The 100,952-nt window shown below is 32.4% G+C and overlaps 7 protein-coding genes, 3 long non-coding RNA genes and 2 pseudogenes across 31 annotated transcripts; 3 read left to right on the plus strand and 9 right to left on the minus strand.

Moving 5' to 3' along the window:
• Positions 1-1,250: 1,250 nt before the first annotated feature.
• Positions 1,251-5,037, plus strand: LOC140839694 (uncharacterized). Of its 2 annotated transcripts, none has more exons than XR_012119776.1 (2): positions 1,251-4,446; positions 4,562-5,037. It is a non-coding gene; the product is annotated as an uncharacterized lncRNA (long non-coding RNA). The 2 variants fall into 2 exon arrangements; XR_012119775.1 differs by having other exon boundaries at positions 4,566-5,037.
• LOC140839693 (xyloglucan endotransglucosylase/hydrolase protein 24-like) lies at positions 4,877-6,390 on the minus strand. Its single transcript, XM_073206588.1, has 3 exons — positions 6,072-6,390; positions 5,686-5,879; positions 4,877-5,509 (listed from the first exon to the last, which is right to left on the minus strand). The coding sequence occupies exons 1-3, from the start codon at positions 6,339-6,341 to the stop codon at positions 5,143-5,145; spliced, it is 831 nt and encodes a 276-aa protein (XP_073062689.1). The 5' UTR covers positions 6,342-6,390; the 3' UTR covers positions 4,877-5,142.
• A 7,469-nt stretch (positions 6,391-13,859) lies between these two features.
• Positions 13,860-17,272, plus strand: LOC140839695 (2-methoxy-6-polyprenyl-1,4-benzoquinol methylase, mitochondrial-like; annotated as a pseudogene).
• On the minus strand, positions 13,861-16,263 carry LOC140839696 (uncharacterized). The gene is made up of 3 exons (XR_012119777.1): positions 16,135-16,263; positions 14,652-15,570; positions 13,861-14,002 (listed from the first exon to the last, which is right to left on the minus strand). It is a non-coding gene; the product is annotated as an uncharacterized lncRNA (long non-coding RNA).
• Positions 17,273-28,639: 11,367 nt separating the features above from the next.
• On the plus strand, positions 28,640-37,335 carry LOC140839697 (glycosyltransferase BC10-like). 5 transcript variants are annotated; one of them, XM_073206592.1, is made up of 12 exons: positions 28,640-28,904; positions 28,995-29,084; positions 29,948-30,501; positions 32,821-32,919; positions 33,791-33,891; positions 33,981-34,052; positions 34,480-34,570; positions 34,864-34,944; positions 35,911-35,973; positions 36,078-36,200; positions 36,523-36,561; positions 36,811-37,335. In XM_073206592.1, exons 3-12 carry the CDS (start codon positions 30,118-30,120, stop codon positions 36,937-36,939), a joined length of 1,182 nt encoding a protein of 393 aa, XP_073062693.1. In that variant the 5' UTR covers positions 28,640-28,904; positions 28,995-29,084; positions 29,948-30,117; the 3' UTR covers positions 36,940-37,335. The 5 variants fall into 5 exon arrangements, with proteins under 5 accessions (XP_073062693.1, XP_073062694.1, XP_073062691.1 ...); XM_073206593.1 differs by having other exon boundaries at positions 29,981-30,501; XM_073206590.1 differs by having other exon boundaries at positions 28,640-29,084; positions 29,870-30,501.
• A 9,372-nt stretch (positions 37,336-46,707) lies between these two features.
• Positions 46,708-52,647, minus strand: LOC140839699 (pentatricopeptide repeat-containing protein At5g57250, mitochondrial). 5 transcript variants are annotated; one of them, XM_073206599.1, is made up of 5 exons: positions 49,183-52,646; positions 48,532-48,807; positions 48,033-48,074; positions 47,584-47,807; positions 46,708-46,895 (listed from the first exon to the last, which is right to left on the minus strand). In XM_073206599.1, exon 1 carries the CDS (start codon positions 52,357-52,359, stop codon positions 49,252-49,254), a length of 3,108 nt encoding a protein of 1,035 aa, XP_073062700.1. In that variant the 5' UTR covers positions 52,360-52,646; the 3' UTR covers positions 46,708-46,895; positions 47,584-47,807; positions 48,033-48,074; positions 48,532-48,807; positions 49,183-49,251. The 5 variants fall into 5 exon arrangements, with proteins under 5 accessions (XP_073062700.1, XP_073062697.1, XP_073062698.1 ...); XM_073206596.1 differs by lacking the exons at positions 46,708-46,895; positions 47,584-47,807; positions 48,033-48,074 and adding an exon at positions 49,045-49,097 and having other exon boundaries at positions 48,120-48,807; positions 49,183-52,647; XM_073206597.1 differs by lacking the exons at positions 46,708-46,895; positions 47,584-47,807; positions 48,033-48,074 and adding an exon at positions 48,120-48,153 and having other exon boundaries at positions 48,313-48,807.
• A 1,421-nt stretch (positions 52,648-54,068) lies between these two features.
• LOC140839700 (subtilisin-like protease SBT2.5) lies at positions 54,069-61,267 on the minus strand. Of its 4 annotated transcripts, none has more exons than XM_073206601.1 (12): positions 60,796-61,267; positions 60,528-60,632; positions 60,068-60,300; positions 58,968-59,112; positions 58,469-58,863; positions 58,100-58,195; positions 57,917-57,989; positions 57,334-57,619; positions 56,577-56,902; positions 55,947-56,214; positions 55,066-55,347; positions 54,069-54,710 (listed from the first exon to the last, which is right to left on the minus strand). In XM_073206601.1, the coding sequence occupies exons 3-12, from the start codon at positions 60,262-60,264 to the stop codon at positions 54,304-54,306; spliced, it is 2,475 nt and encodes an 824-aa protein (XP_073062702.1). In that variant the 5' UTR covers positions 60,265-60,300; positions 60,528-60,632; positions 60,796-61,267; the 3' UTR covers positions 54,069-54,303. The 4 variants fall into 4 exon arrangements, 3 of the variants coding, with proteins under 3 accessions (XP_073062702.1, XP_073062701.1, XP_073062703.1); XM_073206600.1 differs by having other exon boundaries at positions 60,528-60,643; XR_012119778.1 differs by having other exon boundaries at positions 54,667-54,808; positions 54,871-55,347; positions 60,528-60,643.
• A 9,581-nt stretch (positions 61,268-70,848) lies between these two features.
• On the minus strand, positions 70,849-73,283 carry LOC140839702 (uncharacterized). 2 transcript variants are annotated; one of them, XM_073206604.1, is made up of 3 exons: positions 72,786-73,283; positions 71,325-71,474; positions 70,849-71,088 (listed from the first exon to the last, which is right to left on the minus strand). In XM_073206604.1, exons 1-2 carry the CDS (start codon positions 73,255-73,257, stop codon positions 71,368-71,370), a joined length of 579 nt encoding a protein of 192 aa, XP_073062705.1. In that variant the 5' UTR covers positions 73,258-73,283; the 3' UTR covers positions 70,849-71,088; positions 71,325-71,367. The 2 variants fall into 2 exon arrangements, with proteins under 2 accessions (XP_073062705.1, XP_073062704.1); XM_073206603.1 differs by having other exon boundaries at positions 71,334-71,474; positions 72,786-73,282.
• A 1,089-nt stretch (positions 73,284-74,372) lies between these two features.
• On the minus strand, positions 74,373-78,346 carry LOC140837971 (putative clathrin assembly protein At5g57200). The gene is made up of 15 exons (XM_073204050.1): positions 77,935-78,346; positions 77,783-77,852; positions 77,595-77,692; positions 77,170-77,308; positions 76,993-77,090; positions 76,780-76,860; positions 76,389-76,439; positions 76,248-76,313; positions 76,119-76,184; positions 75,931-76,011; positions 75,759-75,842; positions 75,501-75,683; positions 75,238-75,313; positions 74,999-75,123; positions 74,373-74,924 (listed from the first exon to the last, which is right to left on the minus strand). Exons 1-15 carry the CDS (start codon positions 78,013-78,015, stop codon positions 74,553-74,555), a joined length of 1,671 nt encoding a protein of 556 aa, XP_073060151.1. The 5' UTR covers positions 78,016-78,346; the 3' UTR covers positions 74,373-74,552.
• A 640-nt stretch (positions 78,347-78,986) lies between these two features.
• Positions 78,987-81,289, minus strand: LOC140839706 (uncharacterized). The gene is made up of 4 exons (XR_012119779.1): positions 81,004-81,289; positions 80,611-80,658; positions 79,965-80,059; positions 78,987-79,137 (listed from the first exon to the last, which is right to left on the minus strand). It is a non-coding gene; the product is annotated as an uncharacterized lncRNA (long non-coding RNA).
• Positions 81,290-81,959: 670 nt separating this feature from the next.
• Positions 81,960-88,758, minus strand: LOC140839705 (tRNA-specific adenosine deaminase TAD2). Of its 9 annotated transcripts, none has more exons than XM_073206612.1 (10): positions 88,576-88,758; positions 87,200-87,282; positions 85,961-86,032; positions 85,598-85,629; positions 85,234-85,300; positions 84,956-85,115; positions 84,775-84,871; positions 84,190-84,293; positions 82,808-82,894; positions 81,960-82,471 (listed from the first exon to the last, which is right to left on the minus strand). In XM_073206612.1, exons 3-9 carry the CDS (start codon positions 86,030-86,032, stop codon positions 82,854-82,856), a joined length of 573 nt encoding a protein of 190 aa, XP_073062713.1. In that variant the 5' UTR covers positions 87,200-87,282; positions 88,576-88,758; the 3' UTR covers positions 81,960-82,471; positions 82,808-82,853. The 9 variants fall into 9 exon arrangements, with proteins under 9 accessions (XP_073062713.1, XP_073062715.1, XP_073062714.1 ...); XM_073206614.1 differs by lacking the exon at positions 87,200-87,282 and adding an exon at positions 87,781-87,895; XM_073206613.1 differs by lacking the exon at positions 87,200-87,282 and adding an exon at positions 87,777-87,895.
• LOC140839704 (protein CHLOROPLAST IMPORT APPARATUS 2-like) lies at positions 88,725-90,779 on the minus strand (annotated as a pseudogene).
• Between the last annotated feature and the right edge of the window lie 10,173 nt (positions 90,780-100,952).

A 100,952-nucleotide genomic window follows, 5' to 3' on the forward strand; every position in this document is an offset into this window, starting at 1 on the left:
GACGGCCTCACGGATTGTATTTGTGAGACTCATGAAAAAGTATTACTTTTTAAGCTCGAGTATTACTTTTTATTGTGAATATAAGTAAGGTTGATCCGTCTCATAGATTAAGATCCGTGAGACGGTCTCACATGAGACACGCTCAAATCTCAAAATTATAAAATCAATTTTGAGATTAGGTTGAAAAAGAAAATCTAAGTTTGATTAAATTAGAAATTAGGTTGCTAGTAAGTTTGATTAAATTAGAAATTAGGTTGCTAGTTTGTGATAATTTATTAGTCGGTGGGATGTGATCAACTTGACATAGACTTGTAAGACTTTGATAAGCCTACGCATCACTTCATTTGAAAATCACATGTGAATTTTCAACTTTATATTTTATGAATAAGTTCTTTTTTAAAAAAAGAAATATTTTAAAAATAAATTTGTCTTTATTGAATTCGGTCAAAACACAATATCTAAGCAAGCAAGAAGAAATTTGTCAAGCGCGTGTAAGAATGATCGGATGGAAACTTAACAAAATTTTCTGTATTTTATATTCTTAGGTCAACATCGTAGGATGGAGAACGTTTTATTTTACCAAAAATTATAGATGGTATATTAATATAATTCAAATGTTTTAAATCATATAATAACTCAAATATCACGATTAATATCTCAACAATGACAATTATTGTAGTCTTATAATCTTTCTTCCAACAATTTTTGTATAATCATATATTGAGTGAGTCTCTTGTGAGACGGTCTCACGAAACTTTATCAGTGAGACGGGTAATCCTATCGATATTCACGATAAAAAGTAATACTCTTAGCATAAAAAGTAATACATTTTCATTTATGACCCAAATAAGAGATATGTCTCACAAAACACGACTCATGCGATCGTCTCACACAAATTTTTACCTCATATATTATGTGATGATATAATTTAAGAATGTTTTCATGGAATCTTCAATAAACTCTACAAGTATTGGAACTGCTATAATTGATGCTTCGAAAAGTAAGTATAATTTTTAAAATCATTTATTTAAAAAATAAAAAATTAAGGGTAAACAAACAAAGATTATAATTTGGTATTACACTATTACGGACTAAAATAATGGTGGTGTTGGAGAAGAGCAAATGATGGGTCCTACGCTCTGAACCAATCGGAGATGGGTCGCAGTCCTAGGTAAGTTCGAATGCGTGTCAATGCAATGGCCTCAGTTAACCACGGTTTTATAGTCCATTTTTTTGGTGACAGAACTCTCTGAGGAATGTTGGTGAAAAAAGATGCGTCTTTTACGACAAACCCATGTGGCAAATGCGCTAGGATCAATCTTTCTTCGTTTAATTTCAGTCGTCTTGTGAGAAGCTCGAATTTTCTAAATAATGATGAAAAGAACATTGCGTTGCTTCCTTTCCAAATGGGATGCCATTTTTGTGGTTTAGGGTGGTTTTATGCTTGCGATCCTGGCACTCTCTGGTGGTGAAATTGCCGGAGGTTAGTTGAGCTTCTGAATAGTTTAATGCAGGGAATGGGTTTGTGAGGTGAGGATCTTTTGCTGCATTTCTTTCGATAGGAGCTTGGATGATATACACGTGGATTACGGCGTGAGCTTCGTAGATTGCGTGATGGTGGAAATGCGATTAGCTAGTGGAAGGAGGCGGAGGCAAATTGTTTCTTTGTTGTTCGAAAGTGATGCTACGAAGTCATATGGGTCTCGTGGCCGGTCGTGACTAGTAAGTTTGAAAGTTTTCTTATGTACTAGACTGGTACGTTTTCTTATGTAATAGTCTGGTATTCTGTGTGTTGAGCTCCCTTATTTGATCCATGGCATGACAAGATGCTTTCACCGAGGATCTTGCCCGTGGGACGGGCCATGTCTGAAATGGTCATCATCGATACGTGTGGATAATGTGGCAAACTGAATGTTAACAAGTGAGTAAATTCCGTCCAAAGAGATCCATCTGATTTGGGAAAAAAGAACTATAATCAAGTTAATGTCCACAACGCGGTCCATGTTGCGTAATGAGCTTGATTAAGATGCATACACCTAATTGACGGGTGAGTGAAAGTCATTTAGAGTATGTAACCAACAGGGGAAAGAGCTCTGCCCATGTTTACGTTATAAGCTTGATCGAGGCATTTATACTGTTTATCCATAGGTTATTGGAAATTTGAATCAAATTTAGAGTTTGAATAAAAATTATGTCTTCATTGATATGAGATTGTCTTTTGACTTTCCACATTCTTGAGTTAGTTGTGGCTCATTATTTAGGAAGCGTCTTTTGACTTTTCACATTATTGAGTTAATTGAAGAGTTTTTGCTCTTTTAGTGTATTTTTGGGCTTATAAATAGTGTATTCATTTCTTCATTTAAAACATATGAAAATCTTCTCACTTTCAAGAATTCTTTGGCATTTCATATTGTTAGCTTTTCATTTGACCTCTGTATCTTGGTGATAAAGTAAAAGTACGTTTTAAGTTCGTCGTAGTAGTGTCTCGTACTAAGTCACTGTTAGTTGTTCCGTTATATCCTGGGAAACAGACGTCCAAGACGATCTCGAGTGTTTTTGTTTTTGGACCTTGCTCTAGGCTCATGGTATAGCCGTTGGGGGAATGCCAATGCAAAATGTGTTATATTTGATGATTTGGGATGGGTAAAATCAGTTAGGAGAGGAGGCTACTGTTTCCTTTATTGTTGGGAAGGAAAAATTGTCTCCGCAATATGGTCTTTTTCGGCCCTCAGGGTGCTTGGTGCCTGGTGGAATCGGGAGGGGGATCGTGCTTGGTGCACGATGTGGCATTCCCCTATTAACCATAGATTCTTGGGTGATGAAGCATTTAAAGAATGAGAAATGGATTAAGGAATGTAGTATTGTTATGAAAGGGATCAGCAATGACTTCTCAAATACTGTTCCATGTTGAAATAATTTGTAATTCAAGAGTCATGTTAAACCAAGTGTCAAGAGTCATGCTCTAGATGGTCAAAACAATTTGTTAAATCTTAGTATTTTGAGTCTAGAGTTAATATGCATTGGGAATTGATATTCTCTTTGTATTAATAGGTCATTGTAATCTGAAATTTAATCTATCAAAATTATCAAACAATCAATGAAATAAAAATATTAGCAGGTGTTTTTCTTCACTTGTGAAAAGTATTCTGCAATTTATTAAAAGTCTTCAGCTGTGCCAACATTCCATGGATTATCATAACTGGGAAATAGGATGGATGCTAAGCGAGTCTATCTTGATTGCCATGACATATGCGAAAGCACTTCAAAATCATGGAACATCTGATGGCAGGGAAATGGACAAGGCTTTGTCTTTACACCAAGAGTTTGTCTTCACAGAGAGCCAGATAAATTTGTTATGCTGGTGTCAGTTTTCTTGAAATCTCTTGCTTTGCCTACGACTGTCACTGTTTATAGTTTTTCTGTTGTATTGTCTGGTTTCTTTATAAGATTTAATTTGTCATGGAAATTGTCTAAAAAATTTCACTACGTCGACCAGAGAACCTGCTAGTTTTCAAGTGCTTTTTTTCATTAGCTTTCCTTAGACAATGTCTTGTGGTGAGTAGATAACCTTGATCTTTTGATTGTAGTGTGATATCTAGATCTGACATGATCTTGGAAACATTTTAAATGGAAATTAAATTGGTGGAATTTCTAATAAATTTTTCAGTTCACATTGTATTCAACTCTTATGGCCACATGCAAATGAGCTTCTCCTTGTGGGTGAAATAAATTATTTTTCCTCTCTGTTGGCATAATTTGCAGTCACAAATATTTCTTTCTGCCTTGTGGGGGTTCATTGTTGTATACATTAGATATATTAGTAGTTTGCCTTGCCTTTTAATCTCTGAGCGCAATTTTGTCCCACGACATTTTACAAATGCAGACATTATTTGCATATTGACACTCTTAGCATGCTTGTAATTGACAGATATGATGTCATTCCTCAACTTTGTACCTACAGATTGTAAAGGTTATTTTATTGGTGATGCCTGTGGTTTTCATCTTCGTGTTTTCTTGTCATATGGATTCAGAGCAATCTTGAGTTATTTATCTTGTTGTTTATCTTTGAGATATTGAGTTGACTGCAAGATTCCCTTCAAATGCTGAGAAGGAACATGTAACAGTCTCTATAAGAAAATCATATAACATTTATTAATCTTTAATAAATTTGATATCTAACAACTATATTAATATGTGGTGGAGTTTATTGCATCAGACATGTTAATGTATTGACCTTTTAGTTTCCCATTGTTGAGGATGTTGCAGAAAAAAAGTATCTAGCTACTATACATGCCTAATGCTTCCTTTAGGCAATTTGGCTTATTAAATTTTAGTTCATATCATATGCATGACAGACCAAAGATTAGAAATTGCTGCACCAGTTTCTGGTTTTGAGTTTCGAGAGGCTTCTTATAGGGCATAATCCGCATTTTCACTCATTTTCATGTTAGTTGTCTGACTCTATACTGAGATTCTGGATCGAACTTTTCTTTACTTCGTTTTAAAAAAAATTAGCCTCCACAGAAGTTATTGACCGACTCATTGAGAGACTTGAAATTAGGCAGTTGCAGCAAATCTTGGATTTGAGAGTAAATGGAATGGATGAATATCTTGTGGATACATTGGCCCATTTCCCTCCATGTTTTGGACATGAGTGAAAGGTGAGTGTTCACTGTTTATCTTCCATTGTCGGTGCTTTTCATTATTGGATTCTTCAAGTTGTGGACTGGTTGATTTTCAAGGACATGATTTTGGTTCGAGAAGTCATACTAATTAATATTGGTAAAATGATTTATTTACAAGGACTTAGATTTGTACGTGCATGTAAAGTAAATGGATAGATTTCTTCATTTGGACAGAGCCCAAGACAAAAACATTTATGCAAACAGTTCTCAGGCACGCCTTTCTTATTTATTATTTAAACACTTCCAAAGAATAAAATATACAAACTTTTTACACACACCTATACATGGATGATACTTAGGGGTTGGTAGAAGGACTAAAACAATATAAAAAAAGAAAGAAAAGAAAAGAAAAGAACAGAACACCCCAACAACCTAAACCCATAACCAAAAAGGAAAAGAAATACTTAGACAACATAAAAAAAAATAAAGATCTTGGACTTCATTAAAATCTATAACATCATGCTATGGAGCATTCTGGGGGGAACCCTTGAGGAAACCTCCTGTAGTCAGTGCAATAGTTGTAAACCATATAATTCTTCTGTATCCACTTCATTTTTGCAGTGGCAGCATAATCCAGTGACTGTGAGAACCAAGAGTTCGTAGAACATGATGCATAGTTGGGGCAAGAGAGGGCATTGAATCCAGTGAAAGTAGCATAGAAAGGAGCCTTCGACCAATCCGTTTTCACTAGTCCCCCTCTTGTTGCCCAGTCATCCGCATTCCACAGGCTCGCGTATATCCACATCGGTTGGCTTTTCGGGAACGGTATCCCTCGAGATTCAAGATTCTTGAATTGCCTCACCGGAGTTCCGTCGACTGAAAATCTGTTAAAATTTATTAAACGTCCTAATTAGACAAAAGAATCATCAAGCTTTAGAACTTCCAGACGGTTTGAAATTCATTTTATGGACATTCGTCGCCCGCAGGATCTTCCCCTGCTTTCGAACACATGCACGTACACGTAGATATATGTGTGTGTGGCTGCTATAACTACTCTTACATGATGCTTTGAGGATTCCATTGGATGGAGTAAGTGTGGAAGTCCTTGGTGGGATCAAACCAGAGATAAAATTGTTGCTCTTTGCTGCCTTTGCCTTGTGCATACACATTTGTATGCATTACATAGGGTTGCCCGCTTAGATTACCAAGAAATTCGAAGTCGATTTCATCGTGGAATTGTCCAAGTGAAGATAACTAAAATACATACGATGAATACTGTTAGTGAAAGAACTGATGCATCATCCACTGTTTCTTGTTGTTTAAGGATGATTAATTTGCTGTCTTTCGCATGTCGAAAGTTACATTTCTAACACCAAATTACTGTCCCTTCTCACCTCTCTAGGGGATTATCTAAATGTATACACATATGCATGGATATTGACTTACATAGTATGTGGTAACCGTGCCAGCAGAATTTCCAGGCACAAGCTTGATCTTCATGTCGATTTTCCCAAACAGGAACTGTCTCTTGGACCTGAATCCGGAGCCAGAACCCCTGTCTAAAGTCAGTGTAAGCGAATTTCCGTTATCGAAAGATTTTGCCCGTCCACCACCCCATGTTACGGCAAAATCTTGGTAGAAATTCCCAGCAAAAGTAGCCGAGACGAAGAAAAACAACGCCAAAAAGATAGTAAGCATCTTCATTTTGTGTTGCATGAAAAGAAGAATATTGTGTTTTTTACAGTTGTGCTTTGCATGAAAATTGTGTCGGTTTATATAATGTGCATAGGGCAGAGTCCGGTGGGGCTTGAGATTTTGGGTGGATATGCTCGAAAATAGTACATTTGATTGGGATGATCAAATCATGTAACTCAATCAACTTCATTTATCATACTATTCTAAAATTTTATTTGTTTTTTTCCTTTTCAAAATAGAGTTCACATATACATATGATTTTTTTTTTAAATTTTTTCTATATTGAAAAAGACCAGTATTAATATTCAATTTTAATTTCCCGTTACATAATATATGATATAATTATTGAAACAATTAATAAAAAAGGAACAGGCGTAGCTATTGAGGGGATGTTAATGTTGACTTGGATTTGTAAAAGAAGAGGGACCACGAGACAGCTAATGCAATGACATGAGAACTATTAATATCCTCTATTCGAGTAAGAGACTCACACGAGAAAGTAAATCGAAGAATATACACAAATCGACAAATTTGAAGTATAAAACAACAAACATCGACCGTAAGAGTATATACTCACGTCATCTCAAATTTTATCAACTCGTCGATTGCTCTTGAGAAGTATTAATATTTACATGCATGATAGATATCTCAATAATTCGATTATATTATTTTATTTTTATAATTTTTTTTGGAAATTATTATTGAAATAAATAAAGAAGAAAGGGTGGCAGCCATCCTTTGGTGAGACAGCTGGCTGGGATGTAACCGTACTGTTTGTTAATGGTTGATTTGATTTTTGAGGCCTCGGCATTCATTGGCTTAGAACAAGTTGCACTACTGGAGATTTTTTATTGGGTACCTACCCTATGTGGAATTACTATTTTAGAGTCGTAAATTTTTGTTTAAATAGAAAATATTTTCAAGATAAGATTAATTTTCTCAATTGTAAATATTATCAAACTAATTCATTGAATTGCAATTTTTTTGGTTTAATAAACGTTGTATATGTTATTATTATTTTTATTTTGATTAAATAATACTAAACAATTAACACGAAATCATTTTCAATTTATAGGAGTTGTTCGATTTAAAATAAAATTTTGTTTAGATTTTTTCTATGTAAAATATGAAGTGATTTGAGAAGGTTTGTAAGAAGGATAATTGTGAAATTAAATATTTTGGTGTCTTCAAAGATAGTTACTCTAAAAGTTTTACACTTACTAAAGGTATAAAAAATGAGTAGATCTTTTGTGAGACGGTCTCATGAATCTTTATCTGTGAGACGAGTCAACCTTACCGATATTTACAATATAAAATAATACTCTTAGGGTGTGTTTGGTTGAGTGGATTAAATAAGGATAGATTAATAGTCAAATATTTATCGTTAAAATTTTAAAATGTTTTAATAATCATTTTGACCCGGTTTAAGATCCAATTTTATTAATCAAATAGTTATCCATAAAATTGGATCTTAAACCGGGTCAAAATGAATATTAAAACAACTTAAAATTTTAACGATAAATATTTGACTATTAATCTATCCTTATTTAAATAAATCAACCAAACACACCTTTAGCATACAAAGTAATATTTTTCATGGATGACCCAAATAAGAGATCTATCTCACAAAAGGCAAAAACTTGTGTGAGACGGTCTCACAGGTTGTATTTATGAGACAGACCTCTTATTTGGGACATCCATGAAAAAATATTACTTTTTATGCTAAAAGAGTAAAAGTATTACTTTTTATTGTGAATATCCATAGGGTTGACCCGTCTCACAGATCAAGATCCGTGAGACGGTCTCACATGAGACCTACTACTCACAAAATACGACTCATGAGAGTATCTCACACAAATTTTGCTTAAAAAAATTGGTACCTACTCTTTTTGAGGCTAATGTTTTTGGCCGTAACTTTTGTAATTATACATAAATTTGTTAGGTATATATCTCATTCCTAAAAAAATAAAATATGTAAAAAAATTATACGGAGAGAAGTTAATGGGCTACGGTATGAGATAAAGTTAGAAAATTTATAACGAAAACTTAAAATTGTTTCTTTTTTTTAAAAAAAAGGTAAATAACAATTTTACCATGCCAATATAATTCAAATAATAAAAAAAATTACATTTTTCTCCTAAACAAGATTCACAATTTTTTAAAATTATGATCTGTATTTGGATGGAATTAATTTTTTTTGGGTTTGAAAATAGAACTTTTTAAAAAAGGTTATCTAATTATACCAATATAATTTCTTAATTAGAATGTAAATTTTTAATTAAGAAATCCGAAACGTTGTATGAAAGTCTAAATCAATTTAGTTTTCTTACGATAAAAACTGAATTTATTTACTGTATTTATTGATTAGTTGTTTTATAGTGTAATTTTGGGTATTTTTATTAGATAAAAATGTTGGTAATATTGGTCTATGTATGCTTCATCACTACGCAATTTTGTTATCTATATCGTCAAAACTAAGTTCTCGTTACGTATCTTTCGATTTTTATCAATTTTAGTCGTTTTTCATCTGAAAAGTTAGTGTAACATTGTACATATATGCGTCTAATTGACATTAGATCAACGCCAGATCTGCATCAATTTGGAAAAATGAACGAAAGCAAATTTAATATAATAATACTGAGATTTAAAGACATGTAGAATAGAAAAATCATAAATAAACAAATATAAAAAATGAAAATTATGATTTTCCCAAAAACTTTAGAAAACAATAATGTATTTCCCACACCAACCAAGGGCATTATTGGAAGATAAATGTAATGTTTTTCTGCATTTTCAATAATTTCGTGAGCATTCATGTATTTATTTATATGTGATGAGATGCATTATTTTTGTGGGAACCAGAAACAGCTATTCGTTTCCAGGTCACAGATGGACTGGTAGCATCATTCATCACTCCAAATCAAAACACATAATTCAAAGTAAGAATTCAAATAGTTATGTGTTACATATATTTGTTTTGTTACGATGTCCACTAACCACTGTTCACTTTTATGTCTACATGAGTAAGGCCGAACCTTTTATGAAGCCACCGCTTCAGGGTCCGGTTCTTGAAGGAGTACGACATATATATTTTTAGTTGATGACATGTTGAAATTAATTTTTTTGTCCAATATTAAATTAAAGAAGAGTAATTTGAATATTTTTTGTTTATAATTGATCAAACTCGATATTTTCTACAAGTTCGTTTTGAACAATGTAAATAATATCCAAAGACTTTGGGGTATTTATTGAGTTTGGAGAAGTTAACGAGTCATTTTTTTATTAGTTTGATGAAGTATTGTATAGAGCTTTAACAATTTTTTTTAAGATGATGCACTGTTTGACAAAACTGGATGATTTATTCTCAAATATTTATATTGCCTATAAGATTTTGTTAACTATCATAATAACAGTTGCATAAGCAGAAAAAAAAAATTATCGAAATTGAAGTTAACAAACACTTATCTTTGATTAACAATGTCACAAAATAGACTAAATAAGCTAGCTATATTGTTGATAGCAAAAACTTGTGTGAGACGGTCTCACGGATCGTATTTGTGAAACGGGTCTCCTATTTGGATCATCCATGAAAAATATTACTTTTTATTGTGAATATCGTAATGTTAACTCGTCTCACATATTAAGATCCATGAAGCGGTCTCACATGACACTCACTCATTATTGATTGACAAAAAATGATCCGAAAATTGGATTATACAAATTTGATATATATATTTTTCTCTAAAATAGTTACACGATTATTATTTATGTAATTATTTCAAATATTTATTGACTTGTTTTTTTATGTAATATATTGTTTATTGTGTATTTAAGTATTATTTATTGTATTTACTATTTGTTAACTGAAATTTAGCATTGTTTATAGCGATAAGAGAGCGCATTTTTAAATTTTCGTTTCAGACCTCATCTAACACATGTACGAACGATTCTCAGACTCTGCATAAGTGGTTAGCTTTGATACACCATCAATACCACTTAGCCCGAGCACATCGTCTCATACATCGACAGAAATTGTGGGCATGCTTTTGGTTTCTATAGTGAAGGGGCGCGAAATTTATTTGGGGTTTTGCTCAAAAAAGACTACAATTTTGATTTTTACGTTAGCGATAGAACTAAAAATCAAAAGTTGGTCCACTAATTTTTTTTTCTATGAGAGGAAGAGAATCCTAATTAAAACGATTATTAATCTGAGTTGCGCGGTTAAATGAAAGTCATTAAAATAATACCACAAACGTAATTCTTTGATCAAATACATTGACTTAATTTGAATTAATTTTCTCAACATTATTGCGAAATTATAAACTTCATTGCTCGATCCAATTGGGGCCTTAAACAACTGGCGATTCCATGTATTATCATGTCTATTCAATCCCATATATAACATGCATTGTTAGAGATGATTTAATGTATATACATATCACATATACGTGTCGTTGGATAATCCGACAATTTTAATCACCCAATACCTTGTAATAAATTATTTGTCGTATAATCAGGATTAGGGTTGTATATTAATTGTTTCATAATATTAATTAATTATCATAATATAATATCGTTAAGAGATTAATTTCTTTGATTTATTAACTTTTTTCTACATATTAATTATCACTAATTAAGCACCAAGTTGGCGGGCACACCATTGCTGTCATATAATTGAAGATCACAGCTTCTCAACAACCAATTTTGCTAGAAAACACCGTCAAATTTATGCCAAATCTAATGAAATACATTTTCTCCGATACTCCGGAAAATCTTATATCGGACGGAGTTCATCTTAGGACCCGGGAGGAAGGAGCCCGAGTAGTAGAGCCCCGGGTGGTACGGTGGCCCTAGTAATAGAAGCCTGGGTAATACAAGTCCGAACAGTGCTTTGCCTCCAGGTTATTTACCTGAGCATTCCAGTATATGTGTCATGTCTGAGCTCACAGTATGAGACATCATTACTTAATCATCATTAAGAGAATCTTCCGCGTATGTAGGGTGGACGTGCTTGATCGGAGTAAGTATGTGTTGTCAGATTTAATAGTATCAGTAAATAGAGGCATGTGCAATAATCTCACCATGAGTAACCGTGGGCATTGAAAACAAAATCATAATTGACTTCTATCCTATAAATATCAAGTTTGCTTGATATAAATTCATTCTGAATAGACTTTTCGTTAAGAATATTCATTCTCTCCATATGAAACACTGACCGACTTGAGCGTCGGAGTGGCTACGACGTAAAACCTTCCGACGCCCACTAACGATCTATGTTACTTCAAGTATGCAGATATTTCAAAAGTTAAGGAGAACCCTCTCATGAAAAATCATAGTCCGACCTGGTAAAATTACCCACCCATTTCAAGCCCAGTTCGTCGGTTGCATCATTATCTATTATTTTATTTGAGTGTAATACTTATCTTTGTTAGAATAATGGTTAGCATTTTATGTTTGAGCTGATTTATGATTTAAAAGATTATATTTGCATAGCCAAGAAATTTTTTCATCAAGGACTCTGATTCAACGGAACCTAGGCTGAAGTTTGAAGAAACAATAAACATTTGACTTACTAATGAGTTTTACAAAAAATTAATCTAATCTATAATTAAAATACATAATAATCATATTATTTTACCTTGAGCTGGAGCCCACCCCAACCTTTGGAATGGCTCCGTCCCTGGTGACAATAACTACAAATGTTTAAATCATACAATTTGATTATAAATCTCCTATGGTGTATCTCCTATATGATAAATATTTGATCAAAATCCACAGTTTTAATAAGTTTAATAACTCGAAAATTACATCGATTTGAAATATATTTTAATTTGTATTATAAAATTGTAAGCATGCGAAGTTACCAATCAATCATAATGTGGTTTTCGCACATCGCTATTGATCAAAATGTGTGTCCAATAACAATTGGCAACACTTGTTAAAATAAACTCGCAACAGTTGGCATCAATTGATAAGTACCACATTAATACTTGTGGATTAAATTGTGAACAACAAACGTATGATTATCATACATATAATTTTGATTGATACATAGTTCATCAATCGTGTCCACGACTGAAGTAACATCAAATAATTTGAAAAGGGTAAATATTTGCCGACGCTTTCGCTTGACTTCATTTTATAAAATAGCGGAAAATTTTAAATTGAAGAAAATGTATATTTTACTACCGAAATTTCGAAATTTAAAATACATTAGCTATTTAAATGATCAAATATCGCCGAATTCTGGAGCCATACACAGTAATAGCACTAATCTTTTTTTTTATTGACATGATTTTACAGCAGTGCAAAAATAAAATAAAAGTAATCATAAACAATATCAAACTTAATAATCGATGGAAGTGCAATAATTACGGCTTCCCAACTCCCAAAGTGGATGGCATCATTTCGGTATATAATTAAAAGGTGAACAAATTATGATCAAGCTCACGTCATCAAGGAACATTGAAGTTAAAGTGTGTTTTTTGTGAGACAGTCTCACGAATTTTTATCTGTGAGATGAATTACTCCGACCGATATAGTTGAATTATAAAAACAAGAAACAAAATAAAATAATTGGTCAATTTGTAATATTTTTGAAAATGAAAATTGTTGTAAATTCAAGATATATTTAATTTGAAAGTGATTACGTACCGAATTAGGGTCCTCGTCATTGTCCCCTACGAAAAGTCCACGGCTAGTGATGTATAAGAATAAGTTGGAAGAGGGAGTGTCCAACATTAGTCAAGTGTAACTTTCAAGTACACGACTAAGCTAAAATGCATGCCACTTATACAATCTAATGTCATTCTATAAATAATTTTTTTTTCCTCGACATATCAAAATTATATATATATATATATATATATATATATATATTTATATATATATATATATATATAATAATAATGCATACCCAACTTTTTATCCTCCTTTTGAGCGCACATTTACTACAAAAAAAAAAATACAATAGATAAAAGGTCGGGCATGTATTTGAGTCAACGAGCTCCCTGATGAGAAAACATCTGAAATGTAGGGGCTAACATTAAATGATTTTTGGTACATAATGATACGATTTTACGTATTTTTTTGGTGTGACGAGTAAACTCTACTTATATTTATAATAAAAAGTAATATTTTTTTATTAATGACCCAAATAGAATATTTGTGTCATAAAATTGATTCGTGAGATCGCAAGTGAGTTTTTGTGTCGGTGCACTAAAGGCAGTTAATTAGGATGGTTGTGAATTTCGTTTTTTTATTTATTTGTTATTTTTTATTTTTTTAATGAAATAATGAAAATTTATATTAATTCATATTCAAAGTATTTTAAGAATAAAATAGATGGAAGTAGGCAAGACAAACACCATGATTGGTTTGCTAAGAATTTTGAAAATAAATTGGCTAAAATCTTCAAATGGATAGCCCAAATGAATACTTCAAAGGGCCCAAATAAATTATTTAACTAACTAAAAAGAGTAAAAATGATTTAAATTGAAAATTAAAAGGGATGAAAGTGAGAATAAGTTTCCTTCCATGAGATTGATTTCTCGCGGGTTGTTGAGGAAGCGTGCATTCATCCCGATGTACAGTTCGTGCTCCTTCTTGCACACGCATTCAACCAATCTCGAGCTCTTTATTTGCCGTTGTTCGTGTGTGTAGATTCCATAGAAGATGGCAAGCTCAAGCCTTTCTTTTTTGTGCTTGTTTGTTGATCAACTACTGGTTCTTCTGTTTTACTTTGAAAATGAATGGATTTTTTGGATTGGTGAATTCTTATGCGAGCTGTGATCCATCTTCTTTGCTTGTTGGGCTGTATTTTTCTGCTTCTTTTTGGTGGGTTTTTTAATTTTGCCATTTTGTGAGAAATACTACATGTGAAGGAAGATTGATGCTATGGGCCGGGGGAAGGGTGATTGAGTTCGTGTGTTTTGGTTGGGGAACAGGGGAAGCCTTTATCTTTTGGTTAATTATGCTCCCGCCTATGTTGGACCTGTTGAAACAAATGGCTAATGGGTTACTCCGGCTTATTTGAAGTTACTAATCCAACATTTTATTGGCGGACCAGAAAATTTATCCCACGAGGGTGAGAGGAGGCCAGAGGTCTACTTCTTACATTCTGAGGGAGATATGAAGTTTTGGAAAAAATTAGATGAGTTTTTTTAAAAAATGACTTGACGGAGTCACGGGGTGGCTGCCCCAGGTCTTCCCCCGATTCACTTGGTTTCTGTTTGTGTGTTATGCAATTAAACGAAGTGCACATCGAATGTGGAACCACTCAGTAACTCTTGATTTTGAATGTTGGTATTGTTGATGTTCTTTTCAGGATACAAGGAAGTTGAGGAGGAGGAAAAGGGTCGGCTGGTTGGCAACGTTTCCACCAGCGTGGCAACAAATTATGATCTCATGAATGAAGTGATGAGTGATGGAATGCATAGATTATGGGAAGAAAAGTTTGTTTTCTCTTTTGATTGTTGGATGTGCTACAACATTCGCTCTTTCTTTAAATACTTTATGGTATTTATTCTAACTATATCGGGTTTTTATTGTTCAAATGTGATTGCAGATTGGTTTCCAAATTGAATCCATTTCCAGGGACGAAACACCTTGATGTGGCAGGGGGAACTGCTGAGCTTTAAATATGGTAATAGTGTTTGATGAGTGCTGTTAGATAGATTTTTATGTGCATGAAGTAGATGAACATGGGGTTCCAGTGAAGAGCAATGGAGGGTGGAACATCAGTGGTCTCAATTGACTACATGCTTTGCTTGTAAATCTTGTATTATGGTGTAAGTATTATTTGTTTGTTACATCTATGCAAGTAAGATTCACCCACTAATTTTTAGGTTTTGACTGTATCAAGTTTTTTCTTTTTCTTTTTAGTTGTTACTGTTAACTGAACCTCATAAAAAGGAGATGGTATTTTGTCGCAATATCACGTGACATTTAAAAGATTTGTGGGCTTTCCTGAAGGTTAAGCTCGTTGCATAATCATTTAGAGACGAGAAATTGTATCTTCTTGGAATTTAAAAATTATTTGACACCTGGAGGTACTTTTTATTATATCAAAGGCATGAGTAAAGTCTCTCTTGTTTTACAGGGGATGTTGCTTGTGGGATCCTGGAATCTATCAACAATGTTGGACACCGAGCCTTGCGAGATCATGATGATAATGTGCCTGAAGAAACTCAAATTTTTGTTTGTGATATATTGGGGGAAAAAGCGAGCTCAAGAGAGAGGTGAGTGGATGCTGTATTCTTATATTATTGTTTACTTGTCACGGTGCACTATGTGGAAAGCTTTGGTTGATGGGGTTTTCAAAATCGATATTTTAAGCAAAAAATGGTATGCTGTTATGTTTGAGGAGAGGTCACTCTAAAATTGAAACTGATTAACGATTCACTGAGGAAACTAATTATTTGTAAACTGGAGGATATGGAAGTGTTAGGGATGGGTCTAGAAATTTGGGACAGGGGTGAGATGGAATGAGGGATGTCAAGGTAATGCAATTAAATAAATTTTAGGAGAGCAAAACCTTGTAGTTATATAAAAATTATATATTAAATTTCAGAGTTTTTTTTCCCAAGCTTCCTACTCGATCTATCCTTGGATGTTGTAGAGTAGACCATATAAAATCCTTTTGAAATTCCAGTGGAATTGAAGGATAAGGATCGGCACTCCCAAGGACTTGGATTTTAATATTGAATACTAACATGTTTGTACAATACAATATTTACATACCAAATAAGTATACGACTTTCTTTGATTATATATCAAAATTTAAGATTACCTATGTTGGCCAAGTTTTTCCAACTGTGTATTATTCTAAATGAGCATTACCCCATATGGAATCAGGTTTTGGAGAGGATAAGTCTCTTATTTGGGTTGAAGGAGATGCAGAAGCATTACAATTTGAAGACAACTCAATGGATGGTTATACAATCGCATTTGGCATTAGGAATGTTACACACAGAGAGAAAGCTCTTGCAGAAGCTTTCAGGTTATCTTCCTCTTCATCGTCTTGTGCTCTAGTATTACTTCATATTTTTAAAAAAAGAATCCTAGAGCTTCCTGGTAAATTGGGCGCCGTCGAATAATTTGTATGCATATTCTGATAATGTACAGCAATCTCTTGCCTTTACAGCAACAAGTGTCTACCTTTGAGGTTGGTTGAATGGGTATATCTGTATTTATCATTTTGAGCAACATTGAAATTTTTATCAAATTTTTTGTTGACTAAAAATTATACCCTATCAGGTCTAGTTATTCTTGTTCATAAGATAGGTGTTGGCCCGTAGCGAGGTCAAGAATCTTATTCGGATTTTGGTTGGGGGACCAAAAATCTTAAAGTTCCACGAAAGTTATTGTGTATGAAAACCTTTCTGGTATATAAGCAATTATTTTTTGGTGGGAGATTGGGGTCAACCTCTTCTGCTGGTTGTGCTCTCGTCTGCTTCCTGGAAAATACTCGATGTCTAGGAATTGAGGGCTTTCCATAGCAAGTTTTATAAGAACAAATCATTCATTCATTTTGTACATGGCTTTTCTGGATGATTTGCTATCTTTTTCTCCGTTTTCAGTGAAAATTGAAACCATTCTGGTTTTTTACGCATTGGTGTGTTTTTCAGGGTCTTGAAACGGGGAGGAAAATTTCTTTGCCTTGAACTGAGCCATGTAGATCTTCCAATTTTTAAAGAGTTGTAAGTATTTCGATCATGGAGCTTACAGAAGGATTCGCTTTTCGCTCACCATTTATAAAATGTATCTTGTATCTGTTTCAAGGGGCAATAACTTTTTCCAGTTCACTCCTAGTATTTTCTTTCGTTTTGACATATAAAAAGTCAAGTAGAGATGGATTCCTTTGCGTAATTAAGGGAAAATTGTAATGTTATGTTTTGGTCCTTTAACTTGTAAACGTTTGGTTTCATCCGATAACTTGGATTTTTTTTGGCCTTTTTTTGTCTGAAACGACTAAATTAATCAATATTATTTTTTTTAGCATTGATGTTATCTTAAATGACATGTGCGTCAATGTATTAATATTATATTATGAACAAAAGCTCACAGAACTTAATCATTGATATAACACTATTTTATTGAATATATGGTATTAAAACATAAGAGTAATATTGCTCTAGATATACTACCTTAACTATTTAGAGCACCCACATTGGTGTTTTAATGAGTAATTATTAATACCAATTAATATTCATGCATCAATGTGGATATATAGATTATTAATTTTGGATGTCATGTCGGCATGAAAACTCATCAGTATTAATCTCATTAATTAACGTACTTTTTTTTTAAAAAAAAGATATATATATATATATATATATATATATATATATATTGATTTATTTATTTATTCTTTTAGTTTTGTTCTGAAAAAATAAATCTTTCCAAAAAAGCCAACTGTTTTTTCATTTTTAATAATATTTTAATAAATATTGAAATTAAGTTATTTTTAAAATAATAATACTATTTATTTTCCATAATATTTATGGTAAATTTTTAAACAAAATTAGAAAGATATTTAATTAATATAAAATTAAAAAAATGAATAAGTGTAAGACCTATAAATAATGAAGTTGATATTAAATGTATATGCATATTAATAATGAGAAAATGTTAATATAATAATTATATGGTTCGCGGAAATCATGGTTTTTGAAGAGATGGAAGGTTAATAACAAAGATAGATTAATGACTATAGATGCGGATGCCGTTATACGGTATTACATAAGCAATTTAAAATATATGCATATATATTTTAAATAATAATTATTAAGATTTCAAATATCGAGATTTTATTGATGCTATGCGGAAGTAATACAGGTGTTCAGTTACGATTTGATTCGATTTTAGATAAAATTCGAATCAAGTCATATTATATTGCCTTGCAAAATTTCAAACCAAACTATGAAAACATGAAAACGACCAAGCTCTAATTTGTTCATATCTCTAATATTTATATTTATCTTCGTAAACAAAAAAAGATTATCATCTTAGGTCATCTCCAACCTAAAACTATATTTTAAATTAACTCTATTTTAGAATAGTGCACTTTATGACTTTTACTCCAAATATAATATTTATCTTCAACTCATCTACTTCAAATTTTATTCCAAAAAAAATATTCACAGAATATTCTTTTTTATTTGATTTATTTAATTTTTTTCTTATTATCTATTTTTAAAATTTAGTGATATAATTATATTTATATTTTATATTTGATATAATTAATATTATATTATTAATAATTACGATAATATTATTAAAACAAGTAATATATTATTGAAATCTATATTATATGAATTGAAAAAGAAATAATTGAGACCCGATGCAATAAAATTAATATATGACATTAAAGTAAATAATATATTACAAATACAATTTCAAATATTTGAACGACCTTATTCATCGATAATTTACCAATTAGAGCATTTTGCAATGTATAATGGGCGTCTTTGTCTTTTTTTTTGTTTTTTTTATATCGAGCGAGAAATTCACGAAATCTGATATGCTCATTGACATCTATTTTCTACTATTGGAGTCGGTGCTTCTCTAGCATCTTGAATTGGTGCACTAAGATCACGTTCATCTTCGATTATCATATTGTACATTGTAATACATGCTTTCATTATATTATTCATATGATTTTTCTTCCAACTACGTGCTGGAGAGGCCACAATCGCAAATCGTTATTGAAGAATGCCAAATAAACGCTCAACATCTTTCCCGCATGACTCTTGTTTCATCAGAAAAATACTGCTTCTTTGGATCACACGGATCATGGATAGTTTGCACAATAGTTGACTATTTCGGATAAATACTATCAGCTAAATAATATCATGTGTCATATTCTTTTGTTCAAATAGTATAATGAGTTGGATGAGCAATTCATTGTGCAAGATTGGATAATAGACTGATAGATGAGTTTGGAACGGTACAGATCGATAAAACGGCACGGAACAGAACTTTAAATATATATATATATATATATATATAATCTATTTAAAATTTAATTAAATAAAAGAGATTTTGACTTTTTTAAATAGAGGAAATGATAAATCCATGGTTTCAGACTATGCTACAATCTTAAAAAATTGGGTCGAGTACTCGAGATGGGTCGAGCTCTTTGTTCGGGTCGATCTCGATCCACTCTTCAGACCCAGAGCTCGACCCTCTCCTCGACCCATTATTCTTCTTTTTTTTTCCTATTTTTTATATATATCTAATTATTAAATTAATATAATAAGATCATATATTTTTATATAAATAATATTTATAATTTTTGATATAAATATTTATAATTATAAAAAAACAAAAAAAATATTTAAAAAAAATTCCTCAGCACCAAATGTGGCGCAGATGTCCAAATAGGTCTAATTTGGAGCTCTGCACCAATTTGGCGGACAATTCTATCCTACTCCGGGAGATTTACTCCCTGCCACTAAATAATATATATATGTATATCATTTAAAAATAACTACAATAATTTTATTAGCGTTTATAAATGGGTAGAACATATAATTTCTTATAATAATTAAATTTTAAAATATTGATTTTTTACATTTCATATGATTCTACCACAAAAATAAGAATAATAGAAATGAAAATCTCAAACCTCAAAGTTTTACTATCAAACAAAAATTTCACGTAATTTTTAAATATAAAATATTAAGTTTTAAATTTTGAGAATAATAATAATAATATAATGATATAACACATGTTATATACATTAAACGAAATTAGTTTAATGATTAGTTTGGTTGATTTTGGTTAAAGTAGTGTGAAATGTAATAATAATAATAAAAAAAAAACACGCATAAGAAAAAAAAAGTAAAGGGGAGTACATCACCTGGTGTATGATAGAATTGGCCTAATTTGGCGTAGAGATAATAGTGTAGCTCTATTGGAGGAAACCCCAACATCAAAATAGTCTTTAGTTTTTTACTTAGGGGGCGTTTGGTTTGAGGGATAAGGGGGGATAATTTTTTTTATCCTACTTAGTCAGCTGTTTGGTACGCGTGATTATTTAACCTACTCAATCCCTCCTATGAATGATTAAGTTATATTAGGTAGGTTAAAATAATACCTCCTCACCCCCTAAGATTATTTATCCCACTCTTAATACCTCCTATTTTTCCAATTTTACCCTTCTCTTATATTCAAACTCACCACCACTTCCCGCCACCGACCGCCGCCGCCGCCGGCCGACCACCGCCTGAACGCCGTCCACCGGCCGGCCGCCGCTGACTCTGCCGACCGTTTCCGGCCGCCGCCGAACCGCCGACCACTGGCAGGCCGCCGCTGAAGCCGCCGGCCGTTTTCTCCGGCCGGTCGTTTGTCGCCGTCACCGTCGCCGCCGCCGCGAAGGAGAAGGGCAATTTTGTCTTTTCATCAAAAAATTCAAAATTATCCTACACTTAAAAATCTTACCAAACACAATATTATTTTACACCATATATTACAATCAAACCACAATCATTTTCTTTATCATTTACATACTAATCATTAGTTTATCCTATCCTTCAAACCAAACGCAGCCTTACTAACTAAAAACTGACTTCACTTCTCTTGATAAGTTTATTAGTTTTAATCAACTTTTTCACGTCTCCAAAATTGTCATATTATTTATATGGCAAAAATTTATGTGAGACGGTCTCACGAGTCGTATTTGTGAAATGAGTCTCTTATTTGGGTCACCCATTAAAAAATATTACTTTTTATGCTAACAATATTACTTTTTATTGTGAATATGAGTAGGGTTGACCCGTCTCACAGATTATAACCAATGGTCTCACATGTGACCCACTCTGTTTATATTTATATTATAGTAACAACTGGGGTAAACTTACTTTCAACATTGGGCTTCCATCGTTCAACGATAAAGTACGTAACAGTATTGGAAAGTATTATTAACATTTAGAGTAGTTTTTTTTTTTTAAGACATTCTCATGAATTTATTTATTTTTTGATCTGATTTATGTTTTAAATAAAAATTAATATTTTTAATATAAAATGTAATACTCTTTAATCGAATCAGATTAAATATTCACAAAATAGATCTCACGATAGTTTTTGTTTAATAATTAATTATGAAGTTGTCTATAAATTTATGTACCACCCAGCTCGTATTAGACGTACCAGTCGCGTACTGCTCTATTGTTATCTATAAAGTCAAATCTTGAATTTAATATTTTAGAATTCCGTGTACCAGTTGCGTGTTTTGAATTACACTAATTTATAACAAATTTTAATTACTTTGGAAAAACATAAATTTAATTTTATATTAATACTTTTATTTTTTTTTCATATGTTAATATGAAAATTAAATATCATGATATTATTTAAATGATCTTATCGTTAGTTATTAAAAGCTCCTCTTCAAATTCCAATTTTTAAATATTCAAAGTTAGCAATTAAAATTAGCAATAAGTACTCTATTGTTCAGTACTACTATAAACATATGATATTTTTTAAATCAATTTTTTTGCTATTTTGATATCCATGTTATTGAATTTCATTTTTGGTTGTGTATCTTCTATTTTTTCGTAATTTAATTTTTTTCAATCTAAAATGTTAGTTTGTTACTATACACATTAGCACCATATCATTATGTCACATCAGCGTCACATCAGAATAAAATAAATAATGTAAGGTATATGCAAAATCATATTTTTTATCCATATTATATTTGATTGAATACAATAGAATAGTTATATTTCATATCAAACTTAATTTTCTTGCATTATAGGTTATATTTTTTATCGTTTTATTTTGTTTACTAATTGTTTTAGGTTAAATACAAAAGATTAATACAAAATTATAACAAATTTAAAAAATAATTACTCTAATTATGTGGTTTCTCATTAAAATTGCCACCACACCATATTATCTGATGTAATTTAATGTTTTTTAAACCGTTGGTTTTTTGCAAAAAAAAATTGAACATGACTGTGTTGTACAATTCGATTCGGTCGGTTTGGACATTTTTTTTTATAAATTTTGATCATCCCTAAATAAATATATTGGTTGAGATAATAAAAATATGTATACATATTTACGTTTAGCATTAAACTTTATAAATTCAAAATTAATACACACTATGGTACACATAGTGTCATATAATTTTGGGAAAAACAAATTTGATTTGGTTAGAGCTCGTGAATAAATATAGTATTTACGAAAAAATATTTTGTTTGAAAACGAAATAATTTATTGATGTGACCAGGTAAAAATAGGTGTAAGATGTGTGAGTAATTTCACGGGATCGGATTATGAAAATGATGAGGGATGAGAGCACAGCGAGATGTGTCCAAACCAGGGATTTTTCTCTCGAGAACATCCAGTGTTGACGTGCAAACACGAAGATAACCACATGAATGAGCGTCGGAGGGATATCCGATGTGGCCAATCCGATCAACAGGTAAACGAAAATAACTAATGTAGCTAAAAGAATGGTATATAAGTGATGTATATTTTAGAGGATAAATGATATGTGCAAGATATATATATCAAGAATGCCTTAATGTTTAAACATACATGATATTTGTAGAAGAAAGTCGATGATAACTTTGTTTTCAGTGCCCACTTATTAATTATGGCAAGACGGTTGCTCATACCCTGCTTTTCTGACACGCCAAACTATCTCTTTCGGCTTTCGACTTGTCAAATCCATGCGATTTTCTATTTTTGTGCATTCGAGTGAGATGTTATTATCAAGTAACTCGAGTAGAAAACCATTACCCGAGATCTCGTCTGGAAGCCCGAGTTTTTGGTGTCTCGGACATTCATTTGCCCGACTATTTGTCGGATTGATCGAAAACTTCTCATAACCTGATCCATCACTCGGGATCATCTAATATCCATGACCTCGGCCTGCTGGGTATCATTTATAAGAACTACTCAAATACTCGATTATCTAAAGTGATTTCATAAATGATACTCGATTATTTTTATTAGTTCAAGACTGAAATTGAAACGTAGCTGATTTTATAAGAAGATATTTTGACTGCTTCCTTGCATGTGAAAATTAATACACTAGTTGACTTGATAACAATTGTTAATATTTATTTAATCGCTCGATAATTATCAACTCATCTAGGTAATTCTTATTTTTTTTCCCCTAATATTCTATATATAGTATTTCTCCAAACCGTAAATAGCATGTGTTTTAAAATCGGACCGGACTTTCGTAATTTTTTTTCTAATATTCTATATATAGCACATCTCCAATTTTCTCTCAACCATAAATAGCAAGTGTTTCAAAAGCAGATCGAACCGATCTATTTTAGATAAATCAAGAACCGGCCACGGGTCTAGTCCTAGTCAAAAAATCGTTTTAACCATCAAATTGGTCAATGATCGGTTACACCAGTTGTGAATCGATTAAAGCTAGTCCAATCAGTTCGTTACTTTTTTATTTTTTAAGATAAAATCTTGTGTGAGACAGTCTCACGAATCGTATTTTGTGAGAGATATTTTATTTGGGTCATCCATGAAAAAATATTACTTTTTATGCTAAGGCATGGTTTGGTACATGGGATAAGGGAGTGATTGATAAATAATCCTCTTTATCCCATGTTTGGTACATTTTTAAAAAGTTCATGATAATATCATGGGCCCTTGATAAATAATTTTTTAGAAGGATAACATATCCCTTCTATTAGGTGTGATAATTTTAGTCTAATGATAAAATACACTACAAATAACTTAATTCTTCTCAATTTATAAATGATTTTTATAAATCTATGCTAGTAGGTATAAATTAAAATCAAATAAATATTTTATTTATTTTTATATATTATATAGTATGATAATTATATAAATGAATTTGAGATAATTATATAAATAATTTTTATAAATCTCTATAAAATTATTAGTATCACTCGATTAACCTTAAAAATTGATATTTGACTTGACTCACAAAATCAAGAGCTCAATTATCATATTATATAATATATAAAATTAGGTAAAAATAAATAAATCGTGCAAGCACTATCGACGCATGAACATATAAAAAATATGAACTCAAGCAACAACTTTGAAATTATAAAATTTATTATGATAAGGTTAATTTTGTCATTACAATCTAATATATAAATTTAATCACTCTTATTAAAATCATACCAAACATTAAATATAATATCATACCTCTTATTTATCCTTAACTTATCCTTATATTATATATCACATGTTTATCCTATCATGTGTACCAAACTATGCCTAAGAGTATTACTTTTTATTGTGAATATCGGTAGGGTTGACTCGTCTCACAAATAAAGATTCGTGAGACCGTCTCACAAGAGATCTACTTTTTTTTTGAAATTTGATTATTTTTTAATATTTTTTTAATTTGATTATATTTTTAATTATATATTTTATTATATGGATATCGAACTTTATTAAAAATATTATTTTTTGTAGTATTAAAACTTATTTTGATTTATTTTTATCTAAATAATATAGAAATAAATTTTTTTGATTATATATTTTGTTTAAATTTTAAACATTGATATATATATATATATATATATAATTATTTTTATACATATTTATGATATTTAAATTTAAAATATATTATTTGCTATATTATATTATTATTTTATATAATATAACGAATTTTCAGTCCGGTCGATTGAACCGTATATAAAGTAGACCGCTTCGATCACCGATCCAATTGTAAAAACATTGGTGTTGAGCATACATAAATCATGAAGATCTACACATAGATTCCAGGTTTAAAATATTAGTTCAGCTAAAGTTATTAAAATGGATGTTTAATGGTTTTTAAAAGGTTAAATACGGTATTTACATATAACAACTTCAGTTAAATTAGAATGAATTTGAAAGAATTGTTATACGTGACACTCGATTGGACGCATAGCGTCATTATTTTCAAATATTATAAACTTGTCAACCACTTGCTTTATTTAGTTAGCGAAATTTTATGGTAATGCTAATTAAATATGTAAAGGCATGTAACTTTTAATTTATAAAAAATGTAAGATTAAAGATTTGCCGTCTTATTAAAAATTATAGTTGGTAGTATCAGTGTAACTCAAATATTTTAAATCGTACAGCAGTTCAAATACAACGGTTTGATCGTTATTACAGCAGAGACAATTATTGCACATAATAATGATCTCAATCTCAATAATTGCACTCATTGTAGTCAATGTGAATCGAACCAGTGAACTTGAGTCTATTACCGATTATTGTATTGAGCGCTTGTCGTTTTACCAAATATATATATATTCTCTTTATTAAAATTGAGGACATGATAGTAGTCACATAGGAATAACACAAACTTTTCTTCTAACTTTACTTTTACATGATACTAATATTATAATTTTGTTTTTTTTTTTTAATTTCAACATACACTTTAGTTTTATTTTTTTTATTTCAAAAATTCAAATATCAATTTAGTCCTTCCATAATTTTTCAAGTTTCATTTTAGTCTATCGATAATAATAAAAAAGACTGTACATACATGCATCGCGTATACAGAGTAACTAGTATATATAGCAGCCCCGTCATTGGCCATCTAATGCTGGAAATATTGCGAAGTTTGACTCTCGTTTCTAGAGAAAGAATATGAGCATAATGTAACTTATATAATTTTTTGTATTTTTTTAATTGGAGCATGTCGACCTTTTTTTCCACGAATATTCTAAAAAATTCACGACATATATGAAAATTTTCTTCCAAAAATCCATGTCAACAGCCGCTTCTGCCAAAAAAAAAAAAAAAGTTCTAAAATAAAAAATATTACAAGTTACATGATTAAAAATACAAATCCACTGTCAACATTACCAAAAATAGGAAAAAAATAAAAATTATATAATTAAGAACACAAATTATTATTAACACCATCAAAAATAATTTTTTTTAAATATATTACACGAACAAAAATATCATTATCCTTCTTCAACCAAATATTATTATTTTTTAAAGCTAAGTTACGGTTGATTCCATCCTACATGTAGGGACACTACTCCGTGATAGAATCAAAGACCCAAATTTAGTCACACATACATGAGGTTCACAATTTTTTTTAAAATCATATATGTTTGTGAATTTTGTCAATCTAAACCATGTGAAGACAGCCTTAAGTTGACCTTGTCCACAAGTTGTGATAGACAAATACAAATGGCTGACTTAACGCGTGCATGTTTCACGGCAAATAATGAATCTATTTGTTAGGTCGCAATGCTATTTTTTTATGATACAAATTAATTGAATCACGAATACACACACATATTTTTAGTGAATCTAAGATCGAACAAGAATCATTGATTTGTTATTTATTTTAATTTAACCGAAACAATAATAAAAAATACGTCGAATTGTAACCGTGTTAAGAGTATACATGATAAGATAAACACGTGATATATAATATAAGGATAAGTTAAGGATAAATAAGATGTAGGACATTATATTTAATATTTGGTATGATTTTAATAAGAGTGATTAAATTTATATATTAGATTGTAATGACAAAATTAACCTTATCATAATAAATTTTATAATTTCAAAGTTGTTGCTTGAGTTCATATTTTTTATCTGTTCATGTGCCGATAGTACTTACATCATATATTTATTTTTACCTAATTTTATATATTATATAATATGATAATTGAGCCCTTGATTTTGTGAGTCAAGTCAAATATAAATTTTTAAGGTTAATCGAGTGATACTAATAATTTTATTGAGATTTATAAAAATTATTTATATAATTAGCTCGAATTCATTTATATAATTATCATATTATATAATATATAAAATAAATAAAATATTTATTTGATTTTAATTTCTACCTACTAACATAGATTTATAAAAAAACATTTATAAATTTAGGGTAATTAAGTCATTTATAGTGTATTTTATCATTAAATTTAAATTATCACACCTTCTATTAGGGATATTTTATCCTTCTAAAAAATTATTTATCAAGGGCCATGATATTATCATGAGCTTTTTAAAAAGGTACCAAACATGGGATAAAGATGATTATTTATCAATCTCTCTTATCCCATGTACCGAACTATGCCTAAATATATAATATTTAGTTTAGACTATTCAAATTACTTGACTTCTATAAATTAAATATAAGCATTGTTTTTATCTTTTAATTAAAATGTTCAAAATTTACAATATTATAGTATATAATTATTAAATCTTTAAAGTTAATGAGTATGTATCTTGTGAGACGGTCTCGTGAGATGAGTCAACTATATCCATATTTATAATAAAAAAACAATACATTTGACATAAATAATAATATTTTTTTACGAATGACCCGTGAGATCGTCTCACAAGAGTTTTTGTGAAGTTTAATTATTTTGAATATTTATTCGAAAATCTCGTTAAGATTATTTTAATTTTTCTACGACTAAGAATTTAAGGAAAAATATTTTTTTTTGTAAACTAACTATTATTTTTGTTTTGATCAACTTTATAGTTATTCAAATTCTGATTTTGATAAACCAAAATTTAATTTCCAACTATTTTGGTCATATTGCCGGAGTCACATTAGAATTGTCAGCAATTTTCGATATCATGTCATGATTTTTCTGTATGGCATTAACAATTCTGGTGTCAAGTCAATATTCATGCGAATTATGACCACTCGCCAAAGAAAATCAAAGTCATTGCATTAAAACCAAAATTGAAGTACTCAATATGCTAAAACCAAAACGAGACAATCAGTGAACCAAAAAAATTATTTTCCCACAATCCAAACTGTTTCAAACAACAAATGTATCAAAACCAAAACTACTAGAAATTAATCAAACCATGTGAAAATAGTTTAATTTTAATATTTAATTTTTTTATTAATTCCAACTGTCTAGTCCAAAATTAAAAATCATGCCAGGCCTACTCCCTCATTTAATTGCTCTATATATATATTTTTACCATATTTGGTCGATATAACAGTTTTTATAAATCCAACAGTAATATACAATATGGTGCACATAATTTTTTTATGGAACGTGAATATATTAATGAGTAGGTTTTTTGTGAGACGATCTCATGAATTTTTATCTAGACGAGTCAACCCTATCGATATTCACAATAAAAAGTAATACTGTTAGCATAACAAATAATATTTTTTCATAGATGACCCAAATAAGAGATGTATCTCACAAAATACGACCCGTAGAGACCGTCTCACATAAATTTTTGTCAAATAATATATACGAAAAAGATTTAATTCTAAATTTGAATAATTTATTCAAAATAAAATAAATTGATTTAATTAATTAATGAGTGGAATTGAAATTGTAAAAATCGCCGGCTGAGTCCAATCTTCATTTTGGACAAACGTTTACCGTTCAACGCTCCATACATACAAATAGTCTCACACACAAAAACACGCACAAGAACTTGGAATTCTCCATCTCCAAATCCCATTCCCCAATCCCTCCATCGATAATAATCAATCTACATTTGTTTCCGAATCATACAAAAACCTCGTACACATCTGTATTCCATCCCATTTTCGTGGATTTGTATACAGATTGTTATTTTTGTGTAGATTGATATCTACATGTGTTGGTGTCCGTTTACCATGTACGCAGTCTCTCTCTGATCGGTTCTATCGTTTGCTCGATATGCCCTAGATCCCATTTATACATACTTTAATTATATATATACATACAGACGTATACATATAGACAGATCGTTTGGTCTTCGAGGTTGTGCTGCCTGCCAGATCTCTGTCTCAGCTCTGTTAGTGGTCAATCAATCCAGGTATTGCTCATTGAATTCGGCATGAAAAACCGTGTTTAGAGATGGGTACGTGTTTATGTCTATGCGCGAGCGTATTTTACGGTGTGGGTTACTGGTTGTCTTGTTGTTGTTATTGATTTTTGGTGGGAAGGGGGGGGGGGGTGTTCATTTAATGCTTCTGCGGATGATACATTTATGCGCGTCTACGTGTTTATGTCGTGTTTTTCGTGTTTGTATGCGTATGCCGTTTGGGCGTTTAGGGAGCTTGAATGTATAAGTGTAAAGTTTGTTTTGTTGGATAAATCTATTGCAGTGTTTGTCGTGCGTATGCATGGACTTGGGTTGTTATTTCAAGAGGTCTGCGATTTTTGGATTTGATTCAGTTCCTTTTTTTTTTTTTACTTTTTGGTTAACCTTTTTTCCTCGAACTTTCTTTTTTTATTAGTAATTTTCAGGGTTTTCATAATTGGGGCGGCTTAGGAAATTAAATCTTCCATTTTTTAGTATTATTCTGCACTTTGATTAAATTTGCAGTGATCCCGACCGGTTTCTAAGGTTGGGGTCTTTTTCTCATGCTGATGATTTGGGACATATTCTGATCTGTCGCTCATAATGATTGGAAAGTCTGGGGAACATTTTTGTTTTGCTAAAATATGATATCCAAAGACTTCAACTTAATGATCGGGTGTCTTTCTTTTTCTTTTCCTTTTGTTATTTCGTTGCATATTCAAACTGCAATTTTTTGTTTTTAAGTAAAATTAGAAACTTTTTGGATAATTGACTTCTATTTTCTTTTCATCACCAAGATGGATCAACGCCAGACTTTGAGAGACTGATCACGTCTGCATTAAAGCTAATGAAATTATTTGATCTTCACACAACAGGATATTGTTTGAGTACATCTGTCTTCTCTGCAGCTTCAGATTCTTTCTGAACCCAGAGTTTCGGAGTTTGTTTTAGGAAGAGAAGAAAAGATTACACTGGTGCATTTTGGACTTTAGAGTGGAACAATATAAAATATTGTTGGGATTGACCTGTGATGCAACATTCCTAGATGAAGTCAGCTAAGGCATGGCGTCTAGGCATCAAAGGCATGCATCTATTGCCAGGGCCTCGCCAGCGCAGTCATTTGAAGAAACCAACATGGATTATTGTCCTGGTTTCTTTTGTCAGTTTTTTCTTAGTTTGTGCCTATATTTATCCACCTCGAAGTGCTGCAGCATGTTATATATTCTCATCCGATGGTTGCAAGGCATTAGAAAAATGGCTCCCACCTGCTCCTGCAAGAGAACTCACTGATGATGAAATAGCTTCACGTGTTGTAATTAGAGACATTCTTAACGTTCCGCTTACCGTATCACAGAATCCAAAAATAGCATTCATGTTCCTTACACCAGGGGCATTACCTTTTGAGAAGCTATGGGATAAATTTTTCCAGGTACTATATTTTTCATGCTAAAATACTGGTTTTTATTTATCATTTGCCGCATTTAAACTTTCGCTACTTAAGTTTTGTACAAATTGTGTCCTTTTGTAGTTATGCTAAGTTTAGATGTAACCATTTGCACGGTCCTGCTGGTGGGATGTGTCCATATTGAGCTGCATTGAGACTTTTCATTTTAAGTACACAAAACTCTGAAACCTGTTTAGATACATGGCATTTTTTATCATCTGCATTTGAATTTCTGAAAACAGCATAATGATTGAGTAGCTTATGTGTAGATGCATCCATTTGCTTAATTCATGCTAGTGTTTGCAATTATCCCTTTTTCTCTGGCAGTGATTCAAAACTGTAGCTAGATATGAACTGAATAAAGATATTTTGCACGGTTAGCTTCATCTATATAATGTTTGGTGAAAGCATGCCAAATGCATGCTTAAAAGTGGGATAATATGGTAGAGTGAAATCAACTCGATTATCTAGCTTTATCAGTGTTGTGCTGTTTCAAATCATGCCAATGATGTAGTCAAAAAGCTGAAAAATACTCATATAATATCTGTTAATTTTTCAGGAGAGGATAGCTCTCCTCACCTTAGGAGCACCACCATTGTTCCTTTAGCTTCAATTTTTAGCACATATCATGTCTTCCAAAATTTTATACAAGTAAAGGAAATAGAAATACCATAGTATTCTCCATTCACGAGGATATGAATAAGAATTTTTATTATCAACATGAACAATAGCAATAGGTTGTGACTTAGTCCTTTTTCTTACGTTCTCATCACTTTGATATGTTTTTTTTTTTCGAATTTGAGTGTTAAAAATTAGTAAAACCAATCTCATGAAGTTGGTACAATCGTATTGAAGAATATTATGCATTAATAATAATGGAATACTTCTATGAAATGTTTGAAGAATGCACAGAAATGTCACATTGAGTGTAAGCCTTTGCAACCTGTCAAAGAAACTCATCATTTTATTTTTCATTTACTGTACCTGTTTTTATAATGAGGAAATTTATGAATTATTTAAAAAATTCAGTTAGAGATTTCATTCTACTCACTGAAATGTTTGAGCGATATCAATCCATATTTATATCCACTGAACAGATTTTGTTTTCAAAATAATGTTTCTTTGTCTATAGTAATGCCTTCCCCAAAATGGAATAAGTTTCTGTGAAGATATAAGAAGAATTGTTTTGGCGACTTTGGAAGCTAAATGCAACAGTGTCTAAAATTTGGAAGGTGATAGAACTAGAATTTGACACCATGACGTTTGGCAAAATGTTTTTAGCAGAGCATTAGTTGGCATGGATTCTTATTGCCTTCTAGACTTCTGAAATAGAAGGGCTCCACATGACTCAGGCTTCTTTGTCTTTATCTTTATCTTTCTTCTTTTTAACTGTTGAATCTTATTATGATTTTTGCTTATATAGAATACAAATTTTGGAAAGCGTGTTCTCTCGGTAAATAATGCCTTTAACTAATAAATTTTGGAAAGAGTTTTCTCTCGGTAAATAATTCCTTTAACTAATTTTTTGAGTCCCCGCTTACTCCTTCCCTTTTCTCCAGTATTGTAATTGATGATCTTGTGTTTTTCCCACAATCTTGTACGCGAATTCAGATGGAACCGCTCTTGTGCAGTACTTTTCGTGTATAGAACTTGAGCATTATAATGTGTCAATGAACAATTGATACAAAAAGGCGCGCAGAAGAATTTTTAAGCTTTTATACTGTTGTGTGAAAAAATAGTTTAAAACCATGAGTGCCAGTAACTCCCTGCATTCAGCTTTATTTCCAGATTTTTCATTGACAGGTTACCAACTCTAAACCATAGGGTTGAAATAGAGCTGTAAGGTCATTGCATTTTGATAGGTAGAGTATATTTTTATGTTACATATATAGTATATACCTTGACATTTAGTGGGATCAAAACAAATTGGGACCATACAAATATTGACTTTATTATTAAAAGTAAGGAGGTAAGGAGAGAGATTTCTCAAGTGCATCAAATTCGAAAAGGAATAACATAATTATGATATTTTGATAGGCAAGAAATCGTTTCTTGATTATTCTGTAGGTTAACTAAAAGTTTACGTGGCAAACCCTTCGTCCACAATATTGAAACCACTAAAATCTTGTGCAAACTGAAGAATCTGGTAAAATCTTTTAGTTGAATGATGAGCTTGTGAACATTCTTTTTATTTTATCCCTGTGTTTTGCTGGTTTTATTCACACCATTTGATGATATGACAATTGTTATTATTCAATTTGGACAATTTTATTTAAATTTTTCCCCATTTCCGTTTATTGTCAGGGCCATGAAGGTAGATTCTCTGTATACGTGCACGCTTCCAAGGATAAACCTTTGCATTTTAGTCGTAATTTTATTAATCGGGAAATACGCAGTGGCGAGGTTTGTTTTCATTTCTTTACTCAGACATGTTCAATGAAATTGAAAAACTATACATGTTTTTGGATTGTGCTTGCATCAAGTTTCAAGCTTTACAAGTTAGAGTTATTTTAGTACAAGATTAAACATGAAAACATGTTTTTAGTTTCGATTATAATTTTAATTATATCTAGTTAATCAATAAAACACAAAGTCATAAACATACAAAATCTGTGGAAGTGGTAGAAACAAATGTTTGTTCATGCATGGTTTCACACATTCTAGGCTCCAAGTCTGTATTCAATGCTTATTTAACAATTTAAAGAATTTAAAGGTCGCTAAAAAGTTCAAAATCTCTTCTTAACATGTACAACACAATTCAATTCTTACTGAAATTTATGCTTTTGAAATATGGGTTTTAGATATGCTCCGAACATGTTATATTTTACAGATTTGAAAATATTATCAATGTCACTTATTAGTGTTAGATTATTTGTGGTGGTCCTAGTGATTTTCAGTAACTTCTTTGTTACAGTTCTTACATTTGTAACTACAATAGCCCTTCTTCCCAAATCACTAGTTTAAATTATATGTCATTATTGAATTTATTGTTTAATTTGCTCTCTTTTGCCAATTGGACAATATTTTTCCTTTTTTGGAAACTGAGATTATATTACGGTTCATAAAATGACAATTATTTTCTCAAAAGTGCCCTTACATAAAAGCAATGAACTGATTAACTATCACTACATTTGAGGGCATGGTCTAAGGATCCACCCAAAGAACAAATCATTGACTTTTCTATCCTTATCTTAAACCTTTGTGCCCATTCAAAATTGCACTTTTGATGGAGATTCGTAAACCAGTCCTTTCGATTAATGGTTCATAATTGCAGGTAGAATGGGGAACAATTTCGATGGTTGATGCGGAAAGGCGGCTTATAGCAAATGCACTAAAAGATCAAGACAACCAGCACTTTGTATTACTTTCTGACAGGTTGTAAAATAATGTCTGTAAAAGTTTTCGTTGCAAACTTGTGACTAAAGTACAAAATTTTGTACTGATTGAGAATTTCTTGACTGCAGTTGCATACCCCTTCATGATTTTGATTATGTGTACAAGTATCTCATGCGAGCAAACATTAGCTTCATAGACAGGTAAATCAACTATTTCTGTTTTTGCTTTTTTAGCTTATCATATCAACATTTTACTCCAGCGAGGCATGTAGGATATGCTCGATAAATTTGTAGCTCAAGTAGCAACTACGTAACTGATAAGAACTGAAGCTTAACATTAGATTGAGCAGATAATGCTTTTCGCTTTTCAAGATTTTAACGTTACAGTGAAAACAGAGAAAGAATTTAGGTTGTTTTGGTTGAAGTGATTGTTGAAATGAGCTTACCAAGCCAATACAAAGTTAATCAATGTAAAATTTTCTAAAAACATAATTAATGTGTAACTACAGTTTATTTCATGTATGTGAGTATGCTTCCAAAAGCTTTACATATAAAGCCTCAACTTCAGTATGTTGTTAAGCTAGCATCCCGTGAAATGATCTATAAGCTCATGCCTTGTTTTCTGCAGTTTTGAGGATCCTGGACCTCATGGAAATGGCAGGTACATTGAACATATGTTACCCGAAGTCGAGAAGAAAGATTTTCGAAAGGGTGCACAGGTGTGGCTCACATTTGATACAGTTCATTTTATTTAAATAAAATGATATAGTGGCATCTCATCTGATTCCTAAATTTTTAGTATAAAATATTGGGGAATAAGTGGAGGGATCCCTGTTGTAGACAACTACAATTATTATACTGCTTGAGGTTTCTTTTACATCGAGAATTTTTCCAGTTTATCCCTTTTTATGAAATCTGAATGTTGATGTCTAGTTACATTAATGTTAACACTCTGCTCTCAATTTCTTTAGTTTGTTTTGTAATATTGCTTTTCTTTTGTTGTTCTATTCAGTGGTTCACGATGAAACGGCAGCATGCTATTATAGTTATGGCTGACAGACTCTACTACACAAAATTCAGGGATTACTGCAGGGTTGGTTCAAATTTTTTCTTGCAATTTAAAACTTCAATTTTATTCCATCACAATTTTGATTAATAGCGTATGTACACATTTTTGAGGTCACTTTCCCAATTGCAAGGGCACGGATTAGTTGTTGGGCATACTGATTACTCTACTTTGATTTACATTTTCTGAGCAAACTATAATTTACCATGTGGTGGCTTAAGGATTACCAAGTATTGTCACTAAAGCTGTAATTACACTTAAATACCTCAATGACTTGTTCTTCACTGTAGGAGACAATGGAAAAAGTAATTATCTTATGAAAGCATTCACATGAAATGTCGATGTTTCAGGATTAAATTTTACTTGAATGAACTGACATTTCTCTAGAACAAAATTATATATCATAAACGTATATATCATAAATGGTTGTGAATATGGAATTCTGCTTAATGTTAAGGCTAGGAGGATGTGAAGATGGCTTCTTATTGTTAAAAGCTTGGAAACTAACTTGCCTATATATGTTTTTTTTTTCACAATATAAATTTGAAGATGATGTATGCAGCTGAACCCAGACCAGATTTGGATAAGACATGACCTCAGTGTTTGCTCATGATTTACTTGTGGTTTTGCCCATTTTTGGATATTTTCATGGGCTTGGTGTAATTTAAGAAGCTCCGCTAATGATACGACACTCTGCATTAAAAAAATGGTTTAATATACCAAACAGCAAGCCTTTTATTACTTACATCCCTGAAACCTCATACGTATCCCTATTTTACGAAGCATTATTTCATTCAGTAAAGGAGATATGTGGATCGCTTGGCTCATGGATCTTTTATGTGTTTTGCCTCTTTCTCACTGCTACCAAGAACTTTTACCTTTAGATTGTTTATCCAAATTTGAATTGTAATAATTTCTTTCTATTGCTTTTGTCTATTGTCGTATAGTGAAATAGAAATTTACTATTCGGAGTCATTTCTTTTTATTGAACAGCCTGGAATGGAGGGTTCCCGCAACTGCTACTCTGATGAGCACTATTTACCAACATTTTTCTCTGTGAGACTCATATTTTTTATTTTTAAGTTTCTAAAATGTCTTTCTATCTTGTCCCTCCAATTCTCGCATTTGTTTAACTAATTATATTTTCCTCCTCTTTTTAGATGCTTGATCCTGCAGGGATCTCGAACTGGTCCGTAACACATGTTGATTGGTCAGAAGGGAAGTGGCATCCGAAATCATACGAAGCACAAGATATTACCATTGAGCTAATGAGAAACATCACGGTATGACTCTTTTCGGAGCTTTTGCGTCAATTGTAGCCCTACCTTCCATATATCTCTCCCAGTCATTTTTGCACTTCTTGTTTACATGTGTGTTATGATACACATACTTTGAAGGATCCTGATAGAATTATGTTCCAAGTTGTAGATTGATTATACTCTCATCTTGATCATCTTAAATTTTTTATGGGCTGCAACTTTTCTACTGAATTTAATTTGGATCAGATAATTTAGCCTTGAGTACAAAATATTTCTTCTTATGTCGAGTTCTTATCTCTGAGTTGACTAATATTATGACCTGCAACTTCCAATTTTGTTTTTGCAGTCTATCGCAGACAGTGTCCATGTCACTAGCGACGAAAAGGTTAGTATGGTTCAGCTGAACTTTGCCAAAGTTTTTCTTATGTGATGGATCCAGAAGGAGGGTAAGAGGGGCAGTTATTCCTGATCCCTCTTAGATTCTCTCATATGAATCATGTATTATTTATGCATAAACTATAATTCAACTCTTATACTTTTCAAGTTTTAGTTTCGCTCCCTACTGCATCTTCTGGCTCCTTTATCGGTTGTGCAGTGTCAACATTCTTATGGAAACTGTTCTTATGTACTGCAGAAAGAAGTTCAAATCAGACCTTGTGTTCTTCATGGAGATCAACAGCCGTGTTATTTATTTGCGAGGAAATTTTTGCCTGAAACTCTAAATAATTTGATGCAACTGTTCCCTAATTACACATCTATTTGACCGCTCGAATACCAATTCTTTGGTCTGATTCAATTGTTGTATTCGATCCCCTTCGCCTCCATTTATCGTGCAGCTTCCGATGTTTGTAAAGATCCTTGCCTCGCGTGCTCCACAACAAGGCTTATATTTCTCAAGGGAAAGGCAACTGGCAGAGACTGGAAGCGAAGAAAAGGCCGACTTTGCCTGGGAACATTGTTTAATTTAATTGATGACTTATTTTTTCCCCTCCATCTGTGATATTTATGTCTACATTCTGATTTTGGGATTCTGAGAGTTATGGGGACTTACAGCTGTGCTGTTAGGATGATCATTGTAGAATTTGATTATAAAGTTGCTAAAGCAGCCAGCATTTTTTAAACAATTTTGTTTTGCGTAATTTAATTTAATTTTCTTGCATCAGTTTCTCTTGATTATAGTGATATTTACAGACACTTGAACTTATTTAGTTACTTTGGATTTTATCGTTTAGTTCTTCAAATGTATACCGAATTTGGTTTCCTATTTGATCCTTGGGTTGCTTTCGAAATGGTTATTATTACTAAGCACACATGATATGTGTATAAACCATAACTATTTCACATATGAATCATGATGATTAATATATCGAGTTGAATCATGTTTTTAATTATTACTTTGATAAGGATAATATAAGTATATTAAATATGTGATTCATAGAGATAATATATAATTTTTTTGAATTTTTAGTAAAGATTAGATATTGTATTTACGAGTAAATTATATGAAAAAACGACTTATAAAATGAATAAAATATTTTCATAAAAAAATTTGTTTTCAAACTATGTTCACAAAAACAATAACTATAAATGAACAGGAACAACTAGGTAATATTTAAATGCGTGACCCTAATAGATACAAGTCTTTTTAAATTCACGTTTAAACCATTATTAATAATCTTAAACTGAACTTGACAATTTCAATGTTACTGAATTGATTCTTGAAGTAATTAGAATTTGAAATAAAATTAGTTAACTAATGATAATAGTATTGTAAATTTTGATACTTCGTGTTAATTATCATATGTAACTAATTGAAAAAAAAAACATATTTTTTTAATTTTAAAATAAGATTTGGACTACTAAAATTTTTCTCATATCTTTCTTATCATATTGTTTTCTTTTGTTATTTGTATATCTCTCAGTAATGCATATATTTTATTATAATATTCAATTATTACAATCTTTTTTGACAATAAATGATATGCAATTTTTTATTTACAATGTTGTTTGATTATTATTCTCTTTCATGTAAATTGACAACAATTTCTACTGGATGCTTTTACTTTTTTAGTAACCTTTAATTTATTAGACACTTATACTTGATAACATATGTAATGCCCGAGATTTTACGTCGTGTTAAATTACGATTATAGATTTTAATCGAGACGATTATGAAGGGCTAACCGAAACACGAAATGAGATCAAGTGTGAAAATTGATGTGCGAGAACAGAAGGATTGGCGCACATGCGCGACTATATGCGCGCACATGCGCGGGGGGTTCCAGTAGGGTTGGCGCACATGCGCGACCTAAACTCACGCACATGCGCGAGACAACCCGAGAGGGGGCTATTTTGGAGCAGAAGCCTCGCGCATATGCGCCGAATAGGGCGCGCATATGCGCGAGTCACGCACATGCGCGGAAAGTGGCCGCGCATATGCGCGAGACGTGTGCTACAAAGAGTAAGCCACTCGTCCTTTGCATTTACGTGGTGTATATATATATATATATATATATATATATATATATATATATATATATATATATATATATATATATATATATATATAACTTTCTTCAGAAAAGAAGGAAAAAGAGAAACCGAAGGGAAATGCTTTTGAATTTCAAATTTTGATTTTACGATCAATCCGTCCGTTAGATTTTAAATCCGACTTCGATACTGTGCTCCTATCGACGCAGGCTACTACGAGACGTAAGTTTTACTACGTTTTGACATGTTTTGGAATTATGATGTTGTTGGAATTGAATACACGTCATATATGTTATTCCGGACATGTTAGATAGCGTAGAATCGAAGTCAGATTAAGAAACGGGCTGAATATGGAATTGTTATGAATTTCAGAATGAAATTGACTAGAATTGATATCAGATTTGTACAGTGGTTGATTGTAAATTATTGGAATTGGTATAGACTGATATAGTATTATCAGTATCGCAAGATTGTACTGTTGTACTGTCAGAATTTGATAAAACAGAGATGTTGTGATTTGATTAGAATATTGATACAGAATATTGGTATTGTCATTGCCAGATTGAACAGTGACAGATTCTGAATCAAAACTTTGATTGTATCAGATCGACAGGAAGAAAGGTATAAATAAATGTTGATTCGGGATTGCACAACTCAAGTTAGGTTTGACTTGAGTATCCCTAAATCACATACTTTATTTTATTGTATTGATATTTGCAGATTATCAGATTGATATGTTAATCTATTGACTTAGAACAGAGTCGGAGTCCGAGTCTAGGGCAGATCAGCCTAGTTAGGGCAGAACCGCCGAGTCTTTCTCAGAACCGATAAGACTCTAGATTTACGGTGTATCGATGAACTTTAGATGTAGATCGATGTCTATCGTAGACACGCGATACAACATACCAAAGTCTAAATTAGATTGGGATCCCTAGATTTGAGATAAGATAAGAGTAGATCACGAGTCATTGAATCATGTAGTCAGACTAGATACATGTTTTGATGTTTGTTTATGCTTTTATATATGTTTTATATGATTGCATTTAATACATTGTTTATACTGGGATATTCATATCTCACCGGAGTTATCCGGTTGTTGTCTTGTTTGTATGTGTACATGACAACAGGTGGGACATGTATAGGGTCACAGAGGTGAAGACAGATAGAGATTAGAGTGGTGATGCCGGACTTGGACTAGAGATAGGTGTTTAAACACTTGATAGTTAGGTGTTGAACCTGATATGTAAAATATTGTATAATGTTTGAGATTTATAATTTCATACTGATATGTATAGGAGTTTGATTCCATTACCTTCCGCATTAAAAAAAAAAAATTAGACCCTGATTACTATAATTGATTAATTAGTCCCAATGATGATTAAGAACTTGATTAGCGTCTGGGTCACCACAACATATAAACTACATATTATTATTAGGGGTGAGCAGAAACCGAATTCACCGACCGAACAGAGTCAATTCGGTTTTCAAATTAAAAAAAATCCGGTTATATCGGTTAATTAGGTTCGGTTACAGTTTTCAAAAATTTGAAATTGACTAACCGAATTAACCGATATAATAAATGCTATTATTTAATAAATTTTATTATCTATCAATTTTAATAAGTTTTTTTAAATTTTTAATTTTAAAATCAGCCCTAATTCTAAAGAAAAGTTTGTGATATATGTGATTTTATATTTTTATGCATTTGTGTGTGTTCAGAAAAATTACATATATAATTAAAGTTAAATCACAATTTTTTTAAACTAATCGGTTCGATTTTCATCGGTTATGAAAATTAATTCGGTCGGTTCGGTTATTGTTAAATAATTCGTTTCAGTCCGGCTATGACTAATTCGGTTCGGTCGGTAACCAAACCGACCGAATGTTCACCCCAAATTATTATAACAATCTATCATTACATAAAAAGTACTGATGAATTGATTTAAAAAAATATTGATTAAATGTTGTCATTTATTTGCAATTTATAATAATAATATTTTTGACAATAATTCATCTTTTTACTGACTTTTATGACATTTATTTTAATATTTCATATTAACTCATAAGTATAATTAGCACAATCAAATTACTAATGTCATATTGGTATTACTACCAAAAAAAAATAATATATTTAATTTTTCTAATTGTTTAAATATCTTAACGGGATCGTTTGTGTACCCTTATCTTGAGAAAAATTCATTGCATTTATAAAGTTTAAACAGTAAATATAACTTTATAGTATACATTTAATTTGGAAACTGAATTCATTGTATGACAAACACTTCTTTCATTTCTATTTTTTTTTGTAATCGAAAAGAGTTAATATTTTTTCTCTTTTATCTTCTCCAACTCACTGTAAAGTACAAAAAAATATATATTTATATCTAGAAAAATATTTTATTTATTGTTTTTCTTATCTATATATTTTTATATGTGAACATATATTCTACTTCATTGTCTTAATTGTCATATATCTTACTATATAATTTGTGTACACTGTAGATGAATAATTTCATTTTTGTAGTTTTTTTATTACCTGGGCTTGTGTTAATATATTAATATGTGATATACATAGATATAAGAATTTTCAAATTCATTTTATTCACAATAATTTTTCATAACAAAGGCCAACTAAAAATAATAAAAATTAGGATTAATAATTATTTTAAAAATGATATAAAAATAATACGTGGAAACTTTTTTTGACATTTTAGTTGCAAAATACAGAGATAAATGCATGTAGGTGCACTATTTCATTGTGACAATTATAAATTTATTTAAATATCTTATTTCTCACTCAATGATCAAAATTTGTTTATTTCTTGTTTTGATTATCGACAAATCCAATATTTCATTTAAATGTTTTTGTTAATAATATTTACATGAGTTTTATTGTATATTTATCTAATTTGAAAGTGATAAATTATAATTCAATATATAATAATATTTGAAAACTCTAGAATGCTTCTAAATTTAAAAATCGAGTAACATGTAAGAGATCAATTCAAAACTAAAAGTTGATGCAACCTGTTTTTTCTAGCTTTACAATCGAATAATGTAGGATCGAGCGTTTGTCGTTTTACCAAAAGCTATAACTGATGGTAACTATGCAACTAAAATATTTAAATCATACAACAGCTCAAACGCCTACCCATCGTAGACAATTATTGTATCAAACAATCTATCTCATAATAATTGCACAAATTGCAACCAATGAAAATCAAAGTCGCGATCTTGGCTCTGATACCAATTGTAGGCGTAAGTGTTTACTGTTTTATCAAAACCTATAAATTATGGTAACCGCAAATAAAATATTTTAAGTAGTACAACAGCTCAAGCGCAACATTTCAATTACTCTACCCAACATGATCAATTATTGTACCCAACAAATAAGTTTATGCAAATAACCTTTTACTATATCAGATGAATTTATAAGATATTTGAGTAGAATATATACGTTATATTCTACATAAGTAGTAGAGAGAAAAAAATCATTTTTCATCTATTTGAAAATTTATATTTTAAAATAAAAGAAAAATAGAGTATTAATTCTAACATTCTTTTTTTATTCTTCTCAATACATAACTTTTTGTCTCTTCAAATATATTAATCTATTTATTATTGTATACAAATAATAATAATAATTTGGTTAATTGATCACATTTAAGATTAGATGTTTAGAAAAAATTCTAATATATATTTAAAGACCAATAGATGATTAAATTAAATTTGAAATCAAGAGAAAATTAAGAAAATGTAGAACACTACAGTGTATGAACTTTCGCTTTGTACAGTGACAAAACATAATATAAGACCAAGTGAGATACTGTTGAGGATCGAAGTTGAGTTTAGGGGGGGGGGGGGGGGGGTGAATAAACTCTACTCGTTTTTCTTTCTTTTCTGATGAGGTACTAAAATCCTATTAGGGATAGTAGTTTATCTTGTGCGTATACTTTCACCTGATTACAATAAAACATGCGGAAACAATCTGATGAAGCAGTTGAAAGACAATAAAACAGTAGGCAGCAGTTGTTTATGGAAGTTCGAAGGTAAACTCTTCTACGTCTCCCCTTCTCCTGTTTCCAGAAGGTGTAACTAAAAGACTTTGGATATTACAGTATAAATCTTGTACACACCCACTTCAGAAGGACTTATACCTCGGCCTACTGAAACTCTTAGTTTCTCAACTCACAAAAATGCGAAACACAAAGTTCTGAAAAGACTCTTTTCAGATTACAAACTCTTCTTGATAAAGTATAAGTGATGTAAAGATTGTGAAGAGTGTAAGAATCAGTAGCACAAGATGATCTTCGAAAGATCAGATATTAGCTATGAAGCGTGTGCTACTTTTCTTTGTGTTGAACTTTTAGGTACTCAAGGAATTTCGAGATTTGTCTAATAAGAGATAATAGCTTTGTTCCTTGAAAGATGATATTATGCGAAGTGTCGTGTCGTATAAGGATTTGATCCATGTGTATATAATCGACTGAGTTCAATGTTCACAATCAGAGGATGTCTCCAGATAACTGATACAATCAGCTTTATTACCAAAAGAAGTTCCTGCAGAAAAGCTATAAAACAATCAGTCTTGTTTCATATTTAATTGGGTAAAATGCATTAAATGACTTCGTATAGTATTTAATGCTGCAATTAATACTAGTACTAGGAATTCTTTAACGGTAACAATAAAGATAGCAACGTTAGGAAACGTCCTCTACTGGTTTTGTATTACTATCCTTTCTACTGGTTTAGTTTTATTAGACCAGTGGCTTCTGATAAGTTAGTCTACTGTTCTGGTCTGCTGGTTTTAGTTAATCATCGCCACAATAAAATTCATGTCTAACAGATACTTATATATATGAGTTTCATTCAACTTAGCTCATTATAATATTTTTATTAACCCACTATGTCATTCGTTTTTACTTCACTAACTTTGTAGTGTGACTCATTCAAGCATTAACGTTTTTTAGTACATAGTGGCCTCCACTCTCACCGACTTCAATCTTTATAAATCGGTATTAGTAGTTTATAGATAATAGACAATTATTCAGTTTTTGTTTTCTGTCTTTTGATTAATTGTGCAATTTTTTATGTTCTACCTAATTTATTTTTAGAATTTTTATAATCATGATTAGAAGTGTTGCACGCATATAATATAAAATTAATATATTTTAAAATGTTAATATTGAAGTGTCAAATAAATGTATTAAATCATTATTTAAGAATTTTTAGAAAAACAATATACATCATAATTCAGATTTAGAGATTAACATACAAATAAAGAATTGCGATGACTGTCTTATAAAATAAATGATGTTAGCCCAAAAATATTAAATATGATTATTGTAAATGAATTTTTCTTAATTAATTAGAAATTTTCAGCAAATGCGCTGAATTAATTAGAATATTTTCAATATAGTATGTCGATAAATGTTTTCCCTATGAGTTAGTGATTGAGTCCTTATGAATATTTTAAAAAAATATCTATAGTTACAGTGACAGTGTTTTATAATTTAAAATATTAAATGAAACAAATTATCAAGATAAAAAATTAATTTGGAAATTCAAGAATATATGATTACTCAATTAGTTTAATTGACATGCTCTTTAGTTTGCTGATTTAATAGATGTTAAACCTACAATCATTGAGTTCGATAAGAATTCTTGTAGTATAAAGTACAATTATAATAAATTACTTAACTGTATATGTAATAAAATTTTGTATATTTCATATATGCTTGATTTATTTCATTTATAAGGTTGAAGTTTTATATATTATAATATAAGATTTGTTATACATCTTAACATCGATAAATTCACTAAAAATTTATAAATTAATTTCCGCGGCTATATAATTCTTGTTTCGCTCAAGACTTTTGTGTTTTCGTTTGTTTGAATTTATTGTTCCTCATTTTACCAAGATCCATAATATATCAAACATGAAAATGAATATTAATTTAAAGAGATGATAATATTTATCTCTTACGATACTGATAAAACTAACTTAAAAATAATATGTTGACGAACATATTGTCAGGAATCAAAAAATACAACTCAACAAATGTCAACTTTGACACTCAATTTTGAGTGACTGCCAAAATAGCTCAACAACCCACAATTTTTGAATAAGATAGTAACATCATAATTTGAAATCAAAATGATATTTTCCATTTTATATCAAGAATTCATAATTGAAAATCGATAATATTAGATATTAGATATTTAATATAAACTCGTGCGAGCTCATTTAGGCTCACCTTTAAATGAGTCGACAAAATTTCAACCGAACTCACTTAAACTGTTTGGCGGTGCAGGCCAACCCGATATACTCAACCCAAATTGACGGCTCAAATCACAACGATCTTTTACCGTATTTTATTTAAATAATTTATAAATATAAACCACAAAAAAATTTCGGTTGCAAAAAATTTTAATTTAAACACATAAATTCTAGAAAACTATCACATGAAGACATGAAAAAAATTAATAAGACACCAAAGAAAATTCACAATTCGATAATGAGTGATTTTTAAATTTTAATTAATTTAATAATTTACATAATGAAAAGATAAATAAAAAATCTAAATAATTGGATTAAAAATAAAATATTATAATGTGGGTAGACATAAAAACCAAATACTAATTTACATAATGAAAATATATCATTGGACAAAAATAACATATTATAATGTGAGTAGACATAAAAAATTCTAATAATCACACATATTTAAAATATGAATAAGAAAAGATACATTTAAAGTAAACAATTAATGTAAAGTAAACAATTAATAAGGAGATAAATGAAAATTCACATATTTATATAATAGATAGATAATATAAAATAAATATTCAGTAATATAATATTAAAAAAAGCACTATAGAGAAATTATATATTTAAATTTCAAAAACTTATTTTTATATAAAAAAATCATTTCTTCCAATTTTAATATAAAAATCCAAATTATCAAAAAAGTAAATTTAAATTTCAAAAATAAATATGATTACTACATTTTTAATTTGTATCCTTTATATTTAGGTCTTTAGTGGCACAAAATTAGTCCGATAAATAATTACGTAACATATTTAAAATTTACTATTTACAGACCAAAAGTGTTATATTGAAATATTTAAGGACTGTTTTAGTAGTAAAGACGATAATAAAAATGTGAAAATTGGATCAAATTTATTTAGGCCCTGTCATTAATTTTGTGATTAAAAAGACAAAAACTTATGTGAGACGGTCTCACGAGTTGTATTTGTGAAACGAATCTCTTATTTGGGTCATCCATAAAAAAATATTACTTTTTGTACTAAGAGTATTACTTTTTATTGTGAATATGAGTAGAGTTGACCCGTCTCACAGATTAAGATCCGTGAGACGGTGATTAAGATCCGTGAGACGGTCTCACATGATACCTACTCAATTAAAAATAATGAATTTATAGAAAAAGTTTATGGACAAGGAGCGGTTTTGTATGAAAATGAGGCCACATTACATGCTCTTTTCCACCTTTGAACTCTGCTCAATCTTGCAACCTCGGTGATCTCGCTTGAATTTCTAGTGTTCCCAACTCAGTCTCGAGGATGAAGAATCAGCAACGCTAAACAACGGAAATCGAGTGTGAATTAATGAGTTCGCTAAATTTGCACAATTCCGGATATTATTTTCATTCAAGTTCAATTTGCTGTTGTCGTCCAAGCATTAACCAGCAAGGTGATCGATCTCGCGGCTCTCGGAATTCGTGCTACCTATGAACTTGAATGAATAAAATGAAATGAAAAATCGATAGGTTCATAGATATACAGACATAATGCAAAAACATTAGGAAATGGATGTTATTGTCTTGGGTAGATAGATTAGAAAGCACTTTTCCAAGACTTCAAATCAATACGAGCTTGAAGATAGGAAATATAACCCCGGTTTACATGCACATGGTTGAACATTAGGAGACAAATGCTTGGAAATAATCACTCAAAACCAGTACAGGAGCTCACTGAAACAGTGAACCAATTTGAAAAGATCCTATGATGAGGAGAAAGGGGCATACATGGGTCATGTCAACGACTCGATATGCTGCAGCCGAGAGAGTGGATGGCCAAATCCAAGTAGAAAGCACACTCAGGCTTTCTAAAAGCAAATCCTTCTCTTTATGCAGCCTTGTCAACTTGGATGACGGTAATACCCACCTTCCTTGATGATCCAAACCAATCTGATACCAGGTTTCAAACCTATCAACAACGAAACACGTTTCAGGATTTTTCTGAGCAATAAGAAACAAGAAATGTCATACATCTTTTGAACATGAGCCACACAGTTGCTCTCTCAAGTACTCAACCATGCTGTTCCTCTGGACTTCAGAAGTTAATCAAAACGAGGACTTCATCATTGCTTCTATTGCTGGAGTATATGATATAGGCTTATTCACAACAACTACAGTATATTTTTAAGCATAAGATAGGTTTCAATTCATTTAGCTCTAACAGAACTTGCACAAGCTCTATTCTCATCATTTCATTCTCATGCCGCAGTTCATATTGATTTTGTGAACTAAAAAAAACCTATTATTTAACATAATTTGAAATACAGTTAAACATCCTAAGCAGGGACAAAAAAGAGTATCCGTGACATAAAGTCAAATTCACATAATATAATCCAGAAACTAATTGCTTGTTAACCAATCTTGAGGAGGATGAGAAAAGTTACCGATAAACTAATTAAAGTCAACCAGATGATTCTGTAGGATCGAGAAACTTTAAACCAAACACACACTTATCAAATACTACAAGAAAATCTTCAACAGAACCAACTAAACGAGCCCAATATGACCCCACAGGAAGAAAAGCAAATAGCTGCTGTTTCCATGAGGTTCTACATAATCATTCAAATATTTAACCATGAAAAAATTATTAAGACTACCTGGTGACATCCATTTTGTCATCAGAGTCAGAATCCATAGTCGTGGCCTCAAATCCATCAACACCACCACTACGACTCACCACAGGCTCTCCTTCAAGAGTCCCAACATAAATTTCTGACTTCCCGAATATCATAACACCCCATAATACGAAGACAATAAAATAACCATTCAACCCCATATTCCTCATTTTGTACATCATCTTTCTAAGTAATATAAGCCAAATCTGTTCATATACAACAAAATAAATGAATCTTGCATCCAAAAGTAATGGGCCAACAAGTTGATTGCCACTTAGTAATAACCACAAAAATATTAATTAACCTAAAAAATTAACAGCGCACTTTGTATAGAAGTTGCATGTATCGAAGTAACTGACAGCTTTCTTCATAAATACCAACTAAATCAACAAAATATTAGAAAAATGGTACGGATTGAAGTGAGAACTTACCAGTCAAATAACTAAAGGGAGAGCCAACAAGTCACCTTGAAGCTTGGTTCTATATTTCTTCTCTCCTCTTTCTTGTTTTCTTTTCTCTCTTACTCACAATTGCTTAAAGTCGAACGTTAACCTGAACCATGGCTAATCATAATATTTTTTTCAAGAAAAGATGTAATGAATGATAAGTCGCAAGCAAAGAATCAGCAAAACAATTCAAGCAATTACAAGAGGATCAAACGAAATACCATCAAAGAAAAAATGATCAAAAAAAGGCAAGATCTTTGCTCACATTTGATCCAAGAAAAGAACCCCCCACCCAAAATGCTGATAACATAAATATAGTGCGACTCCACTTTTTCACCAACCAGCGGCCACAGTAGTTAAAGTAAGTGTTTTTCACAGAAGAAGCAAGGATAAGAATGCAGTGCATTAGCAACTGCCCACATTTATTATTCCCATCAGCACAAGAGGAGACAATTCAAAGCAAAACGTTACTTCCAACTTGAACTGAATGGTGGACCGTGTGGAAACTGTGAAATGTGAAAAACCAAAAGAGTGTGAGGTGTGTAATGGAGGTGGTTAGGGTTTGAACGGGTTAAATTTATTCAATACCGAAGTGCCAGAGATGGTACAACAGAGAGGAGATGATTCCATTAAACTATTTCCATCACCGAATAAGATTTTTGGACCCCTGCCACTAGGCCAATCGATCTTTGGACCTTCTGCGCGTTGAAATTCTTGAGTTCGTCACACTTTCCATGGCAGCAAACTGGTGAAAATGCACCTACAATATTTCACTGAAAAATCATATCCACCAATCTGAAACTCAGAGGAGACATAATTCATTTATTTGAATATAAAGAGTAATTGGTCAGGAAATAATATGCTGATCTTTTAGATAAACTTGAAACATTGATTGTGTCATAAATAACAATAGCACGATTTTAAACAGGCCTAGATCAGGGATAAGACCGAGAAAACATGCATATAGTCAACCAAATGCGTGATGAAAAGGGATAACCATCATGAGTTACAAGTGATGAATCTTCAGTTTAAATGCTACAAATTTTCCACCTATAAAGTTCAATCATGAAATATAAATAACAACAAAGACATAATACTAGTACATCAAGAGAAGAAGATATATTAACCCTGCTACCTTTGTGTCTATTATTACAATGGACAAGAGAAGATGTCTGCAGCATAGGACAATTGTTTCGTGAGCAGATCAGATTTCCATAATTAACTTCGCGAGCCTATTTGCTTTAGCTAGCTCTCCCTTTGAACAAAATGAATGAACAAGAGCATAGAAAGAATCAAAATCTCTCAACTGCTGCGTTTTTCCATATTCATCTGACCAAATTTTCATGTTTTCACCGAAGATTAAAGGCCCGTGATCTAAATCATGTGTAGTTGACCCTCTGAAAGAAGAATTTCTCCGGCCAGAGAAAAGTGCGGATTCAACTTCACCAAGTAAAGTAACAGCCTCAAGAATACTTCCTTGCTCACAAAGGGAACCAAGTAAATTTTCCACCGAATCTGACTGCAGCTCGCTATCTACTTTGCGTAGGAGAACAATGACTGATGGGGTTTGAAGCATCTCTTTTAAAATATTTCGAGACTCTTCCATCCTTCCCTTGGCACACAAGCCTCGGATTGCACACAAAAAACCAAGAAAATCAGGTAATATACCTTTGCTTCTAAATTCAAAATATAAATTGAGTGCTCCCTCCATATCACCCTTCCGGCAGTAGCCATTAATTAGTGCACTGACTGTGAAACCATCAGGATTTAGATTTCTAGCCTCTAAATCGCAGAAAAGCTTAATAGCTTCCTCAAGCTGACTGGAATTGCAATAACCATTAATCAGTGAATTATAAATATGAGTGTTGGGCTGAAGATTCTTGAGGAACATCCTTTCAAAGATCGTTCTGGCATCCAGTAAAAGTCCTTCTTTAACTAAAGCATCAATAAGTGTACCATATGTAATCTTCGAAGCAGCAACACCAGTTATCTCCATTGAGTCGAACAATCTAAAAGCCTCAACAAGACAACCTTGGCGACACAGTCCATGAATAACAGAATTATAGGTAACAATATTGAGAGCTACCCCCTTTTTCTTTGCAAAAGAGCATAGATCTAACGCCTTCTCAATAAGCAGATCTTTACAAAGCTTGTCGACCATAATGGAGTAGTCCACGGCATTCATAACAGGTAGGTTATTTTCAGCTCTAATCAAAAGCTCATATGCATCCAAAACTCGGCCACCATATATCAGTGTCTCAAAAACGGTAGCCGGAATAGTCACCCTCAATTTTTTGTCATTCATAATCGAGAGAAATACAAGGGCTTTTTTCACATCACTCAAACACAGGTAATGTATCAGTGTCTCGCTCACTCTTAGATCATACATGCCATGTATTTTAATAAATGAGGTCAGAATATGCAGCGCAAACAATCTTTGGCCTTCAGAAAGAAGAGCTCTGATGATCGAATAATAACACAAGTTCGTCAATTCTATACCACTATTCTTCATAAAAAATAAGATGGTGCACGATGCCTCTGTAAAACCCATTTTGCACAGGAAACAAGTGGCATCATTGCATAAAATATTCAGGGCTGGAAGCCGTAAATGTTTTATTCTTGCTATCACATTTAAAACTCCTTCTTCGCCATTTTTGTCTAATGTTGTTTTGAACAACATCATGTATATTGTTTCATTTAAAGGCAGACCTTTCTTGATATATTCAATAAAAATGTCGAGCGCCATACCCACCATGCCTTTTTTGCACAGCCCTGAAATAATACAATTGTAACATGCAACTGAAGAGTTTGATGTTTTCCGGATCTCGTCAAATATTTCAAGAGCCTCACCAATCCTACCTGATTTACAATATCCATCAATCAGAGTAATGTAAGTAACAGAATTCGGAGTTAGGTCCATCTGTGGCAATCCTTTATAAATTGAAAGAGCATCCTCGAACAAGCCAACCAATAGAAGAGCTTTTATCAGAATGTTGCATACTATAACATCCTTATGGATGCCAGCTTTTTCGAGTCTTCTCTTTGTATCTAAAATCCCTGAGGCACTTTGTTCTTGAATGTAGCCATGTAGTAATGTACTATATGTGACAACATCTCCAACAATAGCCTTTGAGAAATTGTCAGCATCTGATGTCCTCCCAACTTTGCATAGTCCATTAATGACGGTGTTATATGTTACGACTCCAGGATTTATTCCTCTATTCTCCATTTCATCAAGAAGATGGAAGACAAGATCAAAATTACGCTTCTTACAAACTCCATGAATCAAAATGGCATAAGTAAACTCATCAATCTTGATCTCCAAAGTTTTCAGCATTCTAAATATTGCAAATGCCTCCTCTAATTTTCCTTTCTTGCAAAAACCTAAAATAATTGCAGTGTAAGTAACCAAATTTGGTTCAAGTCCCTTCCTTCTTATCTTGTACAAAATTCCTACAGCCTTTTCCACATATCCGGCCTTCGAAAATCCATCTATAAGAATAGTGTAACCGATAATATCCAACTCAACTTTCCTATCCCCCATAGCTCTATAATTTTGCAATGCCTCATCCATTAATCCTTCCTGTAGACACCCATAAATCCAATTACTATAAAACACAACATCAAGAGCTAACTCGTTATTTTCCATCCAAGAAACCAAATCAGGTATCTTTTCTATTTTACCTAAGCTACAGTAAGCAGTCAAAACAGATGTACATGTGACAGTATTAGGCTTCAAAGAAGAAGATTTTACAGCATTCTCATAAAACTCAACTGCCAGACCAGGCTCCCCAATCCTTACAAAACCCGAAATCACAGAACTACAAATAAAGTTATCAAAAGGGTAATTGAATTCATCAGCCATCAACTTTACCAACTCAATCACTCTATCCATTTTTCCAATTGAGCTAAAGCAATAAATTAATGAGAAAAAAGTACGAGAAGAAGGAAAACTACCATCCGTTTTCAAAAAATCCTTTAACAAAGAAAGACCCTTCTCAGGATCTTTGCCAAATCTACAAAGTCCTTGGATTACAGAATCAAAGATCTGATTTTTCTGGAAAATCTCGGACTTCCCTGAGAGGGTTTTCAAGAATTCAGCGGCTTCATCATATTTGTGCACTTTCAACAAAGCTTTAGTGAAGATTGTGCGAGCATGGATGTCAGCTTTCACTTTGTTTGAACCGAATTGACAGAAGACGTGAATAATGGCAGCAAATCTTCTATTTTGATAAAGAAAACGAAGGAATTTGTTGAAATCTTTTAGAGTTGGTGTAAAACCACTTTTCCAAAGTGTTGAAAGCGAGAACATTTTAGAATGATGTTACGAGAAGATAGAACCATTCGGTGAGACTCCGCGGTTTTATAGAAACCTTCACCTTGCTGTCAACGTATAATGACTTTTAAGTTATATGGAGAATTAAGCAGCAATCAGAACTCCTGCAGGCGGGTACCTTTCCGGCGGGCGCCAGCGGAGACGCTCAGGCGGTCAGGCCCACCTAGCGTATCAATCTCAAACAACGAGCATTGACCCATTAACCCACTTACATTATTATTTTTATGTTCATAGAACCTGTAGCTCTCCTGCACATCGTTTTTAATCTCGTACCGTTAAATGTCTGTGTGAAAAGTTGGTCGAGAGTAGAAAAAATGTGTAAGGGGTAACCGAATCATATTGATCATCGATCAAACGTTCGTCTATTCGACAACTCAATAACAATAACAATCCACTTAAATTATTAATTTTATAGTATCACACTTTGTGGCTTATGTACAAAATTATAAACATGAATATTTATTTAAATTAAACAATAATCAATTATTTTAGATGTATTGTTGAAAATATAATGTGATGGCCACAGACATATTTTGAATTATTAATAATTTTTTCATAGTTGAAGATATATAATTCTGTTTAATTGTATTAAAACTGCAAAATTTATTGTTATTTATACTTTTTTTTACCAACAACAATTTTAAAGGAGTTCAGGCCATTTTCAAAAAATCAAAAAAAATAAAAAATTAGAGTTTTTATACAAATTTTGTGAAGAAAATTTAAAAAATGAATTTTTATACCTATAGGTATTAACATCTGAATATTTCTACATAAATTTAAATCAATGTACTATGCCTATCATCCACTTCCACCCATTTATTATCAATTAATAACCATCTTATAAATATCAAGTACATGTATACTTGTGCATACATTATGTGTTTGTACAATTGATTTTTTCTTATTCATTTATAAGATTTGTGATTATTTTTTATATTTTAATTATGGCAAAAACTTGTGTAAGACAGTCTCACTGGGTCGTATTTGTGAGACAGATCTCTTATTTGGGTCATCCATAAAAAAATATTACTTTTTATGCTAAGAGTATTACTTTTTATTGTGAATATGGATAGGGTTGACCCGTCTCACAGATTAAGATCCGTGAGACGGTCTCACATAAGACCCACTCTAAAAAGTAATACTCTTAGCATAAAGAGCGAGTCTCATGTGAGACTGTCTCACGAATCTTAATCTGTGAGACCGGTCAAGCCTACCCATATTCACAATAAAAAGTAATACTCTTAGCATAAAAAAAAATACCTTTTCAAGGATGACACCCAAATAATAGATCTGTCTCACAAATACGATCTGTGAGACCGTCTCGCACAAGTTTTTGCCTAGTATAGAAAAATAATATTTTTTCATGGATGACCCAAATAAGAGATCCGTCTCACAAAATACGACCCGTGAAACCGTCTCATACAAGTTTTTGTCATTAAATATTAAAGAACTGTATTTGTTGAGTTAATTCAAATGTAAACATGATAAAATTAAGCTTTAATCAGGTGTATGATCAGTACTGTATATATGATTAATTAGAATACTTTTTAAAAAAATCTTTAATTGATAGAAATTTGAACGACTAATTAATAATATACAAGGAATTAAGCACTCAGGCAATGCTCATTTGAGCTCCGTAGGACACTCAAATTGCAATTTGCAAATGCTGATAAACAAAAATAATATGAGCAGTCAAACCAACCAAAACAAGGCTAAATTGTCGTACATTTCACCTAAATTAGCTCAGAGTCAAAACTTATAAGCATCAGAAGAAGCTCCAAGTCTCCCCTCAATGCTACTTATCTTTTTATATTTTATAAACATGCACGTATTTTTAGAGAAAATACTTCAAACATATGCATCTTATTCCACATGGATCCAAAGAATATCATTAAAACAACATATAGCTACGGCATCAGCTTATCGATCATAACCCATGGCTACAACTGGGATTCTGACCTTGTGCCCTCGACTCCCTTTCAGCCAAATCTCGCCAAAACTGTAGAGACCGGTAATAGATCGAACTGTAAGAGTTACTGAGAATTTTCGGGATGCGCCAGGTGTTAAAGTCATAGCAGGAGGGCTGGTTTCCATGGCCACAGCAGGTGCCATTCTTGCTGTGATCACATATGTTTCTTCATCAGCCACGTTTGTGACGGTGCGAGTGACTGTTTGAGTTCCCACGAGGTGTGAAATTGTTATCGAGGGTGTGTTGAGATTTGATGGATGACCAAGAGTGTAATTGCAGGGTGCATTTGTGTAGTTTCTGATCTCCTGAGAATTGATTCCAGCTGTTGAGCACAAGAATCCTATGTAGTCTTCGTATCCTAAAATTTGTATCAAGAAATACGAAGATCAAGAAAAGAAGACCTTTTTCTTTGTTTCAGTTCCATCAGTTTCACACTGATGGGGAAAAAATAAAAAACTGAAAACTTTAGGAGAGAGGAAATCATATTTTCTGAATTTAATACAAAAAAACATGAAAACTGAAAACTTTAGGAGAGAGGAAATCATATTTTCTGAATTTAATACAAAAAAACATGAACGTCTAAAAAAATCTTAAGAGAGAGTGGGGATGATGCCACCTCTCAGACTTCCTTGGCCTTTATGACTGATTCCCATTTTCAAGAGACATGATTTGTTGTGATCAAACAATGACAGAAGCGAAAGTATAGTACGTACCAACATCGAAAATCAGTCCTGGATCTAGAGCAGCTCTGGGATTGACATGGCCACTACCATAATCGAAAGGTGTTGCAGGAACCAGAGACAGCACCCCGGATTCTGAATATTGTTGGGCTTGAAGTGGTCTTTCTGCCCTGTCAAGGGTCGATGATGTAGTCATCAAAGCTGATTTGATAGCGGCAGGACTCCAGTGTGGGTTCTTCTGTTTCACAAGGGCAGCTATTCCTGCTATGTGAGGTGTAGCCATGCTCGTTCCAGATATCATAGCAAAGCCTTCACCTGTTGCAAATGAATAACTTTTTTAAACTTCCAGAGTTTTAAACAAGAGAAATATAATAAAAGAGGTCACAATCACACCACAAATAGAACTTGGTTTGTTCTATGACCACACCTGCAGAAAATGACCCCGGGGTTAAAACTCCTATTAATTCATCAAAGTTCATAATAAATTCACACCTCTTCATTAGGTGAAAATATGAATCAATATGGAAGAAAATCTTGCTTAAGAATTAAATCATATAAATATTTTCTGAAAAGTTTTTCTAAAAAGTTTTTTTTTTTTGAAAAAATACCTTTTGTTGAAAAATGATGTTTTGGTTGGAATTTAATTTTTTAAAGAATTGTTTCAAAAAGACAAAAACAAATATTGTGGGTTTTAGATCTAATTCAACTTCTCTTTAAAAAATAAACAGAAAAAAAGCTGTTTCGTCAATGCAAATATAAAACTATTTCCACATGATTGTTAAAACAACATTAGAATACGTAGTAATGTTCTTTGGTAAGTAATTGCTTCTATATCCGTAGCTCTAATGATAAAATCTGCCAATAGAATTAAACACATGGACAGATTTGTAAAATGGTATAGAGTAGCAATTTACCAACATAATTTGGCTCATCAGTTCCATTAGGAGCCCAAGCAGACCAAATCAGAGAGCCAGGCGCCAAGATATCTGGTTTTAGTAGATCCGCGTCTTGAAAGCTGTAATCTTTGATATTAGGTCCTCGAGCGGAGAACAATGCTACTTGTGGTGCAGACATGTGGAGAATAGGCTCCAGCCCATCCCAAACACTTCCTACTGCCTTAAAGCTCGTAACTCGACCAGTCCAATCTCTTTGTGTAGAGACGTTGTAGTAGTCTATAAGTTCCTAAAAGAAGCGATAATCCAAGAATGATGAATGATGATTATAAATGAGAACCCAAATAATTTTATTTTAAACTGGATGAATCTTGAGTATCAAATGAGTCGAAAATAACCACCGCCCTGCACTATTAATAATACATCCACTCAAACTTCATTCTCCGGCACCGTGGCAAAAGGTGATGTAAAAATGCAAGTGAACAACTTTTGCCAGCAATATCAGTTCATGGTGCAAAATCATAAAAATATAAAAGTAGCCTGATATAATTCAAAAACGTTAGCCACCAAGAGTGTTTGTCCTTTCCTAACCGATGCTCTCCTAATGGACAAATAATATGACTAATGAAGAAGGTAAAAAAAAGTAGTTACCGTCGACTTGATAATATCTGTTATCAGGATCCCCGGAATACCAACAGGAACTGGATCATATTTTGTCCCAGGAGAAGAATTCTCTACTGCTAGGACAAAACCAACAGCACCGAGACTCTTGGCAGTCTCCCAGACTTTCTTGATCGAAGATGTTCCAACAACAAAATTAAAAGAATAGCCACAGAGAAGAATGTTCCCTTGGACCAAATTTTTGTTCAGAACTTCAGGCCTCTGGCATTCCGAAGCACTATACTTGGTGACAGAGGAATCCAGTATTACATCATTAGCTGCCACCAGGGTAAATGTTTGATTTGAATACGTAGCAGCTGCATGAAGTAAACAAATTGAAATTTAAAAATTTTCACCTGTCAGAGATAAGAAGGGTATGATATAATAGTGGAAAGGGACTGCAGAATTACTTCCGTTTTGAATTTTAAAGTATCGGAAATATAGAGAAGAGACAACATCCACATAACATGGTTACGATGGCCAGCCAAAAAGGTCTACATGTGAGACACAATCCCGACATATCTGAAGCGCTAATAATCTCTTTTAGTTTAGTGCAATCATCACCTCTTCGTACAGGTGTAAATACGTGAAAATAAAAATTATAGAAATTTTTCATAATAATAGATCACATTTCAATTATATAAAAAAGAGATGATAAACTTAAATATATTACAGCTCATTCCAATATATATTCTTTTACTTGTAGCACGCAAATTTAGCATTCCATATTCAGTTCGGGCATACTTACGTGACAAACCAATTCCAGATAAAATTTTCCCATTTCCCAAGGCGAGATGGTTCTTGTATCTTCGATCGTCAACTGCAGCAGCTACAGATGCTATCCAAGGGCTGTAAGACAATAAGGTTTTGGGAAAAGGACCTCCATTTCCAGCTGCTTGTGCAACAAAAACTCCAGCTTTTACAGCCGAAAGTAAGGTGGCATCGAAAGGGTTTAAGAATGTCGTCTTTGTAGCAGCTGGAGGACTGTTAGGACCCACCGAGAGATTCAAGATATCCACACCATCATGGACAGCCTGTCAAAATGTACATTGCATGAGACCAAAGAGTCCCCTCTACAGTATACAAAATAAGGTTTTTCTCTGATTCATTTTCAGGACAATAGTATAACTAATATCCAATAAATTGATGTAGAAATGTGTGTGTATTGTTCTCTGTAGTCGATTTGCAAATGAAAGAGTACCATACTGACCACAACAACATTAGTATATGTGCCAGAAGCCAGATCAATTTGCATGGAAATAATAGTGAAGTACGGGAGCATCATCATCTTCATAACAATATCCTAACCAAGAATTTTCATTTTAGACTACCTGATCAATGGCAGCTACTACATCTGCAATGAATCCACCGAAAATTCTGTAGAGTGCCTTGTACACAGCAATCCTACATGAAGACCAACTTATGAACTCTCAATGAAATGATATTTTAAATGAGAAAATGATCTATAAAATGCCTGCGGCCCAAAGAGAAATAAGATACAAACATAACCTTACCTTGCACGAGGTGCCATTCCACTTGCTCTTCCAAATTCATACCCATGCATCCTCACTGGAATTCCATTATTTCCAGCTGCAATAGCCGCCGTATGACTAAATAAAAAGATATTGATGGATTAAGTTTCAAAAAGCATAATAAATATACATATAGATAAAAAAATTAATCAAATCAACAAAAACCAGAAAACAGAGCTGGAAAAGAAAAAACTTCATATTTAAGGATGTGTTAAGGCTTTTTCTATCACCTAATATTTACAGCTTGAGAAGCAGAATATAATATGAAATTAAAATAAATATCAAAGCAAATAAGAGGAAAACAACGACCACAGCTCGTGAATCTGACATCATAAAAGGCATAAGCCAAACCTTCCATGTCCATCACCATCAAGGGGAGAATCATAATCAATGTCGGAATTGAACGCACCAGCCGCTTTAGCAGCTTCAGCAAAATGTTGAGCTCCAACAATCTTCCCATTACAAAAGTCCTGCTTGGTCTCTGGGTCAACTTCACACTTACCTCTATATTTTATGATTGGGCCATAAGGATCTGTTTGGTGAGTTGCAAAGCTTGGATGATGAGGATAAATTCCCGAATCAACAAAGCCAATAACAATATCCTCTCCAGCTCTGTCAAAGCCACCTCCAGTAGGCCACACTCCTGTTGGAAGTCCCAAAAATTGAGGAGTGTGGGTTGTAAGTTTCTTGACTTTCCAATCTCTTTCCACAGACTTTACACCAGGTGCACGTCTGAGAATTTCTGCCTACTAATACGTTAATGGTGTTAGGAACACAAGTAAAACCGTAATGAACATTGATCATGTCAAAGAAATGGAAGGAAAGGAAATATAGGAGCAAGGAATCTCACCTGTTCCGATGAAATGTGAACGGCAAATCCATTGATGAGATGAATATAGCTGTAGAGTTTCTTATAGGCACCTTGGTCGAACAGCATGTCAAGAAGCATATCATGTCGCTTTTCTAGATGGTGGGAATAGGATATGACCAATTCACTGAAAGTGAACCAAGAACATAGAAATATTTTGACTTCAGTTATCAGAATTTCAGTGGACCTGATCTAAGGAAACAAAACAGTGTAGCATGGCTTTAACAAATCAAAAGTTCATGACAGTGTGCAATTCCCCAGAACCATGCATCTCCTGTTTTTGTTTCATGGGGACTGGAATTGGAAACACACATGCAACAAAAAATACAAAACAAATATTTGCATATTACATGGCCCCGAGTTTTAGTAGGTTCATTCCTGACTGAGAAATAATTTTAGTTTAAAGGAGCTTCAAGAGCATATCGGAAAAGAAGAGTTCGAAGAATTGAAGCTTGGCATTTCATACTTCTAGCAAAATTAAAAAATGTGCTTCTTTAACCATTTTTAGATATGCAACTGACGAAAGGTTGAATGGATAAGAAATCAAACTACTGCCTGTATAGTATAGAAAATGCTAGATTCTTGGTTCAAAATTCTCCAAGGATTTGGAATCAACTTACTACCGAGTTCACCACTCACAAACCAAGAAATAAGTCATTTTTATACGGGATTCAAAATAGAACATGTCTCATGACTCTCGTTGGAAAATCATGGAAAGCAGCTCAAACAGTTCTTTAGTCCAAGTCCCAAACAGGAAGACATCGAACATCCATATTAATGTTGGTAAACTTCATTTAAATCTAATAGAACTTGCACAAGCTCTATTCTCATCATTTCATTCTCATGCCACAGTTCATATATATTTTGTAAACTAAAAAAATCTGTCATTTAACAGCATTTGAAGTACAGTTAAACATCCTCAGCAGGTGAAACACTTATCAAATACTACAAGAAGATCTTCAACACAACCAACTAAATGGACCTAATATGGCCCACAGGAAGATGAACATATAGCTGCTGTTTCCATGAGGTTCTGCATAATTATTCAAATATTCAACCAATGAAATAATTATTAAGACTACCTGGTGACGTCAATTTTGTCATCAGAGTCAGAATCCACTGCTGTGGCTTCAAATCCATCAACACCACCTCTATAACTCACCACAGGCTCTCCTTCAAGCGTCACAATGTAAATCTCTGCCTTCCCCAAAATCATAACACCCCATAATATGAGGACAGTAAAATAACCATTCAACTCCCTATTCCTCATTTTATACATTATCTTTCGAAGTATCCAACCTTGGATAAGACAAATCTGTTCATATACAAAAAAAAATCAATGAATCTTTCATCCAAAAGCAATGGGCCAATAAGTTTGTGACCACTTAATAATAACCACAACAATATTAATTAATCTATAAAATTAACAGCGCACTTGTGCATAGAAGTCGCATAAATCGAAGTAACTGACAGATTTCTTAGTATATACCAACTAAAACAATGAAATACGGAAAAATGGTAAGGATTGAAGTAAGGACTTACCGACCAGATACTAAAGGGAGAGCCAACAAGTCACCTTGAAGCTCGGTTCTACTTTTTCTTTTTCTTTTTTCTCTTACTCACATTTGCTTAAGGTCGAATGCTAACCTGAACCATGGCTAACCAAATATATTTTTGAAAAAAAGATGTAATGAAAGATAAGTCGCAAGCAAGGAATCAGCAAAACAATTCAAGCTATTACAAGAGGATCAAACGAAATATAATGAAGGAAAAAATATAAAAAACAAAAAAAGCCAAGATCTTTGCTCACATTTGATCCAAGAAAAGAATCCCCACACCAAAATGCTGATTACATAAATATAGTGCGACTCCACTTTTTTCACCAAGCAGCACCCACAGAAGTTGAAGAGTGTTTTTCACAGAAGAAGCAAGCATCAAGAAATGCAGTGCATTAGCAACTGCCCACATTTAATACTCCCATCAGCACAAGAGGAGACAATTCAAAGCAAAACGTCACATATTATTTTTTATTAAAAAAAGAAAGAAATTCCAATTCTTGAACTTAATGGTGGACCGGGAGGAAACTGTGAAATGTGAAAAAACCAAAAGGGTATGAGCGTGGTGTGTGTAATGGAGGTGGTTAGGGTTGAATGAGTGATATTTATTTAACATGGACGCTGCCAGAGGTGGTACTAGTACAACAGAGAGGAGATGATTCCATTAAACTATTTCCACCATGGAAGAAGATTTTTGGACCCCCGACTCTCTTTTTCTGGTAGAGATTATTAATAAAATAATGGGTTCTTTATTGACATTATTTCATATCTAAAGTTGAAAAGCTACCGATGATATGCTGATATTTTCCACCGAACAAGTTGTAAAAATAAACATATTCCCATACGAATTTGAATCCAAGTTAAAACACAAACATTCGCCGATACTTCGAGGTCTGAATTTGAACCAAGTTAAATCGACATGCTTTCGTCCTCATAAAAAAACCAACAATCAAATAATTGGTTATACATTGGAATTCGGATGTAAACTGATAGGTGTCACGATATACAATATGTATGACAAATTAGCGATGACGCCATGCAATTTAAATTTTAAATATATAAGTAAAAACTTTTGTGAGCAGAGTAAGAAAAATAAAGTTAAGAGGCAGAAAAATATATTAAAGAATTTTGAGACGGAGGACAAATGGAAGAGTAAGAAAAATAAAGTTAAGAGGCAGAAAAATATATTAAAGAATTTTGAGACGGAGGACAAATGGAAATTTGAAGGAGGTGAAAGTGAAGTAAAATAATTACATCTAGCATCTTATTCTAAATATCGAGGGGGCGACGGTTAGAGTAGGTGTCCGGCAAGTCAACTTATGGCTCGAGCTTTATTGATTCTAATGTAAAACAATCTTTATTTTAATAATATTTTACGATTTTATTCTATTATGTCATTATACTTTATCTGTATAACTATGCAAACTGTATAGATAAAGTTCTTGAATATATAATAGGTACCACGAGGTCTGCGTCGCAACCTAATATCATGAAACTCATTAGGAAGTGTACCGTATATTCTAACAGGTTTCTAGTCGAATCAGCCGCCTAAAACAAGGATAAAGGTCGCTCGAGTTTGAGACTTGTATTTGTGATGTAAACGTCATGTTTCATTGGCAAGAGCATAGAGATTTCCATTCACACAGATGTGTTGATCATATGATGATGCACTGAACAACCCTCTATCGGAATATCCAAGTGGTTCCGATTTATCGAGTAGAATAGTCCGCAGTTATGGTTGTACACTATTAGTCCTTTGATCCGGGACAATGTAGGGGCTATACGTACTAGCATGCACTTTGATCCGTTTAACGACTCCATCGAGTGTCGTCAGGTGGCGAGGTTGGGTGTAGTTTTGAAATACGTAGGAGCAAATGCATTGTAATCGGGGATTCACCGTTCATCTACGGGTGAAGATTTCCTATATGATCTGATGAGTTAATAGTGCAAGGAGTCTCTGGCCAAAGCAAGAAATGTGTTTTCCAGTTGCACATGTCATGCCACTATTAATACTCAAAGATAAATCGGATCGTTATCGAATTCATATGCAAATCTCGATATACCAATGGTTGCAAATTCGATCGGGATATATGTTTGAAGGGACCGTACTGTACACTAACCATAACTAAAGGTTCTTGCTGGCACTATCAGTTATATATAGGGGATCATGGAGCTATGCTACTAGACGTTCTTACCATGATCTGATGAGTGCGATCAGAAATGAGTTCTGACATTCTTGATCAAAGAGTTGATTAAAAGAATGTGGTTAACTAGAGTAAACCTGAATAAGAATAATGTTATTTTGAATCATATGAAGATGTGAACCCACGGCTAGCTGTATCCCTGAACCATTGAGGGTCACAGACGTATCGGATTCTGTGTTCCCGTTGAGATAGTCAAATTTCAAGGAGTTGGAATTTGGCGACTATAGTTTGATGGAGATCAAACAAGAAGCTTATAAAAGAGTTTATGAGCTGATTCCATAGAATGAAAGGAATGCAAGTTAGCAGGATTGCTAAATAAAGAAGAAGAGTAGAACTGACTGTTTTGTGAAGGAGGTCACTAAAACTGGCAGGTGCTCAATATGGTAAATGAAAATTTTGATCTTCGAAATTTTCAATATTCATTACATGAACACGATTTGTATTCTAGATACATCGGCGCTATCGTATCGTCGATCGGGGGTTATAATGAGTTCGGAATCATTTTTTTTTTTTGTGAATTTAGAATTTACTAATTAAATGATTGTGCTAGTAATGATGACTACTAACATGCACAAATTCTCATAAATATTCTAGAAGATTCTAGAATTAAATTAATCATGAAGTTAGTTTATAAATTAAACAATGATTATTTAATTTAATATACATATATATATTTTATATAGTGATACAAAATATGTGTATATGATATTATTATATCATGTATTAATAAATACATCATATATTAATTATATGTGAGTTTAAATATAATGAAATTATTAGAGTTCTTGTAGGAGATGAACTACTAATTAGATTAAGAGTTTCACTCTACAAATACACCATAAGATGACATAATAAAAAAAAGAGAGATTTTTTCCCCATAAAATTCATAAAATTCCTTCCCAATTGGAAGGCAATCTCACGGCCACCAAAAAGGGAGTTGGAAGAATAATTTGGAAAGAATGAGCAAATAAAATTTGCTTAATTATGTATTAAGAATCCATAATAATTGATTAAGAATCAATTAACATTCTAACAATAAAAACTCTCGGCCACTTCATTGGTTTGAGGTGAAAAAACATTGGCACAAGACACAATGGAATAGAAAAAGTTTTCGACCAACCCACTTCTTCTACCACCGCGTCGCTTCGTCTCCGGATTTTGGAAATTCGGATACTACAGTCTCAACGCACAAATCGCTTGTGATTTCTACTGCAATCTAAGTGAGGAACATAGATTTCGATCGTGGATCTAATTAGGCGATCAAATCTGAATAGCAATCCATAAGGATTTACAAGAAGGGTTATGTCCACCTAAACACTTGAATAATTTGGAGTCCAGCGTTATGAACGCGAATGTATAATTATTTAAACATCCTATGTATGGTTTCTAAACACACGACGTCCAAGAACAAAATTTTTAAACTATCACTGCGTCTTGGGTGTGAGAATACTATATATGTCCCAACAGCAACCGCACCTACCGCCCTGCTTTGGCTCCATCCTTGTTTGTGGGACCATTTCACGACTCAATTTTATGATACAAGTCTTCTACTCGATCCAACCTATGAAAATATTGTTTTTTGAATGAGTTTTCTGTGCTACGGTCTCACATATTTATATATGTGATACATGTTGATTCGGTCCATATTTACATAGACAATTAAATAAAAAGTAATATTTTTATGGACCGAGTCGGGTTGAAGATTCGTCTCACAAAATTGACTCGTGAGACGGTCTCGCATGATTTTTTATTACTTTTATATCAAAATATTATTTTTATTGCATGCATAGACTGGATCGACTTATTTCACAAATATAACACAAAAACCTACGTATATACAACATATATACATACACACACGTATCTATATATATACAACATGTATACGTAAATACACGTACGTATATATTAGCTTGAACATAACTTTTCAAATCGGAAGTAAATTAATTATCATTTACACATTTGAAAAAATATTAGTTATAATGATACAACACAAGTCAGAAATCATATATGATATATATGGCAAAAATTTGTGTGAGACGGTCTCACGTGTCGTATTTTGTGATACATATATCTTATTTGGTTTATCCATGAAAAAATATTATTTTTTATGCTAAGAGTAAACATGGTTGACCCGTCTCAAAGATAAATATTCGTGAGACCGTCTTACAAGAGACATACTATATATCAATGTTTTCAAAACCGGACCGGACCGGCCGGTTGGACCGGTTCAACCGTGAACCGGTCTCCAGACCGGTCCGGACATAAATAAAAACCCGGAAAACAGGTTTAATCGGAAAAAACCGGTTAAAATCCGGTTCAACCGGAAAAACCGGAAACCGGCCGGTCTTCAGGAACCGGCCGGGTCTGTGAAATTATTAAAAAATTGCCCAGAGATCGGCGACGGTTATTTCAAAAACCGTCGCTATATAGCGACGGTTAAAGAATAACCGTCGCAATTTAGAGACGGTTTTTGAAATAACCGTCGCTAAATAGCGACGGTTTTTGATGTTTGCTATTTTTTTTATAATTAATCTTGATGTTTACTTGGGCACTTAAACTTGGTCATCCCTATTTGGTTACATGTTATGTGTAATTTGGATTTTTGAATTTGAAAAATGATTTTTATTTTGATATTTGTTGTAATTTTCATGTTAAAAATTAAATAAAAACTATAAAAACATAAATAATCAATATTTTACTATTTTATTTGTTATATAAAATAAATAAAATATTAATTTTATTGGACGGTCGAACCGGTTGAACCATTTTTTAAGGCTTGACCGGTTCGATTAACGGTCCGGTTATAAAAACACTGCTATATATATATATATATATATATATATATATATATATATATATATAATTTGAGAAATGATAAAGAAACTTCTATATTTGAATAATTACATAATTTAGAAAACACAGTCTTAATTTTTTCTTTTAATAATCTCTTCTTAATTCGATACATTGTACATGAATAAAAGGCAAAAACTTGTGTGAGACGATCTCACGGATCGTATTTGTGAGACAGATCTCTTATTTGGGTCATTCATGAAAAAATATTACTTTTTATACTAAGAGTATTACTTTTTATTGTGAATATGGGTAGAGTTGACCCGTCTCACAGATTAAGATCCGTGAGACGGTCTCACATAAGACCCACTCTGAATAAAATATAGGAAGCAAAATAAACAAGGGTTGTAAAAATGGTCGGATGTGGTAGTATTTTAACATGCTGAATTCAGAGTGATGGAGATGATATAATAAAGTCATCCTAAAATCAAATAAAGTTAATTAAAACTCTCAATTTTTTTTTTATTTATATAACTTTAAAGTTTAAAAATGGCACAAAAAGAAAACTAATAAACTAAATATATACGGTTTATCTATTTTTATTTATAGTGTTTGTACTTGTATAAATATATGAAATGCATAGATATGAAAAGAAAAAATTATACGATAATTTAGAGTGGATTTTAATATTCATAATATTAATATTGAACTGCTTTTAAAATCTTTTAACATCCGTGATCAAAGTATCTTTAACTCTATTATTTAATAAAGTTAAACATTTTTCACTAACTAACTTTGATATGACAATGAAATTTATTTATGTTTGTTAAATTATTCTATAAACATTCAACTATATATACAACATTTTTCTTTATATTTTACTTTCGTTCGTAACATTTCAAAAATTCCATTTATTTAATACTCGTTTGGTTACTAAGATTGAAGAATGTTTTGTAAATTAAGGTCAATATCAAGTATATAAGAAATGATTTCAAATTCAAAAGTATAATAATACTCTTGCAATAATCAGCGATGGTTTTTAAAAAACCGTTAATATGATTACGACGGTGACTTCTCGGACGGTTTAAAGTTCCGTCGTTAATTACAAATTTTTTAAAATTTTATATAAGATATTACTTCTGCACTTTACGAAATCAATAAAGTAAAATACGTTATTTTACTTCGACATCGGTCTAATTCCGGATTGGTATCTCTTATTGAACCGGCCAAATATTTCGCTACTTTCTTGAATAAGACTTCGGTTATAATGTGAAGTAAAATGATACCATATTACTTCACGTGTGTCTACTTCGACAATTATATACCTATGACTTCATTGAATATACGAAGTAATTAAATCAAGGAAACTCGACTAGTGACTGCTACTCTATAGAAGCCTATGAGAGGTTTTGATCTCATTGGACTTTTCCCTTCATGTGGATAAGGAGAATAGGGGTGTCAAAATGCGACACGACCCGTCAACCCGACACGACCCAACACGAAAAAAATCAGGTTCGGGTTGGGGTTTTTCGGGTTCGGGTTCGGGTTCGGGTTCGGTAGATTCGGGTTAGTGCCATGTTAGGCGGGTTTCGGGTTGGGTCGGGTTGGGTCGCGGGTTGACCTGCGAATTTTTTTTTGAAAATATTACCTATATTTTTATATATTGTATGTTTGAACAAAATTTATTGTATATTTATATGATAAATTTTCATCATTTAATATTTATTTTGCATATTTTTATTTTTTTAACAATTTTTTATTTTATTTGGTAAATATACTTTTAATTTTCTACGATTAAACTTTCAAATTTAAATCGAAAATTTTGTTATTATGTGTTTAAATTAAAATATTATTATTTTTTTATTTTTTTGAATTTTTTCATTAAATTTTTTAAAAATTTTAAAAAATTAAAAAAATCGGGTTAGGCGGGTTAGACGGGTTGAGTCGGGTTATACGGGTTCGTGTTCGAGTTGGGGGTTTTCGGGTTGCTTCGGGTTCGGGTTGAAAAAAAAAATAAAATAAAATTTGCGGGTTGACCCGAAACCCGACCCAACCCACCCGATTGACACCCCTAAAAGAGAATAACATATGATAGAAATGTTTTCATTATGGATATGGATGGAACAGAGCTAGTGTTTTTACGAGAAATCTATAGTCAACATTCATAAGAGATATTTTCTTAACATTAAGCATGTTGGGACTACATAAAAATGAGAACTCCAGTTTAAAAAATCAATAACTTATATTTAAAATTACCAAAAATCTATTTCGTTCTCTAATTTTTCTACAAAGTACGTTCATCACATTTGTCACTATCTGTTACTTATTTTTAAGACTTATATTGAGGAACTTGGATAGACGTTTGTTTTTTTGTATTTATAAAATGCCGATTAGAACTTATAAATATGCCGAATTTATGTATTTATTTATTTTGATAAAAGTAAATATAAATAAAAAATCTTTATTCATGAAAAAAAAAGGGTGAACCCCAACCCCGAGGACCTCATATAGAGCCGCCCCAAGCCCCGGCGTGAAAGGAGCTAAATCAGGGTTATGCACCGGTAGCAGTTACCCAGAGGAGAGATTGGCTGGAGCAATTCATCATAAAAAGGGAGCCGAGACTCGAATCCTTACCAACATGAATTAACAGTCCTTCACTCCAAGTCTTTACCACACGACCTATGCCCCTGAGGAGAAAAATCTTTATTTATGAATAGGGAGCGTATAGGTGATGAAAATTAATTTATAAAAAATAAAAGAACGGTCACTTTCTGAAATCATGTGAGGGATGGGTCCCACTTGTCGCTATGTTTGTACATGGCACGTGAATGTGATACATAGTATAATCAACCTTTGTGGCTTGACAAGGATATAGAAAGGTAATTATATATTATTATCATGTATACGTTATCCATTTATATAATCAAATATAATTTTAAAATTTAATATATTATTATTATTATTATTATTTCGTGTAAAATAATGGTATAAATAATATTTTTCCATAAAATATAGCGATTTTGATTTTAATTTTATTATATCAGTTTTCATAGAAATAAAGTTATTGTAGAAAACGAACATTTTAGAAAACAAAATGATATCATTTGGTTAAGTATGCATTGATGAAAATGATATCGAGATAGATGATATTCGAGAAGATTTAATGTGTCAAAGCTGAAGACGATACTCTATCTGACTAAGTGAGCCGTAAAAAATACATGACCTCAATAGTATCTAAAAAGTGATATGTGTCCACATCAGTCAGACCTGACAACTCCTCATGACCATGTCGCTTAATATTCACTTTTGTGCCGTCACAAATACAAGAAAATAAAGTTATGCCTTAATTAAAAACTATAATTTTAAGATTAATACCAACAAACGTTTGATCTATTAAGTATCACATATAGTTAATTTCACGATCTTATTACATTTGATAAGGTGATGAAAATATTAGAATAGATAGTCACTCACTTGTAATAATTAATTAAATCATGATAATTGTATTTTTTTAATTATACAAAAATGAGTTTAAACTATAAATTAATCCTCCATTTTTATATTATAGCTGTCACATGTTCCTAAATTTAATAAAACATTCTCCAAGCTACTTAATTGGAAAAACCTAATTATGAAATCTTTATATCCTTTTAATCCTTATTAATTAGTAAATAAAATTTGTGGGCACATGAACGACATAACCACAATAAATTAGAGGGCCACCTCTTGAAATTAATTGAATGTAGTTGGTACCTATTGCATTTGAATACTAGCTATCAAGTTTGGATCGGAGCTGGGCTCATTAATTTTAGTTACTAAAGTTAGAATTTAAACTTTTAAAAATATGCAAATAATTATATCATTTATTAATCGTGACAATTTGGATTGAAAATTAAATTTAAAAAAAAATTGATTATAACAAGATCAATTTGGTCTTTAAAGAAATTTATGTATTTTTGAGAAATTTATATTGCAAATGTAATCTAACAAACTTGCGATAAATATATGGAAACCAACCCAAATTAATGTGTTACGGCAATGGATAAATAATTAAATAAAAATGGTTTAAAATAGCAATTATTTCTCCCATGTGCATGTGAATGCCAGAGGAAATCTTATCTGACGATTTATTATATTTTTGGTCTTAATTTTACGTTTTGGGTATTGAATCCAATCACATTCGACTACAATGCATCCATACTTGCATCTTTTTTATATGTGCATATTTTCATAGTATTCGTACATTATAACTTTCAGATTTGATTTCATTGTTCTCCAACATTCGGAAAAAGAAAAAAAAAAAAAACTTCGTCGTCGTGGTCCTCTTGGCCAAGTGATCTTGTTTTGGAACAGGTCTCGAGTTAGAGGTTATGTAAACATTACGTCTCATATATATAAAAACAAAGTAGGTCTCTGATGGGATGGTCTCACATATCTTTACTTGTAAAACGAGTCAACTATACTTATATTTACAATAAAAAGTAATTTTTTTTTACAAGTGACCTAAATAGAATATTCATCTCACAAAATTGATAAGTAACATGTTGTCTCACATGAGTTTTTATAATATAAACAAAACCCAGATCTTAGACGAAGATCCAATATTTCACATGTTTACTGATTAGTAGTAAAAAAATTATTTGAATGCAGCAACATGATATTTTTAAAAATACCAATGAGAAATATATTATATTTGACTACAAATGTTATTATTATTTCATTAGCAATCTTTTTTGTTGTAGCCAATTTCTGTCGACAACTTGGCGAATTGTCGTCGCAAAGACTGCCATAACTAAAAAATTTATAAATTCATTTTAAAGACAATAATGAAGCCATGGAGAATAATGTTTCCCTTTTACATTCTAACAATTTCTAAGAGAAATAAATATATCTAATTTAAAAACTAAATGGATTTATTCCAAACTCTACATAGACACATTAGTTTCTTAAAGTTATTGGATTTATTTATTAATGTTTCAACAAGTTCCTTTAAAATATTTTAAATGATGTTTTCTACATGTTTGTCCAATCTTCATTTTAGGATTTATTATATATATATATAATCTAAAAAGTTCTATGATTGGATTCAATAAATAATCCCAATTGCACAGACAATAAATCCATATAAATAATTCAGAATTTTAAAGGATGTTGTAATAAAATTCTTTACCGAACGAGATAGGCATAAATTAAACAATCAATTGGATTTTTAACTTAATATAATAAATTATTTATTTCTTATGTAACAATTTTTTAACAAAAGTTGGCTTCAAATTTGTGCAACAAAGTTGAGCTCAAATTGCCGCCATCTTAGATAAATATAACAACACATTGAAATTAAAGATCATCTTATTAATAATACAAGTAAATAAGATCACACGAAGAAAACTATACCGTCTTGGCTACAACATATCGATATTCAAAATGCACCATTCTCTAGTCTGGCAGAACCATATAAATGCCAGGTCCCAAACGATCAGTCTGCTCACCATCTTGCTTCGTGCCATTTTCTTCTCTTGCATTCTTTGGATATCTACAGAGGTCATAAACCTGCAAAATGAAGCATGATTTCGCCATTGTACGCATATCCTGATGATTCAACAAATTTCTGAAGCACTAGTAATTCGAGAACTTGATCACCAAGTGAAAGGAAGAAGAGAGAAACTTGCAATAAATAATGATATTGCCAGTGGGTTTGTGCCATCAATATAGAGAATGCCAATGATTGCACATATGTTAGTATGCAAAATATAAGGCTACCACACATGAAACTGTTTGAAAGGTACCAGATTTACCATAGGACTAAATTCTGACACAAGTTAGCATTCATCATCCTTCCCCGTCCTCAAAAGTAGATGTGTCATCTGCATTATTTTCACTATCTTGAATTTGCACCTTCACTTTCATCACTGGAATAGGATGTATCGGTGAAGTACCTGACGTGCAACAAAGCACAACATGATCATGTCAAACCATGATAGGTGAAGAAGCTATTACAAGCCCTTTCCCACAATTTTTTAACCTCATGAGTTCTTATTTAACAACTAGGATCGTGTTTATGACTTAATTTATAACGGAAACGAAATCCTGATGACATATTTCTGAAATGAATTCTGGTATCCCATAATAGCACCTTTCAGTAAGCAGCCATGAACAACATGTTAAAATGCACAAACTGGCAGTGAAGTATTACAAGAACTACCAACAATCACAATTTAAGTTTGACAAGCAACATATCCAGACATTTTCATTGACCAGACTGTCAACCAGAAAATGGATAGCAAGTTATTAGATACTTCTAAAATTTTATTTTCAATTATGGCATCTGATTTGATTAAAAGAGCTAACCAATTCTCAACCCAATCACATTCAGTTTACGTTTAAGAGACATTAATGTGAAATAAGGTTGATTTCTTTAGTAGGCAATTTTAGCAAAACCAAAATAATAAGAAACTGGTGTCCAATATAATCTGCAGATATATCAAAAAGATCAAAATATACATGGAAAAGACCAGTATGCTGACCCCCTTGATTACATACTGACAAAAGTTGACGAAAGATAAACTTAGCCGGGCCTCTAGATCTTTTCCCACGCATAGCTAAAAGACAACCGTCGATCTCGGTGAATCTTTACATTCTCCCGTTTCCACCAAATTCCAGTCTGAAATTCTTACCGGCTACCAACTCCAAACTATGCAACTTATTTGCAGCAAGCTAAGCCAATAACGATAAATCAAGAGGTTTGAGGATTTGAACCCTATTCTTAAAAACAGTATGTATAATTAACAAACAGGGAAATGAAGTCCTGATCTTATCCGCAAAGTTAACAACAGATGCGTTCTCCAGTGATCATCACCCAAAACAAAATGATGATCCAATTAAGACACAATCTTCTCTCAATCAATCAAAACAGCATCAATATTTTTTCCAGATTATGAATAACCAATCAACTCCTACACCGCAAAAAAATTTGAGAAAAATGTAAACTTTTTCGCTCCCAAGTGTAAGATAAAAAATAATTTGATTCCCGCATTTAGAATGGATAAGTGGAATGCTCGACTTGTTTAACTATCATCAATTCCAGTTCAATAAGTCTAGGAATTGAAATTATCGGACATTACCTCAATCAAGATAACCTAATTACGGTAATTGATCACTAGGCGTTTAAAATTCAAGTTTTTCGTACATCAATTCCAATAAAAATCATCAGAAGTCAATCAATCGATATCAATTTCTTTGATTATCACCTTCAACAAAAAACGCAGATGAAGGCCATCCTTTCGTGGACGAAAACGACATTTGTTCATCCTCCGACAGCACATCATCCATAGAACCACCAAAATTGTGTGTGCCCCCAGAAGATGAAATCTTTCCCAAAGCCTCTATCACGCTGCCGGCGGAGTGGCCACGCATCGAGGTGCCACGAGGTGGGATCCAGTAGGAGTATCCGGGGAGGAAGGGAAGCCAATCGGGTGCGGCCCTCCGTACCATGATGCTGTGGATCGCATCCTCGAGCTTCTTAATACCCAGAGTGATAACCTCGGCCGCGGTCTCCGGCGTATCGGGCTGCGAGGAGGAGGAAGCGTCAAGGTCCAGTTCAATGAGCTGAACGTGATGCGACTTGTTAGAGCGGTGGCGGTGGTGGTTGATCAGCGGCGTCGGGGGGCGGAGGGCGGAGGAGCGGGGGAGGGATTGGTACAAGATTCGAGACATAGCCATTCTGATGTTAATCTATTTTAGTGACACATATGAAGAAATGTTTGCGAGAGAGAGAGAGAGAGATTAGATTAGACGTGGATGTAACGTGCCTGAGTTGCGCGTGATTAGGCTAATGGGTTTGCCGGTTTGATTTGGTGAACCTCCCAAATTACATTCTTCTTAAAAATAAAAAAATTATTACAGCTTACAATAAAAGAAAAATCCTGAATTATTATTTACTCAACCAGTAAAAATTGAACAAAATATCCTAAATTCGTGAGACCGTCTCACAAAAGACTTACTCAAATTTAATTAAAAATATCGAAAAAACGTCTATGGTACAGTTTTAAACAAATATTAAAGACAACAATTATATGAAATCCAAAAAAATTATATAAGTCAAACAAAATATTAATTGGATATTAAAATATATATAAACCATGAATTCATGTACAAGAAAATTTACAAAAAGGAGGAAAATAGTATATTTATAATTCAGAGAATAATATTTACCTTAATGAAAATTTAAATGAGTTGGATATGAGTACTGTAAACTCGTTACCCAATTCATATTGGTTTGGGTACAAAATTTTAATATCCATTATCCGATTCAATTTATTTAACATTATCAAACCCGATCCAAGCGAATTGGGTTCGGATTAGATACTCGCTTTATCCATGTCCATTGTCATCCCTTAATGAAAAAGAAACCTATGAAAGAGATGAGAGAGCAACCCATCCTATTGCCCCTCTTTCAATGTGGATGGAGAAAACCACCTAGTAATTTTATTATCTCATTTTGGGGGAAACAAACTGTCTTTTTTGGTTTCAAATGTGCAAAATTCGATTAATCATTACATGACTCCAAATCTAGGTAATCTCAAAAATCTTACTTAATTTTTGTGACGTAAGAATCCGTAGGTACTATTTTTTAGCATGCACTGGTAAACCCCGCAACAATATAACAGCTTACAAACCATGTTAGGAAGATAATCTACATTAAGCAAGCCATGCGCGACAAACTCGTCCGAAAAATTGTTGGTATGAGGATTCGACTTCTTGATCACCGATTAAACGTTCGCCTATTCCACTCAGCCAAATTTAAGGGACGTTTAAGGGGGAACATCAAAAGGTTGATGTATTATTATTATTGTTTCATAATTATAAGAGGGGTGTGTGTTATAAAAATAAAAAATTATATGAAATGATTAGAAGTTAGAAATCATAAAATTATTAACCGTACGCTTACTTACCCGCCACCCCCGCAAAAATCAAAGAAAGCAGCAGAACAGAGATGGAAAACTCAATCACCAAGCCTAAAGTAACGCACGATTTCCCATTCCACTTGAAATCATAAATGGACCACCAAATGGATTCGGATTCGGATTCAGATTCGGATTCCTCATTTGTGGCACCAGATACGGATACAAGGATACCATCACCGTACCACTTTCTTGCTGATGAAAAGTCATTTGCTGGTCAAGTTGAGGCATCATTGACAACTGCGAGTTACTTGGAGGTTCAACGTCGTTCGATGTGGCGAAAGGGTTGTATCGAGTCAGTGTGTTTTGTGTAGTTGCCTCGTATTCTTGCCAAGAATTGTATCCTGCACGATGCAGCTGTATCTGTCTCCGTGCAACATTGTCTTCATACAGGCTATCCAGTAGAAGTTTGTCAAATCCCCCCGCCTGCCAAGATTGAGTTTGAGATGAAGCGCATGATCAGATTTTTCGATTTTCTATCCGAGTACGAGGAAACAAACCATTTTTGAATCAATAACTTGGGCCCTGTTCGTTTTGCTTGGTTCGGTGACTAGTGCCAACTCCCACCCGGAGTTCATTTTTCCGTTATCGATCAATGTATCATGGGTTGATTGTGGATTATCGTCTGCAAAAGAACAACAAAAACAAAAACATCCCTTGTTGGTTTTGTGAGAAATATAAAATGTTTGGCAAGTTTCCCACCAAACAGTCGACGTTTTTGGGCTCTCATCTCGAGTACCTGATTGAATTATTGCAAGAGCCAATGCATTGCTTTGGTCTAATGCCAAAGCTTTCGGATTTACTTGGTTCGAAGCCTGCAGAAAATTAGCATAAAACACAAGAAGTACGTTCAGATCACGTATCATTCAAGGGAAAACCCATATGAATTGAATATTTTTTCCATTTAGAAATTACAAGAGAGAGTATCCCTACGCAGCCTCCGCCAGCCAGTTCCTGATGTTAGTCATCTTGTAGAGAAGACATGGAGGAAGGATAACTTACAATGAGATCAGTGGGCTTCTTAGCAGATATTAAGGTTGGAGTCCCTTTTTCATTTATAAACTCGGGCTTCTCTTTCGAATCAACCTTCTTTAAGTCGTTCTCGAATCCTTTTGCCTGTTGTTTAATCTCTTCTCGACCTGTACCTTCGAATTTTTGTCGTACTCCTTCTCTCACTCGATACTCCTATTTTAATTAATCGTAAAAAGTAGGATTGCTAACGTATAAAACATCCTAGAATGAGTCAGTTAATGTTCTTACCAGTTGTCTATTTGACGATACACAACTTGCATGAGGTGCTTCCTTAACATATTCCTCCACGGTTTCAAGAAACGATGGTGGAAACTATACACATTTTGAGAAATAAACAAATTCATATCTCATAACAGAACAAGTTTTCTGGATTTTTTACTTCGGAATGACTGAAAAATACCTGTCTCAGTATGGGAAACTGAGATGTCCGAGTAAGAGCCAAAGTTTTGCAGAATTTGTAAAAATTTGATAGAAGTTCTGTCTAAACAAAACAAAAGATCAAGAATACAAAAATCGAAACAACATAAAGATCAGCACCATTGTGGAATATATGAAAAACTACACCAATTCTCGGGAAGTTACACTGACATGTTGTGCAGCTCTTCTGTAAATATTAAGAACTTGAATAGCCTCGTGCTTGGGCATTTTGAAAAACTGGAGAAAGAACAAAGTATTATTCATTTCGAACATAACAGAAAATGTAATACAAGATTATACCTTGGCAATAAGACTCGTGATCCCATCGCTGATAGTGCAGTACATTTTGAAGCTCTCTTTCAAAACCTGCATTGTTAATGATTCGGATGAAAATCTTTCTAACAGATTCATAGGATAATGGAAAACGTTGAATGAATATACCAGGGCCACAGCATATTGAACGAGAAAATTGTGGCTCGCGGCTCCTTGAGGCTGCAAATTTACAACAGATAAGATACTACTAATATCCGGGGAAAATTAATGCAGCAACTTCATAGATTATAAATGTGTATTGCAAATCGAAATATGTGCTTGGATTCTTTGACATTTAACTAGAAAAAAAATAATTCCACCCCAGATTGAAATTTTTGAGCATTTATCCTGGACTGTCAAGATCCAGACTCCGCTCAATGATCATAACTATATCAAATTCATTCTCGTTTTACGGAAATAGTCATCCAAGATGATAGTATACAGACCATTCGTCGGCTTATACTCTTCTCACAATCATCTGTGGGGGGACAATGTTATTACCTTAACTATCAGACATTACCTGGCAATCGACTGTCCGATGAAGAAGCTGTTGCACTGCAGGTAACTTCCTCAATAGTTCATCATCCTTCAATATATGTACCTTACCACATGACTACCACAGTAAAAACCACTTCGTTTTTTTGCAAAATATGTTCCCATATACAAGGCTCGAGTAAAAATATACGAAAAACATGTCATTTAACTTGGATTCTGCAACAACTGATTTTGGTACCTCATCAGATTCTGTGTCATAATTAAATGTCCTAAAACATTCGAGCCTTTCCTCGAGAAAGACTCCGTATGTTCGTATCCATCCCGAGCAATCCCAAGCTGCATTTGAATCATCCAAAGCACTATATAAACAGTAAGTAAAATTATTGAACCACTACTCAAGAAAATAATTATTTACCTAAAATACTTGAGTGATCCTTGAACTTGGAAACATGGAATAAATTTCTTCTCTCTGAGTACCGCAGTAATTCTTCTCTGAAGCTTGGATCTGCCTCTCTTAATGTCCTATGGAAAACAATCAAAGTCTTTATTGCAACCTGAAATTTACTCAGGTATTAGCACATAGCCGAATTAGCCCGCAGAAATGAATGTCATGCTTGATCCTCTAATCGCATCATCTCAAGAAAAGTGCCTCAAAAGAACGAATTTCATCAGTTTCTTGAAAGATTTATGGTTTAAACAGCTAAATATTTGAAATGAAATAAGCCAAAGTTGCATCATTTTGATAAGAAAAATAAAAAATAATTCTCCCAAGAATTATAAGTTCTGGAATCTTTGGTTTCTCATTGATGGAAATAAATGAAACAAACAACCATCACGTACAATCCAATTACGCGTCTTTGACAATCTTCTCGAAAGTGCATAAATACAATAGGCAACGTCGGCTCTAGGACGCGATACCGATACTGCTACAAGTATTTCTGGAAGATAATTAAAGAACAATAAGAAAAGAAAATTGAATGATGGAACAATGAGGAAACAGAAAAAAAAATAGAAATTGCATTCATTACTTCTAATATGTCGTTCTTTCGGAGGACGTTCGTCATGATTCGTGGCCTTTATAATTGCAATATCCAGATCCTTACAATAAAACCAAACAATATTAGCCAAATAATGAAACAAGTATAAATATAAATGTGTTTGGAATATAAATGAAGCATACCTTAAAGTCACTATTGATCCATGCAAGACCAACGTTTGTGGAGTCTTTGAGAGCCCCATAAGCTTTGCGCAAGCTTTCCATTTATAGAAAGGCAGAATCCATAGCCAAACAAATCTTGGATAATGGAGAGAAGAAGAGAAGATTTAAAAGAAAGGGGTTGATTTGTTTTTCCTCTCTTGTTCTTTAAACTGTGTTTTTTCCAAAACAAAAACAAAATAAAATAAATTTTATTTCTATGAATTTATAATTGTCCCTTAATTATGAGGATATGAGAAAAGATGTGAGATGAGTAAATTATTTGGTCATTTTTTAGTTTTTGGATGTTATTATTGGCAATAACTGGAAAAATTCATTCTGTTATGGATAACTGGTTTTCATGCAAATTACAAATTTATGCATGGAGATTTATGGATCCTATCAGAATTTAACCAGAGAAATATGATTTTTAAAATATAAAAAATGTAAGAATAATTTTAGTTAATACTTGAGGTCTCGCCGAGTTACCGATGTTAATTTCTTTTTCAATGTTATTTTAAAAAAATATATATTCATCAAGCTTGATATGAGAAACACCACTACCTGAATGAAACAATTAAAATGCCATAAATTTGTTTATTTTCGCATTTATTTGATTTCATCGACTTATAAATTATATTTCATTTTACATTTTATACTGAAAAATGCTTTTTACTCGTTATATTTGTCATCTTATGATTTTAATCCGCTATATAGTAAATTTGCAGTTTTAGTCATGTATGTTTAATTTTTTTGGCGATTTTGGTTGGAAAAATCTTTGCTCGTCAGAAATTCGGAATTTGATGATTTGATGTCGGAGCTAGCCTATATGACATAAAAATTAATTAAAACTTTTTAAAAAGGTGGGAAAATTGTTCTCCATGATACAAAAATTATTCTACTTATTTTATAAATTCGTATCTTCCAAATCATCAAATACTCTAAAATAATAAATTAAAAGCAAAAAAAAAAAAAAACATCAATCAATTGGCAAAAATAAGAAACAATCTGTATTAGAAGGAACACCTACCCAAAAAAATGATTCTCGTCAAATATTTATGACTAATATCAAACACCAAAAGGCTTAAAAAATGTTCATGGATTCGGGCAAGCTTCCAGTTGTTGGATACATTTAGAATCTTCAATGACTGAAGCTTCCCAATCGAATCGGGAACTTGATCACTAAACCTATTTGCAGCAAACAAAAACTTGTATGAGACGATCTCACATAAGACCTTCTTTTTGCAGAAAGATCAATGGCATCAATGCTTCTTATTTATTGAATCCACAAATCCATTTTTGTGTAAAACTAAACTATTTAGAACTTAGGATTTGAAAAATGTCATTGGGGAAGTTGAAGAAGAGACTGCTCGTGAATCCTTGCCCGATTGTTTGATTTTTTTTTTTTAATTGACCTTTTGTTTTATTTATTATTTTAGATAATTTGATGATATGGAAGATATGAATTTTTAAAATAAATAGATGAAATAATTTTTGTGCGGATAACTAATCCATCATTTTATGTCGTATAGTCAAATTTCGATATCAAATCATCAAATTCCGTGAGGAAGGGCTTTTCTTGTCAAAATCGAACCAAAATTGCCAAAAAAATTAAACATACAGGATTGAGACTGCAACTAAAATTACAAGATGACGAACCTAAAGAATTAAAAAAAAAGAATAATTTTCTCATATTTTATATTATATATACCGTGTGCCTTCCAAATATAAAATCGATCGCATAATATTGCACACAAAAATATGACCAAGATTGAACTTTTGTTTACAACAAACCATTCTCTCAAGTTGTATTTGGACAGAGGGTTTGGATTTGAAACAGAATTTGAAAAAAGAACTAATGGACTTGATATGTATGTCTGTACACACACACACACACTCTTGGAGCAAATTTAAAACACCAAAATTCCAATAGATACCTTTATCAAGAACTCAAAATGGCCAATTTGAGCTAAAAACCAACAAATAAATGCGTTCAAATTAAGATTTATTCTTACCATGATCTCAACATCCAGACCCCTGAACGGTCTTTTGAACTTTTACTCTTCGAATAATCCATTTTACGGGTTTTTGCAGCCAACCGGGTTCTCAACTGCAGATCATGTAATATTCATAAATAACAGTCATAGTTTAAATATGTGTACAATAGCTCAAGCAAAAAACAGACAGAACGAACACACAAGTAAAGAACATATACCATCCCAGATGCAGCAGCAAATCCAATTGATCGATCGGACCAGTAGACTAACACCTTAGTTATTTCATTTCACCAGCTAGAACTTGTGAAGTGGCGGGATGACTAAAAATCGAAAGGTAACTAACTCCAAATGGAAATTTCCACCTAGTGGCACTAAAATAAGAGTAATCTTCACTCGTGAAGATATATTGATGTCTATATATATATATATATATATATATATATATATATATATCAAATTCAAGAAATGATGTTATATTGAATCCACAGAAAGAAGATGCCACAAGACCATTGTTTTCATAGTTAATAATATTCACAGTAAAAACAAAGATATCTACCTCGACCCCATCAATATTTCAGAGAAGAAAGCGGGAATAAATAAGGATATTTCGGGAGCGAAAATAACAAGAACGAAAAGTAAATCCTCGAGGATTCAAATAGAGTACCTTTTCCATGTACTTCAATTGCTTCATAACTTCTTCCGTTTCTAGCTCCTAAATCAGCAAGGGTGTTTGAGTTATTGTAAGTTGTTTAAAAATATGTAGTTTAAGAACAACTTTACATCTGCTATCTTTACATTACAGACAGTTTTTACTTCATCAAATCAAATCCAAATTCCATGGAAAACATCTATAATCAGGTCTGGGGAAATTGAGTAGGAAATTCACAAATAAGTAAATACGTCATGGAATACAATAATATTCATGCACAGCTTAAACTTCACAAGAATCCATAGATTTTGTAACATTTTAACACTAGAATTCAGACAAGAAAGGATTAAATAATTAGGGAACATCATGGCCTTTCTGATACAATCACAGTAAGAGAAATTGGCATACCTGGGGTACCACACAATCTGAATGAGTAGGGTCCCAATTAACACTATCAAAGCATCCCCAGCCATCAGTTTGAACTTCAAAAAGAATCGCTCTGCGACATGTTTGATTTAACTTTTAAGAATGTGTATGTGCTGAGTCACATTCCAGAACCAGTGAATCAAAAAAATGTACATGATATGTTGATAAATGGTAAAGTGTTTTGCATTGAATATTAAAACTGGTGCAGAACTAATTTTTTTGATTAAAACTGGTGATGAATAAATATTTGCTCTTCAAATTTTGCTCTTCACAATTTTTTACCACTAAATGGTAAAGTGTTTTGCATTGAATATTAAAACTGTTAATGAATAAATATTTGCTCTTCACAATTTTTGAAGGCTTTGGGGATTTGTTTTCCTAGGAAAAGGGAGGGGAAGAGGGAAAAGTATAATTTGCCACGTACAAAGCATAAATATATTCCAACACAGACTCGAGAATTTGTAGTTTGGTGAAACACAAATTCTCCCAAAAGGCCTTTGTCATGACATTTGTTTAGCTCTGCATATAAAAATATTATTACCATGAATAGTTTTATTTTATATTTACATTAATAAATTAAATTTCCTTAAATTTTATAACATGGGTTGATTGTTCTAAAAAAAATTAAATTTGATAATAATAATTATATTAGTAATGTAATTCGTTTTTATCATGTTGTCAATTAACTTTTATTTCAAATTTTATTATTTTTCGTCCGAGTGCTAACATAATTCTAGAAATGTTGAAATACGTGACGTCACACATGTCTCATGTGATGTCACATCTACACTTGATGAAAACGAACGCTAATTAAATAAAAATGCATATCACTGGACCAAGATTATTAATTCCCCGTAATTAAATATTGTTTTATTCATGTTTAACATAATAAAAAATTGAAAGGATAAGATTTTAACATCAAACATAATATACCAACAGAAACAAACATCTTTTAATGTCATTCAATTTCGAACAGTAGGTTACCTCGGAAAAAGGATAACAAGGCTTCCATTTCAGATTCATCCACATTAAGAGAAATTCGTGTGACCAACTAATAGTATGGTAGAGAGTGAGCAGCTGAGGGTTTACTACATTTATGAGTGAGTTTTATGGACATTGCTAGGTTAGCAGATTGGCCAAGATCAGTTCACTCAAGAATGTAATAGCAATTAGTTTCCAAGTTTCTTGCAATCTCAAAGAACATGGTTTTTTGCAGCTTCTACAAATTATCCGTTTGATCACGAAAGAGAAAATAAATAATGATTGAAAACTGTCTCACTATGTCGAAAAAACCAGAATCAAATCGAACTCAATTGGATTATCAATGCAATCAAGAATTCCAATTCTGGTTCTTCACTCCCTCAAACTAGTGACAAGTTCTGTCAAAATGCATCAACTGAACCTTAATTTGGTTCTTTAGAGCCGAATCAATTTTTCTCAATCGAAGTACCTGGCAGGGTCAGTGACATGGTTAGGTGTGAAGAAGCAAATGTAATTTCGTACAATCATTTTCAAAGAGAAGATGGAAGAGAACATTTCAAAAACCAAATAGAGAGCATGTCTGAGATATGAGATGTGAATGGAAGACCGTACGTATGACATGGTACCAAGTAATTTAGATAGAAGGTTAGCATGACTTATTTTCGCCTAGGTTCTTCTATAACAGTAATTCATGTATAGAGGACAGAGAGCATCAAATGATGAATCATCCTTAAGAGAGGGTATTATAGCAAAATAAAACAGATAGGAAATAACGACGTAATGACAAGATTGCAGAAGCATGTACCTCTTTCAGTAGCAGACAAGACCAAACTTGATGTAGAGTATAAGTTTTAGTCCCGTGGCTGCATCAGTTTTCTATGAGGCTTTGGAGCTAAGTCATATTAAAAGAAACAAATTGTCAAAGAAAAAGAGAAGAGTCGATTTCGTTTAAAATCAAATTGTTGACAACATGAAAGAATTCAGGTAATGGAATTACTAAGCACCGTGGCCTGAGACTGAATAATTCAGATATTAAGCACCATATGTCCACCATAAATTTTTATGTAACAAAAATTCGTGAATGGTGAAGAAGTTGTGACCTCAAGCCAATAACTGAAATAATAAACACTGCACGTTCCTATCAACTTTTTATGAGACAAAATTCCTTTTGTTTTTAATCAAATCAAATGTCGCATCAGCGAAAAGAAGTTCAGATGACACTGTAAATGTTTGGAGAATTTTACAACAATAAGTATGACCATCATCAGTAGATTAAGACCACAACTAAATATAAAATTTAGCATTTATAAGGTTATTGATTAATGTCAAGGGACGAGAATGCTTTTACTCGAAGTGCAAACTACATATGCTGTCCTAAAAACCAATGAACTGGTAAACCACAAGCAAAAAAAATTACCAAAATGGAAATCAAGTGTTGTGGAGGGTGGTGGACGTATAAAGTTCACATTCCTTTAATATGTTTCATATGTTTTATACATTTAATCAACACAAGTATGTTGGGGGAATATGGGGCAAAAAGTGTCAGTTTACTCATCCACTATAATATTTTATAGTTATTCCCTTGACCAAATGTCTTCCTCACCAGTTCGAGAGAAATAAGATAAAGGAGCCTTTTGTACCTATCCTTCATCTTAAATTGTGGAAGGTGTCAAAATATTTATGGAGACAACAATGTCCAAAAAATGAATTAAAGTTCCATCAGGCTTTGGTGACATGGAAGATAAGTCGTATGCTACATGCTGTAAATTTTTCCAATATCTTGTTGTTTCTCAGAATAATTCATAAAGTTTTTTCTTGTAACATGGTTCTTTTGCTACTGAAGTTGGCTTCACACTAAGTGGAACAATACCTATGATTTCATCACGGCACCAGAATGTGGGATTGGCATCCCTCAAAGGGAAAGGGGAGAAGCTAATGATCTCCTATTCTGCACTTTTGACAACTATATGAAACATGGAATTTTACGTTGCTAGAAATTTGAAAAAACATTTTTCCTTACAAGTTAAGGTTGCGAAAGTGGTGCTACATCATTACTTTTAATTAGAGGGAAATTGAAGAAAGAAGTTTGCCATTTAGAATGAGAGGCATCAGATGAGATGTCTAAACAAGATGGGACAGTGAAAGTATTAATTCCTAAGTATCACCGGCTCTTATAAATATACATACCATTGGGATTTCCTTGTTCGTAAAAGCTTCTCAAAAGATTGATAGCTTCTAATGCCATTATTCCTCCGGTGCACTTAAATTCCTTTCTTTTTGAGCCTTCGTCACTGTCAAAAATAAAAATATAACAAAAAGGAAAAGAAAAAACAAAACAAGGAACCCTATACTCAGTTATGTTACCAACTGAAAAGAGAAATCAAAACACGATAACAAAGGTAAAAACTATTAAAACAAATTTGTGTTCAGTTATGGAAGCCTACTCCCGATTCATGGTGTGAAGGTAGTAAAAATCAAGTACAGCACAGAAAGCTACACTTTTCACAAAGATTATTATCCCCAGAAATTTGCAAATTCCATACCGCAGCACGAGTAGTGAAAATAAGTAGTGTATTCCAATAACCAAAATACAATACAGGCACACATAACAAAAGGAGACATAAAGGTTGAAGCATACGATTCAGCATTCACCAAATATTACAAATAATCACAGAGTCACTTCAAAAATAACATCTTGATATGATTTATAAACTATAGCTTTTCCACAAACAAGCCATAATATTGAAAAAAGATTATATCTCATATTCAAACCTTGTATATTCTCCTGAGCTGTATTTGTGCAAGGACATTATCGATCCACAACCTCCAAACTTTTCATTTGCACATCCATAGTATACTTCTTTAATACCTGATTGACAATCAAGTGATGACAACCAAAAGGATCACCATTAAAAGCAACAAGAAAAATGTCAAAGTATTTGTTTTGCCATACCAATGATAGATAAAGCTGCTGCACACATTATGCATGGCTCACATGTAACATAAAGGGTGCACTGTGACAATTTCAAAGAAATTTCACCCCTCGTTAACCCACTTTTCTGACACTGCTCAAGCAGCTTATCAATTGCTTCCATCTCTGCATGCCTAGTGGCCTGTAGATAACAAATGAAAATGATAATACACATATTACAAGAAGGACATACGAGCGAAACAAAATTGAGGAAGTACAAATTCAAGAGAGATTATATTTTCCCAAATAAGAGATCATACATTTCTCATCTCAGTAGGCCGATTTCTCCCCGAGGCAATGACAGTCTGATCTTCAACAATAATACAACTGATTTAATGACAACGGAAGTTTAATAAGGATTACATGAAAACTTGGTAATCAATTTTCTGCCACATAATAAAAGTCTCAATCTTATCGATCTATTCCTATCGTAAAGGGTACAATGGGGACTTATATCATGGATATTATAAAGAATCACTCAGAAAATTGTTTCCCCCATTGAATTGTTTATCTGCATTTTTCCAACTAATATTTCAGTTACAATTATTACTGATATTTGCTTTCCCATCTGGAAAATGAGGAAATTTTTTTGAAAAATAATTGTTTAAAACATAAGAAGCTTACCCCACTGGTACTTCAAGGTTGTCCAAGGCAAGCTTAGCCTGGCAAGGGAGAGGTGGGAATAATCAAAATCATCTCAATATACTCTGGGTAATAGTTCAATAATTTTCATACCCAAAGTACTCAAGTATATCAGTAAAGCGAAAAAGAATGACATCAAGATACGGTTCTACCCAAGAACTGAGCATTTGTGATCAGTATTAGTATTGACTCATTTATTGATCTTAGTTGACTTGATTAACATATTCATGTTAATCTAATAAAGGCTTCTACTCAGATAGAAAAATCATAAATTTAAACGATCGTTGCATCAACTGCATAAAAAGCCTGTAGACCCACAAAAAAAGTGTTAGTGGATAACTGAACACCTGCCTGTTGTATAGCAAGCTTCATAAACATAACATCATCAGGCATTGCTTCCTCCAATGAAGACATCATCTGTATTTTGTTAAAAAAAATAAGAAAGACATAAGTAGAGCATCAAAAGCTCACACTCCATAGCAGGGACCGGATCCACAGATTAGAGTTCGGGGACTTGAACTTAGAGTGAGTTTGGATTCAGAAGTTATAACTTAAAAACACTTAAATAACTCCAGCTTTTTAAAGTGCTTTTATTAAAAAAAAAAGATAAGCGAATTTGAAGTTTGGATAAATGTTAAAAGGTGTTTTTGTTTTAAATTTTAAAAAGAATTAGAAGAAAAAGCCAAAAAGCCATAAATTTCAGCTTCTCAATGGCTTTTGTAACCAAACACGACATTTTTTAAGAAAATAGTTTTTAAAAAAGTGCTTTTAACACATGAACTTCTTTAACCAAATGGGCTCTTAATATAATAAGTTATACATATTACCAAAAAAGACAAATTATACTGTCAACGAGTTGTGCCCTGCGTCCAAAGGAAGAAAATTAATAGTGGAATTCGATTATCATTTTTAAGAACAATACCAAATTCCAATATATTTAACCATTTAAACCATTGAAAGCAGTTCAAAACATATGGAAACTAATATTCTTTCCATCCAAAAAAGGTACCATTAATCTACAACAACTTAAGTATTGACTATTGTCATGGCATGTTTAGGCCTAGGCCTTAGTTAAAGGCTCCAGGCTGCCAATATTTTGGGGTTTTGGGGTTACAAAACACTTCCACTTTTTTGCTAATACCAGTGACATGCACCCTCTAATATCTGGTTTTATAATATACTTTAACAGAGAAAAAAAATTAGAACTCGATTTCCAGAAGGTAAATAGCATCAGAAATCATAGCACAGATGGGGATATTTCTGTACTCAAATTAATTCTGTGAAACAAATGATTTGTACACACCCTAATTTAATTGAAATGGAAGTATAAATACAGAGGATTCAAGTAATACGATGGGATCGGATCAATCTAATCTAATCTAAAATGAAAAAATCAAGAATCGAATCAATAATTCTTTGCTGTTTTCCTTTAATAGTATTCCCTGCTAAAGTACTATTTTTTTAAATCAAAACTCCCAAAGAACAAGAAAAGAAGAACAAGAGAAGACCAACTCAACTCATTGCAAATTTTACAAATTCCAAAATAATCCTCGAAAGGGTTCTCATTGTAAACCTGATTATTACCTTCTCTACTTCAGATAAATTTTAAGGTTCGGTGCGTGCCCCTCTCTCTCTCTCTCCCTTATTGAAGACGCCGCGCTGAGAACCTGAAAAGGCCAAGTGATGGGATGAGAATTAAGGAGGTGTAAAGGTGGACTGGGCTGAAGCCTAAAAGGGTTAGGCTTTGGGTGTGCTAATAATAATAATAATAGTATATTATAGTAATAATAATAAACATTTAAATGGGTAAAAATTTATTTTTTGGGGGCTGCGCCACAGCCCTTGGAAAGATCCGTCCCTGCTCCAGAGTTTGAATCTTGTTTCAAAATCGAACTTCTCAGAGGCATTTTCACAAACATATAAAGGGTACGCACCATTGTGTCACTATATGTGCATTGGTTATGGTTAACAGAGAGATGAATCTATCACTGTAATGCAGGCATGCTTGAATAAAATTTAATAGTCACGCTTAAAATCAAACTAGAAATACTTCGAAATTGAAAACGTAAACAACTAGAAAAAGAATTCCATAATTCTTGGCATATAATCAAATTAGAAATACTTTTAAAAAAATCAAACTACACAAAAGATAAAAGTTTACCCACTCGAACAAGAAAGGAGAACACCCACTTCTCCGCCTTCCCCAGAATTTTTTCGTTCCTTTTGTGTGAGCATCAAATTGTGGTGGGCCTTTTCTTTTGAATTGGGATCCAAAATTGGCTGCTATTATGCTCGATAAATTTATTAAATGCTTTTTTTAAAATATTAAAGTAAGTTTACTATTTTATTAACGAGATTGTTAGGCTCGCGAACCTCACAATCCATTGTTGGGAATAAAATGGTAAACACATTATATGTTAGGCTCGCAAACCTGGAAAATTATTGTTGGATGTGGGAAAATGCGACTGAAATTTATGGAGTTCAAATGCCAAAAGAATTCATCTAATAGAGTTCCAATTCCATATAAAATGGCATAAAATATAGCTGTACGAACTCAGAAATTTATGTTGGTCCAAAATATCCAACTTCCAAGCTAAAGCATCAACTTGGTCCAAAATACTCATAAATGGCATAAAAGATAGCCGTATGAACACAGAAACTTAGTCCCGAATACCCAACACCAAGTCCCAACAAAAGATATTCGCAAAACTACATAAAGAAAACACCAATGATCGCTGCACATGGATCCATGTATTTTGTTGGAATTCTGACTCAAAGGGAAGAGCTTATCATTGTATAGCATCACATCTACCAATTTTTTTCAAATTAAGAAATCCAAATGCTCGAACAGACATACAAATTATTAAAACAGAAATTCAAAATCTTTCTGAAATCCAAATGAAAACAAAGGGAGGCATGAATTGTGGCAGTGAAAGAATCGACCTTCAACCGAGAATTACCTTGTGCTTGTAGAGTGAGAGAAGACAGCTGAAGTCTGTAGAATAACGGATTTAGTGCTTGCAACTCAAGCCTGTAGAATTCTCGAGAGTGCTTGTGCAGTTGTGAGTTGTGACTTGTTCTTGTTTCTTGCAGCCTGTAGACGAGAAGAGCAGAAACGTAAGACTGAGGGAAAAGTGAAGACAATAGAATTAGGGATTTAGTTTTTATTCATTAATTTAAAATATAAAATATTATATATAAATAAAAAAATTACTTCAACTAATGCTCTCCTCCGGATACCCAACTTGTTCACCTACAGAACGAAAACAAACCTAAAACAAATCAAAACTTCAACTGCAAAACAAAAATCAGATTCAAGATTTTATCATCCCTCTCCGTTGTCCAGAGTATTCGGCGTTCTAAAAAATTGTCCCTGCACCGTACACTTTTAGTTATTCCTACCAAAAGTGACATGTAATGCAAAAGAAAAGAACTATCATATATTAACTAAAATAACAGAAGCCAAGTTCAAGTGCTCAGCTCCCTTTAAATAAATGACTAAATGAACTTACGTACTTGGACATCATCTCCGGGAGTATTGGAGACGGGAGAATCACCGGAATACGGCGAATCTTTATCGGACCAAGCGTCCAACACGCTGTCGTAGTTCAGTTTCAAGAATACCCGTTCATTTGGCTGAGGAATTGACTCCTCCCGAGCTGTTTTACAAGTAAAATTTTCTTGGTTTGGCATGATATTTGAGGCTGCGTCCTCCTTGGATGATTCTATATTCTTGATTTCCACCTTTTTCTTCTTTTCTATCCAATTTTCTCCCATTTTCGGATTGACATCAAGAACATTTACACTAGGAAATCTCCACCAATCATCATCTTCGTCAACATTTCTCATTGCTCTCGATTCCCTTCTCAACCCAAATCCATAATAAACTCCCAGACCAATAGGATAACCATAGCAAAATGTCTCCATTGGCGAAATTTTGTCATGATTTGTATCGGTAGCTGATTCCTTATTCATTTTCAAGTTTCCCATTATACTATCAATCCCTTCTTCAATCTCCCCATCCAAAATTGAATCATCGCAGATTTCTAGGGAACTCCTCTCAGAATCAATCTCTCCCGGACTTTGGCATGACTTTCCAGCACTCTTAGGCAGAATAAGGAACCGAGGTCTTTCGAAAATTGGTAGCAAGAATCCTGAGATATCGATCACTTGGAAAGGCCGCATAAGAATCTCCGATGGTTCTAAAAAGAAATGATTCTTTATTTCAAACGATGATTTTGTGAGTTTGCAAGGATTTTTTAGGTGTTTGCTGGGGAAAATTTTGGAGAAGCTGTGGAAAGAATGGACGCTGCTTCGTAGCAAGTTTGGTTAGGCCTTTTTCTTGGGGTTCTTGGCTTTCTTGTTGAGATTGCAAGCGGGGAATTGGTGGATTCTGAGAGACTTGAAGATGGAGAAGATTATTTTGAAATCCAAGAAGTTGGGGATTTTATTATTTCAAGGTCTAATCTGTAGGCTCTGCCAACTCCGCTTAAACAAGAAGACATTTCAAGCAAACTAAAACAAAAAGCAGGACAAAGTTGGTGAATAACCCAATTCAAGAACTGGAATTTTTGTGGTTTATGGATTGAGGCCAGCTAAAACAGAGGACTTCAGATACGGGATTTTCAATTTTGGTCAGAAATTTTGGGCCTAGAAGAGTTTGAAGAGATGAAATATGTCTTGGGAAGGGGGAAAATCCAAGAACCTTAACCCTGGAGAGTACTTTATTCAGTATATGAACCAAACCAAATAGAAAGGGTTTTTTAGATGAAAAAAGCGGAAAAAGCCAAAAACTTTAGCAATATATTATGCTATATTGCTATGAGAAACGATCAAGAACCCTTCAAAAACCCAGAAAGGAGGACAAAAAAATGAGGAAAAAGAATCAGCGTTCAGACACCAGAAAGCTAAATAAAAAACCACTTTTGAAATCGTCGAATCATCAAAGGTATTGTCTTTCTCGTATAAAAATCCTCCAAACAAATATCCCAGAAAAGATACAGTCTCTCTGGGCAAAAAACTAGTGACAAGAATCAAAGTACGTTCAATCTATATTTGAAATATCAACGACTCAACACAAAAAAAAAAAAAAAAATCCCAGGTCCCAAAGTTATATATCTCTTGGAAAACGTAATATCTAAATATATATATATATATATATTAACATAAAAAAAAGAAAGAACGGAGACAGTATGTATGCTTACAGTAGTAAGTATTCACGGGAGAGGAGTGAAGGGCTAGGATGATACGCAGCCGATTACTATTGCACACACAGACACATGAGTTTCATTTCAAATTCATCCCTCCAACTCAAATCTTCCTATGCAAGTGATGTTCAAAAATGTCATTTCCACCAAATTTTCAACGAAATAACACATTTTTGGGATAATTACATTTTGATCATTTGATTTGAACTTTTACCACTTTTGGTACTATTAAAAATGATTTTGCATTTTTAGTCTTGTAATTTACATATTTTTTTTTTTTTCATTTTTTATCATCAACCGTGGATTTGTATTTTAATCATGTAACTTGCATTTTTTTTATTTTGGTCATGTTAACGCGGAATTTTCATTTTAGTCCTATAACTTGCGTGTTTTTTCAGCGTTGGTCCTTTTTTTGTAGACGTGGATACTGACAGATTTTTGAAAGAAAACTTGCATATGTGTTGTGGGATTTTTTCAAAATATTATTTAGAATTAAACAAGACATACTCCGGTTAAAAAAGACCGAAAATAAAAAAAACATGCAAGTTATATGACTATAATTGCTAATTCATCGTTAACACGACTAAAAATGGAAAAGAATAGAAATTAAAGGACTAAAAATACAAATACACCCTTAACAAGATAAAAAAAAAGAAAAAAAATGCAAATTATATGACTAAACATGCATATTCATTTTTTAACTGGGCCAAAAATTAAAAACATGTAAATTACAAGACTATAAATATAATTTTCCTCACATTTTCAAACAACATTTATACCATGGAATACAGTTTTTAAAAATTGAAAATAAATCATCGTATTCCCAAATTTTGGGGAATTTGAATGGAAACTTTAAAAGAATCCAATCAGATATGGTTTCCAATTTTCAGCTTCTATATTTTCGTGCATTTGTATTAAAGAATTGTTGATATATATTAATGGAATTTTATGTTTAAAAAAGACCAAAGATTTATCATATTTTCCAATTTAGTTTTAAAATACAAATTTTCAGAAAACACTTACTAAAATTATTCTCCAATAAACACCATATATATCGTGCATTGTACAAGGTTAAAAAGTTTATATTATACTAATTGGAATAAATTAGAATCTAGGAGGAGAATGATGCGTAACATATTTTGATTGAAAAGTTTAGATTTTTTAATACATACATACAAACACGTATATATATGTGTGTAATTTTTTCGATCACAAGTCTATATATTTTAGGGGGTGTATTCATTCTATACTTTCAAAGACTTTTAATGACTTTTTTTAAATGATAGTCTTTTGTGGAGTTGATGAATTTTTATTAACTTTTATGGAATCTCATAGAATTGTAAAACAAATTTCATAGACTCTTATAGACTTTTTTCCAAGATTTTTGTAGACTTTTGTAAATTTTTCACAGAATTATGTGAATTTTGTAGTTTATAATTGTGATTTATTTTTTATTAATTTTTTTAAATAATTATTGGACATAGATAACCTATTCAATTTTAAATTATTATTTTTATGAATGTAAATGAATTTTACTTAATTAAAAATTAAATCAATTTAATTTGTGAAAAACGACAAATGAACTATCCAATTTATCGAAATCAAAATTTCAATTCTTTATGTCAATTCAACATATTAATGAATAATATTTTTATAAGTTCATAATAAAATTTTATTATAAGAACACTCAAAACAATTGAGCTTCATTATCTAGTTCAATTTGAAATTCATCAAATTGACACTTCTTTCAAAGAAAATTGTGTAATATAGCACATGCCAATACAAGCCCTGTTAGAGGTGAGAAAAAATACAGAATTTTCGGCATACCGAGATTCCCGTAACAAAAAAATATTGAATTTACCGAATTTTAAATATACCGAAGCTTTTGATACGGTACGGTAACAATACAGAATTTTTCGGTACGGTAACGATATCCAATTTGAAATTTTGATATATACCGAAATATCGGAAAAATATACAAAAATTTTAAAATATATAATATTTTAAAACAATAAATTATAATTTTTTTAAAAATGTAAAGGTTTTTTTTTGTTCTGTATACCGAAAATTTGGTACAATATCGGTATGAATTTGCTTATACAATAATTTAAGATATAGATTAACTAAAATTATAAAAAAATAATTAAAAATAAAATGTTATATAATAATTAATAAAAATTAAATTTTAATTATGTTTTTAAAAAGTACAAATAAAAGGAAAAATATAGGTGAGAAAAGAATGAAAGTTTGTATTGAATTTGAGAGATTTCTCAATTAAATGTACATCCAAATCTTTAGGTTGAATCAAAGACTTTTGTTGACATTTTATTGTTGTACCTTAGACTACAATTCTTGTACTTAATAGAATTCCATAGAGTCATTAAAAATTTATTGACATTTTGAATACCTATAGACTTTTGTAGAGTTTTTAAAAGTCTAGTTTGAATATCACATAATTTTTTAAAATTATACAAAAGTTTATATTGAATACCACTAAACTTTTACGAGTATATAAAAGTCTAGTTTGAATACCTCTAGACTTTTAAACTCCTATAAAAGTCATTAAAAGTCTATAACCATTACACCCTCCCTTAATAAATAGTAGATCTCTCGTGAGATAGTTTCATATATCTTTTTTCGTGAGATGAATCAACTCTGCCAATATCTACAATAAAAACAATATTTTTGATATAAAAAATAAAATTTTTCTATGATTGATCTAAATAAAATATTTATTTCCCAAAATTATCCTATAAGATAATCTCACGAGAATTTTTATATTTAATAAATATAGTGAATTAGTATGATATAAAAATGCAAAAAAAAAAAATTTTTATTCAAACTTATATATGAAATTTCAAATATTTTTTCCATTTAAGCTAACAACCTACGGCTATCCTTGCCTCTCTGTAATAAATGTAATCCAATCCTAATAATCGACATGCATGGACTTCTTGATATAATTTCTACTTTTCTATCTTAAGCATGCTACCCCATTATTATTACCGGCTACTGTGCACACATGATGCGTGTGTGGACAGTTTTTTTATATAATTATCGAAGAACTAAAGTGAAATTTGACGAATTATCGAGGGACTAAAATGCTATTTGAATTGTTGTGATAAAAAAAACAAAAGTATTTATTGAAATAAAAAATAAATAAAAATAAAAATGTAATATTGATATCACATAAGAGCATAATTGGAAGAGCCAAAAAAGACCAAAACACAATTTTTGTATTATAGACCTTTTGTGTGGCCTTTGGCGACCATACGTGAGGGTCCTTATTTGCACGTGTTCCATCCCGAAGAAGCAAGCTATGTTAACATGTATAGTGTTACGTTGTTTTGTCGCCCTCGATCCCGAATAATAATAATTGTTCATTTTAAATGACAAATTTTGAAAATAACATTTTACACATTATATATTTTTTTCGTAAAAACAAATGTTTAAAAATTTTGTTCACCATCCTGAAGTTTACATTCTCTACGAGTTCCTTTTGAAGCGTATAATTTTTCTTTATGCATGATGATATGATATTGGCTATTTTGAATCTAAGTCCTCAGTCCTCTTGGATTTATTTTTGGATTTGACTCAAAATCCTCGGGTATCAATGGAGAGATCAGTCCATTTTTTCCAGCACTCTATTTCAAAATTAAGGATTTCAGTTCAAACTATAGCTTTTAAAATACACAAAAACTCATGTTAGACGATCTCACGGATCAATTTTGTTAAACAAATATTTTATATGGGTCACCTACGAAAAATTATCTAAATATATTAATTTTTATTGTAAATATGGACATGATTGATGCGTCTCACGAATAACGATCCGTGAGACCGTATTATGAAAGACCTATTCTTTAAAATTATCTTTTGTAATTTATTTTTGGAATAATATATCACAAATTGCAAAGTTAAAAATTCTCTTTCAAAAATTAGGAATTGTACTAGAGGAAATTATGATGTGTGACAATATTACCAAAAAAAGAGCATATTGTTATGTGAGTGCTGTTGAACTCGTTTGTTTAAAAATACACAAAAAAAACTTAATTTTTTTCAGTTATCTTCAAAGAGGAGTGCCATTATATGAGGATGCAAACACACCAACATAAGTGGAATAATAACCTTTTTTATGTTCGAGCTCAAACTCAAATAGAATAAATATATTTTAGATGACTAGTTACATTCGATTTATAATCGAAATTTGATCTATATTTAATTTATATATGGTTCAAATTTGAGCGCAACGTGAATTATATTCGATTAATGGTTCAAATATGTTTCCAATTTATTTATTTGAACTTTATTATAGATTTAATTTGTTCACCAAAAGCTCAAATTATATGACCAAAGTCTATGAGCACATCTGATCTAAAATACATTTATAACATAATTTAATCACACCAGCTTATGAACTATTAAAAGAATAATTATATTTTAATTTAAAGAGAATTCATGGACCGAGTCGATTTTATATCTATATTATTATATTATTAAGTGTGAGATCTTTAGAGCAAATATTTTATAGAACACAAAAATATTTAGTTCCATAATTACCCTTCTAAAAACCTCCTCAAGTCACTCTATTTTTTAAATATAAAAAAATTTAAACAAAACTTCTATTTTAAATCGAATAACTCTTATTTACATACAAAAGGTGTCATAATTGACACATCATTGACATGTATAGGGTGACACATCATTGACACGTGTAGGATTCTAGAAGAGTCTTTTGGATAGACTTTGGTCCCAACAGCATAACAAACTCTTGTTATCAGTTTTTGTTTTATTTGTTAATTCTTTGTATAAATAGATTGGAAAATGTATTATTTCAAAATCAATGAAATCAATTCAATACGCTTGAAGCAAAGCATTTCCTGACTTGGTATCAGACCCGCCCCAATGGCGGAGGCCATCTCTCCAAACAATTTCAACACTAACCCAAATCTCATACTCGTCAATCCATCCAACCAAATTACTCATGTAAAATTAGGTGATGATAATTTAGTTCATATTACCTCCAGAGCTTTTTTAGTTCATATTACCTCCAGAGCTGAGGCCCTCTCACCTGCAGATGTTAGCGCATTACTTATGGGGCACGCATTGAATCCTACACGTCTAATACTGATGGAAGCACTCCCAACATCAATGCTACTACATTCTCTCAAGCAAAAGGACGGGATACTCAGACTCAAGGTTTCTTCTCTTGTGGCCGTGGCCGTACATTTAGAGGCGGCAGAAAGAATTGGAACAACAACAATCGCCCAACTTGTCAAATCTGTGGTTACTCAGGACATGTTGCGGGAAAAAGATACTATCGATTTGACAAGGACTTCATTCCACAACACAGAGGCGCAGGTTCCTTCTTCCAGCCATCTTCGAATCAGAATAGAGAACAATCCTACTCTCCTTCTATTGCAGTAGCCATGAAGCAACCAGAAACGTTCAATGGAGATTGGTGGTTTCCTGATTCTGGAGCATCCCATCACGTCAAGAACGATCTTGCTAATCTTACTATTGGGTCTGAGCACACAGGTGAAGGTAAAGTTTATGTTGGTAATGGATCTGGTTTACTTATTTCACATATAGGTGCTTCACGTTTTCACTCTTGTTCAAATAGAAACTCTCGCACATATCATTTAAATAACCTGCTTTGTGTTCCTCAGCTTACCAAAAATCTTGTTGGTGTAAGCAAATTTGCTCAAGACAATAATGTCTTCTTTGAATCACACCCACAATTATGTGTTGTGAACGATCTAACAACCAAGGTCCAGCTTCTCAAAGGCACTGTACATGAAAGATTATACAGATTTCATCTTGGCAAACTTGATCATCCCTCACCCAAGTCTGCATCCTGCCTCAGTCTTAATTCCAATTTAAATCAAGTGCAACATGCACAAAGCACTCCTCAAGTGGCATCATCCACATTAGCTAGATGACATTATAGGTTGGGTCACCCCATGTTTTCTACTGTAAAACAAGTCCTAAATAGTTGTAATGTTCTGTTTCAAAGAAATGATAAGGTTACTCTTTGTTCTGTTTGTGAATTAGGTAAAAATCAAAGACTTCCATTTCCTGATTCTAACACAGTCTACTCTACACCACTTCAACTCATTTTCTCGGACGTTTGGGGACAAGCTTATAATGTTTCCACCAATGGGTTCCAATACTATGTTAGTTTTGTTGATGCCTTTAGTCGATATACTTGGATTTTTTTCCTCCAAAACAAATCTGAGGTGTTTAAAGTCTTTCAAAAGTTTAAAACTAATGTTGAGTTGCAATGCAATCACAAAATCAAAGCTCTTCAAATCGATTGGGGAGGGGAATATCTTTCATTAGTTCATTTCTTCCAAAAATTTGGAATAGATAATCGTGTGTCTTGTCCATATACTTCCCGACAAAATGGTGTCTGGAACAAAAATATAGAAACATTGTAGATACTGGTCTTTCTTTACTTGCTCACGCCCATATGCCTCTTACCTATTGGGATGATGCATTCTCCACAGCAATCTATTTAATTAATAGACTACCCTCCTCTCGTTTGCATGGTCAAACTCCCAGTAGGAAGTTATTTAATATTAATCTTGATTACTTGTTTCTTCGTGGTTTTGGTTGCTTGTGTTTTCCGTATCTCCGAGTGTATAACCCTCACAAGCTCGCCTTCCGCTCTAAAGCATGCACTTTTCTTGGCTATAGCACCAAGCATAAAGGATATAAATGCTTGAGTAGTGATGGACATATATATATTTCCAGACATGTGAAGTTTGATGAATGTTCGTTTCCCTTTCTTTCTTCTCGGCATCCATCATCTGTCTCTTCCCCATCCATCACTTCAATTCCTTCTTCACTTGTTTCTCCTCAACCATTTCTTCATGTTCCTCCCATACAAGTCCCTACTGATTCCAGTTCTTCCTATCCCATAGCCACTCCTTCCTCTGGTTATCATCACTCGAGTTCCTCTAGTTCTTCATCTTCCATACCCTCCTCTGCTCCTGTATGTGATACAGTACTCCAATACCTTCCTCTGCTCCTGAATGTGATACAGGTACACCATTAGATTCATTACCTGCAAATACTCATTCCATGCTCACAAGATCCAAGGCTGGAGTTTTTAAATCCAAAGCATATCATATTCTTCACTGTACTACTACTGAACCAACAACATTTCAAGAAGCTTTACTTCACAGTGATTGGAAACAGGCAATGCAAGATGAATATCGTGCTTTACTCAACAACAACAGCTGGTCCTTGGTTTCTGTACCTCCCAACACTCTCATTGTTGGCTGTAAATGGGTATATAAATTGAAGAAACATCCTGATGGCTCTATAGCTCGTTACAAAGCTCGTCTTGTTGCTAAGGGATACTCCTAAACTGCTGGTTTGGATTACTCCGAAACTTTCATTCCTGTTGTGAAACCAACTACAATCAGATTGGTCCTTACCATTGCACTTACTAAAGGCTGGAGCATACAACAATTGGATGTTAATAATGCTTTTCTTCGTGGTAACCTTCATGAAATCATTCACATGCAACAACCTCCAGGCTTTGAACAACAAAAGGAAAATCCATCATTGGTTTGCAGGCTGCATAAAGCTATTTACGGATTAAAACAAGCCCCTCGTGCTTGGTTTGACAAGCTTAAGACCACTCTCCAGCGCATTGGTTTCCATTCCTCGAAAGATGATTCCTCTCTATTTGTTCGGCTTCGTTCCTCATCATTTATTTATATTCTGGTATATGTTGATGATATTATTGTAACAGGGAGTAATAATACAGAGATTCAAGAGCTCATTCATAGTTTGAATTCTCAATTTTCGTTGAAACATCTTGGTGATCTTTCCTATTTTCTTGGCATTGAAGTCTCTTAGCCAACTCGGAACAGTCTGTTTCTTTCTCAAGCAAGTTATATTCAAGATTTACTTATTAAGACTAAGATGGACAAAGCCAAGCCTCTTACCATTCTTATGGTTTCTTATCTTAAACTATCAACTAAAGAAGGGGATTCCTTTGAAGATGTAACTTTATATCGAAGTACGGTTGGTGCACTTCAATACTTGATATTCACAAGACCCGACATTTCTTATAGTGTGAATAAAGTGTGTCAGTTCATGCATAACCCCCTTCACTTGCACTGGAAGGCTGTCAAGATAATCCTTCGATATCTTCATGGTACATTGAATTATGGCATACATCTTACTGTAGGCTCTAGACTTACATTAACATGATATTCTGATGTGGATTGGGGTAATGACATTGATGATAGGCGATCCACGTCTGGCTTTTGCTGGTACCTTGGCAACTCGCCAATCTCGTGGAGTTCTAAGAAACAACCTGTTGTTTCTCTCTCAAGCACAGAAGCTGAATATCGAAGTTTAGCCAATGCTACAGCTGAACTTCTTTGGCTTAAATCCATTCTGTCTGAACTACACATTGGCTCCACTAATGTCTCAGTTATATGGTGTGACAATTTAAGTACATAGCCCTTAGTGCAAATCCGGTATTGCATTCAAGAACCAAACATTTTGAACTTGACTTATTCTTTCTTAGAGAAAAGGTCATCTCAAATGAGGTTGTCGTTCGACATGTACCCTCTTGCGATCAAATAGCTGATGTTCTTACAAAACCGCTCTCAACAGTCTCCTTTACTCGTTTTTGGACCAAGCTCAGCGTTATATTCAACCCCACGCTGACCTTGAGGGGGGAAGTTAAGTAACAGAAGGTGTCATCATTGACACATCATTGACAGGTGTAGGGTGACACATCATTGACACGTGTAGGATTCTAGAAGAGTCTTTTGGATAGACTTTGGTCCCAACAGCATAACAAACTCTTGTTATCATTTTTTGTTTTATTTGTTAATTCTTTGTATATATAGATTGGAGAATGTATTATTTCAAAATCAATTAAATCAATTCAATACGCTCGAAGCAGAGCATTTTTTGACTCTCTTCTAAATTAGAAATAATTTCGTGTTAATTTTTTAGTAATATTTGATCAAATTAAAAAAAATAATAACATATACAACATATGTCCATCTTTTATTAATATATAGAAATTCGGCTAATAAAATGACCAGTTGAATAATAAATAATTTAAATTTATAGGATCGGATAAGATAAAAAATAATAATAATTAATTAGTGATTTGAGTAGTAATATGAACACGTGTTAACAAAATAAGATATATAATTAATTTTATTATCAAGTTTTCGTCATCCGCTGGTAATTACTTTTGGCTGATTATGGTACAGTCAATCTAAAACCAAAGATTTGGGACCATTTTATGTTTAACCTATATATGACCATGATGGGCATGATGAAAAGTACCATATTTGGGATTTTTATCGTTAGAGCATCTTGGTTTGAGTGTCAAGATATTTAGTTATTATATACACTAGTTTTTCGGTGTTTAATATTTTTTTTAGCATCGAATAATTTGTGAAATTTTTTTTGAGGTTACATTAGCATTAAGGGAATGATTTATAACATCCACCACCTCATCAAAAATTGTAGGGTCTACATGACTACATACACTTTACATTAACACATCTATTCTACCACTTTCATTTTAACATTCACACTCATTATTTGTAGGATTCGTTGTCCACTCATTCATCTTACTCTTACTTTAAATTAAATATATTCACTTTCAAATTTTATTAAACTAGCCGTTAATTAGCCGTTAAAATAATTTTTTAATTTTAAAAACAAAAACAACAGTTAGTTTATAATTTAATATTATTTTTTAATTTATTTTAATTTCCGAATTTTTTTTAAAACATACAAATTTGAAATTGAAACCAATACATTAAATAAGGAAAATTCATCACGTGTGTGGGGCCCACGGTCAGCGACAGTTTTTTAAAATTCGTCGCAAATAGCGACGATGTTTAATTACCGAATTTTTTTTAAAAAAAAATTCGTCGCAAATAGCGACGGTGTTTAATTACCGAATTGTTTAATAAGTCTCATGTGAGTGAGCGTTAAGTGGGTATTATAACACCTATTTAACATCCAATGTGGGTGCTCTAAGAACTTTGAAGATGATTTTTTTATAAGAATTTTGATGATTAATTTGAAAAATATTCAAATACTTATTTTAAATAGGATATATTTTTTGTTATTTT

Source organism: Primulina eburnea, chromosome 8, assembly GCF_022965805.1.
Source record: "Primulina eburnea isolate SZY01 chromosome 8, ASM2296580v1, whole genome shotgun sequence".
In the NCBI taxonomy this organism is placed as follows: domain Eukaryota; kingdom Viridiplantae; phylum Streptophyta; class Magnoliopsida; order Lamiales; family Gesneriaceae; genus Primulina; species Primulina eburnea.

Excerpts from the sequence above, each read along its gene's own strand:
- LOC140839693 (XM_073206588.1), bottom strand. The coding sequence starts at position 6,341 with ATGCAACACAAAATGAAGATGCTTACTATCTTTTTGGCGTTGTTTTTC. Across the intron at positions 5,880-6,071 it reads GCACGGTTACCACATACTAT|TTATCTTCACTTGGACAATT; the intron begins GTAAGTCAATAT and ends TATGTATTTTAG. Across the intron at positions 5,510-5,685 it reads TGGAATCCTCAAAGCATCAT|ATTTTCAGTCGACGGAACTC; the intron begins GTAAGAGTAGTT and ends AAATTTTAACAG.
- LOC140839697 (XM_073206590.1), top strand. The coding sequence starts at position 30,118 with ATGAAGTCAGCTAAGGCATGGCGTCTAGGCATCAAAGGCATGCATCTA. Across the intron at positions 32,920-33,790 it reads GGGAAATACGCAGTGGCGAG|GTAGAATGGGGAACAATTTC; the intron begins GTTTGTTTTCAT and ends TCATAATTGCAG. Across the intron at positions 34,945-35,910 it reads AATTCAGGGATTACTGCAGG|CCTGGAATGGAGGGTTCCCG; the intron begins GTTGGTTCAAAT and ends TTTATTGAACAG.
- LOC140839699 (XM_073206599.1), bottom strand. The coding sequence starts at position 52,359 with ATGTTCTCGCTTTCAACACTTTGGAAAAGTGGTTTTACACCAACTCTA.
- LOC140839700 (XM_073206602.1), bottom strand. The coding sequence starts at position 60,264 with ATGTATAAAATGAGGAATAGGGAGTTGAATGGTTATTTTACTGTCCTC. Across the intron at positions 58,196-58,468 it reads GATGGTGATGGACATGGAAG|TCATACGGCGGCTATTGCAG; the intron begins GTTTGGCTTATG and ends CTTTTTATTTAG. Across the intron at positions 56,215-56,576 it reads CAGATATTATCAAGTCGACG|GAACTTATAGACTACTACAA; the intron begins GTAACTACTTTT and ends CGCTTCTTTTAG.
- LOC140839702 (XM_073206604.1), bottom strand. The coding sequence starts at position 73,257 with ATGGCTATGTCTCGAATCTTGTACCAATCCCTCCCCCGCTCCTCCGCC. Across the intron at positions 71,475-72,785 it reads ATCTGCGTTTTTTGTTGAAG|GTACTTCACCGATACATCCT; the intron begins GTGATAATCAAA and ends GTTGCACGTCAG.
- LOC140837971 (XM_073204050.1), bottom strand. The coding sequence starts at position 78,015 with ATGGAAAGCTTGCGCAAAGCTTATGGGGCTCTCAAAGACTCCACAAAC. Across the intron at positions 76,861-76,992 it reads ATGACACAGAATCTGATGAG|GTACATATATTGAAGGATGA; the intron begins GTACCAAAATCA and ends TCATGTGGTAAG. Across the intron at positions 76,440-76,779 it reads ATCGGACAGTCGATTGCCAG|CCTCAAGGAGCCGCGAGCCA; the intron begins GTAATGTCTGAT and ends GTAAATTTGCAG.
- LOC140839705 (XM_073206612.1), bottom strand. The coding sequence starts at position 86,032 with ATGATGTCTTCATTGGAGGAAGCAATGCCTGATGATGTTATGTTTATG. Across the intron at positions 85,630-85,960 it reads TTGCTATACAACAGGCAGGT|CTTGCCTTGGACAACCTTGA; the intron begins GTTCAGTTATCC and ends TGCCAGGCTAAG. Across the intron at positions 85,301-85,597 it reads AACCTTGAAGTACCAGTGGG|TTGTATTATTGTTGAAGATC; the intron begins GTAAGCTTCTTA and ends TCATTAAATCAG.